Raw genomic sequence first — 115,887 nt, forward strand, 5'->3', positions numbered from 1 at the left:
CAATAACGCATATATTATATTATTGTTTTTGGTATAATAAATACTTCCGATATTCGTTATACCTGAGATATTTGCCATGTGATGCCGCAGATATTGCAGGCAATATCAAAGCGATGTGGAATCGTTAATGTAGAGTGTTTGTTTTTTGAGCATTTTGAAATAGTTTTAAATTGGTTGAAATTGTTATATCGCACCAACAAAAAAGGGGGGGTCAACTTCAGATGCTCTTCCTTGCATTATATCAGGCACAAACGGGCACCTGCGTAGAACCATCAAAGCATGAATACAAAGTCCCTGGTGGAGTTCGAACCTACAGCTATGCCCTCTCTGCCAAGGAAACCCCAGAGGGATAAATTGCGTAAATAATGATAAACTGAAGTCTAGATATATTAGACGTACCTGGCATTGGGGAGAGTCAAACTGGTAACTTGCTGATATCGACAGGAGGGAATTATTTATTGGCTCTTATTTGCATGGCCCCGTACAAAATAGATTAGCTAAATCATTTTGGAAGAATTTGTCACAGAGACCATCTTTTAACCTATTTATTGTTGTCGACAAGAGAAAATTCGTTCCACTCTTTAATTTGTAAAAATTTATTCCGGACTTTCGTCAATTTTAAAAAGTGTTTTTGGTTTCATAGTTAAAAAAATGCACAACAACAAATATGCCCAAAATTAAAAACACAGTAAATGATAGCACAGCGAGAACAGCTACAACTTCTTTGGATCTGCAAAATAGCTAACTTTCTGTTGTAATATTTTCGGGCGTTGTTGAAATGTTACAAGTTAAAACATAAGCTCGACATTCGTCAGAAAGTGTTTTCGTTTATCAATTTTATTTCCCCCGTTTCATTTTCATCTGAGAAAATTCTCCTCGCGTTCAAACAAGCTCGTTTCCTCCATTTTTTATTTTATTTATTGTCCCTTATTTTTTTTTCAAAGATTTTTAAGCGTTTCACAAAAAGTTGCGTTTACTGTTTTATGTATGAAATGTTTATCCACTGTTTTACCGCGTTATTGACGTAGATAAACTATATAGCTGTATTTAACAATAAAATGGGCAGACATTTGACCTAGAGCTATTATTCTATCCCATATTATTACACCCATAAAATTACTGCTAAAATCAAAATAGATCCGCCGTTAGAGGTTTGATACAAATAAGAGGTGCGGTGGTAATATTGTCATTTCAGCTTCTGAGCTATTCCAAGTATTAAATAAAATATCTTCCTGTGCTAAATATTCATTGTAACGAATTGCACATTGCATCATCAGAAAATATGATTTCAATTTAATAAGCAAAAATGCTACTTATATATCACTCTTTATCGACCTAAGGATCGTATACGGTCACATAAAGGTCATTTACAAGACAATTGGTTTGCGTGATAGCGTTTTGACACTTTAATAAATTATAAAGTTTATCTGATTATCCCAACCGGTATAAAAAATACGCACCTTCTTGTGAAACTGAAACTTGGCGCTCCCGTTAAAAGCGAATATATTTATATATTTTCTACTTACGTTAAGAAAGTTTAATGATTTACATTGTCATCAAAACTAACGGAGGTAAAAGTTTTTTAAACCGTTAAGGTTGATAAAGTTACATGATAAAGTTACATGAACATATATTTTATATATCAAATATGAACCCCCCCCCCCCCCCCCGCCCAATCCCAAACAATGTTTTCAAATGTTTGATATACACAACTTTCAAAGTACTTCGCGACGTTAAACAGATATTTATACACATTATCAACAAATTATTCAACAAATCTTAAACAACACAAATAATTAAAAAATATATGAAATTTAAACATATTTTGCTAATGAGAATAGCAAGGTTTAAAGAAAAATATTTTAAGATCTCTGTAGTACGGATAAACAATATTATACTTTTATCACCTTAGGCACGACCGAAATCAGTATTAAAGTTAAGGAGAGTGTGAGAGAAGAATATTTAAACCGCTCGTGACTTAATTTTCCAAAAAGAACGGAAAGGTTCGTTGAGTATGTCTTAAAACTAAAGTGCATATGACGCAATGTTGAGGAATTAATATTTTTAGTTCTATACCAGTTTAAATACCATTTTTGAAAAGTAAAATACCAAGATAACCTAACCTTTTCCCTTTTACTCAAACAAATTTTTTATTGTGTTAAAAATAGGGGAAAATTTTACCCTAAAACATGAATTAAATCTTTTAAACCGTACCCAAATTTTCAACCCTCTAGTTGACAATTTAAATTTTAACATCATTAAAAAATTAAAAAAAGCCTTCAAACTTTTCTAAAGGGTTTTTAAAAGTTAATTTAAAATTTAAAACGTTTTTATATTTCGTTTTGCAGATTTAAAGAAATTTAAAATTTTAAAAAAAATTTCCCGGGAACAATAAGGGAAAAACCCCTTTATACCTCTTATTTACCAGTCTTTGGGGGTTGTAAATTAAAATTTTCAAACGGACCTTCTATTCTTAAAAAAAAGTTAAAAAACAGCTCCCGGGACGCTGTTATGAAGAAGGTGTACAGTGATATGATGTACTTTTCCATCAATACAATTGTTTGTCCAACAAAAACTAAAAGCTGAGGACCGCTTTAACTGTAGACATAATGTATTGGGAGAATTATCAAATTGCTCCTGATTATCCTTCGTAAATCTTATTGAATTAACTTTAAACGGGGTGCTATGTCTTCAGAGCATGACTTCGCATCACGTTACCTGCATCAATTTTGCTTAAGCGATAGTTATTTTTATTGATACCAATTGTCTGTGTAATTATTTCAGGAGACATTGACTTGTCCTGTTGAATTACATTTATAATATAATATTTGACCATGTGATAGGTTTCTGTTGATTGGTATATGGCTAACTTGGCAAACGAATGTATGAATAGTTAATTTATCTCTTGCAATACATGTAGACAAGGCTTTCACTCAGTTGTTCAATCTGGTGTTGCTGTTGTTGTTGTTGTTGTTGTTGTTGTTGACAACTAGTGTTATATTCAATAAAATAACATTTCGGTGTATAATGGGCCTTTAAGTTGGAGTTTTATGTAAGTACATGCTGGGCGTAAATAAGTCCATCATTTAACATAATTAATATGTAAATAAAAATGATTATGATTAGAATAGTTTGTTCTTCTGGATTTTAAAAGTTGCCATCGCCAATATTTTTCCCATTAAATTTCTTGTTTTTTAAAGGCATTTTGCTTAGGGCCAAGTACAATCATACATAGCAGAATAAAAATAGATTTGTGTTTCAGAATAAGTTAACAGAAACGTGTGGTGCTTAAATTGCAGAACCATCAGCCTCGTTTTAGAGTTATCTGGCTTTGTAATATCAGGTCATTATAAGGGCAGATTATTTATACATAGGTCTTTTTTTAGCTATTGGTTTATATGGGTTGTTGTTGTTGTTGTTTTGTTGTTGTTGTTTTTTTGTTTTGTTTGTTTTTTGTTTTATTTTTCTCCCTTATTCAGTACAAATTCTTGAAGTTTTGTATAATCAGGAGGAATAATGCCCTGCTAACCTTAAATGTGAATTATTTGCCCTTGAAATAGCACAATTTTCAAACTAAAGGGCAGATATCTCGAAATCGAGGTCGGCGATCACCATTTTTTATTTGCTTATTCTCTAATATCATGCAAAGTATAAAAGAATTCTATTATGTAGATTTTCATTCTGCTGTATAACTGTTGGCTACTATAACCTATTGCAGAATTACTAAATGAAAAAGGTACAACGTATAACATAGTGGGTGTGGTCACTAAAAGTTCTATTTCTTATAATTTTTAACTTTTTCAAAAGATGAACTTTTTTTTTAAAAAGTGCGAGGGTGCCGGATGGGAATTTAGAGATTTTAGAGATCATTATATTGTGCATAGATTAGGAAAATACTTATGCCAAATGATTTTATATTCAATAAACCGGTAACATTCTCTTATGAAATAAGACATGTATTTAATTAATTTGAAGAAATTTGCTTGTCAAGAGATGTTCTTTGCTATTTGCCCAATTACGATAAGGTATAGAAGAATTTTTTTTCATACGACCATTTTCTTATTTCTCCCTCATGTGGGGATGCTTTGTATAAGTTTAACAGGGATCATTGTTTACAACTATCTTTTCATGTACAGTCGCCATCATGCGATGCCTGGTGCATGCACTTGAGATGGTATGTCTCATTATGAACATCACCACCATCATAATCATCATCATCATCGTCATCATCATCAACACCACCACCGTCATCATCATCACCTTCATTATCATCAACATCATCACCACCATCATCATCATCATCATAATCGTCATGCTCATTATCATCATCATCAACATCATCACCACCATTATCATCATCAACATCATCACCACCATCATCAACATCATCATAATCATCATCATCAACATCATCATCATCAACATCATCATCACCTTCATCATCATCACCACCATCATCATCATCATCATCAACATCATCATCATAATCATCATCGTCATCATCATTATCATCATCGACATCGTAATCGTCATCACCATCCGTCATCATAATCACGTCATCATCATCATTATCATCGTCCTCATCAGCATCATTTTCATTATCATTTCTTGTGACATTTTTTGGATAGATTAGTAAAAACTAGAATGAAACTTCTTATTCAAACCTTTTTTATTCATGGCACTTAAACTAAGATAATTAATCATTTTACACTTAAACATTAATTAAAGCTAACAATGAAATAAAAAATAAAACAATATACAAGCAGACAAAATGTCTAGAAAATAAATTTATAAACAATAAAAGCAATCAGTTATCACGTGTGTCGCCTGATGAAAGCCAATTTAGAAGTTGCTTTAAGTGGTGATTGACCAGTCTGTTCCCTAAATGTTGCGGCCACTTTGTAGCATGTTTTAGCTACTGTGCAACAGGAGACACACACATCATTAACAGGCCAATGCACTATTTATCCAAAGGCAATAGCTCAGTCAAATATCATTTAACCGAAACATTGTTAAATATGCACAAGTATTTGAGGTACCGATCAATCCCATAAGATTTCATTAAAATTGCATAAGTAATATAAGAGGAGTAGTCCGGACAAACTTTTAAAAGTTATTGAAGGCTCATAACTCTGAAAAAAGATCAATGAACTTAAAAATGCTGATGATATGCACAACTAAACTGTGTACTTATCACTTAAACTCAGAAGGATGTTGGTCCTGACCAGTAAATGATCTTAACTTCAATTGAAATTTGCTTTCTACTGTGGGTTACATGCCTTAACACAGACTTTCTTTGCAAGAACAAACTTAAATACATTGCATGTTGCCTTGTCAATTCGACTTTACAAAGTTGGTTTGTGCAGTTTTTGCCAGATCTCAGAATTAATACTAAAGTGTTTAGTAAGACCCTTGTATGTACATCTTCTTTTGCATTCGTGTAACTGGTGTAAACCAGAAGAGAACTTTGATAGACTATTCATATATTTGTTCAATTTCAGATATGGGACGCAAAAGGAAAGCAAATCAAAGTGACATGCACTTAACCTGCAAAAGGAAAGCGAATCAAAGTGACTTGCACTAAACCTCGTAAAAGAACAAGTACTGTGAATTCACATAAATTCGTGGGCTTGAAATTTCGTGGTTTTATCAAAAAGGGCATTTTCGTGGGTTCTTAAATTCGTTGATTTTCATTTTCTTGTAAAAAAAAAATTAGAAAAAAAAATCAAAAAAATCTTACATCAGACGACATCGGTATCAAGTTACGATCGATGTGCACCGTTGTGTGACATATATCCGCCACACTGTGTGTATTACGTCGCTAATTAGAACTGCCCTCTTGAGTGTCAATAACAGCCCCCCCCCCCCCAATAAAACGAAATATCTTTTCACACGTCAATTAAATTGACAATTAGAGAAGTTTTATCGGCGCCATTTAATGCACAGGGTCCCAAATGATTGTTATTATAAAAACACATAATCCTATCATATGGTCTCTTTCTACAAAGTATTCAAAACAAACAGATCGTTTAAACTTCTGAATTAATATTCTTAATATTATTAAGTTACTGTAACTTAAAACAATGTCACATACACAATGGTTAAAAACGGGCACGATTCAAACTCGTTCTCCGAGTGTTGCAGGACTTCCAGAACCTGCTGAAGCTTTAACAGCTTCAGATGCTATTGCTACTCAGGTATTAATACATTTAAATTCATTAATAATACAATATGCACCGTGTTTTTGTCGTACTAGTATTGAAAAAAAACTACGCTAAGAGATTGACTTGGCGTTCTGATTTTACATGTTTTACTTACGACACATTTTAAACAAACAATACACTCGTTCTAAATATTTTTTCCATTTCTTCCCGACTTTGTAGAATCAAAATACCATAATACTGTATTTGCATTCATAACAAAATATAAAATGCTCAAAGTTTACTGCATATTTATATATTTATTTGTTTAACATTGTTGTCAGTTATTAGTTTACGAAACAGCTTTTAAAATATATATTTATGTTGTATTTTCAATATATTCAATAAATATTCAAATCAATATATGAAAAAATGTACAAATGTAAGCCGACGCTTGAATCATGTCAAAAAAATTATTTAGCCTGTATTCTCAATAAATAGATTCGTTTATCATCAAAATGCATTTATAATGCAATTCTTTTTTGTTGAAAATTTCAGACTGCCAATGACGCCGTAGAAATCGTCATAACTGAATCCAGAAAGAGAAAACGCGGTGAATACGGTAACTACACTGATGAAACACGTGCAAAGATCGCACGGTATGCCATTGATAACGGGGTCGCCAAGGCTTCAAGGTGCTTCACGACTAAACTTGGTCGGAAGGTTAGTGAAACAACCGTTCGGAGTATGCGTGATCAGTATGTGAAATTGAAGAAAAAGATTGGGGCCGATTCAGCAACTCTAGCACGATCTCCACGTGGGGCTCCGACCGTTTTGGGTGACCAAGACGAAGCAGTACAGAAGTACATCAGGCAGGTTCGGTTAAAGGGTGGTGTTGTAAATGTGCGGACTGTGTTAGCAGCAGCCGAGGGAATCATGACGAAAAATTCACGTCACAAGCTAAAGAAATATGGAGGACATATAGGAATTGAGAAGTCTCTGGGTCGGTCGATACTGAGACGCATGGGTTATGTGAAAAGAAAGGGAACCAAGGCTACAAAATCCTTAGTTAATGACTTTGACGATATTCAGAAGGAATTCGTGGATAAGGTTAACAATGTTGTGAGGGAACATAACGTGCCAGATTCTCTTTTTATTAACTGGGACCAGACAGGTTGCCAGATGGTACCCGGGGGTGAATGGACAATGGATGAGCGTGGTTCTACCCAGGTCACCATAGCTGGTCTTTACGACAAGCGCCAAATGAAGAAAAGACAGATAAACCTTCATCTTCAACACAAGGATTATGCTTATAGTGAGTTAGTAGAGAATGAAGTACAGTGTTTTAAAAAGAAGAACTCACTTCAAACAGATCTTAAATGAAACTACGAACTGGTTCCAAAGAGGACACCCGAGTGAGGAAGAATGTTTCATTAAAAAGGAAGAAACCTCCCACACTCGCAAACAATTGAAAACTCAATATAATAAAGTTCATGATGAAGATATTTTTCGTGCAAGTAAAGAGACTGAAAGTGAACAAGAAAGTTCCGTCAAAGGAGAAGAAACTTCAGAGAGAGGCAAACAGTTGGAAACTGAAGACAATGAAGTTCATGATGAAGATACTTTCCAAGCTAGTGAAGAGTCTGAAAGTGAACAAGAAAGTTTTGGTAAAGAGGAAGAAACTTCAGACACTCCCAAAAATCGGAAACTGGAGATAATTTAGTTCATGATGAAGATACTTTCTGAGCAAGTAGAGTCCAAAAGTGAACAAGAAAGTTTCGTTAAAAATGAAGAACCTTCAGACACTCGTAAAAAATCAGAAACTGGAGATAATGTAGGCCATGATGAAGATACTTTCCGAGCAAGTAGAGAGTCGGAAAGTGAACAAGAAAGTTCTGTTATAGATGAAAAAAACTTCAGACACTCACAAACAATCGGAAACTGAGGATAATGAAGTCCATGATGAAGATACTTTCCAAGCATGTAGAGAGTCAGGAAGTGAACATGAAAGTTCTGTTAAAGATGAAGAAACTTCAGACACCTGCAAACAATCAGAAAATAAAGAAAATGAAGCCCATGCTGAAGATACTTTCCAAGCAAGTGGATAGTCCAGAAGTGAACAAGAAAGTTCCGTAAAAGAACCTTCTGACACTCGCAAACAGCCTGAAAATAATGAAGTCTATTATGACAATACTGACAATTTTGATCATAACATGGACTGGGATATCCTTTTAAAGAAATTCAAGTCTGGAAACGAGTTTGAAGCTGAATATTCTCAATTTCATATGGGATCTGAAAAAACAAACTCATTCAGAATAATGTTAAATGACAATGAATGGAAAGATTAAACTTAATCATGAAAATCCCAAAAAGTCACAAAAGGAATTTACTGATATGTTTGCAAATACATTTAACCTTATACTACCTAGCTGTGCTCTGTCTTTTAAATATCATAATATGAGCACACAAAAAAAACACCAAAAGGCGATTACCTTAATAGCAAAGCCGTGTGTAAACGGAAAGAGTGTGGCGAATTTAAGTTTGTCCTAAGAAAAAAACATCGGAAGACCAATTTTTTGTAACCATTACAGTTTTTGTACTGAAACCCAAAATCCCTCATCTATTTGGTGAAATTAAAAAAAGGAATTTAAATGGTGCAAGTAGAACATTTTACGTCTGTTTTAGTTATTTAATTTTTAGACTTTATTTTAATTGTCCTCGTGACCTTACGAGACCTCAAAAGATTTTTGTTTTCTGCTGCTCCTTTTTATAGACATTGATATTTCTTATATAACAGAGAGTCAACTACTCATTAATATTAATTAATTATCGATTATTCAGTGAAATACAACTGTCCGGACTTGGCCTTGTGAAACTGATATTTTTAATATCTCTACACTGTTTGATTGCTTTGCCACTGCTCTGCACTGTCTTCTTTGGTATAAATAACATGGCGACTTCACTCAAGAGGCACCATAATGACACCAGCTACACAGTCCCAGCAAAACAAACCCGGGCCGACTACACATTAAACATTGAAAAATCATTATTGAAGAAACTTCATGCTGCAAAACGTACTCAAAGTATAAGTTATACTCTCACAGGATGGTATGGTTGGAACTGCTAATGCTGCTACTTACGATTTTTTAAAATGGGCTATACTCAAAAACTTTACAGAATTTAACAAAAAGCTAGGTACAGCGGAGAAAACAAACACATATGACTCGTCTGGAAGTGCAATTGTACAAACGTCAGTTAGGGTAACCAGCAATGACGGTGGCTCATATACTATAAACCTGTATAATACTACATCAAAATTTCTAATCAATGGAAAAAATTCTAATGACTTCATCAATAAAGACATGAAAGAAGTCCATAAACTTGCTTCATCTGCAATTAACTTTGAAAGTACATTACATTCCCTGAACAAATTACTAGCGGAACAGCTAGCCGGAATTCTTGAACATCCTGTCGATGAACATCACTGTACAAAAGTCAGCCTACAAAAAAAGTATAAACTGTTTAAAATGTAAGAAATCCAATTTGTTTTCTGGTTTTAATTTCATTTTTTAACGTGAATTGCATTTTTTTCAGCTGCAGAGGAAAATCAATATCTGTTACCACAAAGTGGTATAAGAAAATCTTCACCATTTTACCCAGTGTATAATAACATAATAGTTAGTGGAGATAATCAGAACAGTTCAGGAACAGAAACTGAAAATCGTCTATACAGAAAAGATATTCTGACAAGCTTCTAAACCAACTACCTACCATTGATATGCTTGTGGAGTGGTTTTAGCATTTGTTGATGAAAAGCAAAGGAAAGGCCGCAAGATGAAAGGATGAAGAAGGATACTAATAGTACAGTGAAAAATTGGATGAAAATTGTTAAAGTTGACACTTTGGAAAACGAGAAGAGACTCATGATGGGTTCGTTCATCAGAAAAATGAACATCGTTTTAAAAGGAAGGTTAAGAGAATATATTTCAAACTGACAAAAAGGAACAAAGAAATTCACTTCACAGAACAAGGTACCGAAGCCTAAAAGTGATCCTGAAAGTGCAACGGCAACGCCGCCAGGACTATAATAATCAATCTTGTAATGTTTCATTTAAATTACATTGTTGGTATAAAATTGTTGGTATAAGAGGAGTAGTCCTGACAAACTTGAAAAAAATAATTAAAGACATAACTGACAAAAATCATTGAACTGGAAAATACCGACGAGTTGCACAACTTTATTTGATACTGATTATTCTTGACATTTTGGAGTAGCCTTTCCAATATTTGTGACAGACAAAATGGATGGACAGACGGATGACGGCGAAGTGATCCCTATATGACGCCGCTACTCTGTAGCAGGTGACACAAAAATCACCATTATTCCCTAAAATGCTGTTATTAGACTTTTATGTCTTTATAAACAAATTATGGCCCAATTTGATGAAAACTATCTCCTAAATAATGATGTGCCTAACATTAAAAACATAAGGAGACCTGAACTTTTATCATGCCATTCTATGACAACTGCCTGATAAAGCCTGTCTGAGAACAGCAACCTTTCTCAGTCAGTGACTTGAGAACACTATGTTCCTACGCCAGATCAGCACTGATGATGTTTATTGTTGGTATTGTTTAATTGACTTTGCTGAATATTTATGATATTACACAGTAAATAAATTGTTAAAGCAAATTGTACCAAAAATTGTGTTGTGTTATAAAATTATTGGTAAAAACCCTCGGACTACTTGTTTGGCGTATAACCCTCTTGTGGTTACCTTACTTTCAGAAATTAGCGCCCCGAATTAAAAAAATAAAATGCAAAATCATAATAGAGGCATGATAAAAAGAATAACAGGTTACTGTCTTTTGAGAAAGGGATTTCTCAGACTCGGCTAGATATGGTCCGGAAGGGGCTCGGCAAGCCTCGCCCCTTCCAGGACCATATCTAACCTCGTCTGAGAAACCCTTTCTCAAAAGACAGTAACCTGTTATTCTCTATTTCCCTTCCATTATATACAAGTATGATAAATTCTAACAAAATTTAAGGTATTACATGTATAATTAACACTTCCTCAAAAGGCATTTAAAACATTACATTAATAAACGGTACTATATTCTGGACATAAAATAAAAAAAATTACCATCTTGTTTAAAAAATATTGACAATTGAAGTATAACTTTTGTATGAGTTTTATACAGCAACAACAAAGAATATGTTTTCATTATCTGAAGAAAAGTTTTGCTAGTTTCATTTTTCTTAGTTGCAAAGGACTAATAAAAACCTTAGTTACAATTAAAACCAATGACAAATGTCTATGAAAAGATTTTATTTTGGTTTATTGAGACAGGTACTTGTCCTTTAACATCAAATAAGAAGAGGGTGCAGTAAGAAAACCTGTTGGCTTTTGTCATATCAAATAGAAGCATCAAAATATTATTTAATAATTATTATCTTGATACAAATTTAAAAATTTGTGAAAAATATAAAGAAAGATTACAATGCTGATTTCAAATAATAATCATTTATCCAGTTTCACATGATTCACAGAAACAATTAAGCATAAAACTTTAATATTTTACTTAATTTCAGATTTAATATAAAAAATATGAGAAAAAAAATCAAATTCTGGCCAAACAAAAAGAAGAAAAATAGACAAAAATTGAGAAAAAAACCCTCTTCTGTGGTTTGAAGCCACACCCCATCAAAACGTTGTGTGCTCACTGAAATGAATACTCTCTGCAATAGGCATCCAATACCTTAAACATTCAACAAAATAAGGTTAAAGAAATTAAACGGTATGTATTGTAAACTTTATAATAGCTGGGGAATGTGTTGTTTGTTACATGTACTTTGACAACATATTGTGTACACTACAACAATGATTGAAATTTATTATCTAGACAAAAAAGCCCATAAATATTCGATGAAAAACATTATATTTGCTTTGGCTTACTTGTGTTTCCTTAAATACTGGATAAGTTCAAGTGTTAACGATATTAACAAAGTGTCTATGAGAATAAAAACATGTTTGTATATTACAACATTAATACATTTGTTGCCAGATTTCAGACATTTACATCTATAAGTGATCACTTTCCTGTATGTATGGTGTATTTAACTAATTATAACAAAAATAAACAATATGGGTTGCATAAGGTTATAAAATGACTAAAAAATTTCGTGAAGAAAATTTTCAATGTAATCTTTTAACATCTGGTACAGATATTACTGAAACAATTACAAATCCAAATAATTCTTGAAATTTCTTTAACTCTGTTTTAAATTAAGTATTTGCAAAGCATGTGCCAATGAAAGAAAAATGCGTAAAACGGGAGCACCAGCCTGACTGGTTTACAGGTCTATGAAATTTAAATAACAATACATTTGTGCAATACGTGTCATAATAAAGAAGATTTTGATCAGTACAAAATTTTAACAAAGTTACTTCATTGATAAGAAAGGCTAAAAGAAATACTTTAATACTGCCATTGAAAAGAATAAGGACTCAAAGTATGTATGGAAAAACTTGAAAGAAGCTTCTAACATCAAACTAAACGGATAACATTTCCGTCTAAAAAAGAAAAATAATTAGCAAAGAACTAAATAATCATATTACCAATATTTCAAATATCATTACCAAAACTATTTTTTTCTAAAAACAATGTTTCCACTCTGAAAACATTGGGTATCTCTCACGTACTGATATTCCTTACATAACCACCATGGAAGTGAAGCAAATAATTCCAAAATTAAACACAAATAAATCTACAGGCCTTGATAGTATTGACCGTGCAATTTTAAAAAGTTCTGGGGATTCTATTATTCCTTGCATAACATCTATTATAAACAAGCAATTATCATGTCCATAAGTCCCCTACCGGTTAGAACCCCAGCAACATTCTGATGGGCCATTGGCCATTCAATTTTACCAGTGGATGAATGACATGAATGAACTTAAATTTTTGAGTTCTAAGTTTGTCTATATCACAGTAATGTGTTAAGTTTCCCTGCCTAGTAAGGAAATTATGTTTATACAACCTTGTCATATTATTATGATGTGGGATTTTAAAGTAAATCCTATAAGGAATGAAGAAGTTGGAGTGAAAATTATCAATTTCTCGAAAAAAATCTAAGTTCAAGGGGGGAGATAATTCTGGAAATAGTCTTGCTAGAGTATTTAACCTTCTCAAAAATGTTGAGTGATAATAAGAAACATATATATGAAGTTTGAAGTAGATACATTATGAAATAAAGAAGTAATTTAAAAAAGACAACATTTTTTTCATAAAAATTCTAAGTTCAAGGGAGGTAATACTGATAATTTTTGTGCTATAGTTGTAAACCTTGTCACATATGATGTGGTTGATGGCCAGAAACTTATATTTAAAATTTGAAGTAAACACCTTAAGAAATAAAAACTTATAGTGAAAAAGCTGAAAAATTTAAATTAGAAATCTTGAAATTCAGGCTATTTGTTGCCATAGCAACCAGAATTTTCAACATAGGAAGAAAAGAAAAAGATGTGCATAATCTCCTGACTGCCATCTACCCATATTTCAAGTTTCAAAAAAATATTTTCAGTCCTTTTTGAGTTATCACTGGATCCAGTTTATGTGTTAAATTTGCCATATTTTTAGACTATTTGTTGCCATAGCAACCAGAATTTTCAACATAGGAAGAAAAAAAAAGACGTGCATAATCTCCATACTGCCATCTATCCATACATCAAGTTTCATAAAAATATTTTTCAGTACTTTTTGCGTTATCGCGGGATCCAGTTTTGTGGACAGACGGACTGACGGACTGACAGACAGACTGACAGACAGACAGACGGACAGACAGACGGACGGAGGGAAAACCTAAAGTCCCCTCCAGTTAAACCAGTAGGGGACTAATAATAGCATTTATTTGGGTATTTTTACTTAAAAACTTAAGGAAACTCGTGTCTTGCCTGTGTTTAAATCAGAAAGTAGAGACTTTTCTGAAATTTTATCGCCCAATTTCAATTCTACCCAACATTTCAAAAACATTTGAACAATATATTGCAGTATATAGCGTCACATCTTCAGGCATTTTTTCAAAATACAAAAATTATACATGACAGACAATCATTCTTGTAATACAGAATTACTTAGATTAGTTGATGCTTGGATCAAAGATATTGATAATGGTAAAATGATAGGTGCAATTTTCTTTGATTTAATCTTGTCGATCATGACGTTTTGATGCACAAACTGAAATTATATCATTTTTCTGAAAAAAACTTTTTTGTTTCTATTTATCAAACAGAAAACAGACAGTTCAAGTAGGTAATATAAAATTTGACACTTTAGTGGTGAAATCAGGAATTCCTTAAGGATCCTATCTTGGGCCCTTACTATTTTTTATTTATATCAATGATATATTTATACCCTGTAATGATCTTATTATAGACTTGTATGCAGATGACTCTACACTTTACCAATCCGGTGACTAGAAATAGAAGATAATTTACAAAAAAAAATTTAACTGCTATTAATGATTGGTGCATCCTTGTTAATATGTCCTTGCATGATAATTGGTTCTTCAAAAAAGGTGGAGAAATGTAATCCTCTCCTGATACAACTCTAGAAAATGTTACATTTCAAAAGTTATTGGGCATTTATGTAGATAAAACTGGCATTATCAAATAGATTCTGTTTGCAAAAAACTGAATGCAAAAATTGCCCTCTTCAAACATGTCATTTTGTACCTTACTAACGATATTATAATTATTGGTTTTAACACGGTTAGTGTTTAAATGTAATACGGTAAGTTTTAAAACCAGCAGCTTTAGCTCAAAGCGTAGTCATTCATTCCATGAATTGGAGATAGCAGGCTTCTTATCACGTCTTTTCCTTATTGTCAGATTGTGGCTACTTATAATAGCTCTTAATGATAACTCACTATTGTAGTATCTATAAATACTGACTCATGGTTAAACTAACAAATATAAATTAAAGCTGCATGCCTCCAGATGAAAAATGTACAAAGATTTTTGAAAAGTGAAAAGGTCGAATATTCAAGTAAAAAAATGCATGTTATGTGTGATTAAAAACTGCTTTTTTAGTGTTCATCATATTATTTATACTGCATGTCTATCATAGTAAGGGCAAATTTTGTACAAATGTATATATTTTGACCTCTTTTTTGCGTAATTTACTTGAATTTTAAGTGTAGTTTGCATTTGCAATATGTATATTATTTTCTTTGTTCACTTTACAGCATTTTACCTAGAAATACATTTTCAAACTTTTCATGCTGCTTTAAACAAGGCATTATGAAAGTATATCAACACAACTCACACACGCTATATACGGATTAACTTACATTATATAAATCACAAGAAGAGTCTTAAGACTGTCCAATATATATCATAGACAATTTAGCACAAAAGACTTATAAAAAAAAATTGCACTCTCATTAAGCATATTAATTTAAGTTATTTAAAAGTGTTGTCCAACGTTGTATATTTTACAGCAAATATTTGACCAAGTAATGCAGTGTTCAATTACAATTCTGACTAACATTGCCAGGTCATTTTAATTTACAATACAACCTTAATAATCACAGAGTCATTTATCAATAACAAATTATACTGATACAAAGGAAAGAAATAATTGAAAAAGAAATATGACATACATTGAAAGTTCCAACAATATAAATAAAATACATGTTTCTTTGCAAACAATGAAATTTTGGCGGCTATATATATTTTTAACTCATAACCCAGTAAAGATATCCATGTGCATATACAATCTATGTACAAAATCTATATAAATTTGATACACAGCAAACAGTTTCAATGAAAACTTTCTCAGTTGAAACCAGATTGAATTATGAGGAACATAATTCTGTTCGATTTAATTAAAATGCATATTTATTTTTAGATCGGCGTTTGAATTGGCAGAGGAAAATAATAAGCATCGTACAAAAGAAAACTGCTTCCATAACTTAAGTGTATCATTAATTTACTTAAATGTTATCAAGTAGGATGGATATGCCAGGGCATCATGGAAAATAACAAAGAAGTTTGGAGCCTGTACATTGTCTGTTGTAGAGTCAAAAGTGCCCGACGATAACGCAGGATTTGTGGGAGGTACTCTGATAGCTCCCCTGCCAACACAATATTCACCTGTCAAGACGTGTGCCAAGAAAATATGTTTGTGACCATATTGGTCTGGACTGCAATAACCACTAGCAGATGTAGAGGCTTTCATAGCAAAATACACACCTACACCATGTGATGATCCTGTAGACAAAGTAACAAGTTTAAAATTTGAAACGTAAGTGTACATTTAAAAACTTTAGTTTTGAGACTTAAGTATTACCTTGAAATATAAAGTTATGATTTCTTTTAGAGATAGGTAGATTAGGAAATTATATAACTTTATCTAGAACAATAACTATAAAATGCTTAAGTTTTTCAACTCACATTCTACAACAAATGACTGCCGTTCATTGTAATTCATAAATAGAGACAACAAACTTATTTTCAACATATATCGTTTATATACTAGAACACAACCCTAGTGTTAAATGGCAATATACTTTAAACCATGCTTTCGAACGTAATTGAAACCTCTAAGTAGATAAAGTTAAATATATAACCTGAATTATAGTTCCTATCAAAGCCTTTGTTCTTAATATTATCGACAGCTGTAACCTTTGTCCCGTGCCATAACATCTGCTCTACATTCCTTCCTCCTTTGTTTAGTATTTCCATTTGCTTTTTCTTTCCGGCATATTGCATAAACAGTGTAGGGTTTTGTATTCGTTCAATCTTAAAATATAAATTTGATGTAAAAAGAAATCTTCATGAGCTTAAATCTCACCAAATTGTTTTTCTTTCTTGATACATCTTAAATATCCTTTATGTGATCTTTAATTCTGAGCAATTTCTTTCTTTTAAGAAATGAAAATAGAATTACATGTATATTAAAATGATTTCAAAGAAATACTAGAACTATCACTAAATGTGATTAATACCTCCGCAAGACTGGTTCGAAAATGAGGATGTTACTAGCAACAGAATACCTTGTAAAAGAATTGAAATAGAGTTATGGTTGTGGGCAATTAAAGATAGTTGTGGTTCTTGCATATTGCATTTCCTTTTAATGTGGTTGACCATTGATGAAGTTTTATTGAATTACTCTGTAATCAGTCCAGAAAGATAAGGAAAAGGAACAAAAAAGTTATGGTTATTGTACACTGTACTTCCTCTCATTGTGCTTGACCATTGTATGAAGTTGTATTAAATTTCTTCTACTAGTTTTGAAGATATGCACTGGACAAAAAAGGAACAAAGGGCAATAACTGTAATAAGTCCAAATAGAGTAATGGTTCTTGTGCACTGCACTTCATCTCACTGCCCTGTATAAAGTTCCATTGAATTCCAACCATTAATTTTCAAGTTATGCACTGGACAATAAAAAGTAACAAAAAGCAAAAACTTTTAAATGAGTCAAGAAATAGTTATGGTTTCTATGCACTGCGCTTCCTCTCAATATACTTGACCATTGTATGAAATAGTATTGAATTCTAACAAGTAGTTTTCAAGTTATGCTCTGGACAAGAAAAAAGCAATGGAAAAAAGACAAAGTGCAACTACTCTATAATTACTCTGGACAGAGTTGTAGTTCTTGTGAACTGCACTTCCTCTTATTGTGCTTGACCATTGTATAAAGTTGTTTTGAATTCCAACCAGTACGTTTTAAGTTTTGCTCCGAAAAGTATCAAAGGGCAATAACTCTGTAATGAGTAATGATGGAGTTATAGTTATTGTGCACTGCTCTTCCTCTCAATGTGCTTGACCATTGTATAAAGTTGTATTGAATTCCAACCAGTAGTCTTCAAGTTATGGTCCGGACAGAAAAAGCAATGGAAAAGTTACAAAGGACAATAACTCTGTAATTAGTCAAAATGGAGTTATGGTTCTTGTGCACTGTACTTCCCCTTATTGTGCTTGACCATTGTATGAAGTTGTTTTGAATTCCAACCAGTAGTTTTCAAGTTATGCTCTGGACAAGGAAAAGTAACAAAGGGCAGTTACTTTGTAGTCAAGATGGAGTTATGGTTCTTGTGCACTGCACTTCCTCTCAATGTGCTTGACCATTGTATGAAGTTATATTGAATTCCAACAATTAGTCTTCAAGTTATGGTCCGGACAAAAGAAAGCAATAACTCTGTAATTACTTTAGATAGAGTTATGGTTCTTGTGCACTGCACTTTCTCTCAATGTGCTTGACAATTTTATGAAGTTGTTTAGAATTCCAACTAGTAGTTTTCAAGTTATGCTCCGGACAAGGAAAAGTAACAAAGGGCAATAACTCTGTAATTAGTCAAGAGGAGTTATGGTTCTTGTGCCCTGCACTTCCTCTCAATGTGCTTGATCATTGTATGAAGTTATATTAAATTCCAACCATTAGTCTTCAAGTTATGCTCCGGACAAGGAAAATGCAACGGACAACTGGACAAACCGACCGACCACCGGGTGACTCCTATATACCCACCCACCCCCCCCCCACCCCCAAAAAAAACTTCGTTTCGGGGGTGTAAAAATTGAAGTCATTGTCAAACAGAAATGTACTATTGCTACCATTGTAGAAATAATATAAACTATCACAGTATAATTATATCAACAAGGCTCAAGAATAGACCTTCATGCTCCCCAGAGAATATAAGATATAAAGGTGCAAGAAATGAATGACCAAACATTACATGTAAATACTAAAAATACACCGATTATTACTCGTAAATACCTCTTTGAGAGCAGGTAGCAATAATAACAGCTACACTACTAGAATAGACCCAAGCATACATACATATATCCATACATCCATCCAAGGATGAACTATAAAAAAAAATGTTTTTGGAAAATTCGAGCCTTTGCCTTATGGGAAAGCCTACATTTAAAAGTTTTTGATTGTCTATTTTCCATAAATTTTTGTTGACCATTTATTAAAATCATGTACTTTTCCTTATTTATGTCTATGTATTACTTTAATTGTGAGAAATGAAAAATGACCTTACCTTGACGATACATGTCGTTAAATAGCCAGTTTCAATCAGAAATTTGTTTTTCACTACTATGTAATCACTGGCAGAAGGTCTCAATACTTCAAAGATCGTAGGATCGCTGAGCTTCATCTTTGACCAGATCTTTGGCAGCTTCACTAAATTATAAATAGGTCAGTGCTAGAAATGTTTTTGATAGCATGGCAACGCTGTTGATAAATAATCATATCTCAACCAGTTAAATGAAATTAACAGGTCGTGTTTCGTTGCATACAAGTTGATGTAAAGGTAATAAATGAGTAAACAATGTTTCCAGGGAAACAATACCTTTAAGAGTTTGGTGCAAAAGGTCAGGCAGACTCACAGACTGAAAATTCTATAAAAATCGGTGAGCATTTTCCAGAAAGCACAGAAAAACGCTACTGAAAATATCATTATTATACTTTTTAACTTTATTTCAAAGCAATGCATTAAACTATTTGCTGCAAGAGTGAAATTGTATAAAAATATTGAAAAAAATCAAAGTTGTAGATATTATTGTGTTTTACGTCGTACAACCACAGTAAATGTCTTATGGCGACTTTCCAGCTTTTTTGGTGGAAGAAGATTTTAGGTGCCCATCCGCACATAATTTTACACACGAACGGGCACCCGAGTAGAACCACAAATTAATTGAATAGCTTCCTCAAATTGCAGAATTCAAAGTCTCTGACGAGATTTGAATCCACAGCAGTGAAGGGCAAGTGTTTTGAAGTAAATGACCATAACCATTCAGCCACGGACGCCATTTAAATTTTAAAAACAGAGTTACTAGTATATGCTTGCAAACAGGAAAAAGTAGTAGTCATGTGAATATTTTGATTTTCTAACGAATACCACCATCGGCTAAGCAAAAATGGTGATTAAAACAAAAACTTTCCAGCCAGTGGCTGGCGCAGATATGGACGTGGATGCCCACTTATAGTAATCCTTCCTTTAGGCTAACACCATGACCATAATAATTCAGCATACTTTGTTTACATATTCTTGGAAAAGAACTAAGTACTATTTAAACATGTAGAACAAAAGTGCCAATGAGACATTTATTTCACAAACCTGAAGATGCAACACTTCCTTTCCTCAAATCATCTGCTATCTTATTAACATATTCTTCTAACTTTTTGTTGGCGTTTGCAACAGACTGGCCATATCCCATGACTTTCACCCGAGATTTATCTATAACAACTTTTACTCCAAGGGATTGTCCAATACGTCTCAAGTCAGATTTCTGCAATAAACCGTACACAAGTATACTGTATATGATCTTGTTGTGTTGTGAAAAATAAATGTTATCATGTTCGTATGCAATCCAACAAATACACTAAACGGTCATCTTTGGTATGCTTTAATAATGCTGTAAGAGAGATTTAAAGAGATTATTTGGATTCATCAGTGTTCAGGATAATATCTGATACAATTATACTTATAATGACATTGTTCGCAAACTTTGATTTATTTGCTGATTATAAAAAATTTAATCGGTATCAATAAGCACTTACATTCATGTAACAAGATTTACTCGCTTAATTTCTAAATCTGTGCAATCCGTATCAAATATAAATAGAAGAACCATCAATGAGTTCATCAAAGGATTATTAAGATTCCAGCAATTTCTCTTTAACGACCACGTTACAATAAACAATCAACATTTGTGCTATTGTATAATGAAGTAGTAAAAATAATGGCAATAAATTATTTAAAAGGTTTTCTTTCTGTCCGATTTTGGTAATGTTATAACAATATCAGAAAACAAAACTGGGGGACAAGTGGTATCAAACTAAACTAGAAGTTTAGATGAGTAATTTTAAAGATGGAAAATCAGAAATGTTTGAGTAAATATTACATGCAGCATGAGAAAAGTTGGTACATCTACCTTGTCCTCAACATTTAAAAAAACATTTAAGAACTAACTAGTTTGTCATCCATATGTTCGAGAAATATTGTTGGAACAAAAACGTTCTTTTCCTGTCGGATTTCTTCAACTTTCTTGACAACCAAATCGACCAAATACTTAGATCCGCAATAGATATGCATAGTAACTTTAGGGATGTTCTCAGCCTCAGGGGTTTTCTTATCCCAAAATTTCCAATCAGGTACTGAAAATTAAAACCTGAATTGCTAAAGATAAAAAAATCTAAAACAACATTCATAGTTTTTGAAAACACATATGGTACATAAACTTCGGACATGAATGGTTCATCCAAATAAAATGGTAATACGTACAAGTAATTTACTTACATTCAAATTATAGAGCTGTACATGCATGTAAGCATCATTTAAGAATCTAAATTATATGGTTGACATACAAATGAAAAGAAATAACATATGTTCTAAAATCCTGTCAATAAAATATATATGCACATTCTGCAAAGTATTTGTGTTTGTTTGTTTCTTTCTTTATCTAATTTTTCGCCGATTATTTTTTCAACATATTTTAGATGTTATCTCAGCAGTCGATTCACCTTACCGGCTTTACTGTATAACTAACATGTAATTACAATTTTCTCCGTATGTGACCGCCTTCTTATTCCACATGATTTCTGAATCACTGTGAGAGACAAATGACAATACGACTTAATGTCCGAGATCAACTGTCACGGAGAAATCACGTCTCGCCAGAGAATCAAACCATCGAACCCTAAATTACTAATCCGATGCTCACCTATTGAGCTTAGCAGGCAGACTACAAAGTATTAACACACTTATGAATGTTTATGTGACAGACGATCATACATAGATCCTAGCCACAAAGGTTTTGCATATGACACATTGTCTGATAATAGTTAATATGTCATTCTTGAATGAAATATTTACGACTTCCCCGAAAAACATTTTGATATACTGTCACCTTAATATGACCTTGACCTTCAAGTTATAGACACGAATCTTGCAGATGTCAAGTGTGTTCAATGTGAAACAATGCTATATTATAAGCAATATTCTAACCACATTATTTCAAAATTCATGTAAGAATAACATTGACGGGATACGGATATGTAAAACACACACACACAAAATACAAACAATAACGATAGTGAATATCATACATCTGGACAGAATAAACATTAAATGCCCGTCAGAGCTTATCTTGGGAAGAACAGAAGACATATCGTACGAGTTTCATCAATCAAGATATTACAAAACAATGCTTACAATAGCTCCTCCATTTTGCCGGCTTTTCTGTATCCAGCTCTGCCTTGGTTTCGAAAATAAATGTTTCTAGCATCCTTTCTTCAAAAATCACAATACGAATTGTTTTAAGACATTTTTTAAAGTCTGAAGACTTGATATAATCTTGGAAAGCATCTATCATAGTTTTTGCCATGCGGTCTGCTGATATCCCTTTTCCACCTATAAATCAAAAATGAGTATTGTGAGCAGTAATCTATAATGATTCATAAAAATAAAAACGGCAAATTAAAATGTTGCAGGCCCAATTTGATTGAGCCTGTTCATAGACAGTAGTGGCAAATATGCTGTTTGACATAAAGTTTCTAAAAATATTTTTTCGATATTTGTTTACCATCCATCTGATGTCAGTCTGGACCAATAATTTGTGTGTAAATAGCCATATCAATTGCCTCAGCTCGTTTTTCCAGAATCATCATATTTTTATTGTACAGAGCGACCAAAACATGGAAGGGTTGAACCTTTTTATTCCAATTTACCTAAGAATCACAAAATAAATCGATTTTCAACTACTTTTTTGACAGATTTTTCCGTCTTAAAAGCTTTACTTGATCTATGTAAGAATTTCAAAAGTTATGTTTTTAGGCGGAGTCCTTTAATATACATTTTGTGCAAATTTGAAGGAGATTAATTACAATGTTATTCATCGTTACCTGTTCCAAGAGCAGGGAAAGCAATCGAATTCAAACCCAAGCGTTCAGTTTCCATCAAACATTTCTTTATACTCTCTGCCCATCCAGCTAAACTGTTTCTAGCTTTAACATGTATTATATTTGAACAAAGTAATCGCCCTGGGCTGGTGACAACAAAACCGTCCCTCATAAAATGTTGCTTTCTCAGCAGGGCTACAAATATTTCAATTAATGTAAGACTGGCAGTACTTTTGACATACAAATGAAAACTAAATGTGCTAGAAAATAATTGTATTATCATGATGGTTTAATGCCTATGTTAAAACGAAGAAATTAAACTCACAATTAACGTCCTAAATTTTATAGTAATGTATATACTTAAACATGGAATGTTTACATTTTTGAAGCAATAAAAATACTGAAATACGCATAAAGACAATCACACTAATGATATATCAACGAGAAAGAACATTATTTATAATTCGTCAAAACACACACAAGAAATGTTTGCTTATTGTGAAAATGTCTATATATTCAAGTAAACATAATTACATGTGTACTTATTCTTTCCAGTTAATAGACAGATGAATTATATATTTAAATGATTATCTATGCAAAACCAAATATGTATCATTCATAATAAGTTCTTATATTTTTGTTCATAAACATATTAAATTTTTTTACCTTCATTTTGAATTGTTGATCCTGCAGCACCTAAAATAGCCCGCGAGATGGCGCCACTGTTTAAATTTAAATCCTCCATGGTGCTGTTTACTATTGCCCCAGATGTAAATGTTGTCAAATCATCTTTAACAATGCTTAACGACACAGGTCCAATGGTTGTGCTATAACCTTTATCTGGAAAGGATTTTTTGATTGTATGTTTGGTTTTACAGAGCACCAACACAGTTTGTCATATGGTGCCAAAACACGAAAGATGATTTTGGCTAAGCTTGGGTGTTACAAACTTAAACCAACACCAGGGGTCAAAACCACCTGACCAACCGGAGATATGAGATGCATAGACTCAAGTAATTTGAACCCCTTTATTCGCCTCTAACGATCGTGCAGGGTTAAACGATGGCTGCAAGTCTGATGGCTGCAAGTCTGATCCGTAAAGATATACTCTCAGCCACAAGGTGGGGGTCTGGATAATGGTACATAAACTTAACAAATCTTATAAGTTTTCATTTATAAATGGTCTCATATTTCCATCAATATTGAACTAACCATTCTGAATTTATTTTAATAAATAAATTTTATGTTATGATATTCCATCATATCATGATACAATCACATTTATTGAGCATCTGTGCTAAATTTGTGTTATAAAATCTTATCAATGGAATGCAAATCATTCTATCTCTCAAATGTATCTATTGAAAATCTCAGCAAGATCTGATTATAATTGGAACACGTATGAGCCGAGACCATTTATGATAAACACTAATAGATTTATTTAGTGTATGTATGTATTCTATGAATTTCATAAACAAAACTACTTTTGAGATATATCTATGAAAAATAATAGTCATGGTTTAATGATAGTGAATTTCTCACATTATCTTTTAACCTTTACCCCATGAGCATATTGTGACAAATGACCGTTTTCATTGAAAAGCATCCTGTTACAAGTTCCAAATGCTATAAAACTATGAAAAATGCTTCAATACTGATAAAACTTGGCATATATGTTCACTGAACCATAACCTCTGTAACAACATGCTCAATCTTAAATTTCCTGTTACCATGGCAACGGGGGACATCTCAAAATTGCGAAACATCACTAATTTGCATAGTTTTTCTCCATCAAAACTGATTTAAAAGTGCTGCAACTTCTCAATGCAATGAGATAGAGTAAAAGGCTTTTCAGCGTTGGTTCGACGTCACCTTAAGATCGACCTGAGGCCACTTTTAGCCTGTTACATGTCCAAAATTTTCTTGGCGATGAGGGGCACTCCGCCCCCCTTCAAATTCCTCAAACAGAAGGGGGCACATCCCCCTCCTGGCAAACCCCTGATGTATCATTTTGATGGTGGCCGCGCCGAAAAAGTGGGTCATTTAGTAACTACTAAAACTTTAAAAGTAAAAAGGAATTCGCTATCAATGAAGAATCTAATCTATAGCAATGACCAAGAAGAGATATGTTGCTGGTAATATCAATTATATTTAGCCAAAATCTGCAAGGGCACTTAATTCTTATACAATTCTGTCATAACACTTTTACATGTACATACTTTTAACGATAAGATTATTGGCCGCTTCCGATTGGAGGTAACTACGTCTTATTCCACTTTCGCTTGATCGTTGAAAACCTGCTTTAGCTTCCATATCTTTAAAAGCCTTTATAAAAAATTATAATAGAATAAAATCTCCAAGTTTACGACATTCACCGGTAGATATTTGTGATTTCAAACAGTCTATCAAATGAAATATATGCTGATACGTTAATATTGACCTACTTTTTACATTTTCAGAATCAGCTTCTAATAACTATTTACTTTTCAGAATACAGGAAAGGCGAATATGGTTCACTTTTTTTCCATATTTTATTATTTAAATATGTGTTGAATTTTTTAAATCTAATTTATAAAAATACTTTAAATATCTGAATTCTACAATCTCATATTACAGTATACAAACAAGAAATGTGTTCTGAAATAAATTTAAAAGAAAATATATTTGGAAAATAAGAAATAAGAGCCATTGAAATGAATTTATTTTTAGTGGCAGTGGGTAACAATAAGAACTCTGCTTGAAAATTCAACATCTGCTAAAATTAATCAATACATGTTTCGCTTGAAGGAAGCATTATTGGACATTTATGCTGTAAAATTATGTTACAGCGACTTGGAAAAAATCTTAGTCAACCAATATCAGAGAAGCCCAAACTCATACAAACTCCAATGGACATGTTAAGCCCAATTTTGCAAGGTGACAAACCATAAGGTCATAGTTCAAATTACTTATTTTTATGACAGGGTAATGGTCTATAAAAACATTCGTTTTGGCCTAATTATTACCACTGACTTTGATATTTAAACTATACACAAAGAAGCAGTAAATTCCTGTTGAATATTAATTTTAAAAAAAAACCTAAACTTTGTTTTTGTCTTTAAAAGAATCATCAGGTCAGACGCAGGTTAAAACAGCACAGATCCATATACATTGTATGGAAAAGAAAAAAATGAAAAAGAAATGGCTAAATAGTCACTTAAGCTGACATCAAATCCTATAAAAGGACATATTTGTAAAGGAATACAGGTTAAACCTTAGTTACTTATCATTTGAATCCTTTTGTAGCGATAAATCTCCATATAAACACATTTCATATGTACAGTAAAATCTGTGTTTAATTAACATACATAATTATAAACTTAAATTTTGAATGTCACTAACTGAATGTGCTTCAGTATCTACTTACCCTGGCTGTAGCTTTGTCTTCTGACCATACTACAAAACGCACTGTTCTTAAACTTGTGTCAGGATTTTTAGCTTCAAATGCATCCACAGTTTCAAACATGATCTGTGCAACAGTATCGGCAGGGAACCCCATTGCACCAGTTCCTAACGCCGGGAATGCTATTGATGTATGCTTTGATGCACTTGCAAGAGTAAGGCAACACTTTATAAAATGGACCATTACCTTGAAAAAAAGATCTAAAATGTTACTTTACTGACATGAAGGACACATAGATTGTTTATTATCTGGTTTTAATGGCATACAAAAACTTCACTAAACCATTGCTGACAAAAGACATTAACATAATTATGTACTAACAATAAAACCCCAGAATGTACCTAATGGTTCATATTTTATATCACATGTTATTTCAAATATATCACAATCATTTTTCACTTTTGATAGGTATCTTTATATAAATGAAGTATCTTTATATAAATAATACCCAAAGTAAAAATAAATCTGTTATTAGTCAGGTATCTTTATATGAATAATACCAAAAGTAAAAATAAATCTTTCCATTCTTATTTTAGCATAATTATCATTTGGAAAGAGAATGACTGATACAAAGTACACTTCATTTTTTACAGGAAACAACATAAACAGAGTAATAGAATGCTATACCTTTTCTGCAAGACCCTGGCCACCGTCCCATCTAACAAGAAGTCCATGGTAAAGTTCATTGCAAGACAAGGCTCCAGCAGTTGTAACTGCTACCTCTCCCGGCTTGATACCGTCCACATAATTCTTCTTGCATTCTCTCTCGATGATATCACCCCCAGCTTTCAACAAAGTACGAGATATTGCGCCAACATTCATATCAAGATTACGGTTTGTTGAGTTTACGATAACGTCAACCTGAAACATAAACTTGCAATAAGCTATCCGGCAGTAACTCATCTGTCTGTTTTACAGACGACCATATTTGTGATCCAGGGCTCGCTAGGGTGATTAACAGCAAGGCGAACTTTCTATGTGCCAAATGAGCTGGTACATTGAGTCGTGTAATGGCCATTTGTCTCTCACCGCTGCTTATGAAATCACATGGGATTAGTAGAACGTCACTTTCAGAGAATTATGATTTGAAGATACCACCAAAAATAAGTTAAAGGAGCAAAAAATAAACAAAAAGCAAATAACTATAGGAAAAACAAAATACCATAGTTATTTCAACATATAATTGTCAATATAATAATTACCTGTTCAGAAGCTAAAGTTCCAATCTTAACTGCTTTTATTATTTTTCCAGCTGTGCTTGTCCGCTCCTTGGGCTCTTTAGAAGCTACGGCAGTGTGAATGGTGCTTTCTACAGATATAGATAAAGGACTTTCTTGAAATCATAGTTTGATTATTCATTCTACAGAAATACATGTAGTTGTTAATTTCAATGCTGAAGAAAATCAGTTTGCATAATTGAATCTAATGTAATTTCATAATAAATCATTTTAAAAACAAAAACTTGTGTTTGGTGAACATATATGTAACCGGTCGATCTTTATTCTTGTCATTAACAAATTTGCCAGAAAGGTTTTATTTCTTCACTCAGATATAAAACGAGAGAATAGAAAAGAAGGTAACATAATTATATCTCATACATCCTCAACATATTACATATAAAACGTATCGTCAATAAAAAAAGTTGCAGAGAAAAAAGATACATGTGTATATCAAAATTGCCGGGAAAAAGCACACTATGCCCAGAAACGAATGATTTTTTCCTTCTTTACAAAGGACAAACACGAGTTTTTGACGTTTAAATGATAGATGAAGAGCATGATAAATGTTTATCAATGGAAGTAAATGGCATTAAATCTGAAATTAGTTGTCATAAAAATCGCAAAATGTAAACAAAGTAGTATTTTGACTGCCATACAAAATACTAAATCACTATAACTGTCCTAATACAAAATAAATTAAAGAAGCAATAAACTGTTCAGGTAAATGGCCAATGAGTATCTCTTTTGGAAACTATAGAAAACTTTTACAGGAAACCAAAAATAAAAAGCTTTTGGCAATCAACAGTAAAAGCATTTCTGGGGCATAATGGGCCTTTAGTCGTTCTCGATAAAAGGGAAATAACTCGAATAATAGCTCTAATAAGGTATCATGAACTTTATATTGATAAGTTAGTGTGTGAAGAGTGAAGTTAGTACAGATAAAAATTTCCTAAACTGTACACTAAAGCATAGCAGGAGAAAATGTCTTCTTTATTTTCATAGAACCTACTTTTAAAGAAAATTAAGAAACATTTAAGTGGTATTAGGTAATGTATTGGGTTTACCTAATCCTGAGCTCAAAACCTCAGATGAAACTTTGATAACACATTTCTCATTTACTTCAATTGATTGTATGCTCCTCCTTCCTTCGCTGCTTAGAATGAACGTGTCGAAACCCGGCCATGAAATAATATGGTCTTTGCATACAACAGAATCTATTAAATGCTGTAATTTGTCTATAGCAAGCTTGCAACCATCCTTTTTGCCCTTCACAACAAAACCAGGGTTTCGTCTACTGTCTTTAACTTCTATCGCCACAGATAAGCGTTGGTATTGTCGTTCAATACCTTCAATATCGCGCTTATTGTGTGTAATGATATAGCTAAATATTCCCGATTTGGTAGGAATAAATTTTGAAATGACAGAGTGCAGATCGAATAGTTTTGTAAACTCATCCTTAATTTCTTGATGAATGTCCGAAACGCAGACAAAACGCATTTCTCCCGGTGCAATTTCAAACAAAATACAACCTTGATAGTTCTCTTCAAACTCTGCTACCTTTGTCTTGCCTACAGTGCTATTGAGAATATTACTTTTTTCATCGTCCAGCATTATGGTATCCATGATTATTGACGATTGTAGAATTTCTATAGCAACATCTAAATCTTTTTCATTCTTGCTATACATAATAAGGTTGGTTCCTTTTATTACGTCCCAGACGCCCATTACCTTCTTCTCAATCATTTTCTTCTTCACTAAGAGTCTAGCTTCCCTCTTGAAAAGTAAATTTATCATTTGTCTCGATATTCCTGAAATCAAATGTATTTCCTTCAGTCTGTCAGTATACACATGAATAATAACAATAATAATAATAATACAAATAATGTTATTAAAAATAATAGTAATAATGATAGAAATTGAATAAAATAATACATAAGTGTATTAAGTTCAGACTACCTTTAGACATTGGTATACATGTTTCTCTAAAATCTAACTGCATTTCGTATTAGTGATCACTTACATGCACCATTCTGGGATGGACAAATAATGTTCAACATTAAGGATACCTTTTGGTCTTACAAAACAAGAGAGAAAGTTGAATCTACCTGGTACTGGTCTTTTAACAAAGGATTTCAGCGTTTTATCAACCTTTTCCAATGCATTGTCAACATTTTTCTGACTGCCCTGTATTAAAAAATGAGAAAAACACGTAAAGAAATATGACACTTTCTGAAAAAAAATCTAATTAAGTATGACCATCCTAACGGGCACTATAAGGAACTGAAAAATTGACAACATAGGTCAGATATATACCTTAAAGGACACCTGTATGCAAAATTTAAACAAACTTTACCGTACAGAAATCGAGTTATGGCCACTTTTCTTAATTTAATCTTGGATGTTAGAAGTGCCCTTTTTCAGAAATAAGGAACCTTTAAATAATCTACAATATCATCCTTATGAAAAATATTTTCCCATTAATTTTTGGTAAGAAACAAAATGTAACATTCAGCTAACAATCCACATGAGTAAAATGATTGCTTCTACTTAAAATTTATTAAATATGTATAAAAATGTTACCCTACCGCGTCCATTTTTAACACATGTTTGACCACTTTCTGTTGGGAGTCTAATTAAAAAAATGAGTGCCTGTTTTCAAAGTTTCCCTAAATTTTCTGAAAAGGACATGGGTTGATCTTAATATTAAGTACTTTTCGTCGGTCTAGTTTAGATTTGATTGCACTTTGAAAATATCAGGTACAATATTTGTTATTAGATTTAGCATTATTTATCCAAAAAATACCTATATTAATAAAATAATTAAAATTAAACACTTTTTTCCTATCCAAAAGGGATATGAGAGATTCATAAATAATGTTAAAGAAAAATGAAAAGAAAAAAAAAAAGTTGACCCAACTTGACTCTTCTGGGGTTTGAACTCACGGCCCTAAGTTTTGATGTATTTAAAAGTAGCCTATTTGAAAACTCTTCAAAGTGAAGGTAATGCATTAGGATGGTCATACCTAATAATAGAGAATGCATGTTCATTTTATTTTATCTTAAACTGTTTTTCTCAATAATGTAATAATTTTATGATTTGCGCAGTGGCTCTTTTCAGTAATTTGCATATTAAATTGTCAGAGGTTAATATATAAGGTTCAGTTTTTGCTTTATAAGAAATGTTAAAATAGATAAATATAGAATCCCTAAAGAAAGCCCAACACGGCAAAATTGAAAATGTTGTAACTCTAAAATACAATATTATTATTATAATTATTCATTTCTTGTTCCATAATTAATACTTTATACATAATTTACATTTTATATAGCAGGTTTTAAATATTCAAATCAAACTTTTACTTAATCATCAGACAGTGTTCTTTTTAAAGTTATGTTAAAATTCAATTTATTAGTATCGCATAAATATTGCAATAAATGTATAATTATTATAATTATATTCAATATATAGATATTCCATCTTGACTTTTACAGAATAAAGTATGTTTTTTGGTATTCTAATTTAATTCTTGGATTTACATTCAACAGATATCACACCAGTCATTCAATCATCTCCAAGGTGGCGCGCGCATGCGTAACAGCGTTATAACAATATTTTCCGACCACGCAAACCCCCACCCAACCTTTAACAAACAATGTTTCTTTTGTACATTAGACTCGTGTTATCTTCTCTTATTTCAACAAAAAAGTGAATACTTTTGGTATACCTTTAACGAAATTTCCTTTTTATCATTGTCAATTTCTACTTCTTGAAGCATTTTCTTCAAGGATGCTTCAAGCCTTGACGCCCTAAATAAGGCCAGTTCATACGTCATAAACTTTCTTCTTTTTGTAACTGTTTGATTCTCACTGTGTATTTTCTTTTCGATCTCATTTATGATTTCTTGGACATTATATGCAATTGTTTGGACAACTTGTTTTTCACCAACCATAACAATAACACAATTGCTGCCTTCTAGAAAAACTGCAATGGATTCAGGATGAGACACTTCGATTTCCATTAATCGTCTTTTAAGCTCACTCCAAACCTGTTAAAAACAATAAATTCGTCACTTTAGTATGATCCAAGTGTCTAATAATACAACTGTACCACTATTTAAATTACAGTCTTAAACTTCAATAAATAATAGAAAAACAGTTGTTTTTTTATAAAGTTTAACATGTTACAGGGAGATCTATTTTCGGTGAATTTTATTCACGTTAAACTAACTTACATCACTGTGTTTGTACAACTAACAAAATTAAAGTTTAGTAACAAATATCGTGACTTTAGAGACAAATGAAAATTGTTAACTTTAACTTTCTATGCTTCAAAGGATATATTTAAATTTAAATTATGTGTTCTTATTTAAACTGAAGAAGATCTTCAGCTAAGAACACACAAACCAAGAAATGAGAAAATCTTAAAATACCTCTACAGCTACATTTGTACTTCTTTCAACAATTAAACCATTTGTTATCTCTTTTACAACCGATAAACATGTCTCTGTCCAGTTTTTCACTTTAGCGTGTCCCTTGGTGTCTTTCTCGTGGACATTACAGTTTATCTGAACACTCATGTTGCCAACATTATCTGCAGGGGGCCAAACAATCTCACCGTAGTTTTCTTTAATCTTACTCTCTAGACGTGCACGATACAGCTCTGAATTGAAGATGAATCTAAAAAGAAAGACTGTGTATATGTCATTGAAATCAAAAATGTAGAACTGTTAATAAATTATTCTGTATCTTATTCATCCTTATGTTGAAGTATTGGTAAATGGTAAGATTTGATGCAAAATAGGGAACATAATTATGTAAGGTGACATTTTCGTTCGAGCGTTGCTTTGCATTTAACTTTAATTACTGCCTGTATAACCTTATAATAGACTATTATTTTGCAGTTCCTGCGGTATAAACTGACATAATGTAAATTATAATTTCTACTTAGCAAAAAATAGCACATTTGTACATCTTTGCTTTATAATTCTCTAGTATCGCTTAAAGAAGGCATGTTAAGACATACAAAAATGAATTCAAATTTAACAACTTTTTAACAAAGACATATTACATTCTTCAGATGTTTTGGTGTCTGCATATAAATCAGCCAATACAAAACAATAATTCTCCACTAAAAGATTATACTATTACAACAGAGACACAAAGTGAGTTACTAAAGAAATAAATCAAATATGAGGATTAAATATAAAACATGCTCCATACTTGACAATATAGTCATCTTCGTCATCCAGCTGAATTGGCGGTGGAATTTTTACAATGAAATCTTCATCCAACTCAAGACATGAATAGAAAAGAGAGACCGAAATCGTTTCACCATTAACCTTATGATTAGTATTACACACACGCTCCGCATCTGTGAATATTTGAAAGTATTTTATTTCACTTATTTTCACCCATACAACAATTGATAAACTATTTTGAAGTGCAATAAATCGAATCAATAAGAAAATAATACCTTGTATTTGAGATAATATATTATATCAAATATTCAGAAAATAATTAACTTTGAAAGGTTTCATTGATAAATATGTCATCGTGTATAAAAAGCATATAAAAGACAAAATTAAACTGACTTGGCAGCTAAGGATTGGGTATGTTAATTAATTTGACGAAACAATTTATATAATTAATTTTTTTTTTCAATTTTTGTTCTTTGAAAATTGTATTGTTATTTTTTTACACACAAAAACTGTCCAATATGCACATACCTTCAGAATGTTTAAAGGTCACAATAAAATCATCATGATTTTCACGAAATTGCACTGATTCTACCTCGCCGCCTTGACTTCGTCTTGTATTTTCAAAATAAAGACTCAACGTATCTGTTGAAGTCTTATCACTGAGTCCTTCAACTTTTATACTGCGAACAACTTCAACATCAAAGATCTTCCAATATTTTCCTTCACATTTGCGTCTTTCACATACTTCTCTCAACTTTGCTACATCTGGCAGAAAAGATAACAGGTAAAGCATGAAGTGATAAATAACAAAAGATCAGAATTTTAACTTATATCAGTCAATAAATATTATTTGAACACATTTAGTATTTATATACTATTTGATGGAATAATAATATTCTTTTGCATGTATTAAGACGTGTAAAAAAGTATCACAATTGATATCTAAAAGAAGACAAATGTATTACCTATAGTTGACCCGAAGGTAACGAGGGCTGTTCCAGGTGTTTCCCCGTGTATTATAGACAATGGCTCTAAATTCATTAGTGCAGCTATAAAGTTTGTGATGCATTCATTGGTAGTTGTAGCTGCGATTCCTGTTATATAAACTTTGAAGGGATCTACAGGTGGTGGGTGATATTCAGAAACATGCAGTTGACAGTCACATAAAATAAATCGTTGACCATTGTGAGCTCGTTTAATAACTTCCTTAGCATCTGTAATTGAAGAATCAATAAGACATTTAAAACAACGGAACATAAGAAATAAGATTGATGAGCACGCAAATTATATCATAGAACAAAAGGATAATGTGAATACAAATTTATTTGTATGTTAGTATTATTACTAATAATAACTAGAACTGAAGAAAGTATAATGCATATAATAACTAGAACTCCGCGAGTCGGATGTGTCGCCTTGTGAACAATGTAGTTTAGGAGAAATGGCCAGGACAAAAATGAAATATGAAAAATAACAAAGGGCAATAACTAAAAAAAAATAATAAGTGCAGAGCAGCATATCTGTGCACTGCATTTCTTATCAATAAGATCTATCATTCTATGATGTTTCAAGTCCATACCTTTCATACTTGAGGAGAAATGACCAGGACAAAAATAAAGAAAGTAAGAAAATCAACAAAGGGCAATAACTCAAAAAATAAGAAATGCAGAGTATCAGTTCTTATGCACTGCACTTTTTCTTAATGAGATCTATCATCCTATGAAGTTTCAAGTCCATAACTTTTATACTTTCGGAGAAATGGCCTGGACAAAAATTAAGTATGAAAATCAACAAAGGGCCATAACTCAAAAATTAAGAAATGCAGAGTACCGATTCTTGTGCACTGCACTTCTTCTTAATGAGATCTATCATCCTATGAAGTTTCAAGTCCATAGCTTTTATACTTAAGGAGAAATGGCCCGGACAAAATTAAAGTATGAAAATAAACAAAGGGCAATAACTCAAAAAATAAGAAATGCAGAGTACCTGTTCTTGTGCACTGCACTTCTTCTAAATAAGACCTATCATCCTATGAAGTTTCAAGTCCATGGCTTTTATACATTAGGAGAAATGGCCCGGACAAAAATAAAGTATGAAAATTAACAAAGGGCAATAACTCAAAAATTAGGAAGTGCAGAGTACCGGTTCTTGTGCACTGCACTTCTTCTTAATGAGATCTATCATCCTATGAAGTTTCAAGTCCATAGCTTTTTTAGTTTTAGAGAAATGGCCCGGACAAAATTAAAGTATGAAAATTAACAAAGGGCAATAACTCAAAAAATAAGAACTGCAGAGTACCGGTCCTTGTGCACTGCACTTCAGGTTATTGAAAGAAGCATGCATACCAAGTTTGAAGTCAATCAGACTTATAGTGACTGAGTTATGCTGCGGACAAGCTTTAGGGGACGCCGACGACGACGCCGACAACGACGCCGACACAGACGCCGCCGACGCCGCCGACAAAAGTAACCCCTTTTCAAGGCGACACAAAAATGTGATTTTTTCGAAATGTGACAATTTCAGTGAGATACCTTCATAATCCTTAAACTCTATTATAACTTCCGTCTTTTTCTCATTCATAACTGCACTAACTATTTCACCCCCGCCAGTCTTTTTCTTGTTTTCAAAATAAAGCTCAAGTGCGTCTTTAGTAACGTCCAAAGATAATCCGGTAACAAGGATTGTTCGGCAACTCTCTTCAGCACCTTCTGATTGTACGTTGTCATTCCCTTCCAAATTATCCTCACATTCATTGTCATCATATACTGACAGGCGGCTTTTCTTGGTATCGGTTGTACGTGGTTTTGACGGTGGACGAGTTCGAGGGGGAGCAGGAGGTGGAGCGGAAGAACGTGCCGAATCACTTACTGAATTATGTCTAAGAGACTTCAACTTCTCCTCATCAATAACATCATAAATATTTTCTGCAACAGAAAACGGAATATTATACATATATAATATACATAAAGAAGTATCAGCAATATTCAGAAATAAATAAAAATGATGGTTACTTATGAGGGACAATAATGTTAAGATGGCATATACTGGTAACAAACCATGCACCTTGAATGCACTTTGAACAGCATATATTATTGCTGGATAAGTCATATTTTTTCTTTATCAAAGATCAGAAATAAAAAAATCATTTTAAAATTTGAAAATTAAAAAAAAAAATAATCTAGTTATATTTAACTATTTATCTAATAAATAATGGTGGATATGGGATAATAAATAAAGTAACATTTACGAGTCTCACAGTATCAATGGTGAACATGTCATAAGAAAATTTACCTTCCTTATACACATTTTTTTCCAACTGTGTAATCTTCCGTTCCATGTTGTCTGATTCCTTATCAGAGGCAATATCTGTCTTGATTTCTCTTGCAAGACTGTACGGTCTAATATCCTCTGTATTGCCAAGTGTATCACTTGCTGATGTTTGTCTGGCCAGCCCACGATGATTACTGTAGGGGACATCATAAACATACTTTTCTGTTTCATTCAAACTTTTAGAACAATCATATTTCAATGGTTTTGACCCATCCTTTGTTTTGATGTTAGTTTCCACATTATTTGGTTCAGTATAAAGAGGAGCATGGACTGAATGTCCCTCATCTATAGCTTGGTTTTTCTCTTCGGTTGACTGTTGGAGACCTGGTGTGGGGAAAGGTTGTTGTTTTGGAATGTATGGTATATAATAGAACGGCATACCAGGATAGTTTTGTATTGGGTTGCCCTTTTCATCTATTTGCATTTGTTGCATCATACCAGGAAAAGGTATAGGATATATAGGCTGTCCTTTATCATTTACTTGGACAGGCATTGGCATCGGCCATTGGGGATGCATTTGGTACATCGGGTGCATTTGGTTCATGTTACATGCACTGCCTGGAGTTCCTGGTGATGTATCATTTGGTTGAGGTTGTCTCTGTCCCATCATGGTCATGTTAGATTCATATGTCGCATTCGATGCGCCATGAGAATTTGGAAACATTGTTCCAAAGTAAGGATATGGTACTCCCTGGTAAGGATACTGTCCTGTCTGGTAAGGATATGGACCTCCCTGGAAAGGATACGGTCCCCCTTGATTTATACCACTACCTGCTTGAACACCACCACCAGTTTCTAAATTAGTGGTCACTGGTTGTTCCTTTGAAGCTTCTGACTTTGTTTCATCGGTTTCATTATCAGTTTCCTTATTCACAGCTCCTTGTTCTCTATTTGCTTCTTCAAAATGATCCTGTTTTTCCATGTTATGAAACTCCATTGATTCATGTCCACTTCCAAACAAATCTACTGATCTCACTGATGCACTCATTGCTTTTTTAGACTTTTCAGCATCTGTTTTGGTCTCTGAATGGGTAGGACTAACATGTGTTTCATCGAAAGTGATTTCTTTCCTGTTCTCTGCTTGTTTTTTAGCATTGTTACTTTTTGTTTTGTCAAACAGATCATCAGGTCCCTGCATATTGTCCTTTGATACTTTATCACCGCTTTCAAACAATTCACTTGATGATACACTACTAACTTTTTCATCATCATAATACTCATTTCCTTCATGTCCTGATTTAGACTTTGACTTTGTTTTCGTGCTTTCCAATATAAGAGATGTTTTATCTGCTTTCGTGTATAAATCTCTGTCACTATCAAATGACTTTCTATCCGGTTTTCTTGTATCACGATCAATATCTATTGTACCTCCAGTGGTCCCTTTAGTGACAGTTTTATCAATATCCTCTTTAGATTTAGTTATCGTAATTTCATCTATTTCCTTTTCTTTCAATTCTTCAATACCACTGCCAAATAACTCACTTGTAGGTATTCGATCTTCTCCAATTGGACTGACATTCCTTGAAGTATTTTCTAAATTTAATTCATCTTTGACTTCGTCAGCTGCTTCGTTGGATTTTCCGCTATCAAACTGATCAGATGAATCGATTTCTGTAATCAAAGTTTCAAACTCATTCTGAAATTTCACAGTAAGATTTAAAGCGTCATCAAGTCCATCAGTCTCACGATTAGCATTTGCTACATCTTGCTCATGAATGTCATCACCACTATCTGTATCACTTTCATATTTGTAAGACTTAACATTGACAAAGGAATTAATGAATTCATCTGAGGTGTCAGTATTACAGTCCCGCGTCCTGAAACTGTCGCCCATATCCCAGTCTCCATCTCCAGGTGTTTCCTGTATAGTAACATTTGAATGAAATTAATTCTATACTTATTCTCTCATCAGGAACATATAAAGTACAGTAAAAACTCTGAAAACCGAGCCCTTTGAAAACCGGAATCTTCTGAAAACCGGACCATTTTAAAAGTCCCGTATTTTCTCCCTATATGTTCATTGAAAAAAATCCTCTGAATACTGGAACCTCTGAATTCCGAAAACCGAACGATTTTCTATGGTTTCTAATGCTAGACATGCATAAAAAACCGGACAGCAATTTAAATGCAGATCTAAACATAATCTCAACAGGTGACATGTTCATTTACCAGGTAATGGTCATCTTCTTTTATCTATGCAGGAGTGAAAACACCGCTAATACCCGGAATCCTCTGAAAACCGGACTTTTGGTCAAGTCCGGACAGGGTCCGATTTTCAGAGTTTTTACTGTATATACCACTAATAAAGTAAACACACTGCAAAGCAGCATACAAGACAAAAGTATTCGTTTTCAATACATGTTTCTAGTCAGTACAATTTATAACTTGAAACATTCGGATGAAATGTTTGAAAATAAATTTTGTTGAAAGTAAGATAAAAGCAGACAATATTACAACTTCATTGTTAAATAATATTTTACAAAGATTTGTTTTGCATCATAGAAAATATACTAACATTTCAGTTATAGATACTTATTCTTAGTTAATACATGTTCTAGATGTATGATAGTTTATAATTGTATAGCAAATGTTCCCAAACGATTTTCTCAACGTTTATATGATCCAAGTTCATGTTCTAATGTAAAACTACCAAGATTATAGTGAGAAAGTGTTAGTTTGTTGTTTTTTTTTCTCTAAATTTAACATACAGATCTATATTAGACAGTAATGAATGAATCCTTGTATTTACTTTTGGGTCCATAGGTTACGTCCGAACTTTACAAAGTGATATCCCAATTGTAAAAAAATTGCTTTAAATACCAAAAAGGTTTACACCGTACAATTGTGCATTGTGTACTTTACTTTGACTGATACATAAGCCTACTAAAATCCCAACGAAAACAGGTCTTGTAAAGTATATTTAAAAGGACAAAAAGGATCACAAGAGCACCGCTAGGCGGTGTATTATATGCCCGAAAAGTAAATATTAAGGTCATTTGATGTTGACCTTTGACTTTGTGAATCCAATATAAATATGGATATTTTATTCGATGTAGGCAATCATCCTATGAAGTTTGAAGGTTCACTGTTAGCCAAATGGAACTTAAATTATGCTCCAGAAACCACAATTTTCAGTGTTCAGGTCATTGTGACCCTGACCTTTGACCTTATGACCCTAAAATCAATAGGGGTCATGTATTGGACATGGCTGTTCAACTGTTAAATTTTACAGCTGTATGTTGATTAATACTTAAGTTATTGAGCGAAAACCATTTTCAGTTTTAAGATAATAGTGACCTTGACCTTTGACCTTGTGATCCAAAAATTAATAGGGGTCTTCTACTCAATATTGACAATCATCCTATGAAGTTTGAATATTGTGGGTCAAATAGAACTTAAGATGTGCTTCAGAAACCAAATTGCTAACAGACGGACATACCAACATTTGATATTTATGAGGCAAATAAGCTCATTAACTACACCTGGACATAAGTCCATAAGCTCATAAAAACAAACAAGAGGGCCATGATGGCCCTGAGGTCGCTCACCTGTATAAAGGCACCCGGAGCGGGGCAAGTTTAAACCCCAGGGCTTAAAGTTTTATTTGAACAAACTTGGAAGGCACCCATTAGAAGATGTTTCACGATGTTAAGTTTTTACTACACACATATAATAACAAGAGCTGTCGGTAGGACAGCAACGCTCGACTATTCTTAGAACTTGATAGTAAAAAAAATGCTTGATACAATTACCTCCTCCTGTTTACAGGTTGGGGTAATGATGGTGAACAAGTGTGCAAAGTTTCAAAGCCGTATGTCAATGGACTTTGAAAATATTTGAACTATTACAAAAACTTTAACGTAGATTCTAAGTCGAAAAAGGGGCATAATTCTGTCAAAATGCTTGATACAGTTACCTCCTCCTGTTTACAGGTTGGGGTCATGATGGTGAACAAGTGTGCAAAGTTTCAAAGCCATATGTCAATATACTTTGAAAATATTTGAACTATTACAAAAACTTTAACATAAGTGGTTACGCCGACGCAGACGCCGACACCGACGCTCGGGTGACTACAATAGCTCTACTTATTCTTATCGAATATAGTCGAGCTAAAAAACAACGATCTACCACCTCCCCCCCACCCCCCCCCCCCGCAGGGCCAATTTTAACCCAAGGGCTTTTATTTGAACAAACTTGGTAGACACCCATTAGAAGATGTTTCATGCTAAACATCTAAGCTCTTAAGCTCATTGGGTTTTTTAAAAGAAGTTTTTTTAAGTTTAAACTATACACATATAGTTAAAACCAATGACACCACTGGGGCGGGGCCAGTTTTTACCACAGGGCTTTTATTTGAACAAACTTTGTAGACACTTACTAGAAGATGTTTCATGCTTAATATCTAAACTCTAGCTATTTGGGTTTTTTCAAAGAAGATTTTTAAGTTTTTGCTATACACATATAAGGAAAATCAATATGACCCGGGGCGGGGCCAATTTTGACTCCAGGGCTTTTATTTGATAAACTTGGTAGACACCCATTAGAACATGTTTCATGCTAAATATCTTAGCTCTAGCTCTTTGAGTTCTTTAAAAGAAGATTTTTTAAGTTTTTACTATATGCATATAGGGAAAATCAATGACCCCCTGGGGCGGGGCCAATTTTAATCCCAGGGCTTTTATTTGAACAAATTTGGTAGACATTCATTAGAAGATGTTTCATGCTAAATATCTTAGCTCTAGCTCTTTGAGTTCTTTAAAAGAAATTTTTTTTAAGTTTTTACAATAAGCATATAGGAAAAATCAAAGACCCCCTGGGGCGGGCCAATTTTGATCCCAGGGCTTTTATTTGAACAAACTTGGTAGACACTCACTAGAAGATGTTTCATGCTTAATATCTAAACTCTATCTATTTGGGTTTTTTTAAAGAAGATCTTTTAAGTTTTTACTATATGCATATTGGGAAAATCAATGACCCCCTGGGGCGGGGCCAATTTTGACCCTAGGGCTTTTATTTGAACAAACTTGGTAGACACTCATAAGAAGATGTTTCATGCTAAATATCTAAGCTCTAGCTCTTAGGATTTTTTAAAAGAAGATTTTTAAAGTTTTTTCTTTCGGTTGCCATGGCAACCAGAGTTCTGCATGGAATTAAATTCTTTGAACAATTTTTAAAGGTGACCACCAAAGGAACATTCCTGTGAAGTTTGGATGAAATTGGCTTAGTGGTTTATGAGGAGATGTCATTTAAAGTAAAAGTTTACGGACGGTCAGACGACGGACGGACGGACGACGGACGGACGACGGACGGACGCCGGATGAAAAGCGATCACAAAAGCTCACCCTGTCACTGTGTGACAGGTGAGCTAAAAATAGCTCACAATATGAATTTTATGAGTTTTTGTTCTTTATTTAACTACAGAATGAAGCTCATAACTCTGATATGTTAGCTCAGACAGACAGATGGACGGATAGATGGACGGATGCCAGGGGGTATAACATAATATGCTCTAAATTCTTTCAGCATATAATAATGAAGACTTTGTTTCCTAATTGTTTAGTCATGCTTAACATTTGTGACAATAACTATTAATTTTTTCCATCACATGACAGAGTTATTTTTCAGAACAAATTGTTTTAGACTTATGACTTTAAACCTCTCATTTTTAAATTGACTTCTGAGCTATATAGTATTCGTAAGCATTTACCATTGCCTTGTTTTGTTAAACATGAGTGCCGCGTTATTTCAAAATGCATTATCAATTATCAAAGTAACTGTTCAGAAATATTGTTTTCGACAAATATTTGACATTAAACCTCTTATTGTAACATTTACCTTTGAGCTAATCACATTTTTCTCAGATTGTTTAAACAAGAGGGCCATGATGGCCCTGAAATCGCTCACCTGTATATAGGCCCCCGGGGCGGGCCAGTTTTAACCCAGGGGCTTTTATTTAAACAAACTTGGTAAACACCCATTAGAAGATTTTTTAATTTTTCCTTTGAGGAAAATCAATGACCCCCACCCCTGGACGGGCCAATTTTGACCCAGGGCTTTTATTTGAACAAACTTGGTAGACACTCACAAGAAGATTTTTCATGCTTGGTATCTAAACTCTAGCTCTCTGGGTTCTTTAAAAGAAGGTAACTAGTTTTTACTATACACATATAAGGAAAATCAATGACCCCTAGGGCGGGGCCAATTTTGACCCCATGGCATTCATTTATTTGAACAAACTTGGTAGACACCCATTAGAAGATGTTTCATGCTTAATATCTTAGCTCTTTGGAATTTTTAAAAGAAGATTTTTTAAGTTTTTACTATAGACATATAAGGAATATATATGATCCCCCCCGGGTGGGCCAATTTTGATCCCAGGGATTTTATTTGAACAAACTTGGTAGACACTGACTAGACGATGTCTCATGCCAAATATCTAAGCTCTAGCTCTTTTGGTTTTTTAAAAGAAGATTTTTTACTATATACATATAAGGAATATCAATGACCCCCCGGGGCGGGGCCAGTTTTATCTCCAAGGATTTTATTTGAAAAAACTTGGTAGACACTGACTAGACAATTATTCATCTGTAGCTCTTTCGGTTTTTTAAAAGAAGATTTTTTAAGTTTTTTCTTTCGGTTGCCATGGCAACCAGTGTTCTGCATGGAATTAAATTCTTTGAACAATTTTTAAAGTTGACCACCAAAGGAACATTCCTGTGAAGTTTGGATGAATTTGGCTGAGCGGTTTATGAGGAGATGTCATTTAAAGTAAAAGTTTACAGACGGAACCCGGACAGACACCGGAAGGAAAGCTATCACAAAAGCTCACTATTTCACTTTGTGACAGGTGAGCTAAAAGCCACAACCAAATAAGTTCTGTACCTTGATGTTTCATACCCATATTGGACATTTATCTTTAAGTGTTGACCTTTTGCTATAAGTTACAGTTATATTGGTATTGCCTACATCCTCTCAATTAGACTGATAGTTGTAACAAATTATTTTGGAAACCTCAAATCCCTGGTGAGGTTACAACCCACACTCACAGGACAGTAATTATGTGGCTAGAGGGACAATAGGTAACTGTTCTTTCTCTTTGATGTCATTCATTCCGTAATGCTTTTATATGGCTATTTTCTTTTTGTGGCTAAAAAGAACAATAGAGAGAACAATAGAGTAGCCACATTATTACTCTCCTGTTAGAACGTCCGGGTAAGCAGAGAAAGGCATCATTTTGCATTTGGTCCCTAAATATCACATTGACCTTTGAGGTACCAGTGCACCATATTTTCTGATTGGCGTTGACATTTGTGCCAAGTAATCTAAAACAAGTTAACAAACCAGACAAGATGAAACTGAACTGAGAACCAACAATGAGCTAATGACAAGTGTGCTGACAAAATTAATACTTGAAAATGTTAATTGAATACACTAATGCCCATATTAATAACCTGATTTATCACATAAACCGGGGCTCAGAAGTGTAATAAAGCCATTTAATAAAAACGATATTACACTAGTGTAATAACACTTTGACGTGAAGTCATTTGTGCCATATATAAATATAGCGTTTATAACGTGCTAAAATAAAAGTTACACCAAAGGCGCATCAATGAAAAATGACTCATTTAACTATAAACCGTTCTCTTTTTGAATATGTGATAAATAGAATATTATATTCATGTAGGTTCAATACCAAATTTAATGAACTCGTTGAATAAAGCAATATTATGCTCGCAAGAGGCTTGCATAATATGATTTTATTCAACTTGCTCAATAAATTTAGTATTAAACCTACACTCATTCAATATCCTCTATAAATATAAAAGCATGATTGTTACCTCGGACCATTCATCGGGTATAATACATCCGGAACAAAGATCTGGTAGTACCTTACATCCTCCCCTGATAGCATCACTCACCCAGGGACCGCTCTTTATACATTCACTAGCATCTGAAATATTATTATATCTTCTTCAGTGTTTATTACAAGTATGAATATAATATATCCTTGTATACAAACCGTGCACGTGGGATAACGTCAACAGAGAAAAATACATGCAATTACAGAGCAGAGACATAGTTATCTGAATCTGAACAGAGCAAGCACCATGATTTGGAAAGGCCATTTTTTTTAAAAGAATGATTTAACTACATTATGATCTTATAAGGATTTTACGCCAGCTAACGGTACAGGCCAGAATATCTAGCTCGTGGGTAACTGTTTACGGCGGTTGTTATCAGGCTCATAAGAGTTTCCGCTAAACAGTTATCTGACAGCTAGATATTCGTGTCTGTGATGACAACCAGTATTTGATTTTTTTTCTGACATTAGTCATATTTCGAAAAGAAAGCATTTTCATTTTGGCAATGCCATTTGACAATCAAATTACCGAGACCGTCATTAAGTCAGTCTAAAATGTATACCAGCGTGCAAAAATTTTACTAGTACATATTTTGACATATCAACTGCATGTAATACATGCACAGAAAGAAAATTTATGTTTTAAATGGAAGATACTATTTTCACGTTCCAAGTTGGACAGACAGTTATACACGTTTAGCATTGCTTTGTGGTAGGGGGCTTTGAAATTATTTAATTTAATAAAATAAGAAAATTTAAATTTAAAATTCAATCAACATTTTAATGATTATATGCCATTTTCAAGTTGGACAGACAATTGTACATGTTTAGCATTGCTTTGTGGGGGGCAGGGGGGATAGGGGCTTTCATTTAATTTAATTCAAAATAAAAAAAATTAATTTTAAATTGAAACAAAGTTTACAAGGTTCCAATATTTAAGATGGATAAACACATTAGACTAAAATCATAGCATTTAATTCTACAATAAAGATTAGTCAAAGCATTTATATACTCCTTCCTCATTCTGTCTTTAAACAAGTTTCAAGATCTGCATTATGAATTCACTTTATGAAAACATATGAGCCGCGTCACGACAAAACCAACATAATGGGTTTGCGACCAGCATGGATCCAGACCAGCCTGCGCATCCGCGCAGTCTGATCAGGATCCATGCTGTTCGCTTGCCGACCCTATTACAAGTAGAGAAACTGATAGCGAACAGGATGGATCCTGATCAGACTGCGCGAATGCTCAGGCTGGTCTGGATCCATGTTGGTCGCAAACCCACTATGTTGGTTTTGTCGTGACACGGCTCAATTATATTAAAGAATTGTCCAATGTGATTGTCTAGATAAAATAGCTGAATATATATATTTTACCTTCCTTTGAGTAAAAGAGAACAATCCATCTGACATCATCACCAAATTCAATATGTCTGTGAAGTTTCTCGTATTTGCCAGTATACCGGAAGTCACCATGAGCGAAATCAAGTGTGTCTCTAACTGCACGTTCTTCACATGTATGGGGTAAGTTCTTCAACAACACACACCGCTCTTGTAGTTCTGACATTGTTTAACTTCTTTCATCCAAAACTTGCATGAAGTTTACATAATTGTCTGTAATATAGTAAAGGAAACATAGATATATTAAATACAATTTATCAAAATTTTGATCAGATATTTATCAAATTTTGATCAGATATAAACTTAATACACCTGAGAGTTCTAATGTCTTTTCAGCAAATATAGTGTTTGCTGCCAAACAAATAAAAGTATACGAGTGTCATTAAAGGCACATTATGCCTTCGAAATCCTTACTATTTAAATTCTTTAGAAATGTCCTACATGTTCTTAATAATGTTTTGATAATGGATTAAGAGCATTTTAGATGTTTAACGACTGACGAAGTAGCACGGAACATGCAATTATATGTCTTAACGGTAATGTAAACAAAGTACATAGTATTTTGACTTCCATAAAATATACTAATTCAATATAATTATACCAATTGCCAACATAACAAAATCAGCAAAAGATCATTTATGCATATAGCAAAAAAAATTATTTTGGAAACTGTAACAATATACCAAAATTTAATAAAAAGTTTTTGAAAAATAAATATGACATCATTTCTGAGGTATAAAGGCCTTTATGTAAAATATAAAAGCGCTTCACAACAGGAATGAGGATCTGTGAAACAAAATAAAAAATCTAAACTGAATGTATATTTAAACTTTTGTTTGTAAAGTCAATAGGTGACTGGTCCTTCCTATTATGTTTACAGATAAAAACACTGACTACATTATACAATGCCCATATCAATACTACGATAAAATGTTAAATACAATCAAGTAGGTCATGTACAAGCTGGGACCAAAAATATATCATTTTTGTCCAATGTACAAGACTTATCAATTTTTATTTCATGATTTCCAATGTTTTATTGTAATATATCAGATAATTATATTCTGATAAACCACTAGTGAAATTTATAAAATATAATTTTCACTGTAGCCGGACTATATTTGAATGCGGATGAAAAGAAAATCATACCTAAATGGAATAACAGGCAGAAATAAATGCCGTCATGCGTAAATTTTGTTTCTTTAGAAAAAGAAAGTCTATGTCGCCATACATCATGTTAAAAATGTAACAAAATTGGAGAAATTTAACAGAACTATAATTATTTCAAAATTGATGATGTGACGTCATGATGTGATGACGTCACAAAGGTGAATGCGCGACGTTACGTGTAATAATCAGTAAAAGATACTAAAATCACTTAAAAAGCATGAAATAAAAAGAAAATTTATTTGTTTTACAATATTATAAGATTGAAATATATTTCATTCGTGAACACCAGCTATTATATTTTCACTTGTGGCTACGCCACTCGTGAAAATATTGCATCTGGTGTTCACACAGTGAAATTATATTTCAATCTTACATGCAAAACAAACAAATATCTTCTATATAATCCCACATTATATAAAATGAAGTACATGTATTATAAATATGTTTCAGGACTATATGGTAATAAAGAGCACCTGTTCATAAGGTGCTGGATAATAATTTTGGTCTTGGTGATTATTTGATCATTATTGACAATACAAATGAGCCGAACACCTATGCCTAACAACTGTATTTGACTTAAAAACAGTTTATAAATAACTAACCTAGATTGCCTTTTACTTATACAAAGTAGTTCCATAAAATGTCTGTTCAGAGGAAGCTTTATATTGTATTATGTTGTAAACTTTTGCAAATTTAAACTATTAAGGATAAATACCAAACTACTATTTTTCTCATTATATGTTTTTCCTCGTTTTTAACAAAACAGAATATTTTAACCAATGTAATAAATTAATCCAGCTAATTGTACTATGCAATGAGATATTGTGCTATTTTGTGTATGGGCAATATCTCCCCTCTGACCCCGAACAAAAATATCTCAGATCTAACTTTGGCATGTCAATATATTTTAAAGGCCCATTATGCCCTAGAAATGCTTGAACTTTTATTTTTAATAGCTTTTTATTTTCAGTGTACTTTTATAGTTTCAAAAAAATACTCATTGGCCAATTACCTGAGTCAACTTTTTCTTCTGATGCCTTTTTGGCAATTAGTACAAGTATAGTGATTCAATATTTAGCACATACTGTACATGGAAGTCAAAATACTACTTTGTTTACATTTTGTTACTTTTGTGACAAATTAATTCACATTTAGTGCTACATCTTAAAAAAAAAACAAGCATCAAAAATGTTCTAATACCGTTATTTAAATGTTATAAAACTAATTGCCCTTTCTAAGGAAGTAAACATCTATTTGTTTTTGTGGCATAAATTCCCTATAATTAATGTGCCTTTAACTATGTACAGATAATAAATTAATCATTCCTATCAATAAGTGTATTTACAGGTTGAGGTACACAATGTAGTCCAACTAATTGTACAGTCATCTATTTTATGTATGGGCAAAAATCTCCTCTCTTAGAAGCAAGAGTCTGACCCAGAACAAAAATATCTCTAGCTTTACCACGTCAATATACATTCATATATACGTCATAATAATATGTATTTTGACTAGTTATACACAATGTAGACCTAAACAAAACATTTTCAGTATTACAAATTCACAATATAAACTACCTGGAAACCCTTTCTTCAAATGGTGTGTAACCCATTTACCTGTCCTTACTTGAATAAAGATAAAATGTACTGTACTCAGTACCGTATATACATGTATGTAAACAAAGCAAACGAATTTTTTTAAAAAAATCAAAAACGAAAGTAGGTTTCTTAATAAACATTCATTCTTTAAGTATTTCAAGAGGTTTTCGAAATAAGACGTAATAAGACATACATACTGGTAGATATAATCATAGTTAACTTTAAAATGTTTCACAAACATTACCTGGATACTTCTATAAAGTAGTTAAGTATTTCTATACAGTAATAATATACAGATATAAACTACGTAAATTTAATAGAAATATTTAAAGCATTAACCTGCAAGATTAAACCATTTCCGTTCGAATATAACTATCTTATAATACACATTGTTTAAACTATCATAATAATACACACATAATAACAATCTGCTGCTATTCTCTTCCTGGTTAACACAAGTTAAAGTTTTCGAAAAACAAAAATATTTATCGCTCCTACTTTCGTTTCCAATGTGAGCTAAATGCAATCCACTACCGTTTTTCTACAATACAGTACACAAGTAAACAGCGCAGTGTAGAACAGAACAGTACAGACCAGAATAGAATAGAATAGACCAGAATGGAATAGAACAGAACAAAATAGAATAGAATATTATTTATTTCCAATCATTGGCCTTTACAGGCATATAGTCACATAATAATGATATTGAACAAGATGTACAGAACTAAAAACATTAACAAAAGACTTTGTAACAATCAGAAACTAAGGCATATTAAATGACAAAAGTGAATAAAAAAAAAGAAAAGATATTCAAGTAAGCCAAATAATTCACTTTCTAGATCTATATAGGTTCAACCAGATATTACGGGTTTTTTTAGAAATTCGAGTCTAGCTGGATAAAATTTGCTACAGCATTAATAGTATCATCATTCTCAACGCTGGGCACTCACTGTTTATATATACATGTAACTGTTATAATATTAATTATAATTTTCATCTAAATTGGCATGTATCCGAAGATTATTGCATTTAAAATACAATACAAAGAAAGTACAAAAACGTGAATTTAAACATATAAACAAGGAAAATGAATTAGTATATTGGAACTTGTGGTTATATAACGTAAACAAGGAAAAAGAAACTACAACATAGGAAATTGTGGTTCTATTTATTATATACTTATAAATGAAATATTGTGAAATATTGATGAAATAAAATGCATATTTTCATTTTCCGTATTTTCACTGTAAAAATTTATTTTTCACTGCAGTGAAACATATTTTCCGTATTTTCACTGGTGTCTTGCCGGACTACTTTCTTTTAAATTCTGCCAGTACACAAAATTTAAGGGAAAGTCTTTCAAATTTTAATGTCAAAAAAGAGAAAAATGTATATAATAAACAGAAAATTCAAGTTTTTTCTATTAATACACGATTAATTTTCATCTTGTGGCATGAAAATTACCATATTTCACTCGTGGCTACCACCACTCATGAAATATTTATTTTCATACCACTCGATGAAAATAAATCATGTATTTATAGAAAAAACTTGAATATCCTCTATATATTTGAGTCATTTAAAGGCTTAATTACCACCACATGTTAAGACTCTGATTTTATTCTCAAACTTTCAATATTGATTAATTAATATATATTATTTCTAATAAGCTTACCCCGCATGACTTAAATTTATTTTAGGCCAGCTCAGCTCAGCGACTGCCACACAAACATTTCAAATTTCATATTGATGCGCATGTACATGTTATTTTTATAAACATATTTTTATCGTTTAATATATATATCAGAGCCGGGCAGTCTTACTGAAATAAAGATTATCTTATCTGTATTATCAAAACTACAGGTTTTAGAACAATGTACAAAGCCCTCCACCGGGGTGGCCTATTGTATATTTGTAAAATTGATATAATTTTCTCCCAATAACAAGTTTACAATGTAACGTTATAGTCTGATTTTATTAACCTGTCAATTATGAATACATTATAGCACTCATTTAAATATTCGATTCCACTTCGGTTCTGTCCGTATAGTTTACGAGAATTGATAGAAGAAGAAGAAGAAGAAGAAGAAGAGAAGAGAAGAAGCTAATAGCTTTGGCACGATTACGCATATCATCCCATAGATTATCTGTAGAATCTGGAAGATGAAGAAAACCAGAATGTGTTCCTTTAAATGAACGAATTTGTCATATATGTAATACATTAGAAGATGAATACCATTTTGTACTTGTATGTAATACATGTATGTTTAAAGAACTTCGTACACAATATATCAAGAGACACTATTGGAATCACCCTAGTAATTTTAAATATATTGCTCTTATGACTACATAAAATGTAACAGATATTCGTATTTTAAGTATTTACACGTATCATGCTTTTATCAAACGTCAGCAACAGATCGATTCACTGTAGATTTGCCAATTTTACATGTAGATTTGTCTATAGCATAATGCTAGGTTAATGCTTACTAAGACAAAAATACTATAATAGTACTTTGTAACTAGAAATGTGTCGTCACGCCACGGATGCCCCCGCATGCAGCCAAAATTTCAGATGTTACAATATTTAGTTCCAAATTTGTTTGCACAAATCCTCATTTTCGTGTTGTTGTTGTTGTTGTTTTTTTGTTGTTTTTTTGGTTTTTTTTTTAATTCTGATTATTAGGTTAAGCGTACATGAAATGGAATTCTAGTATGTTGTAATAATCTGTGATGTTTGATTGTAGTGTGATATTTGTTTTTAATCAATTATTATCTTATCCATATTGATATGTGCTTATAAATTAATTCATTTTACAGAGTCACTCATAAATGTACATTGATCTTCTTAATCCTTTTATAAATTTTCTTTTATACAGACTGTTTGTTTGCATTGTTAAAGGATACTCTGTTATGTCGGAAAATAGCTTATATAGCTAATGTTTATACGTTTTTTGTAACCGACTATAAATAAAGATTATCTTATCTGTATTATCAAAACTACAGGTTTTAGGACACTGTACAAAGCCCAGTGAGAGTCCGGGGTGGCCTATTGTATACTTGTAAATTTGATATAATTTTCCCACGTATGTATACATGAACTGTATTACAATCTGATACATCATAATATTTTATACACTGCCATTAATCTATAAAATAAGGACATAAGAAAACATGCGCGGGTCTAGCAGGGGTACGGGTGTGGGGCTCTCCCTTCCCCGGGCACATTTGATTCGGCTTGTTTGTAAAGGACCCCTCTAAGATTTGGATATAACTTAAGCGAAAATTAAACAAACTTTAATAGTGAAATTAGCAAAATCTTACTCATTACCCCCTTTATAAACGTAGTAAAATGTCGACCCCATCCGACTGATTCGTTTACAATAATATCCCTGGCACAATAATTAATGCGCGAGGTATAGCCTATTGTATACAAAACTTTTTGGTGGATTGCATATAGTGTAGAAGGGAAATAATCCTTCGCCCCCCCCCCTTAATTGACAAAGTACACATCACAGTTATGTCCCTTGAATGTAAAAATCGATATCATAAAAGCGCATGTTGTTCAAGGGAAGGAAATATTAACCACGACCGACGCATTGTTCGTGATTCCTTCCTCTAATAATTTGTATTCGATTACATACAACAAACTGGTAAACTTTAGATCATGTACTTTATTGACATCCTTCTTTTAATTAATACCGTTCTAATTACTATTATTAAAATTCAAACTCCAAGTCCCGTTTCATGTCTATCATCGGTTATATATAAATCTTATACTGCATTGTTACAAAAAAAATTATTCATTTAAAAGTAGTAAAATGTCAACCCCTTCCCATCCCCACCTCCTTTAATGTGTATGACCAAGCAGTAAATACAAGTCATTTTGTTCAAAGATTTTGAAAATTTAAACATATTAATTTAAGCTCTTCAAATATTGTAGGAAATAAAAAGTATCTATCTATCTTCGAAGTACTCCTAACGATGCTCAGTGGGGGGGGGGGGGAATCTGGTGCAAGAATTTATTCATCTACTATGATTAAACATCCGATATAATTATAAATGCACAAAGTATAAATGCTGCACTTGTAACCAATTACTGTAGAAAGGAAATAACCTTTCTAACTACACACCAGTTACGTCCCTTACAAATCGCATTATATAATAAAAAAATCTATCTCAAAATGTTTGAAAGTTTACTGCGTATCACAGAGCTATATTTGAATATTATACAAGTCCCTTTTCAGACTAATGTTTTTGAGTCACGGCAAATCGTACTCTCTTTACCACCATTATTTTATTAACAAGCAAAGTCCACAATAGTTTTTTTTCTAGAATCAACGTTTCACCAAACGTCGTTTGAGAACGAGCGTTTTGATTGGTTTTAATAGCCTCATAAATCGTGAGGCAACCAATGAAAAAAACTGTAAATCCCACGGCTGTTATATGTTAATGTTCGACCGTCTGTATCCGACGATGGTTATTATTGTAAATATCATTTAAATCCTTGAGTATGAATTGGGCACGAATAGGTTCTTCTCCCAATCACAATGAATGTGCCGGCTGATCGTGGTCTACACCGGTGGCAGATTCGATTTCTACCAGTAGGCAAATACATGTACATGTATGTTAGAAAAAATATAACCAATTAACAGATCCCTGTTCTGGTTAACCACAAACATTGACATGTGCTCTAATGGTAACAAATATATTGTGGCGAAATTAATATTGTAGTCCATTAATCTGATCATTAGAATTAGCGAGATTAGGGATCTATGCATATTCTTTAAAAAGGTACTCGGCCGAAGTCAAACGTACTTGTTAACTTGCATAGGATCCGCTACTTCTAACCATGCTAACCGCAAAAGAACATTTTATTCGTCCTCAACAGTTTTATTAATTGTCATCTTAGATTTAAACAATATTACTTTAAGTTACATTATTCGATTTTAATCAAAATAGAATTTAATTTGAATAGGAATTTATAATAAAAAAGATTAAGTAGATATTGAACGAGAATTTTGTAACTGTAAAATAGTCGAAAGTTCGTTTCAATCGTCTTATACCCGGTTCGAGACTAGAACAGGTTAGAAGAGAAACCCAATCGAACGCAAAAGTATCAAAAAGGCGATCTGTCATATTTAATTTCATACTTGGATCCTACATATTACCGGACAAAATAGTTAAATCATTCCTTATCATAAATCTGTTTTTTCGCTGTAACTTTTATTTAGAATGATAAAAAAGAATGACATTTTACCAAACTAATTTTGGGTTCTTAATACGCGTCAACATTTCTTTATCAAACATGAAATTAAACATTTGACCATAGAAATCATTTAAAGTAGGGCATTATAAGAGGAAAAAAAATCGTGTAGACAACACAATTAACCGGACATTGTGTTTTCAAAATTTTTGAAGTCGTGAATTGAAATTTATCTTTTAATAATCAGTAAGGAAACTACGACTATTGAATGGCAAGGTTAAGATACTGGAAAACCCCCGAATGACACTAAAATAGACGCGGTGTAATTGAAATTAACTATAAACTCAATTAACGATATGATTCTTCATGATCCTTAAACGTATGTAAATATTCTGTTCTTTGTTATACAGTTTCCTTTTGATCATCATGTAGCATATTACAAAAACCATAAAATCTATTTTATTCACATTTCATGTAGAGTTTCCTCCCATGTGCGTAACCCGTTTCCTTATATGTTTTTTTAATTTGCATTTTTTTTTGTAAAAGACAACAACGAGATACTGTTGGGACTAAATTTAATTTTTTTTATCATGAAAATATGTTACGATTGTCTCCTGAGATAACGTTGAGAAGAATTATAAGAAAAACCTATCTTAAATCAAAGCACAGAAGGCGCTGAATTTGTTTGGGTCTCAGAATGTCAGAAAGGTGAAGGTTGTCAGATTATAAACCAATTTTTTTTGTATAGTGCCACCAATGCTTTCCAAGGTTTTAACTGTAGTAAATTGGCTATAAGACTAATTGCAACACTGATAGGAAATTCAATGTTTATTTGACTTAAATTTTTTTAAAAAAAAAGTTGCCTCAACTGGGATTTGAACTCCAGACCTGTCGATTCATAAGCGAGCGTGCAAACCTCTCGGCCACGGTGAAGTTTTATGTTAACGGCCTGAAGAAAACCGTATTATTCTAAATTAGGGTTTGTAACACGCTAAACCTGTTGTTTAACACAGATGTAAATAATCATGGAGCTTACTGTAAGCATGTATATCTATAAAGAATGAAACAATATTAGAAATCTTCGACCATTCGGAAACTACTTTGCTTGAAAATTAATGCGCCTGTCATTTGACAATCTTTACGCATTGATCTCCCCTGAATTTTTCGGCGTTAGTGTACATATAAAGGGAAGTAACCACTTCAAAAAAGTGGACTACTTTAGGCATTTGCAATTAACAGCATTAGGCTCTGAAATTTCGCTACCATTATTTGTTTGGTCTGACGACCCAAACAAATAAAAAACATTAACGGCCTCAATATTCGGGCATGCGCAGAACAGATTATTTCCCCGCATGACCAGGTCATGAAATAACTAGAAAACAAAAGGGCATGTTAGTAAATAAAGAACTGAATCAATAATATTTACCTGAGAGTGGTTTTGTTGTTATTTACTTTGAAAAAGAAAGTGTGTGTATGATGCAGACCAGATGATTTTTTAATCGAAGCAAAAATAAAGCACTATTCGACAGAAATAGATTCGTCCGGTAAACTGATTAAATATGAAGGATCCCAGTGCATTTATTGAAAAGATGTTAGAAACATCTAGAAAACATCATTACTGTGTTTTTTAAATTTATTCTGATTTATCTTTTTCCAACACTTCTTGCCATCGCGCAATCGAACAGACCTCTACCCGTAACGGAAGCTCTTCTAAAGTATCAATCGAACAGGCTATTAAATGAAATTTCTGCCCATATTCATTTATTTGCTGTTAATTTTAGCGGAAGTCAAAGTCTTCGGCTGAAAAAATCTTAATGAAACTGGACCGTGCTACTATGATAACAGCACGTTATCATTCTGAACGCCTCACCGTTTATGAATAGACCGGGGTTAGACGGAAAGCTTCCGTAATGCTTCATTTAATTTCAATTAGGTATTTGACAGTATTTGTCTAACAATGATCCCTACCAAGGTAGACTAAATGAGATTTTTTTTTCAAAAAAAAAACTGTTATGAACAAACATACTTCTCGTGTTAATGATTTGATATTTTTTTTAATTTATGAATACCATAAAATTTTACCCTCATAAACTTTTGACGCTATCTACTCTAAACTTGTTGAATTTGTATATTAGATTGTTCCTGGTACCAAATTGGAACAGTAACGTTCATTTGAATTTTAAAACAGTTAAATAATATTCAAGCGATATGATAGTTTAACTACTCGTTTCGGAACATCGGCCATACCTGCATAACTTTTGCATTTAATGAACAGGCAGACTTTATACTACCACGTCAAGGTTCAGATTATTATAATAAAGGTAAAATGAAACACTTACAAGGTCTCGCTACCCGAGTCTGCGATTGGATCATTTTTATAATTGCCATGGAGGGATTTTCCCTGTTTTACATATTTTGTTTATAGATATGATACATGGAGCAAATGTAGTAAATGTCCATTTATGAGCTGTTTTGAAGAATTAGCATTTCTTTCAAACAATTCTTAAATATTGCTTCGCGGTGATGTTATAATATATAGTCGTATCATTTTTCAACATCATTGACTCTAGTATTTTAGTATCATTTTAGTATATTGTGAAAATTTTAGATGCTGCTAAAGAACACGAGGTGTTTCGTTTCCATTGATTCACTTGAACACGATCAAAATTGAGTCTACAATTTACTCCAATAAATTTTGGTTTTCATTGTGCTCGAGGGGTCTCCCTTTACCTTAATTTAAATGTCACATAAAAGATTATCTTGAACACACATAAGTTTCTGTTGCACCTATTTTAAATACAAATGTTTTATTCAACTAAATTCAGTAATACTAATAGCGAGTGGATATTACCACCGCAGCACCCGTTAGCTACATCAGGGTCTTTAAAATACACTGAACAAAAGTTCTAACCGATCACCCGGTGTTTTCGCTTATATATGAAAAAGAATAATACCAATAGATCCGACTTATATTTTATTTCGAAGAGAATGAACACGTTGAGAATAATAAAAATATAACATTTTCTATATAAATCATAGGAACTCGAGAACGGGACCGCAGATTGCGGCGTATATTTTCGATCTTGTAACGGTTTTTAAATACGTTTCTGCTACATCTAAATATCTTTTAGTATAATCCGAGTGTATGGACTCAAAAAATATATTATCAATTGAACCCAATCTGTCTCTTTTAAAATTGGTCAATATTAAATTGAGATTAGATAATTAAAGACCACCCGCTCGCATAATATGAAAAGATATTCAAAGGTCGGACAAACAATATGTAAAGCCGGTACGGATTCGAATTTATGCGCCGCAATATGCGGTCCTGTTCCAGAGTTCCTATGATTTAAATAACACTTTATCGATATTTTTTTTTTTAAAAATATTGTTATGAACAGCCACTCACCTGTCTGATAGAGGCTCCAGCATTCAACATTACAACTGCTACGGCACGATCCTGCATCGACATTCGTGCCATGTTTTATGTTTTTTCACTTATAAAGTTAACAAGGATTTATGCAATGTAAAATTTAATACTAACCACGCTCTGCACGAACATTTCGTGCAAAAATGTGAAAACCGTGCCCTGTCTTCCGCGTGAGTGCATGGAACCGTATTAAATCCAGAAATCGGAAGGAAATGAAACAAAAATTACCTTTGCAATATATTATATGGATCTATTGACCCGGTATAAAATAATCAAAATTTAAAAAGTGATCGGTTAGAACTTTTGTTGACTATTGTGTAGACTATTTGAAAGACCCTGGCTACATCGAGCTTTACCGTGATAAGCAGTCTTAAAATTTATTTCTCGCTCTTACTTTATCATCTGATCAAAAAAGATTTTAAAAAATGAGAAGAAAATAATAAAACTATTTTGAAAGAGTATCCAGTATAGTTATTGTTTGATTAAATTAACCTGATTATACGGTCCATGCACACAATATATGTTTTTATTGCAGTTTAAGAGTTATAGATGTACAGTTAAATTAGTTGTGTAATAGTTTAGCACGCTTATTTCGTGCTCACTGAACTTGAAGTGTATATGTAATTGACAGGCGGATAGTTACGCCACTCGAGGACTTCGCATTGTTCTGTACAGGTCGTATTGCCCGCCCACCCTACCCTTTAACCGTTGTCAGTCTTAGATATTTGTTAATATGTTAACCCCCTTCCACGTAGTGGAAATGGGGGACTATAGGAATGGCCTCCGTCTGTCAGTACATCCGTCCGTCTGTCCGTCCGTAACACTTTCGTGTCCGCTCCATAACTTTTAAACCGCTGAATTTTTTTTTAATAACTCGGCACAAATAGTCACCATGCAAAGCGCAAAAATTGGGTTGCCACCCCCAAGGTCAAGGTCACACTTAAAGGTCAAATGTTAAAAAGTCTTCATTTCATATTAAAAGTCTACATTTCGTGACCGCGCCATAACTTTTTAACCGCTGAAAAAAAAATTGAAATAACTTGTCACAACTGATCGCCATTATAAGACAACGTGCAAAGCGCATTCATTCACTTGCTACTGAAAAGGTCAAGGTCATACTTTAAGGAATAAAGTTAAACAGTCTACATTTCGTGTCCGCTCCATTTTTAACCTCTGAAGTTTAAAAAAAATAACTTTGCACAATTGATCACCATTCTAAGAACATGTGCACTACGCAATAATTGGGTTGCCAACCCCAAAGTCAAGGTCACACTTAAAGGTCAAATGTATAAAAGTCTACATTCGATATCCCGTCCATAACTTTTAAACCTCTGTTTTTTAAATAGCTTGACAAGTGATCATCATAATGAGACAATGTGTAGAGCGCAATAACTGGGTTGCTATTCCCAAGGTCAAAGTCACACTCAAAGGTCAAATGTTAAAAGGTATACAATTTGTGTTCGCTTCATACCTTTTAAACCGCTGAAAAGTTTTTTTAAATAACTTGGCACGAGTGATCACCATTATGGGACGACGTGCATAGCAACATTATTTAATTGCAACACCCAAGGTCAAGGTCACACTTTCAGGTCAAATGTTAGAAAGTCTACATTTCGTGTATGTCCATAACATTTAAACGTCTGTAATATGTTTAAGATAACTTGGCAGAAATGATCACCAGTACCACACCATTGGCAGAGCACAATAATCTAGTCACAACCCTGAAGGTCAAGGTCACACTCAAAGGTCCAATGTATAAACATGTTTTTTTCATGTCCGCTCTATAACATATTGACAATTTAAAGATTTTTAAATTACTTGGCACAAATGATCCCTACCATGACACAATCTGCAGAGAGCAACATTCAGGTTGCTACACCCAAGGTCAATGTTATATGTTCTCCATAGCTTTTTTTACTTTATGGAAAATTTTTAATAACATGGCACAAATAATCACCATCATGAGACTATGCGCTTATGATATGCATGACATATCATCAATGTCGTGGCTGGTAAAAGGTCAAGAAGTAATTCATGTTCACTGCGGAAGGGGATTTAGCTTTCCTTCAGACTGCCTTGTTCTGACTTAAAATAGCCATTATTTCATTCAGTTACATCAAGATAAGCCAAATGTTAGAATATAACTGTAGTCAGTAAATTAAGCACGTTTTAATCTTTATTGGCAGTAAAGCTTTTGGTTGTTCTGACATGTTTATAATCAAGAAAATACATGAAGTTTATTTTACAGGCTGTGAGCTAGTTCAGAGGTTCATATTCCGAGGACATAAAATGTTATATTTTGTATTGATGTCTATCAAATGATATTTAAACAATGCGAAGGCATTCATCCTATTTTAGTGTTGTTGTTTACTCTCTCCCAGACTAAAGGTCTTATAACTCTTAATAGGTGATATAGAGGATATTTGTTTGTTTGTGTGTAAGATGAAATTTTATTTCATAGAATTGGCTTTAAAAACAGTATTCTCACGAACACCAAAAGTTCATATTTCACTCGTGGCTGCACCACTCGTGAAATATACCTTTTGGTGATCACTCGGTGAAATATATTCCGATCTTACACTGAACTAAACAAATATCCTCTATATAAACCACCTAAAAGCATGTAATAAATGCTAAATAAATCATGAACTTTGATAGTAATCAATTTGTATTGTAGCAAGTAATCAAAATCTAAAAAAAAAAGAAATATAAAAAAGTAAAACTTAATTTTATTGAAGTAAACACACTAAAAGAACCTTAGTATGTTATTAAAGTACTATATCGTACGATATTCTCATCTTACGAGAAAAGGAATACTCTTTTTTACAACTTCCTGATTTTCTAAATTCTTTACTGGTGTAACATTACCTACAGGGAGAATAAATTGACATACTTTATAAGTGCCAGAGGAAAATAATGACATAAAATTGAAAGTAGTATTACTGTGAGAAGACAATATTTTATGTAAATTTCAAAATATGGTAATTTATTATAATTAGGTAAGAGCTAGTGTAAATAATTTATAACTACACACCACAAACTGTAAAATATTTTCTGTTTTCTATGATTTCGTTAAAAAACCACATCAATTTGCTTAAATAGTAACAGTGAAAATGAAGTTACAAACGACATGGGTATTAGCTAAAGATACTTCAGCGAACAGGTTTAATAGTACTGCTAGACCTGTTCGCTGAAGCCAACCCCGTACCGAAAGTCAACCAGAACCGTGACATATTTATGTCATGCTGTTATTCAATAAATTTGCGAGATCTGGACAAAAGCTATTTTAATACAGGTAGTTAGATATATTTGGGACCATTCAGTCTATACTTTTGAACACAGAACGTTAGATTGATAAAATAATGCCTCAAATTTTGTCAGCAGTTTCACATTTCATAAAATTCGCCGCCATTGCTGCCCTAATTATCACGTGACCAGCGAGAATTTAGGTTCGGATACATTTGCATGACATTTTGTGACCCGTGACCCAAATGCTATTTTTAATTGAAAACATGGCTTTGCAATTATGAATAACGGTTTATTTATTCAATAACAGACATTGTACCAAAAACATGTTGGATTTATATTGTTTTGAGTGATGATTCATGAATTATGTGTTTGTTTTTATATAAAATCATACTCTTACTGAAAAAAGTGTATGGTCCGTTACTAAAAATAGATGCTAGAATTCCCAAAACTTGAAGTCCCGCGAGATCTCATTTGAAAGCAGACTCCATATTGGTAAACATTCTCTACATATTTCCCTAACAAATAGTTGGGTACACAATGTCATTGAAGTTTCATTTAAAAACAAAATATGAATTTATTCAAAATTGATTTGTTTATCAAATGGTATTTTTATTTGACCCAAATTGGATTAATAAGGAGACCATAAGCCGCTTTTCATGGAATGGCACGGAAGTGTCACATTGAAGGTTCCATGATAACCGCCGTATGAACACATCTGCGGATGTTTCTAAATCCAAATTTTACTATTTCATGTTTAAATGTTGAATTCTGCTTAAGCCGGTGTTAGGGGGCGTGGACGGTAACTTGCACTTTCCAGTACCGTCCATGAACAGGCTCAATCAAACCGAGCCTGCAACATTTTCAATTTTGTTGTGTTGGACTTTCTTTAGGGATTCTGTTTTTCTCTATTTCATTGTCACATCCGTGTTATTTGTGCCGTGTGGCGGCTGTAAAAAGTCTCCCCGTACATTTAATCAATGATGTTATATTTTCGATCCTTGAACATCGTTCAGCACGACATTATTGTTGTGCTTGTGGTATTTTTAGTTTCAACTTTTCGGCATTTTCTAGTTGGGTGGTTCCAATATTCCTTCTTGAATAATGTTGAATCACCCCTAGGATATGTGGCCTGCTTTTTAAATTTGTCTTTAGACGTCTTATCTGTGATATGCAGGCTTCATAACCTCTGATCCCCTTTCAAAATTCCATTTTAATTAGTTCCGCCCATTGTTTTCTCGTTTAGGGCACACGCATACTTGGGGACCACACGCCGCTTTTCATGGAATGGCACAGAAGTGTCACATTGAAGGTTCCATGATAACCGCCGTATGAACACATCTGCGGATGTTTCTAAATCCAAATTTTACTATTTCATGTTTAAATGTTGAATTCTGCTTAAGCCGGTGCTAGGGGGCGTGGACGGTAACTTACACTTTCCAGTACCGTCCATGAACAGGCTCAATCAAACCGAGCCTGCAACATTTTCAATTTTGTTGTGTTGGAATTTCTTTAGGGATTCTGTTTTTCACTATTTAATAGATTTTCATGACCGCCAAATTCTGGTAACCTTTGCAAATAGGGTTGACTCATAACTTTACTGTCGCAACGTCAAAATAAAAGCGACATATAAAGTTATGGAAGCCAGAACTACATGGGTATGTGTTATAAATATGTTTTGTTTTTCTTTTTACGACATTATTTCTATGAAAGCCCTCATTAATATCATTAAATACTCTTTGTTTCATATGTTTGTGAAGTTAACAGCCTGGCAGCCTAACAGCCTGGCAGCCTAACAGCCTGAAGTTGGCAGCCCAGCAGCCTGGCAGCCTAGCAGCCTAAAGAAAACTAAGAATAGTACAAACATGAAAACGGTCTTAACTACATCAGTAGCACTTCCTTAGATCATTCCACGCCTTTTTTCAATATCGTGATATACAAAGCTGACATTCAATCTCTGGCACATAATTTAACGACAAACCTAACAACAAGTAGTTCTCAAAATAGCTTAAAACTAGCGATGTAAAAGAAAGAAATATTTTTATTTTGTTACAAGTATCCAACAAATTACAACGCATTCAAACTTTAATAGTAGTGTTGGCTGATAGAATTGTCAATAAATGCACAATCACAAATTCCGCGGATGAATATCATTTTAATCAATCAAAATGCTATTTTTAGCGATGTCGATTACCGAATACTTCAGAGCGTAGAACACAAATAAATCTGACTGTCGAGTAGTGGACTGTATACATGTCGGACTGTTTTGGCGAGAAGATTTTCGCTAAATGTGTTACATCAGTGTAAAACAACAAGTATATCGTGAAAAAAATACCTTAAATTAATAACCCGAAATGGAAATTTTAAATTTATGATTTTTTGATTTTATTCAGGTTTATCCAATAACTTCCCCGTAATGCAGGGGTAACGCGCTCGTTTAGGGTGTGAGAGGTCTGGGGTTCAAATTCCAGTCGAGGCAACTATTTTTTTAAGTGTCTTTTTTAAGGAAGTAGCCAGGATATGCAAGGATAAAGTGTGGCTATCATAAAAAATGAACATAAATGATTTTTTGATGCAACTAAAACTCAAACTGTAAAAGTAAAAAAATCTAAACGCAGTCGCTGCATCTTGGTGCCCTGTAAGGTGAATTATAGATCTTTTTACGACGCGGTATGTTGCTGAGAAAAAAATACCGGAAGTAGTATTTTCTCGCGCATGCGCGATCTGCGTAAAAGAGCATTGCCCTACATAGAAATGAAGTAGAAATTCATAAACAATTCCGTTTGTTAGTTTAAGGTAAAAATTAGAAATAATATAAAATAGCTTTTAATAGAAACACAAAAGATACCTTTGTAGCTTTGTGGCCAAGAATGCCATAAAAAGGCATGGAAGACACGATTGTTTAAGAATTCTCCCTTACGATCACGGACCTGGCATTGAGATAATTTTTGCATAAAAATGTGGAAATATATATTAGCAAATAAAGAAATCAATTTAATTGTTGTTGAAATCGTCCATATAAAAGCTTAAGAAGTTTTGTAACTGGTAATTATGAAAATAAGTCGGAACACGTGTTTATGCATTTTTATTTTTCAGTTTACCTAATTTTATCCTTTATCCGACTTGGCTGTTATGCCAAACAGAAATTTTTTAAGTCACATAAATATAATAATTTTTTTCAATACTCTTTTGAAGTAAAAATGGAAGGTGAAATAACACACATTTTATCCGGTTCCTCGTAACACATGAAAATGCATGTCACGTACACTATTTGTCACTTCACAAAATTAATTAACATTAATGAGATTGATATAAATAAAAAGTAACACAAATAACGATTTTCATATTTTTAAGTCCCGGTTGAATGATATTGTATACTAGCTGGCAAATAACAACCGGTCACGTGTCAATCCGTTTACCGAGAGTGTTTCAATAAGCTTATAGCTTCCAACACAATCGAACTAAAATAAATTTGTATAAACCAATCCGTTTACCGCCTTGCCAATCCACTTTCAAAGGAATACTAATTGTGTAATGTTATGTAATACATGGGTAAAAATATTTATCTTTAACACCGTGCTGTTTCAATTTAAATTACTGATGAAAAAGTAATTTAATGATACCTTGAACAGAAGACTTTTAGTCTTTGAATTATCAGAGACATAAATGTCTCTGGAATTATTAGTCCCGCTAATTTTGTATATCTGTTATAAATATCAATTCACTATTTAAGTACTTACCGCTTTTATTCATCCCAAAATTTCTGTTTTCTTAGTGTCATAACTTATAATCAGGTCTTTTAAAGCCTTCAATTACGCTAAATGTATTCTATCTTTATTGCGCTTTTGCCCTACGCAGAATGCGCATGCGCAAAATGCAACATCAGTTGCTGTGGAAAGATCGTACTGTAAAAAGGTCTATAGTCTATTAAAATAAACTTATACAGGAAAATACATACAGATATACAATACGATTTAGATTGCAAAGATCAGAAAATACCACAGAGCTTGCAGCCCTTTGATTTTTCACAATTCGAACAATTATTCTTGAAAAACGAAGCGAGTAAATGATCTGAAATTTTGCACACAAGTTATTGGTCAATGCCTTCATCAAACGGAACATGTATCTCTAAAAATATTTCAAGCCCCATCATGCAAAAAACAAACATGTGTCCCTGTAAATTCATATTTTTTTTTTTTTATTTTTTTTTAACATTAAAATGAAACAATTATCAACTAAAGCAGCATGTCAGACAGAACATTATAACAGAAACAAATGACAGAAAGTCGGATCAAGACTATCAAAGATTGTATTTTCATTTGTAGTAAAAATAATGTGATCAAGACAATAATTAGTCGTTTGACGAAGTAATTCGTCGAAGGGGGAACGTTTCCAAAGCTCTATCCACTGTGAAGGACAAAACTGGAATAATATTCCTAAATTATTATTGAAATAAGCTTGAATATACCTAAAGGTATTCTATAGTTACAAACATATTTCACAAGCTGAATTTTTACCCATGAAAATGCAGCAAATGCCACTGATTATACCATAATCTAAAATATTGATTTAAATACAGAATAGAACGCCGATGAAAATGATAATCAAATAACTAGAAATGTGTCATCATGCCACGGATGCCCCCGCATGCAGCTAAAATTTCAGATGGTGCATTAATTATTTTTTTCATTTTAAGTTCAAAGCCCTTAAAACTTTTCAATATAAACACAAACCATTTTCATACAATGTTCAAGGCACTGAAATTATTCAGTCTTCACCTTTTAAAAATAGCATATTGCATATGGCTAAAAGTATGAGTGCTGAAACTGAAAGTTCAAAATTTTTCAAACATTCAGGAAGGATAAGTTTGTCTTAAATCATTGAACCACAACCAAATTCAAACTTAAACTGCTTATTCCTAAGATGTATCTATATTATTTTCAAAGTAAAAGGGACATAACTCTGCCAAAAAATCATCAAACCATGACCAAATTCCAACTTGACCTGCCCATTCCTTTGACATATCCATATGTCAAATTTAAGTTGAATATGTAACACTGTTGGGTAGATAATGAACAGAAACTGTAAATTTCATATTATTTTCAAAGTGAAAGGGGCATTACTCTGCCAAAAATCATTGAACCACGACCAAATTCGAACTTGGCCTGGGCATTCCAAAAACATATCCATATGTCAAATTTGAGTTGAATGTGTTGTACCATTGGGGAGATAATAAACGGAAACTGAAAATTTCATATTACTTTCAAAGTGAAAGGGGCATAACTCTGCCAAAAATCATTGAACCATGACCAAATTTAAACTTGACCTGTGCATTCCTTTGACGCATCCATATGTCAAGTTTGAGTTGAATGTATTGTACCTTTGGGGAGATAATGAACGGAAACTGAAAATTTCATATTATTTTCAAAGTAAAAGGGGCATAACTCTGCCAAAAATCATCGAACCACAACCAAATTCGAACTTGACCTGTATTTTCTCATGACATATCCATATGTCAGGTTTGAGTTGAATGTGTTGTACCATTGGCGAGATAATGAACGGAAACTGAAAATTTCTTTTTATTTTCAAAGTAAAAGGGGCATAACTCTGCCAAAAATCATCGAACCATAACCAAATTTGAACTTGACCTGTGCATTCCTTTGAAGCATTCATATGTCAAGTTTGAGTTGAATGTGTTGTACTGATGGGGAGATAATGAACGGAAACTGAAAACTTCATATTATTTTCAAAGTAAAAGGGGCATAACTCTGCCAAAAATCATCGAACCATGACCAAATTCGAACTTGACCTGTATTTTTTTATGACATATCCATATGTGAAATTTGAGTTGAATGTGTGCAACCGTTCTTAAGATAATGAACGGAAACTGATGATGTAGGAATGACAGAAGGACGGAAGGACGGAATGACGGAACAGGATAACACTATATGCCCCGGCCATTACATGGCGGGGCATAAAAAATGTTGCCACCCTGTAAATGATGATGTTTTTAATATCGGTCCGACAATTAAGTTGGTTTTTGTTACATTAAACTGATCAAGTTACAGACATGACAATTGGAATTGCGACCTTAGTAGTAAAAAAAAAATAATAAGATACCGGTATTTTTACTTCCTGATGTCAGCCACATTTTAATTACAACCAAAAGTCCCCGGCCTATTGAAATTTTTTTTGTTAGCTTAATTTGAATAAATAGTATGAGCATTTTACTAGTTGTACAACATAAAACCTCAGGGTTGATCAAAATGTTTGTGGACACGTGTAAGTGTTTCCAAATTTATTGACCCATGGTCTCAACGTAAGACAAGACAAATTCCGACAGTAACTGCTGACTCAGTCTAAAAGAGAAATATATGATAAACATATAAATATGACAAAAAATCGAATCAGAAACGGAAGTATAGTGTTCACATAGTTACCAACGATTGCTAAAATCAAATGAAAATTAAACCAGCCGTAACGATCAATATCGTCAGCCTTGAAAGTCAACCTGACTTAATAGTGAAATAATTCTTCACAAGTCAATGAGTGTCTTGCCGCCGTAAGAAACGCGTTTGCGGATTGAACTATTTTCTAAATAACGACATTTTCATCTTCAACTATTCGGCTGTATGGGTCATGTAAGGTGAATTGCATTAAGCACTGTTGTATAGGATCAAGTTCTTGTAACAGTTTCAATTATGGTGTGTCTGTGGACCTTTAACGCTTTTCATTCGACGTATCTAAGTATAACATCAGCGTTGTTTATGTCGTCTGTTTGTCGTCAAACGTCTTTCCATACGTAAGATCAATCAGCATGACATACATGGCGTGTTTATGGTAATCTGGATTCTCTAAGTTTTGTTGTTATTTATATTCCAATTATCAATGCTTCATTATTGAAAATATATCAGTCTCGGAATATCCAGTAACACCAGATTTCAAAGTTTAAATTAAGGATTGGAAAATAGAGAAACATCCCCAGATTTCTTCACTAGCCCATAGTCTGAGTCGAAATAAATTATTTTGTTGGCGTCAACCTTGAAAATGATATTTTAGACGGGTACTTTTCTAAAGGGCGTATAAATTTGTAATCAAATCTGTTAAATTGAGCAAAGAATGATAAATGCTTGTATGAAATTACTCTCGAATCAGTAGAATATTTTCATGAATATCATATGTTAAGAAAAGAAACAGGAAGCATCTTACCGCGATGTTTTTCATCACCCCTCGTACATTCCCCCGTATAAAAGAGGTTGACCTGGAGGAAAAAAGACATTTTCATTCGCTTGACGCTTCTTATATATTTGTATGATATACAAACTTCTGATAATTTGTGCGCAAGATAGAGCTTATATCTGAGTACCACGTGTCAGCCTGAAAGGTATGTTTTATTTTATTTCTCTAATTTAATCAAAATTTCGAAAATATTAGTGGCACATGTATTATGTTTTTAGAGTTTTTAACCAATAAATCAATTTTATTTATATGCGTTGAAGAAAAATACCTTATGCTTTATTTCAAAAAAATCTACAAGTTTGAAACTTTAAACAGATCTTATGAATGCATAAAGTACGTTTTTAGATATAATTGAATTCTTATTTTACACACAATGTATTCATTTAAAAAGGCAGATATATCTTTTTAAGGGGAATGTCTTTTTTTCTGTTTTTACTGATTTATCCGTTAAAATTATATTTGATAATTTTTACTTACTGTTAAAGTTGATAAGACTGCTACAATGGTTTTTAATACTGGCAACAGGAATGATAATGTTGAGTTTTTATACAATAATGAAAAAATTAAGGTTGTAAAAAAAATTATTTAATGTGTAGATTATATTAACTATCTAAAATTAAAACAAATAGCATTGCTTTACAAAAGACATACTCATAATAACTTGTACATGAAACATAAAATAATAAAAAGCCACTAGCTAGAATTTATATGTACTTTGATTTTTTTTTGTATTCATTTATTTTTGTATAGAATTAGAAATCTATAATATACTGTTAAACTGTATATATGTATGTGTGACGATATGGCTTATCACTTTGAAATATTATGGTTATTGTTTCAGATGGCAAAAGGAGCATTTGCTATAATGACCTGTTTATTTATGTATCAGTGTGCGCAATTTGTTCAAACTATTGACGTTCAACCGGCGGCTTCAAAAGAAGACTGTATATGCCCAAAGAATGATACGAAATGCTATTGTACACTGGTCATTGAATACAAACTAACAATGCTTCTAGACAATGAGCTTGTTTATCCTGATAACGGTAAATTGCGGTTACGGGCTAATAATTCTGAACTCAGTACCGAACATGCGGCACGGGTTATCGCTGCAGATGGACAAAAATCTCGTTTAGTCATTACTGTCAATGGCAGATTCCCAGGTCCAAGAATAGAAGTCTATGAAGGACAATTGTTACATGTTAAAGTTGTCAACAAACTTTATACTGAAGGCGTTAGCATTCATTTTCACGGCCTACCGCAAAAATCGACTCCATGGATGGATGGCGTTGCATACGTAACACAGTGCCCAGTTATGCCTGGTCAAACGTTCGAACATGTTTTTAACGCAACCCCACCCGGCACTTACTTTTACCACTCACATCTTGCCGCCCAACGATATATGGGACTTTACGGTCCTTTAATTATACGTCCAAAGATGGCTCTTGAAGAAAAGGAAATTATAATATCACTTCAGGAATGGAATAATGAGTTGAACTCACAAACAGCATACGAAAGGGCAATTACTCAACAATTTAACTTTAAAACAAACGAAGTAATCCCTTCTACATATTCTGTAGATGGTGCATGGTTTGAAGAGTTTGCGTTTCAGTCTGGTCTTATGAATGGAAAGGGGAGATTCTGGACAAGCTTGGATTCTAACAACGGGTCTCCTCTGGAACGTTTCAAAATAAGAGCTGGAACTCGTTATAGATTTAGAGTGATTGGAGCAATGTATGCACTTCCAATGCGAATCTTTATATATGGACAACGCATAAACTTGCGTTCTTCTGACGCCTATAACATTAATCAGCTTCCGGTACAATCAATAGTTATACATCCAGGTGAAAGGTATGACTTTTACTGGCAATCTCCAGAAGAAAACAGCATAACATCTAAAGAGATATTGATTATTGCCAAAACTTTAGAAACACCCCAGAGTCTTAATTTTTCTAAATATCATGCAGCTGAAGGCGTTCTGGAATTCGAAGATTTCGTTGGAACAGCACAATCTCCTAACCCTAAAAACACACAAGACGAGGAATGCACATCTGAATTAATATGCCATACATTTAACTGTCCCTTCAAGTATTATCCAAAAAAAGAAAACAGAAAATGTATTTCATTCAATGAAGTTGAAAACATAGACCCAAATCAAGACTACGCAAGTGTTGTAGGTGATAAAGTAGACGAAGAGTATTTTTTCAAATTCGGCATGCCTGGGCCCATTGGAAATACGCCCGCTTCTATCAATGGTAGACGATTTTATCTGCCGACCGTGTCCCTTCTGACCCAAAGAGATAATCTGTCAACCCCGTGCAATGAAAGCTGTGAAACAAACGGTGTATGTCATTGTACACATATTCGGAAAGTACCGTCACAGAAAATTGTTCAGTTTGTTTTATTGAGCTCAGGGAGAGGGTCTGGAGCATCTCATCCGATTCATCTACATGGACATTCTTTTTATGTAATGAAAACGGGATACGGAACTTACAATGTCACCACTGGAAAACTCCAGCAAAATTCTAAAGCTATAAAATGTACAGATAAGTTTAACTACTGTAGTACCGCTGCATGGGCTAATTCTAGCTGGTCTGGGGGCAATGTTCCTGGTATGAATCCAAAACCACCACAAAAAGATACTATCATCCTTCCAAAAGGTATGTGTATGTTGTATGTCGACACAAATCCAAAGGCTATCATTTCTTGTCAACGTACCGTAAAAGCATTAATTAACTATACTCTGAATGTAAAAAGTTACCCATTTATGATTTCTTCATATTAGCTGTAAAAGATACTTTTATTAAACTGAGTTTTGTGTTTTCCAATAGGAGGATATGTTGTTATACGATTTGTAACAGACAATCCAGGGATGTGGTTTTTTCACTGTCATATCGACATTCACAACCACAACGGAATGGCAATGGTTATCGAAGAGGGTGATTCTTGGCCAAGCCCTCCAAAGGGGTTTCCCATTTGTAGAAGTTTTCTTGACAATGGTAAGTCTTATTTCCATTAAATTTTATTAAATTAAATTGTAAAACACTTTACAATGTCTTGGAATGTGTACGATAATGATTATATATTGTGTTTAATACGAAATCAAGATTTTAGATTTCTTAAAACCAATATTAAGTTAAGTTGAATAAAATTACAAATGGTTGTCAGAGTTAATTACAGTTAACTTCATTTATAGCGAACACGGTTATAGCGAACTTCCGGTTATAGGGAACAATTTATTTTGGCCCGAATTTTGCCCTTCTTTATTTAATATAAAATATATGGTTATAGCGAACACGGTTATAAGGAATTATCGCTTATAAGGAACTCATTTCTTAGTCCCAATTTAGTTAAAAGTACACTTTTATAACGAACTCAAAAATATTGGCTATCCGTAAATAGATCCCGCCTTTTCAACTATCGTTTTCATTGACACGGATTAAAACTCGGCCGAATGTACTTCAATAATTATTCTATTAAAATAAATTTGTATAGTTTTCTATTTAGGATAATTTTAGCCTGAGCTCTTTTCACCAAGATAAAACGCTTACTAGTATTTGTTTCTTTTCTTCAATAGTTTTGCTCGAGTAAAATAATTATAATAATTTATAATCGGTTTTCAACATAATCATGCATGCTTGCAAGCATGATCCATTGCAAACTGCAAAAGAAATGTGTATGCTAATTTACCAGAATAAAACTCATCTCATATAATCTTTTTTTTTAATTTCATGAAAATATTTATGATTTCAGGTGAAGGAAGTTTTGAAGAAAGTTTTGTAAATTCGGCTGACAGAAGGAAGTCCGATACGTTCATTGTCCTCGTCACAACTGCATTATTTTACTCGAATCTTTCATATTACATTCGTTTTTATATGTAAACAAAGTAACATTAATCTAAGTAAGTAAGTAACAATATCAAAAACATCACAATATATGCAGAAAATGACTTACTCCGTAAGAAATCGAGGAAGAAATATGGGCTGAAATAAAAGGTTCTGTCATATTTTGGATAAATCTGCAATGTACTACAAATGTACTTTGCTATAAATACCATTTTCTTAAAAAAACTGATACATCATGATTTTTGTAAAATGAAAATGATTACTCATCTTGAGTCTGTAGCTTTAATTTTTAAGGTAATCATCGAGATTAATTATCTGGCATTGTATCTTAACGCTTACATGTTATATTTATATTTTTATTTCATGAAAACTAACACATTTTAAGCAGGCTAACACGCCTTGCTAAACAATGAAGCTACCACTTAAGAGGTATACGGTAAATTGCTCTAAAAGTTTTGGTTCCGATTTAATTTTTTCATTCTTGACAAAATGCTTACTTAAAACGTATTCTTTTTAATCTGGATTGCTGTTTAAATTAAGATATGAGGCAATAGCAAGTATTTCATTATGAATCAGTCCTTTTTATCGCGGGAAACACCGCCACAAATACAGTTCAAACATAAATTCATCAACTTGACGTTCCCTTGAAACTTTTATCAAATTCACATTGCAAAGCTGAAAGCATTGTTTGATTTTCGATATTTGATGCATAGTTTCAGATAATACTTAAGAAGACAACATTTTACCTTTGATGGCACTTAAATTCGGCGACATGCACTAGCTCGGAAGTAGCGACAGAGCAATTTATCGTATACCTCTGAAAGAGGAAGCTATGTTGTTTACCTTTAGCCTATACATTGTCATGCATATTTATACATATATCTTAAATACACAATGAAGCCATTATAATTCGGTTGAGTGTATAGATATTTATTTTAAACAATGAATTAATCAAATATTTAAAAACAAAATACAGCAGCGTCTATTTATAGTCATTTACCAAGTATTAGCATTTCCAAAAATGCTTCGAATCGCCGTTCAGCCATGATTATAGAAATACTAGTTCATTTCCTACCAAATACCTTTATTGTTTGTGGTCAACACATAAAGCTAACAAAAATACTTGATTTAATCTACCATTCCGTTCTAGACGTGCTCAGTTAGATTTTGAGATATGTTTGTTCTGGGTCAGAAAGTAGGAGATATTGCCCATAAGAAAAATATTACAATAACTAAACGTGTAGGACACATAGTTAGACTACATGCGCTTCTTAATCAGTGCATCAAAAAAATAATAAGCTTCTTGCGTACGTAACAACAGTTGCTTGCTACACATCAAAAATGATGTTTGTGAACATTCTATAAATGAAATTTATGTTCCATACTCCGTCAACTGCTTTGCGATTTTCTTAAATGGACTATAACTGACTTGCTTAAGTATAGGTATGATGCAATAAAAAAACTCATAGTATTAAACTCGCCCGGAAAAAAGCAGTAATGAAGGTTTTTTTTTTCTTTAAGTGCCAGTTTTGGGAGGAAAACAAAATATACTCTTATCAAGACTACATTCTCTGATTAGAAATGGCATGTAACAAAAAATATTGCAATTTTCTGTGTTTATCCTGCAAGAGACTAAAAACTGGTACTGAGTTCGTACATTAATAATGGTATTAGACATTTGCGACATAATGTCGGGAACGATTATCGATGAACAGTTACGCTTATATTGAGGGGTCATCTCAACACATATTATGAACACGTTAAATAAGGCCAGGATATTTTACTGTGTTTCTTTCCTGACATCTAAATTATAATTTTAGTAACTACAAGACGAACTGATGCCAAGTTCCCAAAGTAAATTGGGAACTTTTCTCATAAGCTCAGCCAATTTACGTCGACGGCTGTTTTGTCTAGTGCGCTGACGTGCATCAATAGTTTCGTCTTTTGATGATGACAAAACGCTGGCAGCTTGAGCAAGGACATCTTGACTACGGTCTCGGTTGTGCAATTCACGCGGGACTGGACCGGGTTCGAGTTGTCTCGGGATTAGGCAGGAGAAAAGCTGCTGGACAGTTATCCATGTTGGCCCTCATTTATATATCTGTTAAGATTTATCGGTGCTTGACCTAGCAATGACTGCTGCATATGAGCCGCTTAAGCTTGCCCTTAGTTTACATGCCCGGTCCTTTCCATAGGGACTGCACCTAACTGTTTTTCGGCACTAAATCCTTAACTCAAAAGACGTCTTTCAAGACGCTGTACGGCCTAAAGCGCTGGCAATAACTTGAATATATCGAAGGGTGAAATTGAAATAGAGTGAGTTACTATTTCGGAGTTTAACGCCATATTTATACATCAAAACAGCAGGTGTCAACTGCCGTATAGCAGCCTAAAAAGGTGCTTTGTTCTTCACTTCAGTGTTGCTATATTTTTCTGGTACTTAGGGATAATTAAAAATCTAGCACTTATAAGTGTTGAGAGTTGAGTCTCGCTTAAGCTGGTGCTAGAGGGCGTGAGGGTTGCTGCATTTTTTTATTATCCATCATGTACAAACTCAATCAAACCGAGTCTGCAATTTTCATGATTTCGTTTGTTTTTAAATGTCTGAGGGATCACTTCTTCCAGATATTTCATCACTTTTTCAGTCACATACTGATAGTCCGTCTATTGTAGGTTCTGAACAGGTTCTCTTAACAGTGCATGATCTTATTTCCCACATGGCACAGAGGTGAACTATTGCTTGCCTTCGATATATTAAACATTATTCACTACTATTTAATGTTGAGCGCCAAGTCAGGAGCTGTCAGTACCATTTTTCATGTATTTTGTATCACGTGGCTTTAACTAAGTTGTACGAATAAGTAACCCGACAAAACATTGCGGTTGGGCGAGTCCATTTAAGCATCCCTCATTGAATTTTTTGACGTCCATTTTGTTATCATGTGATATTATTATTATTCGCTTTGATTTGCTAAAGGCATGCGGTGTACAGGTAGAACTGTTCAAATTTATATAATCACATAATGATATTGTGCAAGATGTACAGAATTAAAAACATAACATAACTAAAGCTTAATATTAGCAAACACGATTAACAAAAGACTTTGTAACAATCAGAAACTACGGCATATTAAATGACAAAAGTGAATAAAAAAGAAGAAACGATATTCAAGTAAGCCAAATGATTCACTATCAGATATTACATTTTTTCGAGTCTAGTTGAAAAACTTTTATGGACAAAATTTACTACAGCATTAATAGTATCCTCATTCTCAACGCTTGGCTACATGTATAATATCAATTATAATGTTCATCAAAATTGGCATGTGTCCAAAGAATAATCTTATCTTTATTATCAAAACTACAGGTTTTAGGACACTGTACAAAGCCCGGGTGGCCTATTGTATACTTGTAAATTTGATATAATTTTCCCCACACATGTATACATGAACTGTTCCATTACAATCTGATACATCATAATATTTTATACACTACCATTAATCTATAAAATAAGGACATAAGAAAGCATGCGCGGGTCTAGTAGGGGTACGGGTGTGGGACTCTCCCTTCCCCGGGCACATTTGATTCGGCTTGTTTGTAAAGGACCCCTCTAAGATTTGGATATAACTTAAGCGAAAATCAAGTAAACTTTAAGAGTGAAATTAGCAAACAAATCTTTACTCATTACCCCCTTTATAAAAGTAGTAAAATGTCGACCCCATCCGACTGATTCGTTTACAATAATATCCCTGGCACAATAATTAATGCGCGACCTATAGTCACTTTTGGGTGGATTGCAAATAGTGTAGAAGGGAAATAATCCTTCACATTAACTGACACAAAGTACACATCACAGTAATGTCCCTTGAACGGAAGGATCAATATCATAATAGCGCATGTTGTTCAAGGGGAGGAAATATTAACATGCATGTCCGACATATCTTAAGTGATTCCTTCCTCTTATTAATAATTTGTATTCGATTACATTCAACAAACAGTCTGGTAAACTTTTGATCATGTACTTTATTGACATCCTTATTTTAATTAATACCGTTCTAATTGGTATTATTAAAATTCAAACTCAAAGTCCCGTTTCATGTCTGTATCATCGGTTATACATAAATCTTATACTGCATTGTTATAAACATTTTATTCATTTAAAAGAAGTAAAATGTCAACCCCTTCTCATCCCCACCTCCTTTAAATATCCATTACCCCTTTATATTGACATTTTGCGCCCAAAAAGTCTCGGAAGTCGCGCCTGACCTGGATACAGGTTTTATGTTGCACTACATTTGTATATGTGTAGGAACAAGTAGTAAATACAAGTCAATTTGTTCAAAGATTTTGAAAATTTAAACATATTCAGCTCTTCAAATATTGGAGGAAATAAAAGTATCTATCTATCTCTGAAGAACTTCCTAACAATGCTCAGTGTTTGTGAAATCTGGTGCAAGAATTTATTCATCTACTATAATTAAACATCCGATATAATTATAAATGCGCAAAGGTTTAAATAGTTCTCCGTTCGAATACTTAAATATTGCAAATGTAACATTTTGGTGGATTGCAATTAGTGCAGAAAGGAAATAACTCGTCTCCTTAATTGACAAACTACACCTCACAGATACATGTAGAAATGTATATCCAATATTCTTCCTGTAACTGGGATAAATTTAATAATAGATGGTATCCTTACCTTGTCAATATTACAGCTCCTAATTGAATAATAATCTGAATATACTCTTACCTCATATTAAAACACAAGGGAATTTAATGTAATTTAATAACAATCTTAAAAAAATAATAATAAACTATAATACCATTCAGAGTCAGAGAGGTGTCATATACTTGTAGATTGTTTTTTCTCATAGTCTTCTTTCATTTTATAGAGGATATTTGTTTGTTTGTGTGTAAGATGAAATTTTACTTAATCGAGTGAGCTTTAAAAACAATATTCTCACGAGTGGCGTAACCATGAGTGAGAATACTGTTTTTAAAGTTCACGAGATGAAATAAAATTTCATCTTACACAACAAACAAACAAATTTTCTTTTTATTTTATGCTTAAAAACAAGTTAAAACGAAATGTCCTGGTATTAATTTTAAATATTAAAATCTGTTTTCCCCACTTGTTGTCTCTATCAGTCGAATTTCTCATAAAATAGAAAAAGTCTTGGGCTGAAAAATAAGTTCGACAATCAGCATTAACCCTTTCACTGCCATAGGGACGGATTAAGCCGTCTCTGTTATTTTCGGCGTATTTGCCATATGGACGCCTTTAGCCGTTTCTATAATAATAATAGTAATAATAATAAATTAATAATAATAATGATAAAAATGATAATAAATATGAAGAAAATTATACCATCGACAATAATTATTATTATACTCACAGATTTGGAAACATATATAATTATTACAATACTAATAACAAATAATAATAATTATATTAATTAATAATATAGTAATTTCTTAGAAAAACATCTGGCAAATAGGTGATGAATAAAACAATAACCCTCTGGCAGCGAAAGGGTTAAATGGCGATGATATTATTCATTTTATTCAAATTATATGAATGATCGCTTGTTTTAATAATAAAAACAAACAATCCTTGTAGGAGAAAAGTCAAAAAATCCATCCATATTTCTGTTACTTACGGCGAATTTATATTAGACTTGGCTCTGTGAAATGTAAACGGTCGCAATTTTTAAAAGTTGTGTATTTCATTGGAGAAAAATAATTCTGTTTGATTCATAGAGATATCATTTGAATTTGTTCATTAAACATCTTTTTAGTAAAAGAAAACTTAGTTGAGGATTGTTACAGACAATAAATAAGTGTTAACAGATGTGTAAACATTCAAAAAGCGGCTAAGAAATTGGAAAACATGGATTTTTTGAAAGGCTGCCTTACGAACATACGAACGCTGGGTTATTTATTTATTCTTTGGGCTGATGTCTGTCATTGATTTTCAAGTTATTTGGCAGTAATGGCTCGTAGGATACTTGAATATGCCCAAATGTCATGAAGAGCAGTTTTGCGTGTGGAAGGAATTGTATTTTTCAGACTGTAAAAACGAAACAAAAATTTAGAGATTGGTAATTTAAATGAATTGAAGTAAGTTTTCTTCTTTTTATGACTTTTGAAATTTCAGTTATTTATCAGTTTCAGCTTTGTTTTTCTCTAAACAGCCCTGACAATGTCAGAATTGTCAACAATGATAAAATTGAGGTACCGCATGGGGAAAATCTTAAAAAAAGTAGTCTCATCATTGAAAAGTGTGAAATTATATTTTGATAATTTTCACTGTGAAATAATCAAAAACAAATTTCACGGATAAATCTGTAATCAACTGAAAAGCATAAAATAGAATGTAATACATATATTTTTGGTGACACATAAAAAAGCTTCGGGCCACCAGTACATCATACACACATAATTTACACTTCCAATAGAGATGATATATACTATTTAGAATCGTGTGGTAGAAAAATGCTTTAAATTCAAATAATTACATGTATTTTGTTTTACATCAACATTCAAAGTCATATAGGTAATAAGATTGGTGGAATTGTCGCATACATGTTTAAACTCATCGTGAAGTCGGGGGAACTCCTGACTCCCGACCTACATTAGGGGTCCGATGGTTGGGAGTGCAACAGACACGGCCAGGGGCGCGCTTTGCCGCAGGAAGACCGTTTTGGAGCTTTAAGGCCCCATGTTGTGCTCTGGATGAGTAGGCGGAGACAGTCCCGGCTGATTTTAATATTATTTGTTTATATCTTTTATGTAATATGTAATTGGGTACTTTGAAAAACCTAGCTTACGGAACGTCGGTGGTTCTACACAGGTGCCCGTTCGTGCCTGAATAAATGCACTTAGGGGCACCTGAGGTCTTCCTCCACCAGTAAAGCTGGAACGTTGCAAAAATTTATGACCTATACTGTGTCGGTGTGACGTAAAACCCAAATCAAACAAACAAAACTTTGAAAAACAACCTTTAAGGAACTCCACTGAGGTTCAAGAATCTAAAATCATAAAATTTAATTTTTTACACAGATCAGCTGGGGCACGTAACACAGGAAGACATGCAAAAATAATTCAGAAATATATACTCAAAAATGAACTGAAAAGCGTGTTTTTGTGTAATTTTTGATACGATTTGAGTAAAAAGCGTTTAAACGCTTTTCCATTTTGGGTCAATTTTCACAATTTGAATAATTATCCTGGGTAAACCGTAAGAGCTAATGATCTAATTTTTTGCACACAAGTTACTGATCTAGACCTACATCAAACTGAGCATTAATCTCGAAAAATTATTTCAGTTTCGGCATGTCAAAAAACCTCAATGGAGCAATTTTGTTCATCTAAATAGGGGAAGTAAATGTGTTAACATAAGTTAGATAAATTAAAGTAGTTATCCTTCTTTATGAGACACGATGGAAACGTGGCCATTGTCCTTCTTTTACAAGAATCTTGGAACTTCTTTATTAATTAAAGATACACTATTCATACATATAAAGATTCAGTGATAAAAGAAATATGCCGATAAACTATTCCGTTAGGTGACAAGGAATTGTGATTTATTTTAATTAAGATAATCCTTGTCCATGGTGTTAATAACTCTACCTACCATGTAATTAATTGTGTGAACTATACATAACATAGTACATATAACACTTTTTTAATCATTTTCTAAACCATATTCCACGGGAAGACCTAATCCGTTTTTCGTATACACTTTTCTTTTAGGTTATCTAGCACTTTGGTGAAAAGGATTAGAAAATAACAATTTATAAATGAATGTAAAATAATCTCACAAAACCATCAGTTTATAAATATCATACCGGTATGATATAATTATTAAACCACCATATTACAATTTTCTTCTCCTAACGGATATTTATATAATCGCATTTCAAAATTTTATTATAAATATAATGTGAAAAAATTGAAACTGTTCATATCACATGTTTAGTTTTTTCTTGTTTTTTTAACTGATCTTCTTTATATATGTGCATGATTATGCATAATTGTATGATTGTATGTATGATTTTCCAATAAATGGGGTTCCACATTTGTTGACCCGAAGCTGAAAAGAAATAATAAATATATGCATACATACCTTAAAAGTTGTAGTTTTTTGTCATCAACATTTCTGTCGTCTTTGTTAGAGTAATTATTATTTCATATGACTAACAAGAATACAATGTGCATGTTCACATTTGCCTGTTACTGTTACAGCTATCTCTTTCATCATTCGCTATGTTAGATATTTTAGGTATTTTTAAATACTTTTATTTCAAAGGGCTACACTTATGTAAATAACGAATAACAAGAGTAATTGCATAAATGACTTAATTATTTTTTATTGCTTTTTAACAACAAAATTCGTTCCGTTTTCTTTTGGGATTTGTTAAAAAAAAGAACTTTTATTATGATAAACATCAAAGGTATTTTTGTTAAATTGTTAAAAGAAATGACAGAAAATAATAATTGTTACGAATCATCGTATTAAAGGATAGAGTAGTTTTTATTTTTTACTGTGTAGAAAATAGTAAATTACTATCATTTTCATTTTTTCTTATAAATGGAAAACTTTGAGTGAAGATTTAAACTACGTTTAGATATAATTATAGTATTTCGGATATCAAATAAAGGATATGCGCCTTATGCGGAAAATTCAATTTTTAACTTCTTTTTTTTTGAGAATATTTTATCAGTGATCAAAACAAGTATATTTTATCAGTGATCTAAACGTAGTTTAGAGGTCTGTTATATTATGTTGGCCTTAAACTGCTTTCAAACCTTTGAAACTTTATACTCTTAACCATGGTCTTTTATGAAAGTTATTCATTCCTAATTATTTACGGTGACATACTGACTATTGTTACCCTGTGTCATTTTGTGACAGTGGCTCAAATTAGAAAATGTTGGGTATAATTATTCAGTCTTTAGTGCGTTAAAGTTTCTGTCATGAAATATTTTATGATTAACTGTAATGAACGTGTAAAAAGTTCTAAAAAAAGTTTTTTGTGCAAGTTGAGACTTCAAAAACTACCGTAGGTAATAGGTTGAAATTTCACACACTTTGGTTATTTGAGAGCATAATTGGAGGCATTTTTGTAAGGCCCGTAATTCTGACATAGATTTTGACATAATTATGGACTTTTTTGAACTTTTTGAAAATCCTACATTATTCAGGCTTTTGTCCTACTGACAGCTCTTGTTATAAAATTCATATTCGTACAAGCTTATCTGATTGTATTGTCAATACAATATTGTCTATAGCATTAAAGGTTTTTATGCCTGTCTATGTCCTAAATAATGTACAGAGGGGCACCTGGTGTCTACCTCAACCAGTAAATCTTGAAAATGGTCATATGTTCCGTGTCAGTCACATACAAAACCAATAGTGTAGAAAATTACTGATGTTCATGCCAGAATCATGTAATACCCCCGGAAATATGGGTTATTATAAATACTTCTAACTCCTCAGTCCTGATTCTGCAGTAGACATAAAAGTAGTATTATGTTGCTCTGTTTATTTGTTATTTTGGAATTTAGAAAAAGAAAAAATCTAGAAAATGATGGATTAGTTTTCTATAAGTGTAGATTATTACCCCCTGCGGCATTTTTCACAGGTTGCATTGCCAATGAAATGGTTAGTTATTCTTCAAACTTTTATCTCGAGTGGAGGATTGTTTTGGCGTTGTTCTCCTTCCGTCTGTCAATCCGTTTGTCCGTCCGAATTTTGTATGGCGCTAGTTTTCTGCAACTACTCTCTGAAATTCAACGAAACTTTATGGGAACCTTCAATATCAAGATGAGGTGAGCATATCGTCGCATTGTTCAGGTCAGACCTTTGACACAGAGTTATGGCCCTTGATTAGTTAGTTTTACAGTATGCATATAGAGCAATAATCGTTTCCCCGCTACTTCTCTGCAACTGCTGACTGGAATTCAACGAAACTTTATGGGAACCTTCACTACCAAGAGGAAATGCGCACATTGTCTCCTTATTCCGGTCAGAACCTTTAACACAGAGTTATGGCCCATGATTATTTATTCAGTATGCATATAGAGCATTGAAAGTGTCCGTACTATTACTCTGCAACTACTGCTTTGAATTCAACGAAACCTTATGGAAACCTTCAATGCTAAGAAGAGATGCGCATATCCTAGCCTTGTTCCGATCAGACCCATTAACTCGGATTTATGGCCCTTGATTAGTTATTCAGTATGCATATAGAGCAATAATCGTTTCAATGCTACTTCTGTGAAACTAGTGCCTAGAATTCAACGAAACTTTATGGAAACCTTTAATACCAAGAGGAGATGCACATACCATAGCCTTGTTTCGGACACACCCTTAAACTCGGAGTATTAGTTATTCACTATGCATACAGAGCAATAATCGTTTCCGTGCTACTTCTCTGCAACAAGTGGTTGGAAGTCAACAAATCTTCATGGGAAAGTTCAATACCAAAAAGAGATGTGCATGTCATTGCCTTGTTCCAGTCAGACCCTTTAACTCAGAGTCATGGACCTTGATTATAGTTATGCTCTATGCATGCAGAGCATTATTGTTTCCGTGCTATTTTTCTGCAACCACTGGCTGGAATTCAACGAAACTTTATTGTAACCATCAATATCAAGAGAAGATGTGCGTGTCGTTGCCTTGCTCCGGTCAGACCCTTAAACACAGAGTTGTGTCCCTTGATAAGTTATGCAGTATGCATATAGGGCAGAAATCGCTTCCGCGCTACTTCTCTGATACTTGCTTGAATTCAACGAATCTTCATTGCAACCTTCAATACCAAGAGGAAATGTGCAAATCGTAGCATTGGTCCAGTCAGACCATTCAAGACAGAGTTATGTCCCTTGATTAGTTGTGCAGTATGCAAACAGAGTTATGGCTATTGATTAGTTGTGCAGTATGTATATAGAGCAATATTGCTATTTTAATCAACTGCTAGATTGATTTCGAGAAGACTTTATGGGAACCATCAATACGAAAAGGAAAATTGCATGCCATGATAAATTTATGTAAATAAAGCCTTATGTCTCCAGTTGTTGTGTTTGTAATAACCAGTATTCGGCGGGGATATAAATTCAACGAATTTGTTTATTTTGTAAAATGAGATGATATCTAGATTGGTGCCAGTCTGATTTATAGAAGGGCACTATGACCAGAAATCGTCAATTTTGAATTATGACCAAAGGCTTGCATGGTATTAAGATATCAAGATTGTGCTTGTATGTAATTTCGTTCTAACCATACACATACTCTTGGCATTGTCTTGTGGTAAACGTCATGTGAAGCCTTGTTGTTTGTTTTTTTTCAGACAGACATTTGAAACAGTAGAACTTTATAACAATATTTTCAGAATCATTATATGTAACAAAAATTAACTATAAAATCCAAAATTAAGTGTTTCTACAGATTATAGTGATCTGCTCTTGAAAATGACCTAAAATACCAAAACATTCATTTTTTTATTAAGGAAGACCAATAGAACTGAAACAAGAAGTATCTTTAAAAACATAGATACTCGGCCGAAGTAAAACTGAATCACATGCAAAATTATGTTATTTCGCCCCATTAAAGCAAAAAGGTACCAAGTGACATTTTTATGTTTTCGAGAAAATCACGTTTAAAGATTTGAAGTTCAATATCAAATCAGGTTTTTACAACATGGCAAAGAAACTTCACATATATTTAGATAATATTTGAATGTACATGCTCAAAAAGTTGGAAAGCTTATATATCACTAATTAGTGATAATTTATCAATTAAAGGAAATGGTTCCTTTTTGCACTAATAAATATTTTGACCGACAAATGCAAAAAGGTATCATATGATCGCTTGGCCCCTTTTTGCATTGTATGATTTTTAACAGTCACTGTCGAAATATATCAAAAAATGTACAATATGGCAGTTGGCACCTTTTTGTCCCAACAATATTAACAAAAAGCATCATTTGGTTACAGTTTTATTCTACAATGATGCAAATAAAAATATTAAATTCTTGTGTTTTAAGTAAATGTCCGACACAACTATTACATTGCATGTTTTGAAAGTCTTCCTCTGTGATCAATCTCAATGCCTATGTCAAAATCTCTTACATTGTTAGTCAAAATCAGAATATCATTCTCATCCGATTCCATCGTGACATAACCCTTTGTCTTTCCTGTATGTTTGTTAAGTGGCATTATAATTATGGAACTCTTTTGGGGTAATTTTCTTTGCACACAAAGTAACCATGTCATTTTTCTTTTGAATAGAAACTGGCGGTTTTGGTATTAGAACTCCATATCTTGTTTACTATTTGTCCACTGATTCTTTCTTTCTTTTTAGATTCTGTATTCTGAACTTCTATTTCCATAAGATCTTCAGTATTGAAGCTGTTATTTACAAAAAACTGACTTTGGGCTTTCCTTTGGTACCTGTATCCATTTCACCTGTACCCAGTTTACTCTTTGTCCTTCAATGGATGTTTTGAGTCTTGGACACTGTTTTTAATGAAGTATTTGAAATCAGAAACATGGTTATATTTCATTGGCACAGCAATGTTTGGCTGTGATTTTCTGGCCAGTGATATAAGAGAACACAACTGAATGATACATAATTATACAGGATTTTTTTTCTTTGCCCCTTCAAGAGACAAGTTGTCACTCCATCTGTGCGTGAACCGATATAAGAAATTTGTGATGATCAATCTTAAATTTGGAACTTGTGATAATATAAAAGAAGAGATATATATTGTTCCTTGATCGTGCTATCTAGTGTGCCTACTGCCTTCCTATACGTATGTTGCTTAAAGCTGCATGCCTCCAGATGAGTCAAAATATATCAATAAAATCAAACTTTAGAAATATATTCTACGATTTTAGGAAACGTAAAATGACTCAAAATTAAAGTAATATTTTACATGGTCTGTGCGGTTAATGACTGATTTTTTAGTATTTACAACTATAATTCTACTGCGTTACTAACGCAGTAAGGGATATTTATGCATATTTTGACCACCTTTTGGTAATTTACGTGGCTTGTAAGTGCCATTGATAATGTGTAAATGGCTTCCTTTTGGTAATTTCACAATATTATACATTCAAATACATTTTCAAAATTTTCATGAAAATTAGCATGAATCTGGAGGTGTGAGGCTTTAACAGGTTTTATTTCCTTCTTTTCATATTCAATAGTTTACAGTTTCCACATCTTTTAATGTTTAAGTTATAGTCATGAGATAGGTATTGTTACTTTAAGTTGTTTTCTTGTATGATAAGATTCCATTTTAGGAAATTACTCTTTATGCTGTTTTACCAATTTAATTTTATCATAATCTAGTTTATTTGCAGATGTACCATTCCCAGTCATGCTTCTCCTTCCATATAACCCATGTATCTTGTTGGCAAGAGAATAGTCAATTACTTTTCTTTTTATGTCCACGTTTTTGTGAAGAAGTCATTTATACACTATCATTATCTTCACACTTATCATTCCTCAATTTAAACTGGGATATATTGTTATATTTGATGTCCTTATCAACATCTAAATTGTGTTTTCATTAAAAAGCTAAAAGGTACCAAGCAAACAATTTAATATATAAAACAATCTTAAGGGTCGTAAATTCTTTGTGTGCTGAAAGGGGCTATGTGACACATGGTTCCTTTTTGCATTAAAATAAGTGCTCAAAACCTATATAGTCATTCAATGCAAAAAGGTACTATGTGACACTTGGTACCTTTTTGCTCAAACTGGTATACATATGGTACCTTTTTGCATTACTAAATGGGAAAATATTGACATTGTACCTTTTTACATAACCTTATATGTCTGTAAATAAACATGATACTACAGAGATATTTCTACAGATTAAAGATAACTGTTACATTAAAACATAATGGAAAATGTTAAAAAGTCATTTTTGGCCAAAATGTCGCTTGGTACCTTTTTGCTTTAATGGGGCGATTTATAGTTTTCAGTACCAAAAAAGAAATATTAGCAATGCCTGCATAACATGGACATAATGATTATTTCTTGCAGCTAAGAAAATACCCAATTTGTAAACATTGAAATTAAATAATCACATATTGATATTGATGATTTTTCAAAATAAGACAACTTCCATTTTAGGTGTCTCTTTTACTTGTCTGATGTTTTACTTTATAAATTTTGTTATCATACACAAATTAACTTAAAACTACATGTATCCTCATTCCTAAACAATTTATTTTAGAACTATCCTTCACATTTTATTCTATAGTGCCAAAAACTATCACTTACATTTTATTTTAGAGCGATTACTGAAATTTTATTTTTGAATGGTAAGAACTTTCATTCACATTTTATTTTAGAATGACCAATGAGATTCACCGATTTCAGGTTGTAATTTTAAAATGAATAATGAAAATTCTTCTTATGTTCAGTCCTTCCCTGTTAATTTTACAGGAAGTCAAACTGATAACAGAGAGACTTCGTCCGAAAAATAGGATGTTAGTCCCATTTTTTCATTAATTAGTTTCAATTTTTAACAGCATTGTTCTGTTTTACAACACCTAACATGGATATTGCAATATACAAAACAAGGGTTAGGTCATTCTATGTGAAGGTAACGATACCTTGACATAGGATGACCGAACCGCTGTTTAAGTGTTTATCAACGAGTCAACGTTGGGTGGCTTGGACATGATAGGCCAGCGTTCAATTACAGTCTTGATGGCCTAATTAGCTAAAACACCTCTATATGTGACAACCTATCATAGGGATTCTAATAGTGAGAGGCGCTAAGCTCTGCAGAGTATTTCTGACTGTAGACGTGTTCAAACCATTTGCATTACTCATAACCGAAGAGGGATGTTAGACAATTTATCGGTATCTGATGATTCGCAGTTGACCTTGCTCGACCATCACCTCCTAAATTTGCAAAATTTTAATATGGTTTAATGTCGGTTCCACGTCCATGCAACCGCACTCTACAAGGCATTAAGTCAAAGAAAAACTTGTTTATGCTTCCTGAAAATGACCGCTTCCGGAAACATAGCCACGATCCGATAAGGGCTCAAGCATATGATTCCTGATTGAAGAGACTAACAAATCAATCATAGGCCGATGCCCTTATAGCGCTTGCTTTTATTAGCACTTTAATTGTGTAGTTACTCCAATATTTCAGAAATTTGTTCTTTACGAATTGTCCAGACTAGCGAAATGTAGTTTATACTCTAAAAAAATTTCACAATTATTCCCCCTCACCAGGTATCTGTTTATTTTAAATGTAGAAGCAGAAGTGAGTGATATATTGTTCACTACAATCCACAAGCCCTCATCCCTGTCGATTCAAATCAGGCCAGAAACTTTGGATTCTTTTATATGAGGAGGCTTGCTTGCGTTACGTCGGTCATTCTATTCAGGTACCAGATTTTTTTCTGAAATAATAAACGGAGAGAGGGGCATCCGAAGTCTTCCTCTGTCAAAAAAGCTGACAAGTCGCAATATGACTATCACTTCACATATTGTCAAACTTTTAAAATGTTCAGATGTCGGTTAATTACATACACTCTGCCACGCATAGCTGCATGAACAACTTGTGTCGGGTAATAACCAGTACTGGTGAAATGTGTGGAAACATAGCCTTGATCCGATTAGGTCTCAAACCCATAATCCTTGTTTTTAGAGACCAACACCTTAATCAAAGGCTATTGCCCTTCTTTGAATTGACATTATTTTGTCTTTAATTGAGTAGTTTCTCGAGTATTTTAGACATTTTTCTTTAGACATTTTTCAGACTGGCGAAGTGTTGTTGATAAATGCACAATAATGCCCTCGTTCTAGGTATATTTTCTTTCTAATTCATGCGATGTTGAAGTAAGCGAAAAATGTTCTTTTTAAAACACACGCCTCTTACCGCTGTGGGTTCGAATCTCGTCCGGGACTTTGAAATCTTTCATTTGAAGAAGCTATGTATATATCAAGGTAGCTTGCACAATGTTGGTTGTTCTAGTCAAGGGGCCATTTCGTGTCTATAATAATGCATGAAGACCATCTGGTCTTAATTCTCTCACTAGAAATGTAGGAAAGTCGTCATATGACCTTTACCGTGCAACGGTGTTGGAGCGACATGAAACACAACCAAAGAGAAACATCACGAGTTTTAAGCAATCAGCCCTTTGAAATCCCGGTTATTTTATTTCATACCTAATGTAACAATGGTGATGTCGATGAAGTTGTCAGATTCTACTATGATTTCGTAAATACAAAACAAAGATTTTTTTATATATGTATATGTATTCTCACACTGATAACATAATGCATGTTTAATTAACTTGTTAACAAACAGTTACAAAATAAGAAATTCACAACGTCTGTAATTTCGTCATACACACGAGCACAATTTGGCGGATTTGATTCATGTGGTCGAATCAATTTTGAGGGTTTATTTATTATTTTATTTTATGTCGGAAATATTTTGATAAATTCTTTACCATGATCATCATTGTAAACTTATTTCAGAGTAGTTTTTTTTTGTAATATTCTACATTAAACACTAAACTTCGGATCAGGAAACTTTTATTAACTGGCATAATCACTTTTTGGACCACATGGATCATCATCATCATTAGTAAAAACAGTTACTTTTTGGACCACATGGATCATCATCATCATTAGTAAAAACAGTCACTTTTTGGACCACATGGATCATCATCATCATTAGTAAAAACAGTTAATATAATTATAGTAATACTTCAATGTTATATGATGAGAAAACAAAGATATACATCTGGAAATGTGTAAAGCACACCCCGAAAACTTAAAATTGGTTGTATCATGTCATGACATGACGATTTTATAGAGCTAAAAAATAGTAGCGATACCAATTTAGTAATAAACCATTAAATTTATGTGTTTAGTTTATATTTAACCAGAGTATTGAAGCATAAGCAAATATGTTGTTTTTTACCAAAAGTGTTTATAAGTATGGTGTTAAAACGTTTAAAAACATTTACTGGTTGATATTTTTGGTAAATTTTGACATGACGTAACCTAAAGCGACATTATGTATCCAAATTTCTAATAACGGGTGTACCCGCCACGTCCCCGGATGATAGCCTCAACCCTTCTTTTAATGCTCCCAGTAAGGTGTTTAATGCGATTTTGAGGTAAATTTTGCCATTCTTGGTGCAGAGGTTGTTGTAGATGGACTTTTGGTGGTTCGTACCATTGTCCAAATGAAATGTGGTCATGTCAAAATTGATGCCAAATGCCAGGTGTGTTTAACTTATTTCCAGGTTTATATAACAAGCAAAATAAATATAAAATATCAATTACACTCAGTATATTTGTGCATTATGGTTACATGTACATGCAAATCTCGAAAATAGTGTAATATTAACTATACATTGTCTTAGTTTTCACATGCACATGCACTGAACAAAACTTATAAACCTCATCGGATATCTTGTGGTAGAATTAACAAATGATGACATGTGAAGTAAATATTTGTAGTTATATTAATTAAAGTTACATGTAATCAATTAATCAACCACATCTTCTAAAAAACGCTGTGTGGGTTTATTGCTTTTGTTCAGAGCTTTTCACAAAATTAATGTTCATTCATAGTCTTTCATCCTGATTTTCACTTAATAGTACATAGCTTTATATCTAACTATTACTATATCAAAATATCAAACGATTTCTTATTAACAAAAATAAAATATAACAAAATAGGACTAAGATAATATTTGCATTCAATTCAAATCAAATCAAAATTCATTTTTTTTTTTTTTTTTTTTTTTTTTTTTTTTTTTTGGAAATTGAGAACTGTTATAGATTGGTAATGCATATACGAGTATTTTCACAATCCAGGTGACATTTTGAATAAAATATGACATTATTGACTATTTATATCACCAAACTATGAAAGAATATCCTATTTACATCACCAACATATGAAAGAGCTGAATATTTATAACGCTAAGATATTACATAATTGACTATTTATATCACCAAAATATAACAGAATTTACTATAATGTATATCACCAAAAATGACAGAATTTACTATTTCATTTATATTAAAATATGAAAGAATTTACTATTTTTATCACTAAAATGTGGCATAATTGACTATATATATCACCAAAGTATAATACTATTCATATTACCAAAATATGGCAGAATTTACAATTTGTTTCAATCACCAATATCTTACAGAATTGACTATTCTATTTGCATCACTAAAATATGACAAAAATACTATTAATATCATTGAAATATGATAGAATTGACTTTTATATCACCAAAATATGAGATAATTGACTATCTGTATAACAAAATATGACATGATGTTCTATTTATATTGCCAAAATATAACAAAATGTATTATTTGTATCACTAAATATGACACAATTAACTATTCTATTGATATTATCAAAATATGAAAGAATTTACTATTTATATAATTTACCGAAAAAGACAGAATGGACTATTTGTACGAATTTACAATTTCTATCACAAAGATATGAAAGAATTCACTACGTTTATCAGCAAAACAAAATATTATTTGCTATATTTATCACCAAAATATGTAAGAATTGACAATTTATATCCCTTACATTCTAAATCATTCATTGAGAAATAGGGGACATTTTTACACTTTGTATATTTATTTATATTCTTTGTAAGAATTTGCAAAAATTAGCGCACATTTTAATTTTGTAAATTCTTAAAATGAACAAAAACATATGTACAAATGTTTAGAATAATGTTAAGTAAAAAAGTCAATTTCCTTATGAGACTAATCAAAGCCGATTAACACATTAAATTTGGTACTACGAGTATTTATTGGAAATAATGCAGTTCTGTTGGACTAAAATAATTTCAAACACTAATTCTTATGAAAATTGCAAGTAATAAACAGTCATGAATAATGAAATAAAATAATTTCACGAATTATATGTACGGACAATAATGAATAATTGCATTGTTACTTACATATTTTTCTTTTGTCAATGTCAATATACATAATTAAAATGCAACATACATATAGATCTACATTAACACATCTGTTTGAGTACAACAAAAGCAATTATCCTTGTACACTATAATTATTTCAAATATATTTACTGTCGTCTCGCAGCTGCATCATATAATGTTTCCATACAAAAGGTGAACTAATTATGTCATTTCTAATTTTCTAAAATTATATTTATACAAAAAATTTTCAAATTCTGTTGGAATCATCATACATTATAAATATAACTTTCGAAAACAATGACGTCATATTCCTCTTTCCGGCTTTCTCCGTTGAAACCAAAAACAAAATTCCCCATCATCATTTGTAACACTAAACAATTCCATTTCTTAAGCAAAATCCCATAAAAGCAAACACCTTTCTTTGAAGTCCGCATCACATATTTGGTTTGTAAGAAAAATATCAAAAAATTTACGCCAGATATCTATGTCTGTGATTTTTAGTTCAGTTAACATAATTTTGGAAATCTCTTGTTTTTCGGAATATTGTTACTTGCGTATTCTTAGTTGATGTAATGTATGTACTACATTACCTACTTGTTTCCTGCATTGGTATTCATCGCCTTATACTTGAAATTTAAAGGCGAGTTCAGTCAGACCTCTGGAACTTGCTAAAAGTTCAATATCTAATGTTTTAGGACATATTTCAATATTAACGCATTGAAGGCGATTAGTGTTGATGCTACATATTTTAATATTTTTACAGTCTGACAGCTCAAGAATCTGAAGATTATTTTGTCTTGAAAGATTTACATCTATTTCATGCGTTTGACCTTCATTAAATTCTGACAGACAATGAGTTACACATTTCAAAGTAAGTTGTTCTAAAGAGGCCTGTTCTATTAACGAAACGAGTGATGTTATATTACAGGTAAGACTTTGTAGGTTAATTTTGCTTAGCTTGCTTGCATTTGATGAAATATAGAAATCAAACACGCACTTACAATTAACAATGTGTACCTGTTTAAGTTGTTTCTTGTTGATGCCACATATTTTAATATTTTTACAGTCTGACAGCTCAAGAATCTGAAGATGATTTTGTCTTGAAAGATTTACATCTATTTCATGCGTTTGACCTTCACCAACTTCAAACTGACAATGAGTTACACTTTTCAAAGTAAGTTGTTCTAAAGAGGTCTTTCTTACTAATAAGCAAGCCAGTGGTTCTATATCACAGGTAAGACTTTGAAGGTTAATTTCGTTTAGCTCTCTTCCAAATGATGAAAAATAAAAATTAAACACGCACTTACAATTAACAATGTGTACCTGTTTAAGTTGTCCAATGTTGATGTCACATATTTTAATATTTTTACAGTCTGACAGCTCAAGAATCTGAAGATGATTTTGTCTTGAAATATTTACAGCAACTTCATGCGTTTGACCTTCATCACCTTCAGACAGACAATGAGTTACACATTTCAAAGTCAGTTGTTCTAAAGAGGCCTGTTCTATTAACGAAACGAGTGATGTTATATTACAGGCAAGACTTTGCATGTTAATTTTGCTAAGCGTGCTTGCATTTGATAAAACATAGAAATCAAAAATGCACTTACAATTAACAATGTCTACCTGTTTAAGTAGTTCACTGTTGAGGCCACATATTTTAATATTTTTACAGTCCGACAGCTCAAGAATCTGAAGATGATTTTGTCTGTAAAGATTTACATCTATTTCATGCGTTTGACCTTCATCACCTTCAGACAGACAATGAGTTACACATTTCAAAGTCAGTTGTTCTAAAGAGGCCCGTTCTATTAACGAAACGAGTGATGTTATATTACAGGCAATACTTTGCAGGTTAATTTCGCTCAGCGTGCTTGCATTTGATGAAATATAGAAATCAAACACGCACTTACAATTAACAATGTCTACCTGTTTAAGTAGTTCACTGTTGAGACCACATATTTTAATATTTTTACAGTCCGACAGCTCAAGAATCTGAAGATGATTTTGTTTAGAAAGATTTACATCTATTTCATGCGTTTGACCTTCATCAACTTCAGACAGACAATGAGTTACACATTTCAAAGTCAGTTGTTCTAGAGAGGCCTGTTCTATTAACGAAACGAGTGATGTTATATTACATGCAAGACTTTGCAGGTTAATTTCGCTCAGCGTGCTTGCATTTGATGAAATATAGAAATCAAACACGCACTTACAATTAACAATGTCTACCTGTTTAAGATGTTCCTTGTTGAGGCCACATATTCTAATATTTTTACAGTCCGACAGCTCAAGAATCTGAAGATGATTTTGTCTTGAAAGATTTACAGCAACTTCATGCGTTTGACCTTCATCAACTTCAGACAGACAATGAGTTACACTTTTCAAAGTCAGTTGTTCTAGAGAGGCCTGTTCTATTAACGAAACGAGTGATGTTATATTACAGGCAATACTTTGCAGGTTAATTTCGCTTAGCTTGCTTGCATTTGATGAAATATAGAAATCAAACACGCACTTACAATTAACAATGTGTACCTGTTTGAGATGTTCCTTGTTGAGACCACATATTTTAATATTTTTACAGTCTGACAGCTCAAGAATCTGAAGATGATTTTGTCTTGAAATATTTACAGCAACTTCATGCGTTTGACCTCCATCAACTTCAAACCGACAATGAGTTACACTTTTCAAAGTTAGTTGTTCTAAAGTGGTCTTTCTTACTAATAAGCAAGCCAGTGGTTCTATATCACAGGTAAGACTTTGCAGGTTAATTTCGCTTAACTTACTTGCATTTGATAACGTATCAAAATCAAACACATACTTACAATTAATAATGTGTACCTGTTTAAGTAGTTCACTGTTGATGCCACATATTTTAATATTTTTACAGTCCGACAGCTCAAGAATCTGAAGATGATTTTGTTTAGAAAGATTTACATCTATTTCATGCGTTTGACCTTCATCAACTTCAGACAGACAATGAGTTACACTTTTCAAAGTAAGTTGTTCTAAAGAGGTCTTTCTTTCTAATAACCAAGCCAGTGGTTCTATATCACAGGTAAGACTTTGCAGGTTAATTTCGTTTAGCTTGCTTCCATTTGATGAAAAATCAAAATCAAACACGCACTTACAATTAATAATGTGTACCTGTTTAAGTTGTTCACTGTTGATGCCACATATTTTAATATTTTTACAGTCTGACAGCTCAAGAAACTGAAGATGAGATTGTTTAGAAAGATTTACATCTATTTCATGCGTTTGACCTTCATCAACTTCAGACTGACAATGAGTTACACTTTTCAAAGTAAGTTGTTCTAAAGAGGCCTGTTCTATTAACGAAACGAGTGATGTTATATTACAGGTAAGACTTTGCAGGTTAATTTCGCTTAGCTTGCTTGCATTTGATGAAATATAGAAATCAAACACGCACTTACAATTAACAATGTGTACCTGTTTTAGTTGTTCCTTGTTGAGGCCACATATTTTAATATTTTTACAGTCTGACAGCTCAAGAATCTGAAGATGATTTTGTTTAGAAAGATCTAAATGTATTTCATGCTGATCTCCAGATAAATGCATTACAGTCAGTTGTCTTAATGTTCTCGGTTGTAAAATTTCGAATGTTTTTGTATTAACAGTTTGACCACAAAGGTAAAATTCAATGTGTTTTCTGGCGCTTGGTGGAAGTTCAAACTTTACTGCCCGTTTACTTACATAATGATTACTGTAGCCGATATATACATGCTGAAGTGGTGTTGGTTTAGTCTTGTAATAACTATACTAGGGCTGTCTACAAGCGTAAGTTTTTGGAGATGATTCTGTCCCGACAGGTCAATATGAAGATGTGTATCCTGGTAACATTTAACATTATCCAATGTCGCATGTCTTAAAGTTGTCTTTTGTAATAACGGTATAAGTGTTGCTTCACTTATCGTGAGGTCTTTCACGTGAAGTTCCATGGTTTTGCTTGCATACGATAACAGTTTCTTATCTTTTGAAGTTGTATGTTCATCAATATATTGAATATTTACCATTTCAAGTTGTTCAACGTTTAATCCTGTAATTACTATACCAGGATTATTAACGAGTGTAAGTGTTCTGAGATGATTCTGTTTAGACATATCCATGAAATGACGTTCAGGATATGTTTCCCAAGTTCTATAATAAGTCTCAATGTAGACATCAGTCAGTCTGGTGGCATTTGATAAAAGTTTAAAATCTAATACATTATGACAGTCTTTAATGCACACTTGTTCAAGATGTTCAGTAACAAGGTTAGAAATTTTAATATTTGTGCAGCTGATTAACTGAAGTATCTGAAGCTGTTTCTGGCTAGAGAGGTCAAGTATACCAAGTTGTGAAGTACCTTCAACCTTTACACCACGCAATGTCATTTGTTTAACACATTCTTGCTGTGATAAACATGAAAATTCTTCATTACTGAAGGAAACATTTTTGATATAAATGTGTTGCAGGTGTTTGCATTGTGTGATGTAGTCTACCACATTTGTATTTGTTGTTTCTTCAAAACTCAGAGAAATCACATCATTTGTGTTGATTCTTTGTAAAAACTGACTGCCCATGGGTTCAATATCGTTTATGCAAAGATCGCTTATACTGATCATCGTCGTATCAAAAGAGCCACACTCTTTGAGACATTTTACCATAAGACGTTGTATCTGAATAATTTCATCATTCCTGAACGACTTTTTATACCCATGTCTTCTTAGATGTAAAATATCTGCATCCTCATTCACAATACATGATATCTGCTTAGACAAATCACCAATTAGGATGGGAGACAAACCACAAACCGTCTTAATGACATGAGATAACTGTAAAATGTCACTAGCAGATTTACATGTACCAAAAAGCTTTTCTAAAACCTTTTGTTTTTTATCTCGTTTCTCTCCAAAGCTTTGATTTTCTTTTATGTTATTATTTGAAGTCACATACAAAGCGGCAAAGAACTCAAGATAAGACATGTGGATAAAAGAATATTGTGTATCTTCCTGAGTTGGGTCAAAGCGGTTGCTTTCTTTTAAGATACCAAATTGTTTAAGCTTAGTGACATCATCTACAGTCAGTCCTTTCTCCAGAAGATGCTGTCGTTCAAATATATTTTTAATGGAGCCGGAAGTCAAAACGTCAAATGCAGTAGCACCCAATAGAAATAAAACTCGTTTATTGGTTCTTAGTCTTGGATATTTTTGCAAGCTTTCAGGCAAAAATATGTTTTTATCTTCTTTTGCATCATTTTGACCATCACGTCCATCTTTGGCGTCATTTTTGTGCTCTAACCAATTACACATAATATTCAAAATCTGACAATAAGTTTCACTAACAGACTTTCCAAGTTCTAAATTGGAACAATATAGCCACAGCAGTTGTTGCAAAAGCAATGGAGTTTTCTCTACATGATTTATTTGCTTTGTTTTCATAATTTTAATGAATTCTTTATAAGACTTTCCGGTTGAGTTTGTGTTTGAAATGTATCGCTCGATGAACAATTTTTTTGAGCTACTAGATATTCCTAATAACTGTAACTTAAGATCAATCTTTGAGTTTTTTAAATTAAGAATTCCTTTTGCTGATGGCCTAGATAATGTGATAAATGTTGCATCTTTAGCAAGGTGTCCGTTTGGTATTCCATAGCTTACATGTGGTTTACGCACAATGTCTTTTGGAGGCGTCCATTCATCCAAACTATCAGCGATGATAAGACAACGTGCCGAGTCTTCCTGAAATATTTTGTCAATCAACTCCGTTTCGAAACTTTGATCTCTTGTTAATTCTTTAATCATAACAACAATGTCGTCAGTCTTTAACTCTGACATATATTGTAGTGGAATAAAGAACAGAAATTCATACTCTCCCACCTGACTAACATCATCATACTCATGTGCTTTATTTATATCACTGGATACGGTTTCTGTTGTTTCTTGATCATTTTCATCACGGATCGATTCATTGGTTCTACCACTTACCGCGTTACACCAGTTATATATCATCATTTTGCAGAAAGTACTCTTTCCTGACCCAACATCGCCTAATATATAAATCTTCTTATTTTGCTGTTCTTTCGAATGAAAGATTTCATGGTATCCTTTAATATATCTCTTCTCTAACTTCTTTACCTGGTCTTTTTCTATATCCACTAATGATTCATCTTCCTCGTTTACTGCTATCTCGGGAGTTACATATACATCTTTAATGTGAAAGCTATCATGTTGTTGCTTCAAAGGTGAAAATGATGTACTCATATAATATGTCTTGTAATAGTTAACAAGATTATCTTGTAGCTCTGTGAAGAAAATAAAATATTTCAATATTGTAGGGTGTTTATAATATTAGCGGTGATTTTTAAGCGTTGTTTTAATAATTCTCAACATATACAGTATAGTATATTTGTCATAATTTGCTTTTAAGGAGGGATACCTTAAATGCTAAGTTTAAGTTAGTTCATACTTACTTCACTTTGAATGCTTGAATTGTATCATTTATGTCACATCAACGTGGATGTATACAAACATACAAATATGAGGAAACAGAAAGTAAACAATACTTAGTACACATTGGATTTTCTTTGCGTCATAATGCCCAATTAACATAGAGCATATATTAATAATTAAACAATTGTTTGGAATAACATAATCAGTTGAATAGAAGTAATAATTTACAAAAACAATCTAAACGTGACAATTAAGACAACATATGATCTTTCATAAGTTATTCCACGAAGCCCCAACAATTTCATTGCCAAATGTAAATCATGTCTTAGAAAAACTTTGCACAATTTATTTAAACTGTACATGATTTTAGAGTATGATAACAGAAATATTAAAGAATGAAATGATTTTGGGCTGTTTGACTTCTAGTTTTATCTTTTTCCTTGACTACTATATTTTATGCAGTTTCATTAAACATATTTGATTACATTTTTAGTCTAAGTAAAGGGATTCTTAAAGCAGAGCCGTTCATACGGCATGGCGTTTGACTATTGATGCTAGTTTTGAATATCCTTGCCTAGGAAGTGTGGGTCTATTAAAGTATTGATCTATTAAGTATTTAAAGTTTCCGAGCAATATCTCAAAGGGTATTGAAAATAAGTAGACTGTTTTCCAACACCTAAAGTCGAAATAGGTGCATATTTTACTTTGTCTAAAAATAAACACATTAATTAATTAAACAAATATTTTAATTATTTTTTTATAAGTTCTTTCTTTCCTAAAATTATACTTAGGTCTAGGCATACTTGTTGGTTTGTCCAAATATTATTCATTTCTATAATGTTAAATATTGAAATTTACATCAGAAACTGTGCATATGGTCAAAATTTTATAGTTGTACATCATAGGACAAGAAAAAGGTCACTTCTTAAAAATCTAGTTTAGCATATATTAAAGTTCAATTTTACATCTAAAACTATGCACATCGTCCATATTTCATAGCCGTACATAAAAGGATAAAAAGAAGGTCACTTCTTCAAAATCTACGTCAGCTTATATCAAAGTTTGTGCACATGGTCCAAATTTCAATATAAGATTTATTAGACATTAATTTGACATTGACGGTCAGTCATGATCACCTCTGAATTATTCAATATGTTTGTTTGGAAGAAATGCTTGTTTTGTCCAAGTATATATATCAAATCCGTATATAAATAACAAATTTATACCCATTTTGTTATTTAATAGAATTCAATAATTTGACCTTTGCATTTAAAGCTCAATGTAAAGGACAGATCAACCTTTTAAAATGTCTTATCCAAAAGGATGTTTTGTCCAAATATGAAGATATTTCATTTATGAAGTAGGTACGGTAATCATCACTCATTTGAAATAATGTCGAAATCAAGCCAGCAGTTAAACCGGGACAAAATTTTTCTATTGATAGCTGTGGGGACCATTTGTGAAGCGAAGCAGAACGTGATGGTCATATGCACAACTAGGGTTGGATCGATCCTGTGAAGATTTGTTGAAGATTTGTTGTAATCCCCCAGGAGTTTGACCTGTGAAGGGCGGTTAAGCTTATACATGGGGTCCTATCCTACAGAATGTTTTGTCCATACATTAATAAATCAGTTATAGCCAGTTACAGCGAAAAAAGACAAAACATCGATAAGGTCAAGGTCATATATGTTTAAAAAAGGGTATGTCTGGCTGACTTAAAGGTCTATGCTACAATACTGTTCTGTCAAAGTTTGAAGACAATCCATTCAAAAATAATAATGTTATAGCCACCTATTGCAAAAAGAAAAAAAAACATAGCGGCAAAAATCAAACAGAATTGAGACATTTGACATTTAAAGTCAACGTCATTTATGCATTAAGATCAAGTTTAGTCTTGTCTTGTTGAAGGTCTAATACCAAAAGTTGTTGTGGCCAAAGATGAATACATTACACAAAGAACTACATTACACAAAGAACTTAAAAAAGTTATGATATACGTTTAAGTTTGAAGCTGGTAACGGCAAAGTGAACGCCGACATTACTTTAACAAAACCTCTTTTATTTTCTTAAAAGAAGTCGAACCAAAAATGACTAAATGCGCAAGGGCGGCATGTCGTGCCCGCTGTTACTTCTGAACTTGTGGTATGACCTTTTACTTAATAACAAGAACTATCACTAAATGTGATTAATACCCCCGCAAGTCTGCTTCGGATACCAGTTACAGAATACCTTGTAAAGAATTGAAATCGAGTTATGCTTGTGGGCAATTAAAGATAGTTGTGTTTTTGTACGTTGCACTTCCTTTCAATGTGGTTGGCCATTGATGAAGTTTTATTATATTACTCTGTTATAAGTCCAGAAAGACAAGGATTCCGCTTGACCAATTTATGAAGTTGTATTGAATTCCAACTACTAGTTTTAAAGTTATGCACTGGACAAAAAAGTAACAAAGGCAATAACTGTAATAAGTCCAAATAGAGTTGTTGTTCTTGTGCACTACACTTCATCTCACTGCCCTTGACCATTGTATAAAGTTTCATTGAATTCCAACCATTAATTTTCAAGTTATGCACTGGACAATTAAAAGTGACAAAGGGCAAAAAATTGGTAAAAAATAGTTATGGTTTCTGTGCACTGCACTTCCTCTCAATATACTTGACCATTGTATGAAATAGATTTGAATTCCAACTAGTAGTTTTCAAGTTATGCTCTGGACAAGAAAAAAGCAATGGAAAAGTAACAAAGGGCAATAACTCTATAATTACTCTGGACAGAGTTATAGTTCTTGTGCTTGACCATTGTATGAAGTTGTTTTGAATGCCAACCAGTAGTTTTCAAGTTATGCTCCGGACAAGGAAAAGTAACAAAGGACATTAACTCTGTAATATGTCAAAATGGAGTAATAGTTCTTGTGCACTGCACTTCTTCTAATTGTGCTTGACCATTGTATGAAGTTGTTTTAAATTCCAACCAGTATGTTTTAAGTTATGCTCCGGACAAGGAAAAGTATTAAAGGTCAATAACTTTGTAATTTGTCAAAATTGAGTTATAATTCTTGTGCACTGCATTACCTCTTAATGTGCTTGACAACTGCATGAAGTTGTATTGAATTCCAACCGGTAGTTTTCACGTTATGTTCCAGACAAAGAAAAGTAACAAAGGGCAATAACTCTGTCGTTAGTCAAGATGGAGTTATGGTTCTCATGCACTGTACTTCCTCTCAATGTACTTGACCATTGTATGAAGTAATATTAGTCTTCAAGTTATGCTCCGGACAAAAAAAGCAATGGAAAAGTAACAAAGGGCAATATCTCTGTAATTAGTCAAGATGGAGTTATGGTTCTTGTGCATGGCACTTCCCCTTATTGTGCTTGACCATTGTCTGAAGTTGTTTTGAATTTCAACCAGTAGTTATGCTCCGGACAAGAAAAAGTAACAAAGGGCAGTAACTCTGTAATGAGTCAAAATGGGGTTATGGTTCCTGTGCACTGCACTTCCTCTCAATGTGCTTGACCATTATATGAACTTATATTGAATTCCAACTATTAGTCTTCAAGTTATAGTCCGGACAAAAGAAAGCTATGGAAAAGTAACAAAGGACAATAACTCTGTAATTAATCAAAATGGAGTTATGGTTTTGTGCATGGCACTTCTCCTTATTGCGCTTGACCATTGTATGATGTTGTTTTGAATTTCAACCAGTAGTTTTCAAGTTATGCTCCGGACAAGGAAAAGTAACAAGGGCAGTAACTCTGCAATGAGTCAAAATGGGGTTATGGTTTATGTGCACTGCACTTCCTCTCAATGTGCTAGACCATTGTATGAAGTTATATTGAATTCCAACCATTAGTCTTCAAGTTAAGCTCCGGACAAGGAAATGCAACGGACCGCTGGACCGACCGACCGACCGACCAACCGACCGACCACCGGGTGACTCCTATAATACCCCCCAAACTTCGTTTTCGGGGGTATAAAAATGATCTTAACCGCGACATGCCGTCTCATGATATTTAAAATTCAACCATTTAGAGTGCTATTTGAGACCTTTTTTGCATTTGACCTTAGAGTAAGAGCTAGATCTAGCCACATGGCTTTTGCCGCCGACACAACATCTCATGATGTTGAGCATGTGTGCCACTTTATTTGATATTCCACCTGCTAGTGATGGAGTAATGGTGCGGACAAACTGTTTGCGACATCGTTTTTGCATTTGACCTTTAAGTATGACCTTTGACCTAGTCACAATGTTCCTGCGCACGACATGCCGTCTCATTATTTTGAACATTTGTGCCAAGTTCTTTGAAATTTTCCAACTAAGGACAGAGTTACAACCTGGCAAGGCCTAATCCGGAAGGTGGTAAGACCTTGACCTTTGAACTAGCCACGGTTCTTCCGTGCGACACGACATCTCATTATGATCAATATTTGTGCCAGACAAGAGCCATGTCAACATGGCCGTCCCCCGCCGAATGTGTATGCTCATTGGAAGAATGTATATGTAGTAGAACAGAATAATTATATTTTAAGAGGTCTTTTGGTAATGAAAACTGATGGCTATAGTGATTACTGATTTGAAACCTATGTGAATACTGATGAATGAAAATAACAAAGGGCAATAACTGAAAAATAATGCAGGGTAGGTTATCATTCTTGTGTGCTGCATCCCTCCTCAGTAAAATCTATCAACCTATGAAGTTTCAAGTTGATACCTCAAATACTTTTTGCGAGAAAAAAATTGAATTGAAAAATTAAGTATGAAAAATAACAAAGGGCAATAACTCAAAAATTATAAAAGGTAGAGTTATCATTCTTGTGCAGTTCACACCTCCTGAGTGAGATCTATGCACCTATGAAGTTTCATTTTGATATCTCAAAGGCTTTTTGAGTTATGCTCCGGACAAAAATTAATTTTGAAAAATAACAAAGGGCAATAACTCAAAAATAATGCAGGGTAGAGTTATCATTCTTAAGCACTGCACTCCTCCTTAATGAGATCCATCCACCTTTGAAGTTTCAAGTTGATACCTCAAATACTTTTTGAGATAAGCTCTGGACAAAATAGCATAAAAAAACAAAGGGCAATAACTCAAAAATTGTATAGGGAAGAGTTATCATTCTTGCACACAACATTCCTCCTCAATAAGATCTATCCACCTATGACATTTCATGTAGATATCTCAAACACTTTTTGAGTTATGCTCCACTCAGGTGAAAAAAATAAGGTATGAAAAATAACAAAGGGCAATAACTCAAAAATTATGAAAGGTAGAGTTATCATTCATGTGCACTGCACACCTTCTGAGTGAGATCTATGCACCTATGAAGTTTCATGTTAATATCTCATAGGCTTTTGGAGTTATGCTCTGGAAAAAAATCAATTTTGAAAAATAACAAAGGGCAATAACTCAAAAATCATGCAAGGTAGAGTTATAATTCTTGTGCACTGCACTCCTCCTCAATGAGGTATATCCACATATAACATTCCTCCTCAATAAGATCTATCCACCTATGACATTTCATGTTGATATCTCAAACACTTTTTGAGTTATGCTCCACTCAGGTGAAAAATTAGGTATGAAAAATAACAAAGGGCAATAACTCAAAAATTATGAAAGGTAGAGTTATCATTCATGTGCACTGCACACCTCCTGAGTGAGATCTATGCACCTATGAAGTTTCATGTTAATATCTCATAGGCTTTTGGAGTTATGCTCTGGACAAAAATCAATTTTGAAAAATAACAAAGGGCAATAACTCAAAAATCATGCAAGGTAGAGTTATCATTCTTGTGCACTGCACTCCTCCTCAATGAGGTCTATCCACCTATGAAGTTTCAAGTTGATAACTCAAATACTTTTAGAGATATGCTCCGGACAAAAATGTCGGACGGAAGGACGGACGGAAGGACGGAAGGTCGGACGGACGGACGGAGACTATTTCTATATCCTCCGCCGAAAATTTTCGGCGGGGGATAATTATTTGAAATCCCATCAGCTAGTGGCAGAGATATGGTGTTGACAACCTGTTTGAGACCCATTTTCTCGAAATTGACATTTGATTCAGCCACCAGTTCTTGTGCGCGACTTGCCATTTGTGCCAGGTTATTTGAACTTTCACGTGCTAGTGGTAAAGTTATGGTGCTGATTAATGACAGATTTACAGCCGGGACAAGCATAATCCGGACATCGAGCTCTCTGTAAGCGGGCTCGACAAAAATGGGCAATAACTCATAACTTTTTTTTGCAAGGCATCGTTACGATTTTTGTACTACACTTTTAGTCAATGCGATTTATCTACCTACTTACATTTTGTTGATACATCTTGCAGTTTCAGGGATATGTGAAGGACAAAATTCCGAGTGTACATTTTCAAAAGGGCAATAACTGCAAAAGTAGGCAAGACAGAGTTCTGGTTCTTATGCACTGCATTTTACGTAATAAGATCTTTCTACCTCCAAAGATTCTTCTTAAAATCTTTTGAAGTTTCATATTTATACCCCACACAAAATGCGGACGGACAGACGGACAAAGTGCTTGTATGGTGTCTTTTCTTTTCTGGGATCATATTAACTTGACAGGTTATGAGTTTTTGTGAATGAAAAAAAAATATAAAAAAATTGTCATTCTTATTGATAAAGTTAAAAACTTTCGATTTACCAAAAAAAGTTAATCAAGTATATATAAATGCAAGATCATTATCTTGGACTGTGTGACACAAAAATGACCCATTAATCCATTTTTAGGGAAAAGAGCATCCTAGACATATAACTGTTAAATGAAAGACATAAGTTTATAAATAAATGTTTTACAAGCAAAAATATAAACAAGTATTTTTACATCAGTAACGTGGACCTTTACTGCATTTCTCACAAACTCTACCCAAAGTTAGAGTATCATAAAAGGGTATCCACCAATGAAATATGGAAGATATTATTAAATAAATGAAGTTATTATGACAAATTTAAGATAAATCCAACTTGCAAAAATAGGTCATGGCCCCTTAATCTATTGTTATGGAACGAAGTATATTGTTCTCTTTTGTTCTGTTCACAGTTAGATTAACAGCAGCACGCCTCCACATTGATATAACTTTTCATGAAAATTTAAAAAAGTATTTAACAGTATAATATTGTGAAGTTACCATAAGAATGCAATTTACACATTATCAATGGCACTTTCAACCCATGTTAATTACCATAAAGAGGTAAAAATATGCAGAAATAGCCCTTACTGCGTTAGTAACGCAGTAGAAATATAGTTATAAATACTGAAAACTCGGTCATTAAACATGTAACATGTAAATTGTTACTAGAATATTGAATCTTTATGTTTTTCCTAAAGTCTTAGTACATTTTTCTCAGGTTTGATTTTATCGAAATATTTTTGCTCATCTGGAGGCGTGCAGCTTTAAAACTAATATAGTTGCTCATACAGACAGAAACAGAAAAATAAGGTCTAATTTCACTTCTTTGTTAGTTATCTACCCTGAAATAAAGCAAAAATATCTAAATCAACTGCTTATTACTCAATAACAAGATCATTAACTCCAAACTATTTCACGCTTTAAATGTTTCTGTTATCATGTTCTTAGATCATGCAAAGTTCACATAAAACATGGAAAGAATTTCATCCCAGTATTTAGATAATCTGTACATTAAAAATTTCTTTTTTAATTTTTTAGATTTTAGTTATAAGTGTTGTTTATGCTGACAAAGATATCAAAAGAAAAAAAATATTGTTATATATATCACAGGGTGAGAAATGTGCAGTCTATCCCTGACTCGAACCCCGGACCCTCGGAAAACCGTACCCCCTCTCTACTAACAGAGCATTCTGCTGCTTACACTCTATCTTCCCCAAGTAGTGAACAGTTCAATACCCTTACGTAATTCCCCACTCTATTGAAATATTCGTCCCTAAATTTCATCGGGTCAAGAGAGCTTTCCCCCGTTTGGCGCTAGATATCTCGGGTGAGAAAATGAGCAGACTGTCCTGAACTCGAACACGGGACTCTCGGAATACCATACCGAGGCTCTGCTGACTGAGCTATCCGGTCGCATACACACTAAATCCCCTTATTAGTAAATTTGTGACATAGGGTTAAGCTTTATATATATAGTTCCTGTAAACTTTAACGGCCATTTGCATATTCTATACGTTGACATACGACCGACATCATAATGTTATTCCATGAAAGCTTTAAGCTAGTAAATTAAATATAAATTAATTCCACATTCAAATCTAAAAGTAAAACCTATCGTTTACACTTGTGTCCTAATCATTCTCAAATTAATATTTGTAGGATATAAACTTGTTTACCTTGTTTCCCTTTGACGTAATCAAAATGCCTCTTGTATATATCTCGTATACTGTCAAGTTCTCTAACTTTGCTTTCTAGTGCTGTCACTCGCTGAAAGCAATGTAAGACAATAGTGTCATTAACGATATTGTAACATAAATTTTGTTTAAGAGACAAAAATTAAATGAACATGTGTTTATTGGTTGGCTATGCTACAAGTACTAAAATTAAATGGGATCATTTACATTTCTTTCTTTAAATGTTGTTAACATGATAAATGATTTGAATTTGTATGAAAATAATTTGATTATAAGAAACGCCAATGATTATTGTTCAATGTTGTAAATAAAACAAGATATTTCGTGGCTAAAGGCACATCTGGTATGGTCACTGTGTAAATATCTCGACGAGTTTACTATATCCCAGTTTTGTTTTCTGGGAAAAGGGAACGTGTAAACGCCAATGCAAATACACATTTTTAAAGTACATCTCTACTAAAACTCTGATATCAAACTAAATCAAAAAAAGAGCCAGACGCACTGATTCTTATTATTTGTAAGTGCGGTTACAATTCAATAAGAAATGGAACTGCTGTCGCCCAGACTGATGATTTTAAATTCATGCACAAATAATAAGAGGCAGGCATCAGTTGATCACAAACATTCACTTTGACAGTGGACAAATGAGGATAAGATAGAAATGTATAATAAAGTGATATCATAACAAAATGGTATACTTCTTTCACAGAAGAAACATCTGATTTCAGAACAGAAATGACTGATTCCACTTTTCCGAATTTTTCAGAAATGTCTGTTTTTAATTTATCCATTTTGTCAGGTACGTCTGTTTCCAGGTTTTTTACTCTTTCGTATAGAATTTTGCTGTGATCGTTCACTTCCTTTTTTGCATCATTTTCAGCTCTTTGTATGCTTTCCTTAGCTTTTGCCATATCTTTGTCAATAACACATTCGACTTCTCTTTTTCCATCTTCAATCACTTGTTTAAGCTCATCTGACTTTTGGCTTACAAACAATAATGCTTCTTTACACACATCTACCTCATTGTTGGTTGTTATTACAAATTTGCTTTCCTTCAACTGACAATACAAAGAAAATTAGAAAGCAAAAAACCTAAGACACACACTGTAAATCACTTTAATATAAATGCGATTATCTATATACACGTGCGGTTGTATATTGGACTAAGAAAATTTGTACTCATATTATGATATGAGATAATGAAAAACATTGATATTGTTTTAAAACATATGATAAGATTTTTGAAAGTCCATATATAAGTCATGTCAAACAACAATTTCTATAACAATGCTGTGCTAAATGTACGTATTGGATAGTCATTTCACTTTAGTGAAAACTGTTTATTTTGAATTCTACATACAAGCAGCTACTCGTAAATTCATATTAGGGAAAAGCATTATATACCGTGATAAATTTTCGCGATCATCGCGGTGACACTAGTTCTGTCAATTCATGTTAAACGCGAATGTTTCTAGCAATGTATATCAGTGTGTTGTATGCTTTCGTTCGATTTTATTAAATGTTGACCGAGTAATTGTGTTTTTCATCAGATAAATTGTATATGTTTGTGTTGTTTGTATTGCTGGTTTAGAAAAATAAACATAATATTATGATCTGATCAGATGCCAAGATGTTTATGACGCCAAATGTGAATCAAAGTGCTGAAAGCACTGGGTGCGACGGACATGAAAAGGACATGAATAAATGCTGTCAAAAAAGGACCAAGGTTTTTTTTTTATTATTTACATAGGGTAAAATAGAGTAGCAAGATTCTATGCCTGGGTTTTATGGAACTTGGATAGAGACTTCCAATTATGACTAAAGACATGTAAATTATTAAGGTTTCATATGAATATCTTCTGTTTTCTTTTGAAAACTGATGTTATATGTTTAATGAATACCACAAGTATATATTTGTTGTCCTAAAGATTGATTTTCTTTTAAATTAATATTTTTCTAACCTAAAAAAAGACTATTACTCTGTTAAAATGATTGTTAGATTTATGGGATTCAGAGAGTAACCTCCATTTAAAATCCTGAAAAACATATATGACAGTAGCACCACACAGGGTGAATGCAATCTACAATGCAAATGTAAAAAGCATTTGTATGTGCGCTTATTTATAGATAGAACTATTAATAGATTTCAGTTCTTGGGAAACCTATGCGGAGGTTATTACAGGTAAAAATTAAACGGATTGTTTTTTACTTTAACAATGGTTCCAATCATTCGAATCATTTCTAAATACCTAGGGCGAAAATAATGTTTTTTGTTTGTTTGTTGTTTTGTGTTTTTTTGTTGTTTTTTTGTGTGTTGTTGTTGTTGTTGTTGTTGTTGTTGTTAATTTATCGATCGTTAATTGTAAGCACGGCGAACCAAGGAAATTTGTATACATGCACCAATACAAAGATGAAATATCGTAGAATCTTAACCTGAATATGTAGTGAAATTTCTAAGATTAGTGAGCTGTTTTGGAAGGATCATAACAAGACAATAAATGTTAATGTACATTTTTTCTTCTTCTGTGAAACTGAATTGTAGGTACTAAGTTGTGTAATTATACTTAAAGTAAAGTGTTCTAATTTTTGACATTGAAAATAACTTTGACCTTTTTAAAAGGCATTCATAGAAATCTACCTTTACAAATTTATTTTTGTAAACGTATCAAGTTCTACAATATGACAAATAACCTCTACAATAATTATAGATTTTTATCTTTAACGGTATTTTAAAATAAACTTTAACTTCAGAAAGAATCTTATAAAACCAGTTTCTTCTTTAATGGATATAAAGTGTTATAACTTTGAAAGAACACAAATACATTAATTTATATCTCAAAAACAAATTTTATAATCGTGCAACGAAAAAAAGGCTATCTGAACATATGATAAGGCAACATTATTTACTTGTTTAAGTTTTTTGACAGCTTCTTGAGCTTCAGGCCTTCCTCTGAGTTCTTTTTGGTCTTCGAGGATTTCAACGATATCATCTATGCATTCAGTCACTTCCCCTTCTTCAGTTTCCATAGTAGCGGAATGGAACAATTTGTTTCTTCTTTCTCGTACCTAGAAATTTCGTGAAAAAGCTTTTCTGTTAAATATCTGGAAAAAGGTGATCCATCGGAAGCATTACATGAAAATGGCAGACTCGGTTCGATTGAGTCTTTGCATGTGGCATAATGTAAAAGCGCAACATCCCTCATGCCCCCTAGCACAGATTTAATAAAATTTTACAAACACAATGCTTTTCGCTTTCATGATATTATTTTCTTAAGTACGATTAATTAATTACCTTGATAAAAATATTGTTTCCAGCCATTGAGCATGCTAAATGAGAATGAAGACTGGTGTTATTAATAAAGACATGGAGTAATCCAGATATGTCTATATCAGCTGCCTTTGTCTTGTCCGAATATCCAGGTGCATTAATGAAACATTTGGCGACCTCCCATGCCTCTAAACACCACTTTTTTATATCTGTATTTGCCCAGTTCGGTGTTGGTGGGGTGGCTCCATGGCTTTTTATTATTTCTTCCATAATGAAATCACATATTTTAAGACGACATTTTTTCTTCTTTAAGTGCAAACAATTACACTTGCGCTGTCCCCAGGGGCATTCATTATTACCTGCAGAATTTGTTATGCATGCATGTATTGGTCGCAAATTCCCAATACTGCATTGATAACAGATGGTACCTGGTGTGCAATTAATAGAACTTAATATTCTGCTATGTTCTTGCTCAACAACATCATCACTAAAACCGTCTAGACCTTGTTTTAGGTATTTATATGCCAATCCACCTTTCACCCAGTTTCTGTATTTCTTCTTCTCTATCTCACTCTGGTGATTCATTGTTTGGATATGTCTCTTTACCAGTTTACGAGTACTTCCTGTTATCTAACTTTCGTTTTCGATGTTCTCTGACAAAATATGCAGTAAAATAAATAGTTAAATTAATTGAATTAATCACTCAAGACATAATAACTTTTTAGTCAAAGAAGGAAAATTAAACCAAGGTAAAATAATTTTTCTTGGACATTTCATAATAATAGAGAACCATATTTGTAACAAATGAGTGAAACAAGAAGACCATAACGACCCTTATATCAATCATCTGAGTATAAGGTCACTCAATGACTAGGATAATGTAATATTATTAGCAGATGTAATATGTCTAAATTTGAAACTTTATTAGTACATATCTACATCTGAATTAGTGCAAATGAGAATGTTGCTTTGCTAAGGAAAGTCAATAGTTTCTATACAAAATCAATGGTTACTTTAAAAGTTACTGGTTGCTTTAAGGTATTACCATCCTAATGCTTGAAGAGTATTCAAATAGGCTAAAACTACTGTTAACTTCATTGAAAATGAGGGCCGTGGGTTCAATCCCCAGAAGGGTCAACTTTTTTTTTCTTTCTTTTTTTTACTTTAACAGTATTTATGTATCTCTCATGTCCCATTTGGAAAGAAAAAAAATTTAATTTTGATTTTTTAATTTATGTAGGTATTTATTGGCTAAATTATGCTAAATCTAGTAATAAATATGGTACCTGATATTTTCAAAGTGTAATAAAATCGAAACTAGACGGTAAAAATATTTCATATTTTACAAGATCAACCAATATACTTCTTTAAAAATTTAAGGAAACTTTGAAAACAGGCACTCATTTGGGTAAATTTTAAGGATTTTTTTAATAAGGCTCCCTAAGTAGGAAAATGGTCAGACACGTGGTAAAAATGGGTTTGGTAAGGTAACATTTTTATACATATTTCATAAATTTTAGGTAGAAACCATAATTTTGCTTATGTGGATTGTTAGCTGAACGGTACTTTTTGTTTCTTGCCAAAAATTAATGGGAAAACATTTTTCATTAGAATGTTATTGCAGATTATTTAAAGGTTCCGCATTTCTAAAAAAAAAGGCCCTCATAACATTCTAGCTTGAGTTCAGAAAAGTGGCCATAACTTGATTTACGTACGGTAAACTTTTGCATAAAGGTGTACTTTAAGGTATATATCTGACCAATGATGTCAATTTTTTAGTTCCTTATAGTGCCCATTAGAGTGGTATTACCTTAAAAGTCAGTGGTAGATCTATTTCCTGATATAAAAGTCAATGCTTGAAGGGAAAATCACAGGTTGCTATGCAAAGTCAATGCTTGCTATGGAAGTCACTGGTTGTCATGTAAAGGCACAGGTGGCCATGAAAACACAATGGTTGTTATAGACGGCAGATGTTGCTATTAAGAAACCAGTTCTTTTAAATAAGTTTTGCTTACGAAAGTAAATGGTATGCTATGGAAGTCATTGTTTGCTGTGGAAACTCAATGTGTGCTGTGGAAATTACTGGTTGCTTTGGAAGTCACTATTCACGGTGCCTAATCGTTTCGGGCTGATTTGGAATATGTTCCCGTTCCTGAACTGATTTGGATTTATTGGCACCGGTTGATTTAGATAAAATGGATTTTTAGCTTGACAAAATAAGAGAATATATAAAATAAACGCATATACATCTTTTAGTCTTTGAATGTTCTACTTGCACGGAACATTGCAAAGTTTAAGGAATTCATATACAACTTTATAAGATCCACAAATAAATAACAAAATTATTGAAGCAAAATACAATAATTTGACCATAATGGTTAATGTCATTTATAGAGCAAGTCTCTTGTTTTGGTTTTTAAATGTTCAGTTCCGTCAAAAAAACTCATTGGTTCCAGTATGAATCAAATCCTAAATTAATAACAAAGTTTTGGCAATGTTTCATAAATTTAATAACCTGACATTGATAGACAATGTCATTTATAGGGTTAAGACACATTTGAATAATTCAACATTCGTTTTTGTCAAATAATAATTTGACATCTGGATTTTGTTTCCTTAATGCAAATATACATCAAATATGTAAAACGATAGCAAAATTATGAATGGTATAAATCAAATTCATAAACAACATATTTATAGCCAATTGTAGCAAAATTCACTAATTTCATCTTTGGTGCAAATGTCAAATAAAAGTCAAGTTCAATTAAATCGTATTTGTTGTTTTATCCATAATAGATTGTTGTTCCAAAGTATTGGGACAAACCACAGGCACGAGTATCGGACCTGGGAAGAAAAAATATGACCAGATTGATAACAAAAACCTGTGTTCATCTTAAAAGTGTCCAAAAAAACAAAAAATGTAAATAATGACCCCCTTTAAAAATACAAAATGTATACTATAAGTTAAGAGAAGGCCGGAAACTCCAGATTCGAGCCTACGAGCAAGGGATTCATTTCCCGGGCCGTTGTGAAAACAATTGGCCAGAGAATTAAATAAAACTTTTATCACTATTTCACGTTTATATTTAGCTTCAAAATGAGACCAACCCCAAGTCTCTAGCCCATCCCGTTCATGAAATATCTATCAGGAAACGAGCGAATTCGTGCTAAAAATCCTTGGTAGACATAATTGCGGCACAACAATTCGGTACGTAAACATAGATTAATACATGTATGTCAGCTGAGTACGGGTCAAAATCACTTGAATTTACTAAATAATATTACTAAATACATTAAGTTGGACCACTTACAACCGTCAGTAGCATCTGATACACGCAAAATTCGAATTTCAAACCTTTTCACGGTCTTTACATTCCTTTCTACGCCATTGTCAATCAGCTGTTCGATATTTTGTAACGAGTCTTCTGATTGGCCAATAGCAACGAAAACCGTAACGTTTCACACAAGGATGCCTAATGGCGTAGAAAGCGATTGAAAGACCGTGTAAATGTTTGAAACTCGAATCTCGTGTGTATTAGATGCTCCTGACAATTGTGAGTGGTCCAACTTAATGTATTTAGTAATATTATTTAGTAAATTCAAGTGATTTTGACCCGTACTCAGCTGACATACATGTATTAGTCTATGTTTACGTACCGAATTGTCGAATTGTTGTGCCGCAATTCTGTCTACCAAGGATTTTTAGCACGAATTCGCTCGTTTCCTGATAGATATTTCATGAACGGGATGGGCTAGAGACTTGGGGTTGGTCTCATTTTGAAGCTAAATATAAACGTGAAATAGTGATAAAAGTTTTATTTAATTCTCTGGCCAATTGTTTTCACAACGGCCCGGGAAATGAATCCCTTGCTCGTAGGCTCGTATCTGGAGTTTCCGGCCTTCTCTTAACTTATAGTATATTTTTAAAGGGGGTCATTATTTACATTTTTGGGTTTTTTTTGACACTTTTAAGATGAACACAGGTTTTTGTTATCAATCTGGTCATATTTTTTCTTCCCAGGTCCGATACTCGTGCCTGTGGGACAAACCATGCATAACATACACAAAGTTACAGCTTATTATACCTAAAATGGGAAATTACAATAGTTTGAACAAGTTAAGTTATAATTGAAGGTCAAAATAACGTTGATCTTCTTAAGACATGTCCTAAATGCAGCTGTTTAAATATGAAGAAAATTTCATTTATATATTTAAAAAAAAAAACATACAAAAAATGTTGTAGCCACTTAAAGCAAAAATCTGTCAAAGTTCATTATTTTCACCTTCAATGTTAATGTCATGGATGAGTGAAGGTCATAATTAACACAATTTACTCAAGGGTCGACAAGACAACTAAGACTTATTGTGTTCAACTATAAAAACAAATCAATCGTAAATAACAAATTTATAGCCAAGTATAGAAAATGTTATGTAAAATTCTTTAATTCTATCTTGTAGGTCAAGGTCATTTATGAGTTAAGGTCAAGTTGGTCGACATGAAAGTCTTGTTCAAAGGATTGCTGTGTCCAGGTATGAAGGTAATCAATTAAGAAATATAAAAAATGACAACTGTAAAAGTTTATAACGGCAACGTGAATGGAAATGGGATGGGCTGTAGTAATAGCCAAATAATAAAATGTCATTTAATAAATAATGCTTGTACAAGCTTAAATCTGTATCTAACACTAGTGGCCTTGACCATGACCCTAGTTAAGCATTACGTCGTCCAATGTAGAAATATACCTGTCATATATGGAAGACATCGTTAAATAAAGGATGTAGGGTAGCATTGAACCGAGTATTCTGTTATAAGTTAGAGGACCAACGTTGGTATCTATCTACGTAAGTACAGAAATACAGAACTACGGATGAAAGTGTTGACTCTTAGCTCCCCAATTGTTTTTGGGAAGCATAAAAGTGTAGAGAAATCAACTAAAACTTCCATAAGACAAGCCCGACAACCCGGAATCTATTAAGCTTGTTTGTGTTCCAAGCCGAGAATTAGTTTGTGTGATTGGGCTGTTTCATTTGACGTCGCACCAACACTGTAAATGTCATATGACGATGTTCCAGTTTTACTAGTAGCGTAAGACCTCAGGTGCCCCTTCGTGCGTTACTTAGGGCAAGTGGTTAACGATCTTTACCACTCTGCAGCCGATGCCGACTGAATAATTATATTAGATAATTCGAAATCGAAAATATATTAAAATTTATTAAATTAAATATGCGATTTTCGGTCAAAACTCGTGAAATTATGACTCTTCGTCGAGACTACCGGCTTTAATTTAGTTTCTGACTTTGCCGACTGTAATATTTTTCCACAACAAAGAGAAAAAGAACACAAAAATGTAGGTTATAAGCTACGTTCCGATTACATTTATTGATTTAGATCCATTACACTATTTTGTCAAATACCAAGTTTAGTTTTAAAACATTAAACCATTATTTATTGAATGTATCAAACAAAAATGAAAGAATTGTTCCATGTAAAATAAAATCAATATACCTCTCCATTTAATGTTCAATAGCCTTCCACTGTCGCACAGACACCAAATATTGACATGCGCACTTTCATAAACATAAATCGTCATGTTACGGGTAATTATTTTTGGCCTCGTGTAGTTTTCTAAAGGTACTTCATCTAATCTTGACAATGTCATATTCATTGGAGTTTTGATGCGTAGGAAAAGACCTCAGAGAACAGATACCAGAGTGGAAAATTTCGCATAGAAATTACAAGCTGGATGTTAAACAGCCTATAAATACCGCTCAGATAGATATTATTTCGATTCAAAATAACAATTAAAACAAAATAAGGCAGATAACTAACTTTTTCAAGCAGGATTTTTTAAGAATACTTCCACCGCCGATTTTTCGTATCTGGCTGTTCTATCCTAGAACCTCCTGTCGCTAAAGTGGAAAAGGAACGAAGTAATATGAAAAATTCGAATATGTCTTTATTTTTACACCAATAAGTTTATATGAAGTCATTCTGCCGCCTTTGATGAATGAATTGGGTTTATTAAAACACCGTTAATGCGTTTGTTAAAAAAAACGGTTATATGCATGTTATTACTTTCTTTATCTTCTAGTGCATTAACACCCTGAAACATACGTATTCGCATTGTATTTATTAATTTGAGCGAAGTCTATCCGGCTCTATCGTAAAATATAGTGTTTTGACATGAATTTGAATATTCAAAAATACTTTAAGTTTATATCATTATCAGGTTAACATTTTTATATGTTCGTCTCTTAATTTAGCCGAGTCTGCAATTTTCATGTAATTTTGTTGTGATATATACGTCCGAGGGATCTTCTTTCTCCCAGAATTTTATATATTACATCAACATTTGTCAAGTGCCGTGTGGCAGTCGTAAAGTGTTGGCTCGTACTTCACTTCAGTGCTGTTATATTTTATGGGCTTTCGGGATTGATACCAACACGTTCAATTGTCGAAAAATGAGTACTGCTCAAGCCGTAATGTTGCAGATTTTCATGATCCCTCATGGAGAGACTCAACCAAATTTAAACCGAGTCTGCAATTTTCATGTAATTTTGTTGTAATTAATGCTTCAGAGTTCGAGAATTTTGGGTCGGTGTTAAAATATTTCGCTAAGAAAAAGATTAGATACAGGATACTCATTAATAAATTACTTTACATTAAATAAATGTAAACATGTAAAATACATGACTAATATCCTTCAAATGGACTCCACTGAGGTTTAAAGGCCTAAAAACATAACATTTGAATTTCTTACATAAATGAGCTGGAGCACTTTAAAAACAGAAATATATGCAAGATCGTATTTTTATGCCTTTCTTAGCCCGATTTGAGTGAAAAGTGTTTAAACGGTTTTTATTTTGGGTCATTTTTTTACAATTTGAATAATTATTCTGGAAAAACGAAGTGCGGGAATAATCTGAAATTTTACACAAAGATGAGTGGTCTTAACCTACATCAAATTGTACATTTATCTGGAAAAAAAATATTTTCAGTCCCATCATGTCAAAAAACCTCAGTGAAGTCCCTTTAAACGCTATGTACACTTCAGTGAAATTATAGAAAATGATCAATAGATTTGTCTAATTATGGATAAAGTTACCTCTAGCTAGGTTTATCTATATACAAATATACCTTAAAGTTTTCATACTTAAAAAATATAATTATTGTTTGTATGGCTTGTTTTATGTTCGATTCTTATTTTAATTGTATTTTAAATTGACGTGTGATTTTCAATATTCGATACATTAAGCTTTTTCATGTTTTTCCTTTTTAATAGCTTATTTCAAAAGAAATATATATTAAATAAATAAATGAATAAAAACTAATAAATAAAAATCAACGCACTGAACGCACTGAGGTATACGTTGCTTGATAGTATAATCCATTTTTGTCATCAAAGCCATGTTGATTTTAACCTACAGACCTCAAAATCAATAGAGGTCATCTTCTGGCCAATGCCAATGTCCCTAGCAATTGACTCAAACTAAGGCTTATTTCTTCAAAAATTGTCAATGAGACAAGGAAGATGTGATGTTCCAACTGTGTATTGCTAGGCAAGCTGATAGATGAGAAACAAAGAAATCAGTTTGTGAAACACC

General features: G+C 32.9%; 3 protein-coding genes across 3 annotated transcripts; 1 reads left to right on the forward strand and 2 right to left on the reverse strand.

Moving 5' to 3' along the window:
- Positions 1 to 14,128: 14,128 nt before the first annotated feature.
- LOC132755439 (protein mono-ADP-ribosyltransferase PARP14-like) lies at positions 14,129 to 48,778 on the reverse strand. The gene is made up of 24 exons (XM_060746301.1): positions 48,622 to 48,778; positions 45,491 to 45,727; positions 44,089 to 44,201; positions 36,209 to 38,108; positions 35,449 to 35,841; positions 33,883 to 34,131; positions 33,446 to 33,682; positions 32,940 to 33,090; positions 32,150 to 32,396; positions 31,445 to 31,765; positions 29,825 to 29,903; positions 28,784 to 29,527; positions 27,702 to 27,808; positions 27,127 to 27,360; positions 26,464 to 26,685; positions 25,277 to 25,382; positions 23,724 to 23,897; positions 23,061 to 23,252; positions 22,372 to 22,569; positions 21,130 to 21,314; positions 20,275 to 20,446; positions 19,195 to 19,337; positions 16,774 to 16,945; positions 14,129 to 16,414 (listed from the first exon to the last, which is right to left on the reverse strand). The coding sequence occupies exons 2-24, from the start codon at positions 45,678 to 45,680 to the stop codon at positions 16,134 to 16,136; spliced, it is 6,810 nt and encodes a 2,269-aa protein (XP_060602284.1). The 5' UTR covers positions 45,681 to 45,727; positions 48,622 to 48,778; the 3' UTR covers positions 14,129 to 16,133.
- An 18,618-nt stretch (positions 48,779 to 67,396) lies between these two features.
- On the forward strand, positions 67,397 to 72,334 carry LOC132755447 (uncharacterized). Its single transcript, XM_060746316.1, has 4 exons — positions 67,397 to 67,548; positions 68,245 to 70,060; positions 70,232 to 70,399; positions 71,154 to 72,334. The coding sequence occupies exons 2-4, from the start codon at positions 68,245 to 68,247 to the stop codon at positions 71,279 to 71,281; spliced, it is 2,112 nt and encodes a 703-aa protein (XP_060602299.1). The 5' UTR covers positions 67,397 to 67,548; the 3' UTR covers positions 71,282 to 72,334.
- A 21,598-nt stretch (positions 72,335 to 93,932) lies between these two features.
- Positions 93,933 to 108,934, reverse strand: LOC132755454 (uncharacterized). Its single transcript, XM_060746321.1, has 5 exons — positions 108,307 to 108,934; positions 107,922 to 108,080; positions 105,713 to 106,072; positions 104,997 to 105,087; positions 93,933 to 96,530 (listed from the first exon to the last, which is right to left on the reverse strand). Exons 1-5 carry the CDS (start codon positions 108,865 to 108,867, stop codon positions 93,937 to 93,939), a joined length of 3,765 nt encoding a protein of 1,254 aa, XP_060602304.1. The 5' UTR covers positions 108,868 to 108,934; the 3' UTR covers positions 93,933 to 93,936.
- Between the last annotated feature and the right edge of the window lie 6,953 nt (positions 108,935 to 115,887).

Source organism: Ruditapes philippinarum, unplaced genomic scaffold (assembly GCF_026571515.1).
Source record: "Ruditapes philippinarum isolate M1 unplaced genomic scaffold, ASM2657151v2 ctg1397_1_1_1_1, whole genome shotgun sequence".
NCBI lineage: Eukaryota > Metazoa > Mollusca > Bivalvia > Venerida > Veneridae > Ruditapes > Ruditapes philippinarum.

What these genes read in the sequence shown, in the direction of transcription:
- LOC132755447 (XM_060746316.1), top strand. Translation starts at nt 68,245, where the DNA reads ATGGCAAAAGGAGCATTTGCTATAATGACCTGTTTATTTATGTATCAG. An exon ending in TACTATCATCCTTCCAAAAG is followed by an intron (nt 70,061 to 70,231) that starts GTATGTGTATGT and finishes GTTTTCCAATAG; the next exon opens with GAGGATATGTTGTTATACGA. An exon ending in TAGAAGTTTTCTTGACAATG is followed by an intron (nt 70,400 to 71,153) that starts GTAAGTCTTATT and finishes TTATGATTTCAG; the next exon opens with GTGAAGGAAGTTTTGAAGAA.
- LOC132755454 (XM_060746321.1), bottom strand. Translation starts at nt 108,867, where the DNA reads ATGAATCACCAGAGTGAGATAGAGAAGAAGAAATACAGAAACTGGGTG. An exon ending in ATGTTTCTTCTGTGAAAGAA is followed by an intron (nt 105,088 to 105,712) that starts GTATACCATTTT and finishes CATTGCTTTCAG; the next exon opens with CGAGTGACAGCACTAGAAAG. An exon ending in TTACGTCAAAGGGAAACAAG is followed by an intron (nt 96,531 to 104,996) that starts GTAAACAAGTTT and finishes TTTTCTTCACAG; the next exon opens with AGCTACAAGATAATCTTGTT.
- LOC132755439 (XM_060746301.1), bottom strand. Translation starts at nt 45,680, where the DNA reads ATGTCAGAACTACAAGAGCGGTGTGTGTTGTTGAAGAACTTACCCCAT. An exon ending in TTTCCCTGCTCTTGGAACAG is followed by an intron (nt 22,570 to 23,060) that starts GTAACGATGAAT and finishes TTTGATTTATAG; the next exon opens with GTGGAAAAGGGATATCAGCA. An exon ending in AACATATGGATGACAAACTA is followed by an intron (nt 20,447 to 21,129) that starts GTTAGTTCTTAA and finishes GGTTTATTGCAG; the next exon opens with AAATCTGACTTGAGACGTAT.